Below are 144,179 nucleotides of genomic sequence, written 5' to 3' on the forward strand. Positions count from 1 at the left end.
CCCTGATATGAGGAAGTGGAGATGCAACGTGGGAGGGTTTGGGGGGTAGGAAAAGAATAAATGAAACAAGATGGGATCGGGAGGGAGACAAACCATAAGAGACTTTTAATGTCACAAAACAAACTGAGGGTGGCCGGGGGGGAGGGTGGTAGGGAGAGGGTGGTGGGGTTATGGACACTGGGGAGAGTATGTGCTATGGGTGAGTGCTGTGAAGTGTGTAAACCTGGCGATTCATGAACCTGTACCCCTCGGGCTAATGATACATTATATGTTTATAAAAACATTAAAAATATATATCTGCTAGACCAGCAAAAGGAGAATCCATAAACTAAAGTTTGTGAATTTGTTCTTCACAAGAAATTCTTAGGGTACAAGTTTAAGAATGGACAATTAAGGCAAATTATTCAGAAAGACATATGCTATTTGCATTTTTCCCTTTGGGATATGTTTGTCATCATCATTTACATGGAGGGTATTTGCTTACAGATCTGCTCTTTGCCTCAGAATTAGGATAATGTTTCCATTTAAACTGAGTCATCTTTGTCCTAAATATTGCATAGTGGCACGGACTACCCATCTCCTGTTTCCTTGGGCCAAACACAATGACAAGGCAAGCTGAGCTGTGATCCCCAAATCTCTTGTTGTACGCCATTTTGTGAGATGGTCAGAGGTGTTTGTATAGTGCAAAGAATTAAGATATTAAAGGAGTTGCCTAGAATACCACCCAACAAATTTTAAAATAAAAAGCTTATAAGCAGAGTATCTGCTCTTGCTGTGAAAAATGTGTTCTGAAAGCACAGAAGGAACATTTGCAACTTGAAACTTTTCATCAGAAATTGAGAGAACTCAAGGTCAGTGTAATATTAATTCTCACCCAGCTCTTTCGTCTAACAGATATCAAGTTGCATTTGAATCTGGTAAAGAGACATGAATTTAGGTCAGGTTAGCCTTCACAGGACAAGTTTCTTGAGAAATATTCTGTACCCATGTATTTAGTCTTGAGTACCATTAGGTTATTTTAAGGTGAAGATGACCAAGACTTGTTGTTTTTTTTTTTTTTTCATAGAAAGGGAAATTCATTTCTGGTAAGTTGAAATTGCTTTTGAATAATTTATAGGGAACAGAGAATTCCTCAGATCTCATATCATCAGCAGCCACTAGATTGCCTTGTTCTGTAATGGGTACTATGGGAACTGGAAAGCTGGAGTTTGTTAGTATAATTTCTAACCAGAATCTCATACAGGTTAAAGGCAGGCAACATTTAAGAAATGGCATGTCAAAATTATGTAAAAAGGAATCTTAAAAAAAAAAGTAGCCTCCATATAAAAGATATTCTCTAGACTTCTTACCTTGATGCTAATATTCATTCCACCATAGTTCTCAGCTAATATGCTCCATTCTCTCCTCCTATTCACTAGGTGGGGAGGTAATAATAATAGGAACAATAAGATAAAGTATTACAGACAAATAAAATGAAAACAACTTAATCCAAATAAGGTGAGAAAAGACCTCTGATTCATTGCTGACCAACTCCCTATTTTTTCTCCCAAATATCAGAATTCTTTCTCCCAATCTATTTTTTTTTAAAGTAAACTCTATCCCCAGTGTGGGATTTGAACTCATGACCCTGAGATCAAGAGTCATACCCTTTACCAACTGAGCTAGCCAGGTGCCCCTCTCCTAGTTTTTCAGGATGCTGAATCACACTAATGCTGAATCACACTACCTTGAATCCCACTCACATTTAGTCATTTATAACCTTGTGTCTTTGCCAATCTCCCATGTATAGCCATCTTGTTCATTAATTTCAAATGCTCTTACTGACCATCTTTTGTGTGCAAGGGACATGGATAATCATTAGTGTAAAAATGAAGTTGAATAGGACAAAGCTCCTACACTCACAATGGATGGAGACTGAACTTAAACTTGTAGCTTGGGTAGGATTTCTGTGCACATAATGTGGGAAAAAATTCCGGAGGGAAGCCTGACGAAAGACTGGACAAGAATGTGCTTGGACCCAACCAAAGAGCCGCCAGTGGACCAATCTGATTGCACCGTGAGCTACTTGGGGAAAACCAAAGGAGATTTAGGTTGTAAAGATAGACCAAAGCCAAATAGTAACAAATCTTAAATTCAGAATAAAGAGCTGTACCTTGTTTGTGTGGCCATGAAGAATCACTGCGTTGTTTTGAACCCCAGAAGCATACTGAAAGATAAATGGAGCTATTCTTTAAGACTCTGGGGCAGTATTGGGAAGTTGAGTTAGACAGTGAGTTGGAAAGCTTTGCATTAATTCAGGCGAGAGATGAGACATTGAATTTGGGGGATGGCACTAAGAATCAAAGAGAGAAAACCCAACTCAGATATAGTTATTCATCTGCCATTCCAGACGTTTTCTTGCTATCCCATACTGCTCTCACCGGTCTTACGTCCTCTATCCCACCATAGACACTATCCTTCACAGGTTTATCTTCCTCAATTATAAAATAGGAAACATACCATTATAAAATAAGGTGTTCTGTCAACTTTTTGATAACAGAAATTATAGATAGCTTATGTCATATTACAGTTATTGTTCATATATTAAAATACAGTTTATATTCATCACTATTTTAAAAGTAAGGCATCAGTTAGAACCATCACCAGATTCTATTGTTTAATGTGTTACTAAAGAGGCAAGTGCTACCATATCACAAATTTTTCTTTAATATTTTTTTAAACTTGGGTCTTTTTTTTTTTAAAGGTTTTATTTATTTGAGAGAGAGAGAGCATAAAAGGGGAGAGGGTCAGAAGAAGCAGCAGGCTCCCTGCTGAGCTGGGAGCCTGATGCAGGACTCGATCCTGGGACTCCAGGATCATGACCTGAGCCAAAGGCAGTTGCCTAACCAACTGAGCCACCCAGGTGCCCCTTTCTTGAATATTTTGATGGTGGTATTTCTATAAATAATTGATTTCCTTTGTAATCCTATGTATTTTGATTAACACATTTTAAAATGTTATTCTTAAAAGAAGATACACAAGCTTCTCCAGACCGTTAAACATCAAGAAGCCTTATTGAGATCTGGATCATGTGAGATCATGACCTGACACAATTTCCTCACCATCTTCAAGGTCTCTCTATCTTTGAAAGAAAGTATTCCGTCTGTCACTCCTCACCTGTAGACCAGGGAAGGAAAGATACCCCCTCATTTGCTACTTTGTTGCTACTTTGGCTTCTTCTGTCCCACCACTACTTTTTTTTTTTTTTACTTTTTCTATTTTATGAACTTACTTTCATGCACCTTCAGAATGCCAGTGCTTCTATAACCAAGCATAATCTCAATCTTTTTTCTTCCCTGGAGAATTCTTTCTATGCTAAATACCCTGCTATTCCTGGATCCAGTCAGTTTGTTGTTGCCGCATACCAGAAGCCAACAGTGTCTATGTGAAGGCCAGTCTCTGTTAACTCACTTCCTTGTAAGTGGGAGCAGGAGGTGAGAGAGGAATTTCCTGCTGGGAAATTAATGCTGCGGGAGGCATGTTGATAGGACTGTTGATGATCCAGAGGTGTGGGAAGAGAAGGCAGGAAGGAAATTGTTGACTGAACAATGGGAAGAAGGTATTTTTAGGGGACAAGATGTGTACCAAACATGAATTTCATCTAGGAGTGACCCTGACTGTCCCTACTGAATGTGTTGAGAATCCTGGAACGGATGCATAAATTGATAACCTCTGTTATATAACTTTTCAAAGGGCGCAGGCTTAGGCCCCATATAGAACATGAAACCATTAGTGTTTTCTTGGTTGATATTGTGATGAAACGAAAATAATGTTAACAGATTTTGTTTCCAATTTACTTCATTTTCTATAAGAGATGGCACTGGTGATGGAAAGAAAATAACAGGCATACTGTAGAACTTTGTGGAGATTTCAATGTGGTTTTGCTTTGTTAGGTCTTTGTTTCTTTTAACATACACATGAAATGGCTAATGAAAAAAATAATTAGCCAGAAACTATACACAGAATTTTCATCAACATTCTCTCCCATTATTGCAAGTAAATAATGAAGCTTCAGGGGTTGTTTCCGAAAATCTGTAACTTGACATTTTCAATAATAATCAAGAAAATAGGAATGTGAAGTTTGATCCTAAAGACTAGAGTCATAGATGCAAGGATTTCTAGTATCACAAAAGGTAGGCTTGAAATTCTAATGGCTTTTATAATTGGAAGTAATTGGTGAATGGTAACAAATGTATATTGAGGTAAGAGGAGCCAAATGTGTATTTGTGTGAGACCAAAAATGTGAAAGGGTTAGAGTGGGCCATGCATCCAGAAAGCAAACTAAAATGGAAATTGCAAAAATGTTTGCTCTCTGGCTACTGGTGAAGCCACTGATTCACTAAGTATAGCACCAGGGGTGCTTTACCTGATCCCTGAGTCTAGGAAGACATGAAGGAGGAGGCTAACTGTCACAGGAGAGGTCAAAATCCATGTAACATTAAGAAATGAATTACCAGGGGCTCCTGGGTGGCTCAGTGGATTAAAGTCTCTGTTTTCGGCTCAGGTCATATCTCAGGGTCCTGGGATTGAGCCCCGCATTGGGCTCTCCACTCAGTAGGGAGCCTGCTTCCTCCTCTGCCTACCTGTCTGTCAAATAAATAAATAAAATTAAATTTAAAAAAGAAATTAATTACCAAAAAAAAAAAAAAATCCTGAGAAAGTTTAAGGATAAAAGAAGACTGTGAAAATTAGGAGGTACATGCCAGTACCATTCCATGGTGGTACTGAAAGAGGCCACAGAAAAAATTTGTTTAAAGGACAATGTTTTAAGTTGCTCATAAGTAAATTACTTTCAGTGTAAGTATCTATTCTTCCTTTTGTAAACACGTCCTTCCTAATTTTCTGGTGTTAAATTGCCTTTTCTTTTTGAAATACAAAAGGATAGCTGTTTCTGAAAACCTTCTCTTTGGGAAAGAATTTTTTAAAAGAAATTTGCCACCTCTGGAGAACAGTATGGAGGTTCCCCAAAAAGTTAAAAATAGAACTACCCATCATTGGGGTAAAATGGGGTAAAAAAAGTTAAAAATAGAACTACCCCAGCCATTGCACTATTAGGTAGTTATCAAAGGATACAAAAATACAGATTCAAAGGGGTACATGCTCCCTGATGTTTATAGCAGCATTAATAACAATAGTCAAATTATGGCAAGAGCCCAAAGGTCCATCAACTGATGAATGGATAAAGACAACGTGGGAGGTACATATAATGGAATAATACTCAACCCTCAAAAAGAATAAAATCTTGCCATTTACGACAACGTGGCCAGAGCTAGAATATATTATGCTACGCAAAATAAATCAGGCAGAGAAAGACAAATACCTTATGATTTCACCCATATGTGGAATTTAAGAAACAAAACAGATGAACATATGGGAGGGGGAAGAAGAGAGAGAAAGAGAGGGAAACAAACCATAAGTGACTCTTAAAGACAGAGAACAGGGTACCTGGGTGGCTTAGTCTGTTGAGCATATATGACTCTTGATTCAGCTCAGGTCATGATCTCAGGGTCATGGGATCAAGCCCTATGTCTGGCTCCCCACTCAGCAGAGGAGTCAGCTTGAGATTCTTTCTCTTCCTCTCTCTCTGCTCTCTCTCAAACAAACAAACAAACAAATAAATAAATAAGTCTTTAAAAAAAGATAAACTGGGTTGATGAAGGGAAGTGGGTGGGGGGTGGACTGGGGAGTGATGGATATTAAGGAGGATTCTTGTACATGTATGTATGTAAGTGAAGAAATCAAATTATTGATTTCTATTTCTGAAACCAATACTGCATGGTACGTTAACTGACTAGACTTTAAATAAAAATTTGAAGTAAAAGGAAAAGAAAATTGAAATGTATATCCAAGGTCCCAAACTCATTTTCATTTTCTACTCTTAGACTGGGTAGTCCAGACTAGTGAACTCCTAATTCTTTCAGATAAATTTATGCACACATCCCCAGTATATGAGACTTTATTTATACATTACATTGTTATGCTGCTCTGATATTATTACACAAAAAATATAAATTTAAAAGGATGAAAAATCAACACTAAAACTTTCTATTTATTAAAGATTCTAAAGAACCATTGTGTTCTCTCTCATCTTAAAAATATTGTTGAGAACAACTCATTTAGTATATCTTATTTTTTAAAAAAATCTTGGTTTAGTCTTTGTGAGACAGGAATTCAAAGGCCTTGCCCAGAATTCAGTTTGTTTTCCTACATAGTTTTAGTGGCTGTCATAACTTAAATATACACTTTACAAAGCTAGAGATCCAAACAGAAGAAGCACCTTATTGGCTGCACATCCTAAATCATGGTACTCATTTTCAATCCCATTCACCGATTATGCAAAACTTTTTCATTTAAATTTGGCTAGTAAATTTCTGTCTTCCCTGATGTCAGTCACTCATCCATGCAAACTATCTGGGCAGTATTGCATTTTACTATTTTTAACAAATGGGTTCAGAACATCTTATTTGGAAGATTTTTAAATTCCAAGTCCTTTAAATGTGGAGATATGAGTTTTTATAGGTGAAACCCACTCTTTGTGGCAACTAAATCATTAATGAGAGAAATATTCCCAAAATACTTTTCTTAAAACATGAGTTTCTTTCAAGAGCAGTTCCTTTCTCATCCATTATTAAAATGTGACCTTTACCTTGCAGGGCCAAATCAAGTCTGCTTATTTTTTCAAATATCTGCTAGGCAACACACTACTGATAGCTACTTGTCATCACAAAAGGTCAGAAAGCTGCAAGTGAGGGGTTTCTGGTTTGTTTGTTTAGTAAAAAACAAAAACAAAAACAAAAAAAACCAATACACAGTGAATCTTAAATTTGACATGTTATCTTCCTACAACATAACCAGCAAGCCTCTGTGTTGTGCCGAATTTTCAAAATCACTGTTCCATATCGTTGGAAAGTATTATAAAGATTTTTTTTTAACATAGGTTATCTAATTTCTTAATTCCCTTACCCATATACTAATTTGATATTGCAATATGCTCAAAGTGAACACACAGCCATGGGCATGTTGTTAGTGCCTCTGAGTATGGAATTCAGACACTGTCCTTGGGAGGTGGTACAGGTTGTTAACTCTAACTGCCTGAAATACAGGCTACATGACAATGTATAGCAGGGACAGTGTATTGTCCCTGCTGTATTATTAATATTACTATTAATATTATTAATATTAAAATTAAATATATTATATTAATATTAAAATTAATAATATTAATTATAAGTATTAATAATCTTAAATATTAATAAAGCTTAATTTATAATTACATTTATGGATAAAGTCCTAAAAATAGAAATTCTATTATTTTCTTCTTGTATCTCAGCCCCTGAGGTGTCCATATAGTGGATATCAAGGTCTTAAATCAATTTGGATAATGTCCTTTTCAAATTTTTTGTACCTGACTGCTAAAGGCCAGTAGTTTAGACAGCAAAGATTATTAGTTAACATTTTCAGTTGTCTTTATGGACTATTAGAGAATAGTGTCTACAAATTCTGTAATTTTTTCAAGAATAAATTAAAAGTAGAAGAACATAAGGCCTAGAAAATAACTATGTATAAATTAAAATAAAGAATTTCTTTTAAGGAACCCTGTTGAAACAAAAACAAATTGCAAAAAAATATTCTTTCTCTACAGATCTTTTCTAAAATATTAAACTCCCTGAGATGAAAGAAAATCTATATTACAACATGGTATTGGAGCTAGACTTTCCTGCTGATCTATGAGCACATAGCCCATGGGCTTCTGTGTCTGAGTTTTCACAAGAAGAACCTAGACACAGCCTTTCCTGCTGGTTCATGAAGAATGACATTCTCACTATTAAAAGATGTATTTGGTTTCTATTAATACCACCATTATCAGGATTCTGTGGCCATTTCTCAAAGAGCTCAACCAATTGAAGCTAAATACAAACAAAAACTAAACTAAGACATAAATAGCCTAAAACAAATATCCAAGGAATAAAATAATGAAAACACTAGCCTTTTATATATTGTTTTAATTGACTTTTCATGAAATTGATAGTATAAAATTTGGAGACTGTAACAAAGAGCTAAAAAAGCAAAAGCAAATGAAATAAGTATAATTGTCCCGCATTAAATGACCAAGAGATAACAAGTTGCCAGAAATTTTAAACAATGTTTTTATAATGGCATATTTATTGATTAAACAACTAGTTGTTTAACCACTTATTATATTCATGGTTTAAAGGACAAATTTCAAAAACACAGCTGATTCTCATTATTCTCAGGAGTCCTATTTTATGACATGACTGCAAGCAGTGAATTAGTGACTACTAAACCATTCCTCCAAGGGGAAACAGGGTTAGTCAGGTTCCCACACACCTCTGGTCACAACACTTTCATCAGCCCATCAGGATATATGTATGTTTTTGTTCAATACACTTTATTTAATATATACTGTTAATTCTTTAACATCAGATTGGCAGCGTACAGCACTGTAACTTAAGCCTGAATGAAGCTTATTTAACAGAGATGACGAGCTCTAACAAGCTTTCCACAGAGGCACGTCGTAGCCTTCTCGCACTTAGGAACTCTGGCCAACAATTCCACAAAAGCAAAATCACCAAAACACAAAGAAACAAAAACAAAATACAAAATTTATGGCCTAACTAGACCAGGAAAGGGGCTTGTTCACAAAATAAGAGCTGAAACAAGAAGACAGAACATTGCTTTGTTCAGCCTTAGCTGGGAACACCACACAATTTTTCACAACTTTGCACATATTCATGAATGACCATGAAAGTGCTGTGAGTATTAATCTGGAGGTTATAAATAAAGTTTAGCAAGTATGACATTCACAATATGAATTCACAACATTCACAAATACGGAATTCATGAATAATGAGAACCAACTGTTCTGTTCCATATAAAACTTAAAAAACGATATAAACAAAATAGGGAAGTGAAATATGGAAGATAATAATTTTTTTCAATGTCAATTTTATTAAAAACAGGAGGAAAATACTACAGTAAAAATGGCAAATATTTACCAGGAGTTTCTTAGGAACAAATAGAACTCTGTTAAGCTCATAACAAACTTAAAATTTCAATGACCCATGTATCTAGTTAACATTATTACTCGCATTTACAGATAAGAAAACTGAGGCTTAGAAAGGAGCGCATATTCCCCAAGCTCACTCAGCTGCTAGTTGGCTTGGCTCAGCTAGAACTCAATGTAGCCCCAAAGGTGAGAGGGTTCCTGCATTTCCCTGAAATAGGACTTTCCTAAATTTAATTGTAAGCTCTTATTTTGAAGTTGATTGATAAATTTAGTCCAATGGCCTTTTTTGGCTAGAGTCCAGTTACACTTTTTTAAACGGTTTTTCTTCTGTTCCAAGTTCTTATAAATTTTCCATCTAAATATTACCAATCTTAACCAGGCACAAATATTCTGTTGACATTCTTGTAAACTCAGTGGAACATAAAAGAGCAAAATGTGGACAACACAATCCTTTTTTGTTGTATTTGTTCAGGAACACACTCTTTTGAGCTTATAATCCTTGCTCAGAAAGAAATTAGGATATGTGTTCTTTGAGAAACACCTATGGTAAATGACTTATGCGTCTGAAATAAGCAACAAACTCTTCTCCATATTTTATTATAAGTAATGGGAGATCGTGGCACTTCTCTCTTCCAAGTCTCAGTAATTTCTTACTATCCATAGAACAAAGTCAAATGCATCAGCCCGGCTGATTAGAGTCTCCATAATGTGAGTATAACTTCCAAACTTACCTCCCATAGCATTCTTCAGTGCTTACCCAGCTCCATCCAGTGCCCTTCCACTTGCTGCTGCCCCAGAATACTCCTTTGCTCCAATTCCTATGCCAGTCTCCACATCATTCCTTCTGCTTGGCTCTCTTCCCTCTGACATAGATCTATAGATGTTAAAATATGGCCTCCTTCATGAGAACCTGTAAGTATCTCCAGATTATAATTAATTTATTCCAGCTCCATACTTCTATGTGTCTGTGTCTTTAAGAAAGTGCCTACACCTCATAGGTGTTCAACAAAAGTAAGGGGAATTGAAAGGAAAGATGCATGGATATCTAGGACTTGGCACATCTCTTAGGACATCCTCTATACAAGAAAGTGGAGATATCATTGTGGACTCTTGTTGAAAAATGACCCAATGACTGAACTTTCCATGAGGACAGACTAGCTATTTGGTAATCAATAAATTGACACTTTAAATACAAGTTTTGAAACTCTGCTTTTGTTGGCACTCTGTATACCATCTTAGCTGCCTGTAAGGGTATATAATACCCATAGGTTTGGTCAGCCCAAATCTTGGGATAGTGAGATCTTAGACCATGTTAGAAACGCTTCTCTCATCTGTAGAGGATGTAGGGATAAATTTCATTCATGGTGCTTTTGCGAACATAAACATGTCTACATCCTTGTAGTTAATTCCCAGCATAAGAAGGAAGAGCAACTAACAGCACCTTCTTTATTAAGCAGGTGGTGTGTTGAGGCAGTAGTGATGGAATGGGGAATAGTGCCAAGAAATAGAACTCTGAGAAGTAGATCAGAATGAGATGGTAGAGAGCCTTATCAGACAAGGAGTGGTGTTTGGGCTTTATTCTTAAAATTATGGGGACTTGTTGGAGATTTGATGCAAGGATATGACATATCTGTATTAACATTTTTCACATACTTGTCTTTTAAACATGGCAGCATTAAGAATTACATGGAAAGGAAATTGTTAACAAGGGAGTTTAAGATAAGTGCTTTATTTACCCTCCTGGGAGGATAGGAAAAATACAGCTTTCTGGAAATATTTCACTAGGGAGATAATCTTATGTGGAAACAAGAGCTACTGGGTCTCAGGACATTTTCTCTCACCCACTTGGAATATTTCTTGTGCTTCCACTGTCCCAAAAGAACATCATTTCACCACTGATAAATTTTGAACTTTCCCTGCAGATTGTTAGTGAGTTACAAAATATCCATTCCTGATGGGGGATCTTGTTTCAGTGAGTTTCAGCTTGAGAATATTTGTGATAGGAAGAAGTAATGATAAAAATACAGGAAACTATTAACCAGGGGCATTTCAACTTTTCTCACTCAAGCTTCTTTTATTTTTAAAAATTTAATTCCAGTATAATTAACATACAGTGGTATATTAGTCTTAGGTATACAATATAGTGATTCAACAGTTCTATGCATTCTTTACTCAGGGCTCATCATGGTAAGTGAACTCTTAATCCTCTACACCTATTTCATCCATCTCCCCCACTGAAGGCCCCCTCTGGTAACCATCAGTTTATTCTCTATATTAAAAGTCTATTTATGTGTTTTTTTTCTTTTTTAATTCCACATATGAGTGAAATCATATCTCTCTGACTGACTTATTTCACTTAGCACTGTACCTTCTAGGTCTATCCATGTTGTTGCAAATGGCATGATCTCATCCTTCTTTATGGCTGCATAATATTCCATTGTATAAATCTATACTGCCTCTTCTTTATCCATTCATCTATGGATGGACACTAGGGTTGCTTCCATAATTCGGCTATTTAAATAGTGCTCCAATAAACATAAGTGTGCATATATCTTTTTGAATTAATATTTTCATATTCTTTGTGTAAATACCTAGTAGAAGAATTACTGCATCATATGGTAATTCTATTTTTAATCTTTTGAGGAACCTCCATACTGTTTTCACAGTGGCTATACCAGTTTTTACTCCCACCAACAATATAGGAGGGTTTCTGTTTTTCCTCATCTCTGTCAACACTTATTTTTTCTTATATTGTGGATTTTAGCCATTCTGACAGGTATGAGGTGATATCTCATTGTAGTTTTGATTTGCACTTCTCTGACAATGAGTGATGTTGAACATCTTTCACATGTCTGTTGGATGTCTTTCTGTGGAAAAGTGTTCATGTCTTCTGCTTATTTTTAAATTGGAGTATTTGTTTTTTTCACTGAAGTTTCTTTTAAGTTAGAGGGAAGCAAAAATGCCTCTCTTCTTGAGTAGCAGGTTTCTATTAATACCATTTTAGACCTACTAATTTGTTAAGCATTCACTTTACTACCAGGCATTGTGCTACACGCTTGGTATATCTTACTTCACTTACTTTTCCTGACAAAGATATGAGATGTGGAAATTGAATTTCAGCAAGATTAAGGCACTCACTCAAGGTCACACAATTACTAAGTGGTATTGTCAGGATTCAAGTGTCCGTCCACAGTCCGAGCTTTCTCCTATTGGTTAAGCTATCCCTGCTATACAGGTATGTACAATAGTAATGGTCCTCGGTTTGCTGTCAGACAGGCTGTATTCTGATTCTACTCTACTATTCACTAGCCTTGGAAACTTAGGCAAGTTACTTAAGCCTCAGTCTCTTCTTCTGAGTCAAGTGGGACCCACAATGCTTGACAAATGGGGTATTTGAGGATTAAGCAATAAAAGGTCCTCGCCACATAATTAATGGTATATTCCTTCCTTCTAATAAACAATGAATTCCATAATTGGAAACTCTTCTGTTATATACTTGCCATCTCTCAGAGAACCTGACATTTGGCTGAAGACCCAAAGTAAGAGTAAACAGCTGTGTGAGGAGCTGGGACAAGAACAGTCTGGCCAGAGAGTAACAACCACTAAGACCCTCAAAAGGAAAGGGTCTGGGGTTTTCAGAGGAGTCACAAGCCAGGGTGACAGGGGCACAGAGTCAGGGAAAGGCTGGTGGACAAGTGGCTGGAGGTGTAGGCAGGGTCTTGGAAGCCAGGTGTTGGAGTGTGGATTTATTTTACACGCAAAGGGAAGTTATACATCTTAACGAGATGAGTAACATGATGTCTGGGTAGGCAGAATAATGTGTCCAGTCCCCTACACTGTGCCACCTACCCAAAGATGTCCACATCTGCATTCCTGGAACCTGTAAATATATTACCTTATATGTAAAAAAGGACACTGTGTCATGATTAAGTCAAGGGTCTTGACAGGGCACTGGGGTGGCTCAGTCAGTTAAGCGTCTGCCTTCGGCTCAGGTCATGATCTCAGGGTCCTGGGTTTGAGCCCCACGTTGGTCTCCCTTCTCAGTGGAGAGCCTACTTTTCCCTCTCCCTCTGCCCCTCCCCCTGCTCCTTTCTCTCTCTTGCTCACTCTGTCTTGCAAATAAATAAAGTCCTTAAAACAAATAGGAGTCTAGAGATGGGGAGGATATCCTAGATTATCCAGGTGGGCCCAATGTCCTCACAAGGATCCCCATAAAGGGGAGGTGGGAAAATCAGACTCAGAAAAGGACATGTGACAAAGGAAGCAGAGGTTACTATGAAGCTGGGCCACAAGCCTAGGAACGCAAGCAGCTTCTAACGCTGGAAAAGGCAAGAAAGAGATTCTCCTCTAGAACCTCTAGAATGAATGCAGCTCTGCCAACACCCCAACTTTAGTGCAGTGAAAATAACTGTGGACTTCTGACTTACAGAACTCTAAGAAAATTAATGATCATGTGTTAAGCTGCTACAAGTGTGGCAGGTCCCGACAGCAGCGATAGGAAATGAATACAATGCCTCTGGCTTCTGAGTGGAGAATGGGTTAAGGAGGATATCAAGGGTGGAACTGGGAAGCCAGCTGAGATGCTATTACAGCCATCCAGATGACATGGCTCTGTCCAAGAGTAATAGTGGCCACACAGACCTGTGATAAGGAGACACACCAGACATGGACTTTGGAGGTAGAGCTACTAGGACTTCCCAGAGTCCCTTAGATCCTAAGCTGGTCTTTGTTTTGGCGGGACCTGGAACCCGTGGTACCATCTGGCACATTAGAGTCATCAGTCCTAGGAAGCAAGTGCTGCTTTAGTAGGTAACTGACTTGACAGATAAATAATTTACTCACCAACCGGAAACATCTAGCCAAAATGAAGGAACTCAGAGCCCAGACTGTACAAGTCTAAAGGCAAGCTCTTTGGTTTTGTACTGTCATCAAGAACGGAAAAGCAAGGCTCAAGACAGCAGCAGCCACAGAAGTGAATGACCTTGAGGGTAAGACGGTACCTCTGGCCAGGCTCTGCCGAATTTCTCTCTTACGAGGCGTAGGAAGAATGATTTTCTTGGTGGCAGGAAAGAGAAGGAAAGAAATCGCCTCTCTACCCCAGTAGCGTTTGTCAGACCTCTCTGAGCACCACCCTCCACTCCTTTGTCCCACCTGCAGGCCAGGGCCCCACCCGCTATCGCAACGAGACATTGACACAGGCAAGGATTCAGACTGTGGCCTCTGCCCATCGTCTTTGCACTGCAGCCCAGAGCTGTGTGGAATGCCACCTGGAGGACTGAGAACCGGGGGACTGGGACATTCCATGGGAGACAAGCCAGGCTGCCTTATCACACAATAGGCCTTTCCTTCCCTTGGGGGGCGGGGGAGAAGACTTAAATAAGTCTTCACTCCACCCAGGCTTCTAAGACCTTGCTGGAAGGATTTCCCTAAAATCCCCTCCCCAGCTTTAACTCCACCAGCCCAGGTCATCACACCTTTCTCCATCAGCACCCACGGCCAATCTCAGCCTCCTGAGGAGGAACCTGAGCCTTGCAGATTGGTCTCAGGAGCCGCGGCACGATTCCCCTGTGTCTCAGAGTTTGCATAGCTGTGTTTTCCTATGTGCCACACACTATCCCTCCCCTCCAAGAAACGCTCTTTGAATCCCAAACTTTCCCCAGGAATGAAACCGTTCGTCTTTTTCTTGTAGAGGCTTCCCATTACAAGGTTCTGCACAGCTAAGGGAGCCCTCCTCACTCCTCAGGGAAGCCAAGGGCTCAGCATCTAAGGGCCAGAAGCTTCTGTTCTGCCGGAATAGGGAAGAGGGAGCTGTGCAAATGAGTTTCCGGATGTTGCATGTCCTCTCTCTGGCCTCCAGATGTCTCAGCTTGTACGTGTTCACCCTGTTCTCCATTGCCTGAGGGTAATCTGATGCTCCCCACTTTCATCACAGAACATAAGAGGCCTCACCTTAGCCCAGGTGAGCCGGTCAGTGGGCCTCTGCCCAAGAGAGTCAGAACAGATCACTCTTCTGGCTGTTTTGTTTTGTTTTGTTTTGTTTTGTTTTGCATGTACCCCATTTTGACTTAATGGTCCCATTTCTGTCCCAAACCTGTCACTCTTGACTAACGCCACACCTTACCTCCTGCACGCTCCCTAGATCCCCAAAATGATTTGTGGGTTCGTATCTCCATTTTTATCAACAATGAAAAACAAACTACTTCGCCAAGAGAATAACCCAGATGCCCGACGCTCACAAAGAAGGTGCCCTCTAGCTCTGATCCCTCCCATCAGAACTAGACTTCATCCCTGGTCTCTATTTTAGGAAGCTTTTCATCCCACAGGCCACAAAGGCAACCAATTGCCTGAAGAGAATAGTTTTGTGATGAACACAGAGGTCACTCTGGATACTATGTGCTGTTAGTTGATTACACACTTTTCTAAGGCTGTCCTTGGTACAGAGGCAAGGAATGCTAAATGGCATGGCATGTGCTTCTCGTTCCAGCAATTAGTTTTGATGTATCTGGCTTAATGCTGTGTCCAGTTGTTCTGAAAGAGAAAAGAAATGCTCTGCCTCTGCACCATTTATTTTTATACATGCATTCAGTGAAGACGTATCAGAACCTAGGCCTCTCCTAGGCATTGTGAGGGATAAGAACGAATCATTCCCCACCCTCAAGAAGCCAATAGCATAGAAGAGGAGGGAAAACATGGAAGGAAAATATGACATACACAATGCTGCACCATTTGGAGGAGGGAAAGAGCCCTTCCTTTGTTCAACAAGTATATGCCAGGCGTGCTTAAACCGTTTGAGGCCTATGGAAGTGAAGAAGGCAAAAGAGGTCCCTACTCTTAGGGGAAAAATAAATGATCATTGCACTAGTAAAAATAAATAAATAAATAAATATACAAAGTTAATCTAAATAGTGATAAATACAATTAATAGAGTAGGAATGGGATGAGATGGAGGTTAGTTTAGAGTAGGTCTTTAGGTAAGCCTCTGTGGCAAGGTGACCTTTTCTCTAAATGACAAGGTGGCTCTAGCTATACAAGACCTAGGAGAGGAATGACATGGGCAGAGGAAACAAGCACAAAGGCACTGTGGTAGGCACAGGCTGGGAACTTTAGGAGAGAAGTGACAGTTTGGCCTCAAAGAATGGGTAAAATGACATTTCAGGAAATAAAATTATTTAAGCAAAGGCACAGAAATGGGAAAGCATGAACTGCACTCAGTTGGAAGCAAGCACAGACTTCAATCAAGGTCTGGTCAAACCTGAAATTCCGAAAATAAGATGAGGGCAGATTATTTCTGGAGAGCCCGGGGCCAGGCTGTGGCTATGGACTGTATTCTGTGAGCAGGGAGCACTGCGGGTTTTAGAGCCTCTGACTTGATAAAAAGGTGCTTTAGCAAGATTTCTCTGGCATTAGTGGGAACTATTTTTGCCTTTGACAAACAAACATTCCTTTGTGCTTCTGTGGAAGCTTCGTATTTCCTGATAAATATTCATTTTCATGCCTCAGTTTCTTGTAAGAGGCTGGGCTAACTAAAAAATAGTTTTAAGTAGAGATGGCAATATAATTTGTGGGGTCCTGTCAAAAGGAAAATGTAGGGCCCTTTGTACAAAATGCAGTTTATAAGCTTTTTCCTTTCTTCAGCCATCTCTGTCTTGACTTCTCATGGTGTTTTGTATTATTCAATATGAAATAACTCCCTCAAACATGAGGATACTTGCCGGGGAAGCACAGACCCTCACAGGCAGCAGATGCTTCCCCTCAACCCAATACTCTGGCTCCCACACTCAGCACCCCACAGTAGGGGAAATCAGCAGTGGTCCCTGGTGGGGAGCAGGAGAGTAGGAGACCAACACCACATCTCTCAGAGGAAGCTGGAACCCCGTGTAAGCAGAGGCTCCAAGCCCCCCAGTGCATGCTCCATTGTTCCATCCTCACTTACAAAACATAAGTCCAAAGATAAAATGCTTAAGAATTCCAAGATGCCAATTGCCTCCTTCTGCCCATGCCCATGACTCATCCCGGACTGAAGCCTGAGGAGACAGTAACTGCCTCTCAGTGTATAGATGTGTTTCCCTTAGAACTTAAACTCAGTGAGCTACTGTCCTTCAGAAACACATGTGCTACCAGAGTTTTATAAGATGATTGTGTATGTGTGTGTCAGGGGGACTGAGTAAGGGTACATATTTCTTCAACTTGCTATGAATCTACACTTACTTGAGAATAAAAGGTTATGTACAAAAAGCCTTCACACATGTGCTAGTTTTCTGAAGGAAAGAGGAGGAAGGAAGGAGTCTAAGAGCAACTAAGAGAGGATCAACTTGAAGCCACTTAGAGGTACTTGGCTAGACAGGAAGAGTTCCCACCTGCATCCTCAGCTGGAAATGTAAACCCTGTCCATGAGCTCGGAAGGGTTGAAAAGAGAGTGGTCAGGCTCTCGTCCCAAAGGTGAAGGACTAATCAGCTTGTTTCTGACCACATTTACCCTATTCAAATCCACTACATGACCATTTACTAATTGCTCACCATCTACAAGGAACGCACTGCTCTTGGCTGTCTGGCATTACAATTCAAGACAATTGTATTTTATGCAAGGAATGTTTTCCCAAGAGTGGATGGAATCCAAGACTAAGCTTGGCGGAGAATGGCAGGTATTTCTAATTACCAGCTAAAGAAGCACTACCTTGTGGCAACAGAGTAAAGAGTGCTCTTGGCCCAAAAGTTTTAAAATTCTTGTTGATTTTTTAAATTTGGGAGTATTTACCTTATTTGTAATTTTGTACTTGATGCTTACATCGTACTCTTCAAAATTTGCATAATTCAAATTGGCGTGAAAGGATCTACACAGATGCAAAAGGGATATTGTTGGAATTTAAAATACATATAATTTTTATAAAAAATATATATAATATATAAAAAAGCATCTAGCACAATCTTTGGAACAAATGGGAAAAAAATTAAGGAGACCCATTCTTATTGCTGTTATAGTCAATAATATTTCCAATAAATCACAGTCTCCAATTCCAAGAATAGTATCTCTAAACTATAAAACTGGGGCAGGTTTCATTTTTTTTTATCTGCAGAAGTAGAATAAGAGTAGAGCTCATGGAGTTAAAACATTTTATAAGAAAATACCATTTAGCCCTGAGATTCTAAATGTTTTTCCACTGAAGAGAAAATTAATACCTAGTCAATTCTGCTTCTGTGCAAAAGTGGAACAGAGTAACAAATTAAATCAACATATTATCCCAAAGCTTTGGTCTAGTCAGCGGTTAGAATACCTCTTTCATGATGTTATTTTTCTTTGCCCACATCATAGGAGAAGGACAATAATCAATGAGATCTCTGAATTAAAGTCAAGCAGTGGCCAAAACACTCTGTAGGATCATTCCCTAAATTGGGAGAAAGAGCCCATATGTCCTTCACTCCAGGATGACAGCTGGTGGGTGAGCTACCCCTGAAGCAGCAGAGCCAGGACCAGGACACCAGAGTTCAAAGTGTGCAACATCATCTTCATGGCCACCCCTTGGCTCTAGCCATCGTCTGTCCTGAGTAGCACATCCTCCAGGGCCAATCTTCTATCTTGGGGCCTCAGACTGGAAAAGGGCAAAGCCACCAGACACGTGCATTTCACATCATTCTAGGGAGGAGAAAAGAGAACTAGGAAAATTTGTCTCTGGAGAGGTTATGTTATAGCTGTGAAGAAACAGAGCGAAACACACCTATCCCAAGAGAGACTGGTGCTGAATACCAGGACTATGGGCTCCTTGACAGTCATCTGCTTTGATCATTGTGTGTTTAACTGAGTACTTCCTCTGGATTCAACCCTGTCTTAGCTACTACCAGGGGAAAAACACATAATCCCTGTTCAGATGAAGCTTGTATCTACCTGGGTCCCTAAGACCCACATGAAATAGTCTTTTGAACAGAGATTAATAAGATACTAGCCCTGGTTCTCACAAACTGGGATCCAGCCTCAGTCCTGCTAACTTGCTACCTAGGTGGACCCAGGGAATTCAGTGAGCTTTTCCAAACCTTTCTCCTGAACTGTAAGATGAAGATAATAATAGCCCTAACCTCCCAAGGTGAATTTGAGCATGGGACACATTGAATCTGACCTGTATGGAATAAATCCCTTTTCACTGAGACAGTCTCATGCTGTGATTTAGTAAGTCTTGGTTCACTTCCTGGATTTGCCACCTATTACCTGCATTTCCTCAGTCAAATTACTTTACCCCCTTGTCCCCACTTCCCGGTTTGTAGAGTGTGGATAATGCAGCTCTCACAATGATATTGTTTCATAACCCTGCCAAAATCAACAAGCAGTATTAAGAAGAATCAGGGCCCGTTTGCTTCCATTTTATTCTTCACACAAGACAAGGTCAAATGACATTCAGAAATTATCTACATTATTTTTAACAATATGTTGGTGAAATTTCTCTTCCCTCTTCCAAAGCTCTGAGCCATTTAGATTTCTTTGGTTAGACAGGAAGGAGTTTGCTAGAAACTCCCAATCACCTCTGCAGACATGACCAAGCAACTAATGCAAAGAGGGGGAGGTGTTCTGATCCATTCTACTCTCTCCAAGGGGTTTCACAACGGATCTCAGGATAGGCTGTCTCAATCGAGGCAGGTTCAATGGGAAGATTCTATTATTTACTAGATATACTCAACCAACAGACAACTATAATATGCAGATGCACAGAGAGGTTTTTCACAGGACGTATTATATGTCCTCTCTCCCAATATGTGTCTGTTGTTTTTCTTCCAAGAAGGGGGTACCCCAGTCTTCCGGCATCTTACTTAAGAACAAGAGACCAGGGGTGCCTGGGTGGCTCAGTGCTTTAAAGCCTCTGCCTTAGGCTCAGGTCATGATCCCGGGTCCTGGGATCGAGCCCCGCATCCGGCTGTCTGCTCAGCGGGGAGCCTGCTTCCCTCTCTCTCTCTCTGCCTGCCTCTCTGCCTACTTGTGATCTTTCTCTCTGTCAAGTAAATAAAAATTTAAAAAAAAAATCTTAAAGAGACCATAGTTCTGATTTGCTAATCTCATTTGTTTCCTTAAAGAAAGAAGAAAATTTTTAATTATATAGCGAGTGTGAGAGGAATGAATAGCCCTCTACAAAGAGTCGTGATGAAAAAAACCTCCTAAATGAGTTGATCAAATGATTAAAAGTATATAGCATAGGACCTGCTTCACCATAAAAACTTGATCTCAGTAAATATTAGGGCATACACACATAGACACACACAAACCAAATGAGGTACTATATAGTTTAGCCCCCAGTGATATGGCATGGGCATAGTCTGCAGGGAGAGAGAGTATGGCGATGGCTGCAAGAGATAAAAAGACTTCATGAAGGTAGCGGAATTTGAGGTTGGCTAGAATATGAACAGGAAGAGGAAAGACAGGAAGGCATGAAAGGTGAGGGAAACTGAGTACAGACAGAGAAGGAATGAGGGGGGTGTATTCCTGGGATGGACACTAAGGACGATTAATTAAATTGATAGAAATGGTGGGTCAGATTATAGAGGGGATTGGAGTCAGCAGGAAAGACTTGATTGGATTTTAAAGATTTTATTTATTTATTTGAGAAAAAGCATGAATGGGGGGAGAGGCAGAGGGAGAGGGAGAAGCAGACTCCCTGTTGAGCAGGGAGCCCAACGTGGGGCTCAATCCCAGGACCCTGAGATCATGACCTGAACCAGAGGCAGATGCTTAATGGACTGAGCCACCCAGGTGCCCCTTGACAAGGTATTTTTGACTTGTTCAGGAGTCTATCAATCTCAGTCCAGTCAGGAGACAGAAATAACACAGTGTATTAGTCAGGGAAACAGAACCAACAAGAAGTGTGTGTGTGTGTGTGTGTGTGTGTGTGTGTGTGTCTGTGTGTCTGTGTGTGTGTATATACTCAGAGGGAGATTTTAAGAAACTGGGCTATTGTAAGGGCTGGCAAATCTGAATTGTATAGGGCAGCCCAGTAGGCTGGAGACCCAGAGAAGAGTGGGTTTTGCAGTAGGAGTCTGAAGGCAGTCTGGAAGCAGAACTCCTTCCTCTGGAAGACCTCAGTCTTTTTACCTTGAGGTCTTCAACTGATTGGATGAGGCCCACTCACATCATGGAGGGTAATCTGCTTTACTCCAAGTCTACTCCTTTAAATGTTAATCACATCTAAAAAAATACATCACAGCAACATCTAGAATGGTGTTTGACCTTATGTCTAGGTACCATCATGAGCCAATGTGACATATAAAATTAACCATTGCACACAATAATTTAAACTAGCGACCAATGACAAGAAACTAATTATAAAGATAAAAAAGGGAACTCTTAAGTGTCTTCAGGTAGAGAGAGAGAGTACTCAAGGAAGCATAAACTTGGAAACAGGGGCTCAGGCCTCACTGGAGAAGGCTGGTTGCAGTCACTGGTTGATGGAAGATTTTGCTGGGTTGGCAGGGCAGAGCTAATGCACAGTCTCTGGGCTAGCAGAAACAACCCTTAGGGCTCAGGTGAGCCAAGGCTACTGGACAGGTGTGCAGGGAGTCGGGCATATTGAGAGTACTGGGCACTGCTGTAGGTGTGAGGCCCAGAGAGCTTGGTGTCTGCCTTGCAACCGTTACAAAACAAATGTCCAGGGCACATGTGAGCTGAGGCTGATGCTTGGCCATGTAGAGTGAGTTGGGTACATAGAAGATGCTGGAGTGCCACTGTGGGTGCTGCTGAAACTGGGAGTTGGAAAGGCCTCCCTCTATAATAACTTAGTATACTTTGAGTATCTCTTAGGCATGGGGGTCTGTTTGTTACCAGTCCAGCTGCACAGGACTGAGGAGAGGATTTACAGAGGCACCCAGACTTCAGTATCTGGAGCTCCCCACTATGCCATCAACACCTAAACTGAGAGCTGGGGAACCCTGAAGAAGCTGTATCCTACAAGCACTTAGCACCGGAAGAAACCTCGAGGGCTGAGGAATAGAGAAAAAATGCAACACCGCCCACAGGAACTGGGAGGAAGAAGCCTTCTTCCTGCAACGCCCCTCCAGAACTCTGTACTGGCAAAGTTTAACTTCATGCCAGCTGGCAAAGGAAAAATGTTATAATTTTTATTTATGTTTAATATTAATATTAAACTATTAAGGTCCCAGGTCCCATTTTCACAAACAGGCAATGAAGGATAAATCTGGAGCTGAGAGGCAGTAAAGTGGCAATGAGTACCATGGGAAATGCACTGGAAGCAGACCTTGGGTGTATGATATCAGGCAGTTCAAATTACATTGTCAAGACTGCACTGGCATTGGGAAACCCAGCCAGGAGGCTGCTGTAGCAACACGGGCATGAGATGTCAAGACCCTGGACCAAAGTGCTATCGCTAGGAATGAAATGCAAGGTTGGGATGAAATATTTCAAAGGAAAACCAGAATTCTTGCTTTAGGTTATCACTCTGACTTAGTCTGTTCAGGCTACTATAACAAAAATACTGTAGATTGGGTGCCTTAAACCACAAATACCGATTTCTCAGTTTTTGAGACTAGGAGGCATAAGATCAAGGCTCTGGCAGATTCGGTGTCCAGTGTAGACCCGCTTCCTGATTCATAGATGGCTGTCTCTTGTGTGTGTCCTCTTATGTCAGAAGAGGCAATGCAACTCTGTGGCCTGTCTAAAAAAACTCCAGAGTATGGATCTCATTCATGGGGGTCTAGCCCCATGTTCCAATCACTTCCCAAAGGCCCCACCTCCTAACACCATCACACTGGAGGTTAGGATTTCTTTTTTTTTTTTAACCTTTTTTTTTTTTTTAAAGATTTTATTTATTTGACAGACAGAGATCACAAGTAGGCAGAGAGGCAGACAGAGAGAGAGGGGGAAGCAGGCTCCCTGCTGAGCAGAGAGCCCGATGTGGGGCTCGATCCCAGGACCCTGGGATCATGACCTGAGCTGAAGGCAGAGGCTTAACCCACTGAGCCATCCAGGCACCCCTGGGTCACCCCTTTCATAATGAGGGTCAGAAGAGGGCAGAGTAAGGCAGGCAAAAAACCATGAGTAATAATGAGCACGTTGGGTTTGGGAATCCCAGGACCTAAGGACATGGCTGGAAAGGGGGCCTAGGAATTATTGTCAAGAATGAGACCGCCTGAAGACCAGCAGATCAGTCTAAGGCTGGTAATGTCAGTGGTGGGTCTTTGTGCCTAGCACGAAGTCTGGCAAAAGGTACAGACACATTCAGTAGGTGCTGGAGGAAGGAAGGACAGGAGAGAGGGTAGTAAGGAGAAAGAAATTCATTCAAGCCAGAATGTTCATCCAGGCACAACCGGGCCAAAAGGCAGCGGCCTCAAGACACGGTCACAGAGGAAGGCAGAGCCGTTAGTAAGTGCCTGCTCTTGCCACAGACAGCATCTGCCTGTAGAAGATTCTAGGTCTACATATAACTAGAGACAAATACTGACTCCTCTGAATCTGTGAGTAAGGGGCAGATTAGCAGGAATCCAGACATAGAAGCCAACCACTGAGAACATCACAACTCCTTTCTAAGATAAGACAGCGATATCACCCAGACTCCCTCTCTTCTCTGCCGTCTTCCTCTGCTCCAGCCCCAGACCCACCCATGCCCCAGCCCGGCCCAGCCCTCCTCTCAGTAACCACTACTGCTGGGTCTGGTGCAGAACTTTCCTCTCACGGTGTCTTGAGTCCTAGGGATATGGCAGCGATGTTTCATTTGCACTTCAACTGAAAGCAGAGCCCAGATTTGGGAAGGAAAAAAACCTCATTTTTAGGTGGACTTTACATAGATGATCTCATCTCATCTCCTCCTTATAAAGGAAGATGCTGGGGGGAGCCTGGGGGGCTCAGTTGCTTAAGCATCTGCTTTCAGCTCAGGTTATAACCTCAGGGTCCTGGGATTGAACCCCACATGTTGCTCCCTGCTCAGTGGGGAGCCTGCTTCCCCCTCTCCTTCTGCCCCTCCACCTCCCACCCCGCTGCTCATACTCTCTCTCCTGCTCTCTCTCAAATAAATAAATAAATAAAACCTTTAAAAAACATAAAAAAAAATCTCGGTTAATTTCTAGTTCTGACTCCCCACTTTCATCAAATTTCTATGCAATATGAAATACATTATATAGACATAATAATGAAAGCTAACAAAAAAATAAAAATGATGAAAGTTAACATGTATCCATCACTTATGAAATGCACAGCAGTGTTCTGAACAGTTTACCTATGTATTGACTAAATCTTCTCGCATAAGGAAACTAAAGCACGGAGTTTAAAGAGGTTGCCCAAGGCCACAGACGTGAGGTTTCCAACCCAGCTTTCCTGGCTCTAGAATCCATCTCCAAACCAAAAATATGCCGAGTTCAGAGAGAAAGCTTGTAGGGCAAACATTCAGTGGCAGAGCCCGAGATGTAGACTATCCTGGTTTTACAGTTCACCTGGTAACTTCTTGACAATTTTGGAAAGGTCACAAGCATGACTCAGATTAACGTCTTCCCAGTCTCGCTGCTCTGACCAGGTGGTAGTTGCTGTGCTCTCAGGGACAGTTTAGAAACCAAGGAAAAGGGTGACAAATGAGGCATGTGCGTGAGGCCAGAAGCGTCTCTGCAAAGCCTTAAAGCCTGGGCGGCTGGGACTCCAACATCGCCGCCTCCCCTCCCCCTCGCTAACTTCCCCGCAGGAAGCCTGTCGTCTGGGTGCACTGTGACGTGTAGGTCTGTGTGCACATGGACTCCTCCAGGCCCCAAAGCCGCCTGTGCCTCCCGGAGCCTGGAATCTCCCTGTGCCAGGAAACAACGTGATGCTGCCAACATGTATTTGTCATTCCTAAAGCATGGTTCCCCACTCCAGGCAAACTGAAAGGAAAGCACAAAATTCCGAATTTGCAGCCAGTTACCTCTGCTGCTGCTGCTGCTGGCAGCCAGGCACTATAAAAGCAGGAAAAGAGCAGGAACTATACTTCTATTCAGACAAGAGCTGCTGCAACCATGGGGGAGAAAATTGTCATCATCTCAATCTTTGGATAAAAACCAAATGAGAAATGTTAAATTCACAAAGTTTGGACAGGGACCCCAGTACCACCCACAAACAAGCTTGACTTGCCCTCTGTTCTTCATCCATGCTTTCTTGCCTACTTGGAGAGCATAAAGGGAAGTAAAAACAAACACATACATACATAAATGTATGTAATGATGTTGAGTGGTGTCGTGAGGGGAGTGCATCCCTAGGGTCAAGGCTTCCATTTAATCAAGAACCAAGACAGCAAACGTCACTACAGTGAAAGCACTCTTGTATCTGTCCTTCTCACCTCGGTGGGCTTTGCCACCTTCCTGATCTAGTCAACTATGACATGGCCAGAGGCCGCTCTCTCTCAGCTATCAAAGAGGGATGGTTTTCAGACACCAGTGGGGAGGGGATGCCCTCAAACTGTTGCCTACAGATCAAAGGCTCTGATCGTCATTAATAAGGCTCTAAGAGACACTCACTCCTCAATGTTGCTTCCATCTGCTAGCTTTAAATATGGCTCTCTAGATGTGTATTTTATACACCTTTCATGTGCTGTTTTGCTGTAGGGCATGCTTTCTTTCCCTCTAAATATATTTTGGCTCTGTTTTCACCACTGAGAATTAGCTCTTTTTCATGGCTAAAGATGTCTTTTTCCTCCTTCTTAGTTCCTAGATTTTCATGGTCGTGCCTTCAGATAAAGTGAAACACACTGGCATAGTGTCCCCACATTTTCCCTCTCTTTAGAAAAAGAGGCACAACCACAGAATATTTCTACCAAGCTTAAACCAAAATTTGGACCAAAGAAAATAGCTAAAAACCTCTGTAGGTAATTTTAGTTTACTAGAGAGTCCACGTTGCAGACAGATACAAATGTCCTTGACCGTATTTTTCTTTAGAGAAATAATTTAACTTAGAAGTAGATTCACTATGGTTGGGTTTTATCATTATTATTATTGGCTATTTCCCTTTTCTGAGCAGTCTGACCTTTGGGATTATTTCCGTAGAAATCTTATTTCCACGATAGGCAATGGCAACATTATCCAAGGCCACCAGGCATCAACAGCCCAAGTTCCTTTATTCCGAAGTTGATAGCTTCTGGACCTCCCTAAACAAGTCCGTGATATTGTTCTGTTCAGCCTCTTTTCTATTTTACTCTATCTTGCACACATGAAGCAGCTAGATTTCTATTTTGGCTCAAGAAGAGAAAAATGAAGCTAGAGCCTTTCCATGCCTTGGAAAGGAGAATACGAAGTTGTGGGGAAACTGGTCTTAAAGAAATCTTTATTGTTTTCAGTACTGACATAAGTGAGAATTTTGGCAGAGCCACAGGGAAAGAATCAAACAGAACCCACTTAAGAATCAAACCGAGGGACTGAGTTTTGCTTACAGGAAAAGTTGACAATCCCAAGGGCACGGCAACGAGACAAAATGGAGTTCTAGTCGTTCCTTATCCTTAGAAAACATCTGATCTGCGAATACCGAATGACAACACGGTTAGGATCCGACTAAAAGGAGAACATTTTCCAAATCCTGTATCTCCATAAGAGTGGAGTTAAAGGTTCTTGGACGGGCGAAACTGAGAGAAAAGAGTCAGACAAGTAAGAACAGCTGCAGGAGTATCCACACCCACTACACAGGCTCTGTGTCTAGGGTCTTCCTGAAGCTGCTCCCAGGGCCACAGGAGGCTCCTAATCACGGACAATGAGGCAGCCGCTGAAATTAGTCAAGACGGAATCTGGGCCAGGCTAGAGGCCCTGTAAGAGACAGTAGCATTCATTTTTTAATCTAGTCCATTCATCAATCATTCATTCTTCTCACAAAGCTGCTCCTTGAGCAGAGGAGAGAGTGATTTTAGGTACTGTTCTTGGTCACTTGTCACACGCCATATGGGTGTAGCCCTCTGCACTCTCCTACAGCAAAGGACGTGGAGAACACGGTAGCTCTGTAGTAACATAATGGTACCAACACTGAGAGACCGACATATCGTCTTACCTATACCCACAGGAAAGCAGACCCAGTGAACGTTTGCTCGTAGTAAATGACTCATCTCTCACTTCTCAAGAGAATGAAATTCCCAGGCTTTATTCATTTCCCCATTTCTTTTTGTAGTTTGGAATGCTCTGAGAAAATAATATCGATAAATCACAATTCTGCATCTCTCTCTCTATTCCAGAAAAGTTGATGGCTTCAGGAAATGCTCCGTCTCCTTAAATGTTGAATACTACAGCTTTCAAGTGCTAATGCTAAGATCCAGCAGTCTCCCAAATTTCCATGGCCTAAGAAGCCAAACACGTGGGAGAAATAGTGTAGAAAACAGAGCCAAAAAGACCAGTGTTTAAGTTCTTTTTCTGTCTATTTAACCTTTAGCTACATTACTGAAACTTGGTTTCTTCCTCTAGAGAATGGGGATAACATTGGTTTCCTATTTTATAGAATAGTCATAAAAAATAAAAAAGACAGAGCCTGTGGAAATGTTTTATAAAGTGCCACACAACTCTGAGATATTACTTTTAGTTGAAGAATATTCTTATATCCGTCTATTTATAAGTTGCAAAAAATTTTTGCATACGCATTTACATGCACACATACACACATAGGTATTACATGCCCCCACATGTCTGGGGCATGTAATATGTGCGCATCCATGTACTCATATGTATTTACACATGTGTGTCTGGGTACACACCCATGTGTGTGTGCACACATGCATGTTTTGGGGGCAGGATGAGTGGGCCCATAGTTTTTATCTGTATCTCAAAGTTATTACCTAAAATTTGTTGAGAAGCTGTTGTCTGGATGATGTCCCACATGATTAGGCATCAAAAATATGCAATTTAAAATCACCAGGAGATTCTACTAAATGCTTAGTAGGATGGCAACTTTATCAACAAGGCCAGCACTATAGCGCATTGGTGAGGGTGTAGAGAATCTAGAACATTCATACACTACTGGTGGGAATGTAAAATGGCAGAGCTACTTTGGAAAACAGTTCAGCAGTTTCCTGTAAAGTTAAGGATAAACTTACCATATGGCCCATAGTAATCTACCAAAGAGAAAGAAAACACGTGCCCAGACAAAGACCTGTGCACAAATGTTTACAGTACCATTATGCAGAATAGACCAAAATTGAAGAAAAATCTCCCATATCTTGTGAATGGATGAACTAGATGATTTATATCCATATAACAGGATATAGCTCAAAAGTCAAAAGGAATGAAGAATTACTAGTGCTACAACATGGATGAAACTCGAAAACTTTACATTAAGTAAAAGAAGCTAATCACAAAGACCATAGTGTATGATGCTACTTACATGAAATGTACCGAAATGGAAAATTAATAGGAACAGAAAACAGATGTGTGATTGCCTGTGAGTGGGGGAGCAAGGGCGGCAAATGACTACAGATGGCCTCAAAGAAAATTTGGAGGTTGATGGAAAAGTTCTAAAACTAGATGGTGGCAATGGTTTCGCAACTCTGTACACTGACTAAAACAATCACTGACTTGTACCCATACAGTTAGTGACTTGACGTATATGAGTTACACCGCAATATAGCTTTTTTTAGAAAAGACATGAATAATGGACAGGATGTTTTGCAATGTCATTGTAAAATAAATGTAACAAAATATTTACCTGTAAAATTATTTTAGTCTTGCACATATAGATGGTATTTTAAAATACTGTCATTTTAAAAAAAGTGTTCTTTATTCTCTCTGTGCTGCAGGTTCCCGATCTATAAAATAGAGATGATAAAAGAAACTTCCTCATGAGCATTGGTCAAGAAAAACCAATTAATAGATATTAACAATGTAGAAGAGGGCCTGCCCCAATAAGCATCTCATTGTAGACACTAACTAGCAATCTCGTGTCATTACCAACCACATACATTTTGAAAATAAATTTCTTTTAATGTTTTTTTTTTCTCATGGGAAAAATGAGCGTTAATGGTTAATCATACTTCCCCAAGGTGGCATAAATAAAATTCATATTATTAGAGGCTACTCAAAAGAGATGTGGAAAAATATCATAGCTGGAAATTTGGAGTTCCATGGAATATATCATGGAGAACATAATCAACAAAACCTCATTTGGGTTATATTTTCATTTCAGAATATACAGTCAATTAAAAAAATAAGCTTAGTCTTCCTTCCCTCAGTCATCTTCTCCTTATCTGCCTAGTTGCAGTGCCTGACCATGCCGAACCTCTTCCTTATCAATTACAGGATGAAGGAAAATGCTCGCCTCTGGAAATAATAAAATTAGAAGGTGCAGAAGTTGGCATGGATAGCAGTTTGGGAAAACCATTTGTGTTCAACTGTATGCCTCAGTCTGGAAATAGGACTTTTTGCTTCTGTGCAACCTCAAACCAAGAAATGAAAAGGTAATTTGTTACTCTTTGATCTTAGGAGTTTCACGTTGGGTGGAGGAAATGCTTCTTCAATAGCACTTTTATAGATTTGTGGGATTGGAAGTAGAGGAGGGAAGGGCAAATTCACAGCGTAAGTCAATCAACTTTTTCTGAAGAATGAGAAGTTTGGTTCTTTATTATTCCTCCATTTTTTTTAACTCTTTCTAAAGAACAGAAACATCTTCTCCTAACTCATTTACTCTAGACCTCCACATTTTCTAAAAAAGTTTAGTACTGTCATGGTTCACATATAGCTTCCCAAAGTTATCAGATTTATATATTGTAGGCTAATTGGATGGGTAGTCTCGGGTACAAAAATAATGCAGTAGGCTTGACATTTCAAAGTATACAACCCAACCGGAGGGTCAGGCTTTCTAAGACAGTAGCCTACAAACTCTAAGTATTTAGTGACTTATGATCATTATTCAGTGTATCAGCCTAAGGAAATGGAGACCACTGGTCAATCCAGCAAGCCAAATGGAAATTTGAGTGTAAGTGCTGCTAATTTAGGGTGAAGGTAGGATGCAGTGAGAAAGAATGAAAAAAATGTAAGAGGTCAACAGTCTATCAATGGCATGTCTCTTTAAGAGGTTTTGGACTCAGCTCGAATTTTAAAGAGAGACCTAGCCCTGAAACCTCTTAGGCAAACAATATACTGTTCCTATTTGTGGAACGTTATTTATTTAAATACATGCTGCTTTAAAGGACAAATAGGGAAATATGATAATAGTAACTTGATTGTATTTCATCATGGGTATTTGTTGGGTAGCTAGCTAATGTGTCCAAGACACTGTTTTAAGTTCTCCACAGACTATTACTATGTTTAAATATCAATTCTTGCCTTCAGACAAACTCTGAACCAAGAAGAGAGGGCATTTAGTTGGGTATTTGTAATGCAAAATAGAAATTGAGAAGTGCTATGGGAGAAGGCAAAATGGTCTGGGAATTAAGGGTGGGGAGGGAGGATCTCTCATGGTGGGGATGAGGGAGGAATTGATGAGGGATGTGGCAGAGGATCAGACAGGCCTGCAAAAGAAGAAATGGAACCAGGGAGGACAGAAGGAATCAGTCAAACTTTTGGGGAAGAGAGCAAGCTGGAGGGCTTGATTGAGAGTTACAGTTTAAAAGAAAGTTGAAAAAAACTGGCAAACGATGTGGGGCAGATACGCTGGAACCTGGCTAAGGAGACAAGACTAAGAAAATGCAGTCTGCACTAAAAGTGGACTGTCCAAGGAACCCTTGGGCAGGGAGCTCAGGACAGCAATTGTTTGCGTCTTCCCAGGCTGTACTAGCCAGCCAGTGCATTCCAGTCAGGAACCCCAATTGTTACTAGCCCTGCTGGCGGTCATAAATCCACATATGTTGGTAAAAATAAAAGAATGAATGAATTTTCTCTTACACACTAATGAAACTATAGGAAAGGAGAAGGATAATAATGATTTATTTTAAATATGCCTGGTGGGGGGTGGGATTTTACCCTCTAGTAATACCAATTTTGTAAGAATGTGTGGTCTTTCCACTATGATCTTCAAGCAGAAAAATATCTCTGAGCCTCGGGACTGTTCTGTCTGGAAGATGGGTTTCCAGGGAGAACGACAAGCCCCTCCCAATGATACTTAACCAGCCCCCAAAGGAGAGTGCCTCTCATTGGACTGTCTTTCAGGTGGCTCCAGGCAATGGACAAAGCAACCCATCCTGTCCGCCAGGTAAGGTATCTGTGATATTCATCTCTGCCTTCATTCTGCTTTTTTCTCAGAGGGGGAGAGGATCAAGTCGGATGTCATGCAGTTCACCCTGGGACTTCTCAGATCTCTAAAAGCTGGGAAAGAGGATTTTAAGTTAACAGGGTTTGCTATTCAGATTCTATGAGGAAACTTGCGTTCCTGCTGTTCTTTTTATTTTCACGGGCTTGTGTGACCTTTCTCTCAGTGAACTTGCTGGGTAGTCACATATTGGGGTGGGATTTCTGTTTCACACAGCGCAGTCCAGGAGGTTAAACCACTGCTTCTGTTTTCTTTTCATTCCTTAAGTACAAGATCTCGGGGATGTCTTGGGATCGTGCTGTTGGTTGAGCAGCTTATTAGAAAATGAATGTCTTATATTCAGAAATGCAGTGATTTATGTTCATATCCTTGTTTTGGATACATACTAGCCCGCCTTTCACTGTCCCTACCTGTTCACAACTCCCCGTTTGAAGCAATATACTGTTTAATTTAGGCTTGATCTATAAAGTGATAACTTCATAACATCAACAGGTGAGTCATCACTTTAGGCCCTAAGATATTTGATAACCCCTTTTCTGAGCTACTGCTATCACCTGGCTGGGCAGGGGAGATGGCTTTAATGACCAATTATTTCACTTTTATGCTTTGTACAAGATTTCTAATAAGGTTATAAATTTCCTTTAAATATGCTCACCTTCTCACAAAATGCCACACAGGCAAAAGATATTTACAATCCATTATCTTCCCTACAGATTCTGGCTCTTGAACATTCAGGAAACTTTGGATTGTTTGAGCTTACATATACTGCCCTGTGTCCTATAACTGTCCTTTCCGAACAATCACTGGCATCCTCGTATGCTAAACGAGACTAGTGTTTCATTTTACCTGGAACACAATGCTCAACGCACTCATCCGTCTCTCCAATGCGTCATTCTAATGAGCATGATGTTTTTAAGAGGGTTCTATTCTGCTAATGCACTCAGAGTGTCTACAGCAGAATGAAAAAGGCACACCCAAACTCCCAGCAGGCTTCCACCTCACCGCAAAAAATACAGTCAGCTCTGCATCCTGAAATCTTCTGCACTGCCTTGTTAAAACTGAAATGCAAAAAAATGAAGCCAAATAAAGGAGGCCTGGCCAGCACCTGGCTGGGCAATTATGATAAAGAGATGAAGCACTGTGTCCCCTGCCTCAGGTCAAGTTACAGGGGAAAGCCTGCTGATCAGGCCTGTGGACCGAGGGCTGCCCTCCCAGAAGATCTTGATTTATCATGGCTTTCCACTTCACTGACCGTGAGACCCTAAGGCCAAATCTGGCCTGGGGCATTTAACTTGGTCCTTTGCACAAATGGGAGTTATTTTTTTTCTCCTTTTTTTTTTTTAATTAATATATAATGTATTATTTGCCCCAGGGGTACAGGTCTGTGAATCATCACAAATGGGAGTTCTAAAGTGAAGTATGAACCACGGGCTGCTGTGAGACACAGTAGACAGGCCAGGAATGGGGCTAAGAGGACAATCCCCATGGTCAGTGAAATAGCACATTGGGACCAGCATGTAAGGACAAGGCCATCGGACAGTCTTTGGTGAGGTGCCCATTTCCACTTCCTTTCTAAATTCCACTGATATTCTTTGGGCTTCCTTCCTCACACTAGAATAGAAACCAAAGACAAAGGATGTCAATGGACATGGAAAGGAAGAAGTTCTCTACAGCTACTGGATAAATTCAGGTTTTCTGGCTAGTTGCTCAAGTATGAGATTGACTTAGCAATATAATCACTTAAGGCAGTGTCTTCTCTGAAATCAGTCTTTGTGCTGCTATCATTGGCTCTGGGAGTCAAGATGACCACTCAGATGATCCCTTTGTGCTACACCTGCAGACCCATGTGTGGGAAGATGTTACTCTGCACAACAGTAGCCTCCCACCTCTGGCTATCAAGAACCCAGAGTGCCTGGGCCTTTTGCACCAATCGGACGGAAGCACAGATAGGTGGGTCCAGCACTATTGCATTCTGAAGGACGGCTGCTTGTACTTCTATGCTAGCATTCGCTCCACCCAGGCTTCAGGTACGGACTCAACTTTTATTCGAAATAATAGTCGTTACAGTAATAGTAGTAGAGACGTCCTGGCTTTATGGACCTTTAACCAAACCTTATACTGTGTGCTTTGCCTAAATTAGTTCATTAACACTCCAATGAAGGGATACTATTATTATTCCCCTTTTACATATAAGAAAACTAGCTGGAAAGGCTACTTCACTCAACAAGATCACAAGTAGTATGCAATGAAGCTGAGAGCTAAACACAGCCAAGCTAACTCCAGATCCCCTGCTTTTATTGCCTAGAAAAGCAAAAAATAAACTCCTTCATTCTTTTTTTTTTTAAGAGTTTTTTTTTTTTTTTAATCTTTATTTATTCGACAGAGAGAAAGAGAACACAAGCAAGGGGAGCAGCAGGCAGAGGGAGAGGGAGAAACAGACTCTCTGCTGAGCAGGGGGTCGATCCCAGGACCCTGAGATCATGACCTGAGCTGAAGGCAGATGCTTCGGCTCTGCCTGACTGAGCCACAGAGACGCCCCAAACTCCTTCATTCTATGGTCGCTGATAACACTCGGAATCAATGCCAGTATCTTTCTGGGGGGTAGTAACTTCCTTTTCTCAGAGTATTCCTAATGTTGGGCAATTGAGTAACAAAAAGAACATTAACTGTTAATTTTTCTCAGGCAAGTTACTTAACTTCCTAGAACTTAACTTTCTTCATTTGTAAAATGGAAACAGCTATCTATTTTATAGGACTGTTGGGAAGATTACATGAGGTAACTGCTATTAGGGTAACTTAAGCTCTACATAGAAAGCTCTCTCTATACAGCATGTATACACCTTGTATATTTATTAAATTATGTATTTTATTTTATTTTTACAGATTTTATTTATTTATTTGACAGAGACCACAAGTAGGCAGACAGGCAGGCAGAGAGAGGAAGAAGCAGGCTCCCTGCTGAGCAGAGAGCCCAATGCGGGGCTTGATCCCAGGACCCTGGGATCATGACCTGAGCGGAAGGCAGAGGCTTTAACCCACTGAGCCACCCAGGCACCCCAGTTTATTAAATTATGTATTTTAAAAGCTCTATGTACAAAATGGGTATATAAACAATATAATTCAATAATGAAATAATTGTGCCTGATTTTGAAAAGAAGTATTATTTATCCTTCTTGTAATTTTTTTTAAGATTTTATTTTTACGTATCTCTGCACCCAGTGTGGGACTTGAACTCACAATCCCGAGATCAAGAATCCTGTGCTCTACTAACTGAACCAGCCAGGCATCCCTAGCCTTCTTGTAATTTTTGACAAAAGAGATTATTGGCATTTTATTTGTGGCTGGATTTTTTTCACCAAATGAATAATCCTTAAATAGTTAATAGTAGTAAATATCCTTGAATCGCAGTCATTTATTATTATTTTTTAGCATTAATGCTTATGTTTAATTAAGCTAGACAGCCATGCCAAATGGAAAGGAAGTTAGTGAACATTTCAGCCTCATTGGAAAATGCAGAAGAAGTACAAGGTGAACGGCACACTATATTCTATTTCTTATCACTCAGGATGAAGGATACAATGATTCTCTTTCACTTATTCACCTTTCTATTGAGAGCTTTACAACATAAACCAAAACATCATTCAACTATTAGGAGAGAGCCAGCATCTCTAAGTGCTTACAGAACACATTGTTCCTATTCAACTCCAAATCCATAGTTTTAAGTACCTGATACCAGGATGGAAATGAAGGTAAACACAACAACCCTCCAAAACAGTCATGGACTGGCACTTTTATTATATAATATCATTGCAAGGGTGCCTGGGTGGCACAGTCAGTTGAGGGTCCAACTCTTGGTTTGGTTTCAGCAGGGGTTGTGGTCTCAGGGTCATGAGATTGAGCCTTGAGTCAGGCTCTGTGTTCAGGACAGAGTCTACTTAAGATTCTCTCCCTCCTTCAGGGCACCTGGGTGGCTCAGTGGGTTAAAGCCTCTGCCTTTGGCTCAGGTCCTGATTCCAGAGTCCTGGGGTTGAGCCCCGCATCGGGCTCTCTGCTCAGCAGGAAGCCTGCTTCCCCCTTTCTCTGCCTGCTTCTCTGCCTACTTGTGGTCTCTGTCAAATAAATAAATAACATCTTGAAAAAAAAAAAAAAAAAGATTCTCTCCCTCCCTCTCCCTCTGCTTCTCCCCCATGCACATCTCTCTCTCTTTCTCTCTAAAATAAATAAATAAATGAATAAATAAAATAAACATCACTGCAAAAGTCTGAATCATTTTAATTACCAAATCAATGAAACTCATTTTTTGGAGATTGATTCCAGAGATAGAAAAGAAAGGTTTAGGATTGAATGCTCAGATTACTCCAAACTGAAATATTAACTAAATGCTTCCAAATCTGTGGGGCCCAGATATTGCTGCTGACTCCGAGTTTAAAACAGTAACTACAGCCAGTAGGTGGCTTCCCTTATTCTGAAAGATCACAAGTGACCCTCTGGGAAATAGCTACTAATAAATGGCCTAAAAATATTAACAACAAAAGTAGAGTTACCATTTAGTAAGTGCAGCTTTTGTACTGGTCACTCTGTTAAATGTTTTTGCTTATCATTTCATTAAGTTTCAATAACACTCCTATGAGACAGGTTACTTTCCCACCTACTACTTGGTAAACTGACACCTAGCAGGGTTATATCATTTGCTCATGTTCCCCCTGGCTAGTAAATGGTGAAGACAGAATTTGAACCCAGGTAGCCTAAGTTACACAAAGGAAAAGAAAAAATAGACAAGGAGGAAAAAAGGAAGTCCTCTTTATATTCAGCTCCTATCATCTCACATATCTTTCTAGAATCTTCCATTGTTCTTTGTTGCCTCCAGAGCACTCTAGAATTTTATACTTTGTCCCCAAACCCTTTCTGTGGTTTTGTTTTCCATTCCTTGTGTTAAAGTGACTTGCACTCTAACCAAACACAGTCATGTTCTACTTCATTAACACACATCACATTGAGCATTTTTCTGACACCATGTCTTTGCTTATTCTAGCTCCTTCCCCTGGAAGTCTATACCTACTGATTTCTCAACTCTAGTTGTCCAGATTCTACCAGTCCTTCAAATGCTTATTCAGTCACCAGCCATGTCTGCTATAAAGCAATCCTAGATGGTCCTAGACAAAGTATCTCCCCACTCTGGTCTTCCACACTTACCTATCTTGTGACACTTATCACCCTCTACCTTGTATGTTACCTCTAGATCGCCATCTTATCTCTTCTAAGGGACTATATGCTCCAAAGAGGACTCTATATTATGTATTTTGAATGAATGAATGAATGAATGAATCATCAAGTCACCCCAAATGGCCATCATTCCCATGAAGTGTGAATAGTTTGTTTTCCCCTCACATAATAGTAGAGAAAGGTTAGAAGATTAGAAAGCCAATTCAAAGGCAAAACCAAAACTCAGGTCACCAGATGCCTACCCCTTCTGCCATATCACATTCTTTCTAGCCGTAAGAAGTTACCTAATTTCTATCTATTTTTAAATTCTTCTCTTGAAAATGTATCATTCTGTGACTAATAAAAATGTTTAATCCAAACCCATCCATTCTTACCCAGCTGTACATCTTAACTATGCCTATGTCCACAGGCCCTCAATTTCTAGCTTAAATTATCTCAAATGTGGATTAAAAGAACATTTTCTTACTGAAATTCCTAAAGAAATTGTTATATGTAGGTCATGTTCTAAAATAGAGGCCTGTGATTTGGGGTTTTACATGACTCTACTCTTTCTTGAATAAAAAAATACCACTTGCCTGAGCATGCACCTTCTTCCAGAAAATGCGCTTTCCTGCCACTTCCTCCCCACTCTCACACTGACAGATGCTGGGTCTGGATGGAAGCTCTCCAAGGGTTAACCAGCAACTCACTCTTCTCTAGCATGAAGGTAGCTGTGCAGGAGATCTTCTGGAGTGCTTTCCCCTGCCCCAGACTGGAACTGTGAACTGGGGTCTGCATCCTCTTTCTAGGAGTCCTTCCCAATCTTCTTGTACATCTTAACTTGCATCAGGACCTGAGGCCCGGAGCCAACGATCTGGAACAATGAAACCCAAGCTACAATGGAGACATATCCCAGTCTCCTGTGGGGAAATTCTCCAAACAAAAATACCTCTCTCTACTGTCCACTAAGTATCACTGCCCAGGGGAGCCACAGTTTTTTTGAGAGGACTGGGTCATACTGCTTGGGTGTATTGGAGGGGGAAAGTTAGCATGTACCACTGAATGCTTCTTATGTGTCCAAGACTTATAAGCACTTTATATTCATCATCTAAAACTAGCATTGGCAAAACATCCACTGTTATTGTCCCATTATAAATGCGAAATGAAGGCTTAGAGAAGTTAACTAACACACTGCTGTGGTCCCCCTACTGGTACTTTACAAAATATGAACAAATGCTATCCAAACCCTATGCCCAACGTCTTAGCCATAATGCTAGAGAGAGCACTCCCTGCCAGAAATCAATCTTGTTAAAGTAGCAATCGGAGCTGGGTATCTAGTCTCCAGAAATTAGCACAATGACTGTTGTAGCCATGGTCCATGTAGTCCAACAACTCCTTACCAGGAGTTGTGATGACAGGCAGCAGAGAAATTTACTGAGAATGGCTGAACCCATGCTGTGCCATGAACACTATAGGTACTAAAAGAAATACATTAATCAAAAATAAAATACTCAGTTTAATGTAATGATTTTTATACACATGGGATATGAATCTTTATATTCATAAAGATTATAGAGAGTTCTAGTACTTATTTTCAGTTCTTCTAGGTGATGTTAAGTGAGTGACATTTGCACTGGTCTGATCTCTACTTCCTCCCTTATGTGTATTGTCCAAGCTTTGCTTGGCTCTTGCATATCCCACTCTCCTTTGGTTCCTTGTTCTCCAGCCCTGTGAAGCAGGCCTTGGTTGCTATTTATAGCATTATTCACCAAACTACAGGTTTTTACCCCATGACTGAGTCATGCAGTCGACGTAGTAGTTGTGACAAGTATTTAAAAATACAACAGAATTGAGTTTAATTGCATAGAAAATATCATGATACATCCCAGTGCTTCATAAAACTTTTGGGCTAACTGTATGAAAATTTAAAAATGTAGAGCTCTGCATTTATTTACATCTTTGGATCACAGCCGAAAAGGTTGGAAAAATACTCAAGTACAAAAACACTTGTCTCTGCATTCATGCTTGCTAAATGGGCAGTTTCATGTTCACAGTCTTAGGGTATTTAAAAATGCTTCTTCTCCTTTCCATTATCTTTGCCCTATGTCTACCATGTTAGTTGCTTTGTTATTAAGCTCAGGCTTCTGTGGTCACCACTTCACAGAGACAAGACTCCCCTGACCATAGCATCTCAGTTGCTTATTTTCAATTCATTTTACATTTATTTTATTCCATTGGTTTATCTTCTTGATGAGAGATCCACGAGACCTCATGTGATATTTCTCACTTCTACAGGTATCTGTAGTGTTTGGGACATGATTGACTGATTGTAACAGTCACTTGAGGTAGCGAGGCAATCCTGGGGACAACAGACAGAAGGCCAGGAAAGATAACAGTGAAATGAGGGGAAAGTACATGACGTGAGAAGCAATATGGCCCTAATTTCCTGTGAAAACCACATTAGATGTGAATCTCACATTTTACTTTCAGCTAGATAAATATGCCTCTAATGTGTACTGTCAGAGTTGTAGAAATAGCACCAGTCAGTTCCCTGAAGTCTGTGCTTACTGTCAAGGAACGTGCTCGTACTTGAACAGCATGCATTACTGGCTTGCCTGTGCCGGCTAATGTTAAAAAGCCACTGTGTCAGTATTCCAAAAGCCCTTTAGTCAAATGCCTCTTTATAGGCCTGAAGCCCCTTATCATTCACCATATACTTGGTGATTTTTTTTCCCTTTTATTTTTCTCCAGCAAAAGGTAAAAGTAACAAATTGTGACTATTAACTATTGTTCTTGAATAAATCACATCAAGGTCTGCGTGTACTTCTCAGATACATTTTATGTTATTGCAACAAATGGAACACTTAATGCTTGCATAGTTCTTGTGAGAAATCTCTGCCCAAATGTTGTGCCAGCTTGCTATTTACTGCTGCTACTTAATAACAAAGAGACTGGCCCAATGAGGTCACCTCAAATGAGGTAATGGGGTTGTAATCCGATGTCTTTACTGCCAATCATTTCTACTCTAAACTGGTTAGAAAAGGGGCCAAAAACTCTCCTGTTTGTAGCAGACACCTTTTTGGACAAAACTTTCCGTTTGTTCTCAAAAAGGGTAGGGATGGGAGAGGGTATTCATATCTGCTCAGACATATGAGAAAGGGAAATGTCACCAGTAGGAAAAGATCAGAAACCAGTGCAATAATACAAACATTTTGTACTACTGTTGGAAGCAGAGAATTAAGACAGCAAACTAACCCCTGGTATGTCTTTAGGTAGCCCACAGTCCTGAAACAACCAACATATTGCTTATTCCACTTCTAGTATATGCCCCAAAATATATATCTAAGCAAAAATCTGTACACATTCATAACATTATTTGTAAGAGCTCAAAAAATGAAGAAAACTCAAATGTCCATGAACTAACTAATTAAGTGTGGTATTCCCATACAATGGAATATCACTTGCCAAGAAAAAGGAATGAAGAACTGATACACAGTGCAACAGGGATGAACCTGGAAAATGGCATATCAGATAGAAGCCAGTCACAAAAGACCACATAGCATATGATTCCATTTATCCTGAGCACCCCAGGAAAAGCAAATCCGTGGACACAGAGAGGAGGTTGGTTTACCTGGTGGTAGGATGGTGCAGCAAATGGGGAGTGACTGATAATGGGTATGGAGTTTCTTTCTGAGGTGAAGGAAATGTACTAAAATTAGATTCTGGTGATGCTCACACAACTCCATAAATAAACTAAGAATCACTGATTGCACACTTCAAATGTGTGAATTTTATGGTGTGTGCATTAGCACAAAGACAGCTAATGTCAATCTCAGATTTTGGCAAACACCATTTTACTGGGGCCTACTAAAGGGGAAAAAAAAATCTAACCATTTCTAAAATGAGTGCTTTCTTAGAAGTTAGCTTTAAAACTGACTCTTCAAATGAAAACATTTTTTGAGTTTAGTACTGCATCTAAACCCCTCTCTATAAAATAGACAGATTTTAAAGTCCAAAAACCACTCCTTGTGTTTAAAAAGAAAAAAAATGTATGTGTTCCAGATGTTGGTACCAAATATAAAAAAAGGAAAACAAAGTCAGTCACATTCAAAGGAACCAAATCTTCCCTTCACAGTCCGTTATTGGCATAGGATGATTGTCAGAGCACTAACGTGCATCCTGTGGGGAGATGGGAGATTAGAACAAGAGTTAGCAAGAGCAAGAAAGAGGTTTAAACACCGAATTATCAATATTAGTGATGCCTAGAGTATCAACAAGACATTCAGGTTACCTCAGAGCATCAAGACACTATAAAACACAAAGGATTTTAATTTTCCAGCATCTTCCCCCAAACTGATATGCTCTCCCTATCCCAAGTAATGGAAACAAAATTCAGACCAAGCAATATATACCCACTAACATGGATTCAAAGGACCATGGGGAAGAAATTATCTCCTAAAACCAGTCATTCATTCTCATTTTAATTCAAGTTGGCTCTCTCATATCACTCTGCGGGTTCATATTTTAAATGTGTTTTGCATATGCACAAAGAAGGTGAGAATCTGTGTTGGTTTTAGAAACTGCTAGCAATCTCATTATTCAGGAAGGATGTCTTACTGGTTCTGCCCGATCAAATATTATTTAATTTTCCTCTAATGTGACAGCACAGGTGTCACTCTTTGATACCAAAAAATTTATTTCAAAATGTGTCCTCCAGGTAAAGTAGACCCACGGGAACCCAACACTAAATGCAGTGAGAAGACCACAAAAATAAAAACCGGGAAAGCCACGTCTATTACCAGTCTTGACATTAATCATTAGTGGATTAAATTACATCCTGTCCTGAGTCTGTTTCTTCATCTGTAAAATGAGACACCTAGATTAGAGGTTCCTGCGGATAAAAATTTTTCTTGGTGCTTTTTCAGATTCCTTTTCTCCATCTTACTCTTTCTCTATTCTTCTCCTCATTTTTTTCCCTCTGTAGGTGGCCTGTATCTACAAGGATATAAGGTGAATGAGCAGACCCTAAGCTTCAAGCAGTCAGTAATTGAACTCGAACCTCCATCTGAAGAGTTCAAGACTTTCTATTTCTGTGCAGAGAATAAGACAGAGAACCAACGGTAAGTCAAGGTCTACATATTTCCTCTTCATCATCTGCCCTGACAAGAGTCATCTTAGCAAAACCCTTATCCTTACTTTCCAATTTCAACTCCCACCTTCCATTAAGTCTCTCCCTTTCTTTGCATAGTCTCTAGAGTTAATATACCCCAGCATTTTTTTCTTTCAATGCATAGAAGATGACTCTTCTGGAAGTACTTTTTTTCAATGAAAAGGGAATCCGCCATTCTTCCCAAAGCAGTGACTGACTCAGATTTCAACCTAAAAGATCCACTAGGGGAACCTGGGTGGCTCAGTGGGTTAAGCCTCTGCCTTCAGCTCAGGTCATGATCTCAGGGTCCTGGGATCGAGCCCCGCATTGGGCTCTCTGTTCAGTGGGGAGCCTGCTTCCTCCTCTCTCTGCCTGCCTGTCTGCCTACTTGTGATCTCTCTCTCTCTCTCTGTCAAATGAATGGACAAAATCTTTAAAAAAAAAAAAAAAGATCCACTAACACAGTTATCTGTAAGTATTATAAGTTATTAATTGAGATTCGCTGTCTTGCCTCCTTTCATATAACTCTTATCGCTGTGTCCATCTAACTGTGGTCAGTTGTTTCATTTTGCTATAAGCCACTGAACGATACAGAACTTACCTCTCTAATTCAATATGCTCACTACCCAGTTTGGCAGGCAGACAAGGGTGCTTGGGTTTATGATGATTTGAGGGAAAAAAGAGCAGTAGAGTCAACAGAGACAAAACCATGAGGCAAAAGGAGTATTCTCTTGGACGTAGAGGACCCTTCCCCATCTAATTTCAATCCCTAAGACATCCGGTGCCCTCCGTCTCCCATTCCTACCCTCACCGGCTTGATGACCATCCCTTACCTTATCCAGATGCTTTCTCCCAATTGTCTGGGTCAAAAAGATCTAATAAAGAAATTCACCGTCATTTATTAAAACAGAACGTGGTAAAATTTTCAGGGGTATTTACAAGAACCAAATACATTGTTTTAGCCCAAAGACATAAAACTCAAAAAGTAGAATTTCAGGGTTTCCAGCAAGTAACTATTTAGGGAACAAAGGAGTCTCCCTAGGCCTTCTCCCATTATGTAAACCCTGTCTGCTCCTCCCATTCCTAAGGATAGGCTAGAGTGGGAGGTTAAGGAATATAGAATTGTTAGCTATTTTGCCAAGATCTCTTTCCTTGGGCTTGTGCTCTACAATCTGGGTGGCGGACTAAGACAGTTCCCTTGAAGGTGAGGCTCCAGCTGGCATATAAGAAAAGGGGTCAATGAAATAAAGTTAACTCCTATCTGATTTAAGAGTGGATTCTGAATAGTTGTGTTTCACTGCCAAATCCGTGAGTGGATATTATCAATAGGTAACAATATTGAATCACTAGAGAAATATTTCAAAGCCTAAGAGCAGAGTTTCACAAAGTATAGTTCATATAATTCTGGCTTCATAAGATGCCCTACTCCCCAAAAACAGGCAAATTTAAGAAATGATACAAATTATATTCCCCCTCAGAGAATCACAAAGGACATTAACTTATTAATGTTCCTGACACATTGCACTGGAACGAATGCTTAGTTACTTCTCTATACTTCCCCCTACCTGAACTTACCTGACCCAAACCATTCTTTTAAAAAAAAATAACAATTAACTACCTTTAGAATAAATTATATACGGGCACATTTTATGGAACGTCACCCAGTAAAATGAAAAGAAGGGAGTAGGAAAGAGAGAGGAGTTAATCTGCAGAGTTCGCTGTGATTTGCAGAATGTAAAAAAGAATATTTTGCCCTAATGGCAATATTTGATTACTATACATTTGACCATTCAAACTTGAAATTTAATTAGAAACAATAAAATACTAGTAATGATTGTAAAAGTCTTACAGCTTCATTAATCACTGTTGACAAACATTGTGCCTTCTTCTGATCCTATCAGTTACATCAACGTAGTTTTATTTCTTTGCTACCATTGTATATCCACATTTGATATCTTACCTTTTCACTCAATCCAAACCTAAGGATCAGGGCTTCCTGTATTAATTTCAAACTAAATAACTAGAAGAAACAATTAGGAAATACATTTAAGAGATTATTTTTTTAACGTTTCGCCTTCCTACAGCCCAGTAATTGTTTTAAATGACCTGTTTGTTTAAAAATCGCTTAATTGGCCTGCGCTGTTATTTCGGCAGCTGGATTACGGCTCTGAAAGCATCCATCAAAAAGTGGCTTCCTTTGCATCAGGCTATTCAAGACTTCATGAACCGACCTCTAGAGGAGACCAGAATGTGAAAGAAACCCTCATCTTAAGAGAAGGGACCCACAGATCATCACCAATCTGCTGTGTGAAGAAACAAAAACATTTTTCGTTATATAGCACTTAACTGAATGCTCCTCAGATACACTAAAGCTTTGTGGTAAGATCATAACTTTATTTCTGAACCAAAGCACCAAAATCTAATGTGACATACAGGAAATACAACTTACGTCATTAATCCCCCCTGCCCCGCCCCATGTTTTTGCCCCTCAGGCTGCACAGGTTAGCATCAAAATGTAGTATATCCCATACCCCTGTCTTTTGAAAGCATAAATACAATAAACTTTTATTTATTTTCTCTTTCATATTCTTTGTTAAATGTTCCGCTCTGTCCTTTGACTGTAGGCTTCCTAGAATGCCTACAGGCCAGGATGTGGGAAGGTGATATTTGGAAAAATTAAGATCATAGAAATGAAGTGACTTAAATGGTGAGGAAACAATTCAACTCAACAAGGTCGTCTCTGTCAGGCCATCTTACAATTGACTGGCCCAAGTGCCTCCCAGGACTTCCCTGAGGAAAGAAAATAATAACAAGTATTGTTATAAAAATAAAGAAAAGTAGGCTACACTTAGGGGAGAAAACTCAAAGGCATGCATCACAATATTACCTGAATTATTACCTAAATATCTGAGACACTGCAAGGGGAAAACCAAAATAAATCAAGAATGTCCTGCTCTTAACCCTGGAAGTGACATTCAGAGAAATTCAAAAATGAATTCTAAGCATCGACTTTGTTTCTTAGTGGAACAATCCTAGTGTGTGCCTACAATGCTGTGAGGTACTCGGAGGTCCCATGCCATTACTAATGGAACAGGGAAAACAAGTTGCAGGGAGTTCAACTGTCAGATTCAAGTGCTCTGGAAGAGCTTCTGACAACAACAAAAAAAATTGAGGTCTTGTCTTTTCACAAAATAATAGTATTTCAGAGTTCCCAAGACCCTTACAGCTCAACCCCTCTTCTTTACGGCTGCTGCTCAGGAAGGGAGTCAACTGTTGAAAATCACACAGGTTGTTCCTGGCTGAACTGGAATGGATCCCAGGTCTTCATCCCTCCATCCACTGTTATTCTCACTCATCCTATGACCCTTCATTGTGACCAAGGGTAGTGTGGTTTCACAGAGATGATGTAATGACCCACTTCCTAAAGTTGTCCAACAGTTCTAGTCTTTGCCTGAGGACTAAAACACATCGATCCCAGCAATACGTCATGTTATATCTCTACAGTCTCACAGAGGGCTTCGTGGTTCATGCAAATGATATTTTACAGAGAATCTTAAATGTGAAAAAGAGATCAAAAGTCAAGCCACGCTCCTATACTCTTCACCTCCCGTGCCTCCCCCTACCCCCCAAGAAGCCTGTGAACTCTTCAAAAAGATGGCGACAGCTTGCAGCGGTCATTCACTACAGCTCGGACAGAGGAGGTCTGTGAGTGTGGGAGCAGGTACTACTTCGTTTTCCTATCAAGAGCAGCTGCACAAATGAACCCATGCCCAAAAAAAGACATGCTGCGATACTCTAACCAACTTAATACCATAATCAAAAATATTCAATTAACAATAACAGATAGCCCTCTGTTCTGACAATGGTCCCTTTGTTCACCCGGTCCTCGCCATGATAATAATGAGGTCTTTCAGCAGGGGCAGCATCAGTAATGTTCGTGTCAGAAACCTGGAGCTCATACATCCGCTCCCCAGCGGAGCGCTCGGCCCTTCTGGAGCCCCGCCATGGAACGTACAAACTGTGCCGTTACCAGGCAGCCAGCTAGTGACCACAGCCAACTGTAACGCTGGCACAGAGCCCTCCCCTGAAGGAGAAAAACAAAGGCAACCACCTCAATAAAATGGGAATATAACTTTCCCTGAATTAAGCAGTAATATAACTCACTTGAAAGTGAAAGGTATCAATGTTCAAAGTTTAAAGATACTCCTCAGAAAGTACTGTTGTTATTCCTAGAAGGTTCTAGAGATCTAAACAATTCCATACATTATGCAAAACCACAGCAACATTGTGTGTGAGCATTTCTATGTGGAGAGAATTTTAAGCTTTGATACAATTTTCAAGGGATATGTGACTCAAAAAGAACTTTTCAGTTCTAAGACTAAGAACATTTCACAAGGTCCACAAGGTTTCCATCTTTAATCGATATAAGAGGGAGGGGAAAGTGCAGGGCCAGGCTTCTACAGATGCACTATCTCACTGCATATTTTAGGATGAGCCCGCGTTTTGGCAAATCAAGGAGAACTTGCCGTGAGTCCAATGGTCAGTTAGTCGATCAATGTTCATTCAGCACCTAATGTGGGCCAAGAACTGGCTGCCACCAGCCTGCTAACATTAAGGAGAGGCAGAAAAATTATTACAGCATGTCCTCTGTAGCCAGAAGGCCCAAGTTCAAATTCTAGCTCTGTCACTTTCTGGCTGTGACCGTGGGCAGGTTCCTTTCACTCTCCCTGCTTTTGTTTCCTCATCTACAAATGGGGATAATTATAGTATCTGTCCCATGTGTTTATGGGAAATGAACAGTGAACAGTGACTGGTCCCAGTGAACTCCTGACACAAGTGTCGTTAGCGAGGTTTGTCAGCTGGCTACACAGAGACCGCACATCTCTGTAGACTCTTCCTGGAGGAATACCTCCTATGTCCTTCACCTCACTGCCTGCAGGTGGAGGGGATGAAGGCGCATTCGGTCAGGGGTTCCACCTTAAGTAGACTTAACAGAGAGGGCCAAGGTACAGTTTCAGGCTTTCTGGGGCATATGCCATATCGTATCGCCTATTCAGAGCCCTACCGTTGTCAAGACTGGCCTGCTGTTGGCAACACTCTGCTAGCCCAAATCCTTGATGAACTTGGAAGATTTTCCATCAGTACCCCTGCAAGCCCTAAAGTAAGTCCAAATTGTCTCAGGAGGTCCCTGATGGGCCAGAGTTGTGCTGGTCTCACTCCAATTCTTGTTCTCCCTCATCTGTTCACTTAACGTGCATGCTATAAAGGAAAATCCCTGGACTGCTCTGTACTTGGGAATTACATTGAGTGAAGATAAATTAAGAAATATCAAAGAACACAAAAGACTTAAGAAAAGGAATGCCACACACAATCAGTCTATCTCCTTATTTGCCTCGCCCACGTAGCCTGAGAACATGATCTCAATGATCCCTTGCTTCCAAATCACTTCTCAAGCACCTTCCTAGGCTTGGATTTATCTGTCCCCCACCCACCCCGATTTCTGAGAGAAAAATGCTTTCTCCAGAGGTTTGGCTCATATAGAACAATTCTGTTTTCTAGGGACGTGTCGCTGGCTCAGGTGGTTAAGCGTCTGCCTTTGGCTCAGGTCATGACCCCAAGGTCCTGGGACTGAGCCCCACATTGGACTCCCTGCTCAGTAGGGAGCCTGCTTTCCCCTCTCCCTCTGTTCCCTCACCTGCTAATTCTAGCTCTCTTTCTCAGATAAATAAAATCTTAAAAAAAAAAAAAATGTTTTCTCTTCAAATCCATGGAATAGCCATGTAAAACCATTTCAAAGACATGTCCAGAGTGGGAGGTAAAAGCCTATTTTTAAAACAGTAACCACTCTTAACAATACCTCACCGCTCACATCTACAATATTTATGCATGTATATTTTTGATTGAAAAATATCCCTCATATGTTTCCAAACTTTTTTTTTTTTTTGACAAAGCAGGAAAGAATATCCAATGGAAAAGAGATAGTCTCTTCAACAAACGGTGTTGGGAAAATTGGACAGCCACATGCAGAAGAATGAAACTAGACCATTTTCTTACACCACACACACAAATAGAATGGAACCCATTCTTGAGTGGAGTCTTTCACTTCAGTGACTTTTCACAGGCTATGAACACTCAGGAGGCACAAACAACGTTTGAATTATGCTAGTGGATTACCTAATCTTCTGAAGATGAGTGGGGAGGATCTCACATCTGTAATTACTGGTTTGATGACTGGAGGCAGGTTAGGAATATGTCTGACTTACTGTATCCCCTGAAGCTAGCACAATGTCCAGCATACATTAAGCACTCAACATTCATGTGGTAAACGCATCAACACATGAGTTCCAGCTACTGACCTGATCACCAATGAAAACTAAATCTGCTAACTTCTTTAAAGATTTTTTAAATTTAGTTATTGGACAGAGAGAGAAAGATCACAAGTAGGCAGAGAGGCAGGCAGAGAGAGAGGGGGATCCCTGCTGAGCAGAGAGCCTGATGCGGGGCTCGATCCCAGGACCCTGAGATCATGACCTGAGCCGAAGGCAGAGGCTTAACCCACTGAGCCACCCAGGCACCCCTGCTAACTTTGAGTTTAGATTCTGATTTGTATTTGGACTTTAAGGTTTGCTAGTGACAGAAAAGTTTTTGAGAGAACTTAAGCCTGAAGGTATTATCATTATGAACAAATGGTAGCCTCTCTGGAAACTAAGGCAAGAATGAAACTCAGAGGTAGCCTCCAGGCATAGAAACAAAGGAGAAAACCCAAGTCCTCATCTCTCTGTGTTTTCCTGCTTGTTGTGTACCCACCTCATTCTTCTTTCTCCCTGCAGCTTGACTTTGGTGGACAGAGAGAATGAGTGCACGAACTTTGTTCAAAATCCCAATGACAGTCACAGCCTCTTAGCGGCATCCACACATGAAGATTGCTTGCCTGCTTACTCATAAAGTCAGCAGCCAGAGCATAAGGTAGAATTAAGAATTAAGAAAGTAACCATCATATGAAGGATCAACACATCAGGCCGAGCTAATCCACATATCACCAATAACACAGGGCCTACCCAGCAACACTAACAAAAAACTGAACTCAAAAAGGAGTTCCCCTCTTTTCATAGAAAAGATATAGGAGACTTCCCAGTTCAGAGGCACTTGCTCCCACAAAGCAGTAAATGCTGTCCCTCCACTCTTTCCAAGTGCTTGAACGTTATGTCTCTCACTTTGGATGGCAGAACCCATAATGATATCTAAGCAGCTGCTGTCCAAGTCCAGCTTCTAACATTTGCCATCAGAATCTTGGGTGATCAGGGTGACCATATATAATTCAGCTTCCAAATCAGGACATTTTGAGAAAATACACTATTCATAATCATACTGAGACAATGGATCTAAGCAGGGGATGTCTCGGGCAAAGTAAGATATATGTCATCTTATGAATAATGTACACAATGGTATTCTCTGCTTTTTCATCCACCTGGAGGAAAAGGACGGTAGCTCACAACTTCCAGTATGTATGTTCTCAGGTCCGGTTAGTTTCCCCATGAGAGAATAATTTCTCTCTTTCCATACTGATTCTAAAAAATTCATGGGGCGCCTGGGTGGCTCAGTGGGTTAAAGCCTCTGCCTTCGGCTCAGGTCATGATCCCAGGGTCCTGGGATCAAGCCCCGCATTGGGCTCTCTGCTCAGCAGGGAGCCTGCTTCCCTTCCTCTCTCTGCCTGCCTATCTGCCTACTTGCGATCTCTGTCTGTCAAATAAATAAATAAAATCTTAAAAGAAAAGAAAAGAAATTCGAACAGACCAATTACTCATGACCGAGAAGGGTCATGGCTTTACATTGTAAGAAAATAAATTCGGGGAGCTCTGATGCCCTAACTCTTGTGTTTGTTTGGAGGGAGATAGGAGGAGGAAGGAAAAGGGAACTTCCAGGAAGTGGAATCTTTGGGAAGTTTGTCAGGAAAATGGGATCTTTGGGAAGTCACTGGTTGAGACTGTACCCTACTTAAATAGGTTTAATGGTGTAGAGGAGCCCTAGGGGCCAAAGAATTCCTATTGGAATGACTATGCAATTTAGTGAGAAAGTCTTCCATAGTTCCGTGGATGCTGGCAGGAGACAGCAGAGTCCTGTGTCAGAGACAGGACTTTGTTTTTCATAGCAAAAGCAGCCACTGATCACCACTGTTAACTGGTAGACTATGATATTATCCCAGCTCTGTCACCAACCAGCTATATTGTCCACTAAGTCATTTGGCTTTTCAAATATTTAGTTTCCTCACCTTTTTTAAATTTTTTTTTATTTTTGCACAATGCACACTCAGCCCTAAACTGAATTTCAAAACCAGTTATACTTAAATGGCAGTGCTTGAGAAATGATTGTTCTTTTCTAAGTTCATAATCGTATAATTAATTACCCCATACTTTAAACTGGTCACTATGTTATATAAGAAATTACAATATAGTTTAAGATCATGAGAAACATATAGTAATCTGTAATTAAAATTCTAAATATAAAACAAGAGACCCCTTTGGGTAGACATTGTTCAAATAATACAGGATTCAAGCTTGACCTTTCACAGAGCTCCACTACCGTGTTGATTAGCAGCAAAGCAACCAAGTGCTACGTTGTGAACGTGAGTTTGAAACAGGAACTCTCTTGGGTGAATGCCACTGAACCACACCAAATCCTTTATTTTGCTAAAATCCCCCTCTCAGACAACTTTCCCACCGATTATACATATTTGTCCTTTATGCTTCACCAGTTTCTCAACTGGTGAAGATATAAATAAAATGTTTTGCTCAGTGAATCTGTTCAATGGTAGTCACTGTAATTATGACTTTATTTTTAAATGACCCTTGCTGTATTTTTCTATGCTGCAAAATAAATAAGAATTTTGTTTTGGGGAATCTGTTATCCGTTCTTTGCACCAACATAAGGTAATGTGATCCATAGTTTCGCTCTCCTCTCATCTGGACTTTTCATTCCAGCTTTTCTCACCTTCCTCTGCAGTGTTAATTACATGTGAAATCTGATACTAATTGGACTGATGGAGTTATATATAGCCCTAGTTCTTTCAGCATTATTATATTTACTGTGAATTAGTTAATTACAGACTTCCACAAAAATATACTGATGATGATATGCTGTTTTCCATTTCCCCCCTTATTTCATGAGAACATCCTCCTGATCTTTTGTAAGGAATCTCTGTGTGTGCACATATGCGTATATTTATCATCTTTTTTAAAAATCTTACCTAGGAATTCCTAAGCCTTGAAGTAAGACAGACATTTTAAATTCCATGACAGGGGGATGCCTGGGTGGCTCTAGTCATTAAGCGTCTGCCTTTGGCTCAGGTCATGATCCCAGGGTCTTGGGATCAAGTCCCACATCGGGCTCCCTGCTCAGCGGGAGGCCTGCTTCTCCCTCTCCCACTCCCCCTGCTTGTGTTCCCTCTCTCGCTGTGTCTTTCTCTATCAAATAAATAAAATCTTAAAAAATAATAATAATTCCATGACAGGGTTTTAATTGAACAAAATGTCCCTTGAAACACAGTAAGAATAATGGAGGTAAACTCTCCACAGCAATCCTGAAAGGAAAAATATTTTTAAAGTAGCCTCTTACCACCTATGGCATCCATTTTTCAGTTCATAACTATGGTGTTTTAACTCCAGGATCTCTTTATACCTGGTTTGAAACGCAGCTTAGAATTGTGTATTCATCAATTCAGCTAAACAAGTTACAGGTGCTAGTCAGTGCACTCCTAGAAACGTCAGGGGGTGGGGGTGGGTGGGAAGAAATAGCTTAAAAATTGCCAACTTTTTTACGGAGAAAAGGCCAATACGCCATATCAAATAAGATCATCACGACCTGCTACAAAGTTTAATGCTTCAAAAACCAAGTAAAGTAAATGTGGCCCCCTGATGAACCTATATGGGATTTTTAAATTTTTTCTTCTGAATATTGGTAAAAGCAGCAGTAGGCCATCACCCAAGTGATAAATACTCTATTTATCAGGAAAAAGTGATGACCATATATCCACATATTTAGTGAAAAGATAAAATTAGTTTTTATAATTTACTCAGGAGTGCCTGGGGTGACTCAGTCAGTTAAGCGACCAACTCTTCATTTCGACTCAGGTCCTGATCTCAAGGTCGTGATATCCAGGTCCACCACTGAGCTCCACAATCAGTGGGAAGTCGGCTTGAGATTCTCTCCCTCAGCCCTTCCCCACTTTCTCTCTCTCTCTCAAATAATAAACAAATAAATCTTTAAAAAATAATCAAAAACTTAGCTCTGTAATCATCCATTCACTCACTCATTCTCAATGTATGTCAGGCTCTGGAGAAGAGTTGCCTGCTATATAAGATCTCTGTCCCCATCGAGGAGCTGACCTTCTAGTAGAGGAGTCAAGCCGTAAACAAGCAATGAAATAAATCAATGAATTTAATGAGCACAAAAGATAATGAGTACAAGGAGAAAAATAACCAGCTTGTACAGATAGAGAATAAAAATTATGCTGGTCAGATAAGATGGGCAAGAGAGGTGTCTCTATTAAATTGAGACCCAGAGGATGAGAAGTAGCCCCTTTGGGAAGAGCTGGATTTCCGCTTGAACAAGAAAAACAAGTGAATAATCAGAGAAGAGTTTATAGATACAAGTTTGCTGACCATGAGCAGGAGATTTGGGGGCACAAGAGAGCGAGGAGATGGAGTCAGATTGGCAAATATACTGAACCCAGAATGGAGATGAGGTAATAGTGGATACCTGGGGGGCTTGACCTTCAGACCATAACTCAGATGAACTGGGAAGGGGGCATGATTAAATGAATTATAATAAATTCTTAATTAAAAGTAACCATTGTTCTGACATTGAAGTCTCAAATATTTTTGCTAGGTGGTGTGGCATCCTAAACAAGCCAACTAGCTATTAAAGCACCATTACTCAAGCTGTGAAGACATAAATTTCACATTGTTATTTTCAATGAATTACCAGAGTTTAAAAATGAAGCGTGCTACCTTTTTCATGACATGTTCTTGCCACTACCTAGTCCCGATGCCTCTTGTTAGGCTGAACATTCGATGAGATAACTGGGTGCTGATTCTCTACCATTCCTGGCACTTTTATCACGGATCGATACACTGTTATAGAATCATTTCAGGATAACAAAACGTTGTTACTAAGGAATTTTTTCCTTACGCTGCAACTATTTGACTCAGTTGGTTACTGCCAATGTTAATGAGTATCTTTTTTTTTTTTAAGATTTTATTTATTTATTTATTTATTTATTTGACAGAGAGGTTACAAGCAGGCAGAGAGGCAGGCAGAGAGAGAGAGAGAGAGAGGGAAGCAGGCTCCCCACTGAGCAGAGAGCCTGATGTGGGTCTCGATCCCAGGACCCTGAGACCAGGACCTGAGCTGATGGCAGAGGCTTTAACCCACTGAGCCACACAGACACCCCTTAATGGGTCTTTTAATAGGTCAAACACCTTCGTGCGTTAGCTTTATTCTTTTCTAAGGCCTCAAGCTGCACCCCTAAAACTGTCAGTTTTCTCAAGAGACCATTTTTTGTTTTTCCTAAATAAAAAATAGCTTAAAGCACAAGTCCTAAAATTGTAGATCAATTGTGTCATAGGCAACAGATATTCAGTATACTCTTTTGCCACAGAGTAAAATATGTGCTTTGTACTGATGCAGAGTCACAACAAAGGTAAGTGAGATCATAAAGAAAAGCTATACGGAAAAAGAGGAGTAAATACCTACCCTGACAGTACAGGATAAGGAGACTCCAAATTATCTTCAACATAAACCCTACTATATGGAAGAACTCCCTGGCCATTTATAGGTGAATGTGTTCAAGCAGGGGGAGAGAGGCTCCAGCAACTAATTAATCTGAGGTTTTCACTCCCTTTAAAAAAAAGTGGAAAGAATTTTTTTTTTTTAATTCTCATTTTCAAGATAAACTGAAATCTATTAGAAGCTGTAGAATCTAGTTGTCTGGAGGTTACCTGAGCATAATGGAACTGGAGACACTAACTCTCTGTATAACATAGAAGTAGTGGTCTGAGAGGCAGAGAGTAAACCTGATGGCATAGCAAGAAACTCTGGTAAATAATGTAGAAAAAGTAGAGAGAAGAGAAAAGACAGTGACCTTCAGAGAAATGCATTAGGTTCCTTTTTATTCCCTCCTAAAGAACTGAAGTCAGTTCACGGGCACGGAACCATAGTTCGAACCCTGGTGAACTGGAAACTCCATCATAAGATGGTGAGTTCCTGATATTCCTCTTAAAGGAGATCTGTCCCCAAAGCATAACGACTTGGTCACCAGAAGCAGGAATGCTGCTATGGGAATGGCTGTATTACTTCATATGAAAAGATACCCAAATATTAATTTCCCCCCATATCCAAAACTTGCACTGAGAGCTTTCTACAATGACAAGAAGCAAGAGCAAGAAAGCATTCTGAATTTGGGGTAGAATAGATTCTACTAGCCTCATGACAAGCATGTTGTACTTGCATAGGACATGAGTGACAGGAGCTATTACAATTTCAGGCAGCATGGCTGGGAAATGTGATAAGTAGTAAATGCCTAGTTCTAGAGGTACTGACCTTCTGTTCCATGAGGGAGCAAAATACTGTGAATTACTATCCTGGGTAGGAAGAAAGAGCAAATCCAGCCCCATGGCATCTAAAGGATCTACAAGTTTACCATTTCACTAATACGAGAGTAATGGGAAAGAAAGAACCTCTCCACATCATAGTTGACGTGTCAAAAACCCAGTCCAATTAAGGTTATCTTTCCAAGAAAGAAGCGTCCCAGGGCTGTTGGTACTAAGAAGTCTAGGCTAAACCAAATCATGAAGTCATCCTAAAAAAAGCATCTTCTTCCATCAGTTCTTAAGACATGACAACTCTCTCAAGCAGGTAAACATAAGAGAGCTAGACTAAAGGAACCTGGCACATAGCATTATATTCCAGGAAGCTGATTACTGGGACTGCTCAGGAAAATGTATGCAGCTGGAGAGGCCATAAATAGAAATACCTCATTCAAAATAATAACACAGAAAGCAAAATAAACAAATTTTTGGTTGCTTAGTTCTTTAACTAATGGAGAATGTTCAATAAAGCCTGAACTAACTGATTTTTTCAAGACTTCATTAGTGGCTTCATTTCTAGAGATGATTATTAATTAATCTTTTTTTAAAGATTTTTATTTATTTGACAGAGAGAGATCACAAGTAGGCAAAGAGGCAGGCGGGGGCGGGGGGAAGCAGGCTCCCCGCTGATATTAATTAATCTTTTAAATGGCTATGGAGCCTCCCACATGCCAGACACTAAACTGGGTAGTGGGGATAAAATATCAGAAAACAAATCAGTGGCCTATAGTTGCAATGGTGAGGGTTGGTAAGGAGCTGAAAAGAGAAAGGAATGGAGTTTCAGTGGAAAACGATCAAATCTTGGGAGACAGTTCTCAGGATGAGGGGAGTCAGTGGCATGACGTTCCCCATAAATTTTTATTCCTTCACTTTAGCACTTTCCATCAGTTTTCTTCCACATCCCCTTTTGCCCAAGAGGATCAACAACCAGCCTAGAAGTAATGCTATGAGCTGTTTGGCAAAAGCTGAGGGAGTCACTTGAATTTTTTTAAACAATCTCAAATTTACAAAAAAGTTTCAAGTATTATACAAAGACACTTATTTCTGAATCATTTGAGAATAAGTCAGTGACGTGATGCACCATCACACTCCAAGAAATTGATGTGCGTTTCACAAGGATATTCTATTATACAACCACAGTATAACTACCAAAATAAAAAAGTTAGCACTGATATATTACTACCAATTAACCTGCGGACCCCCTTGAATGTCACTGGTTGTCCCAGTGTGGATAGCCAACTATCCAATTAGCCAATGTGGATAACATTTGGGGGGCTATATTTAAGTCTACCACAGACACATAAAAGAATATACTTGTTAATGCATTTGTGTGTGTACACACACACACACAAACACACACACGTGTACATACACAATACCTCTGCCCCCTGAGAGCCTAGGAACAACAATACCCCAATATCAATGAATACAATTAGTGACTAAACTTAGCTTCAGTCACAGTTTGGGTTTTCCAGGAGGTATACTCTAACACAGACTCTCATACCTGTCTCAGAGGGGCTGTCCAGGGTAGTCGGCTTGAGCAAGGTAGCTTCTAAGCTAAGGTACTCTCTGAAGTGGCTGGGAGCTGACTTTCCACCACAAGAAAGCCAAGCCTTCTTGGAGAAATGGCTCATTCCAGGCCGACTAGGGAAGATCCAATATGAATCTAGAATACTTTTTTGTGCCAGAAAGTGAAAAAACACTCAAGGAATGAATGGTATCAACTAGACGCAGAGTTGAAGTAACATGTTCCAGTTTGGGCAAAAGCATTATCTTTCCCCATGAAGAAAGATATCACGCTTACACAGAGAAGGTCATAAGACCCAAATTAAGGCTGGGTTGATAAATTGCCATGGAAGATGTTTGACCTGGAAAACCTCTTATACTCACATAAATTCCAAGTATGTCAAGAGAGGAAAATTTGCTTTATTAAGCAATTGAGATTTTTAGCATTGCTGGAATTCTGGTCTCTCCTGACTGATACAAAAGGGCTCACGGGAAATACATTTCTGAGGCATTTCAGTCTGAAAAGATTTTTATTTCCCCCTCACCTTTAATTAATAACCTGGCTTGATATAGAATTCTAGATTACAGACAAGTTTGATTCTATTTTAATTCCTGTTCCTTTGTATTTTCCAGGTCAAATATCTTCCATGGCATGATATCTTTCTTCATGGGGAAAGACAATGCTTTCGCCCAAACTGGAACATGTTATTTCGACTCACAACCCACTGACCTGACCAGAACTACTTAATGACCGACATAGCTACCAAGAGGCAGTGAAGTGTCACCCTCTCATCTGCCCAGGAAGGAAGGAAAGCAGATTATGGAGAGGTACTAGACATGTCTACATTTTTAGTAGGAAACCACTGTGAGATGTGTTCAAGCAAAACAAAGGAGTATCCAAGAAAAGGGAAAACATGAGATCCAGAAAACAAGGATTCCATACCATCAGGCCTGAAAAGCAATCAGTCCGGATTAAAGCAAGAAGATTCAGGGCTCTGGGAAAGAGGTCATAAAGGGAGGAAAAAAAATAAAAACGGAATTGACAGCCTATGAGGGAAGATTTGGACAAAGAGGTCACTGTCAGCAATGAAAAACAATCAAACAAGTCCTTAGAAAACAATGTAAATAAAAACCTGTGATAATTGGGAGAAATACAAGTTGTGTAAGAAAGAAAATTTAATTACAGTCACTACTTGGCTGAGCAGTAACATAATTTACCTGGTCATGACAATGTAAACCCTGACTATTGCTTGATACAAAAAAATATTATATAACTACATTGGAGTAGAAATTAAAAGAGATTTAAGAGAGTTAAATGCTCATCAGCTCATATCAAGAAGTCAATATTTAATGTCCGAAGTCAGTAAATCAAGGAATAAATACAGTATGTGTATTATACAGCCACTGGCATTGACCCTCATTTCCTTTTCTAAGCTAAGTCCCCCACTTCCACCTCTTACCACTCTGCCAAGAGCCCCAGCTGGCCAAGAGTTAAGGTAACACCCAGCACCTGGATGACCCACAGACCCCACATGTTGAGTGCCTACCCCCGCCAAGTCACCCTCCTCTCCTGAGCTTCAGTGGAATGCAATACCACTGGATAGGGAATAAGGCTTGTGGAGGGACCACCAGAACGCCAGACAGCTCAGCAATAAAGGACAGAAGAGGCAACTCCCCAAGGAGTGAACTGTGACCGAAGAGAAAAAGAAGACAAGAGGAAACCATGCAGGTAAATTTCTCTTCCTTTTCCCATCCGCACAGTATTCAGGGTGGGGTGACTCCCCGCAGCCCGTGTGCAGAAGTCGCACGTGGACCTGACATGCACACCGAGTATTCACCATGTAACACATCACATGGCAATGCTTTGTAGCTCTCCTTTCCTCCCTTCTACCTTGCCTTACCTTCACCTCTTTGGGCTTATACCCCCCAAATGAAGTATCCAAGTATTAATTCCTGAGTTCATCTGTTTTTAGAAAATCTAGGCTAAGACAGCATATTATTTTTAAATATAGAGATAAATACTTGAAGAAATGGCTTGCCTCTCTCTGGGAAGTAGGACTTCAGGGTAGGCAGGGGGAGACAGAAGATTACTTCTAAGCCTTCTGATATTACTGATTTTTAAAACCATCTCTGTTCTACTTTCATAAATAAAAATTAATGTTAAAAGAAAATCGGTAATGACTACCATTATATGGATTTAAAATTCCTCACTTACCTTTCCTAAGTTTTCCTCATAAATCAGAGAAACAATCTAATAATCATTTTAGTAGTATTGTAATAATGTTGTGACTTAAACCTTTGCATTCTTACACATTTTATAGATTTGTCGAAAAAAATCCTTTTATGAAAAGTGAAGAAAGATGTCACCTTAAAATCAATACCTCCTTGTATCCTGCCTAAAGTGCTATATTCTTGAAATGACAGCAAGTCATTTATGCTTTATGGCAGAATAGCAATAAGTCAATCTATAGACTCATCTTAATAAATTATAGAGGAAAGAGAAGCAGCTAAAAAAAGAAACCATTTTATTTTTACATTGACTGTCTTTTGACAAATGGAACTGGGGGTGGAATTAATGATTTAATTAAACCACTTAATGTTTTATTAAAGTCAGTATGGCCTAGTGTTCCTGTGCAACCATCAGGTTATCAATAAAACCTCATATTTGTTTTTGCCATAGAATTCTTAATTTTTATTAGATGTGCTGTGTTACAGAACCTCTAATTGTTTTCAGGAAATCATATACGCCCTTATATTCTAAAACCTTTCCATTAGGGGATCACAAAATTCTGCTGAAAAAAAAAATCAGGTCAGGTTCTGAAGGCATGATTTATTCAACTTGGTACTACTCACCATGAGGAGCTCTATTTCTGCTCTATTCAGCAGAATATCTGTTCAGTTTTTACAGCAAAGGAGGGACTCAAGGTCACCAGTGCAAAACCCAGTTGAGACTGATGTGTTCAGCAGGAAGCTCTGAAAGACCAAAGATAATTTTCTTGCCAGACCCTGTTAGTTTCTCCCCTTTCTTTGGAGTAGGTCTTTTCTCATCCCCAACTCCCCCATTCTGTAACCAGCACAAATTATTGGAAGTAAATGGCCAGTTAGAGGAAGAAGAAAGCAGATAAGGAGAGGCCTCCAAGACAATTTACAAAGAGGAACCTGTCTATTTTCATTTGAAGTATTGCGGTTAGATGGCAACAGTCCTGGCAGAGAGAGGAAGGGCATGGAGATACGATCCAAAGACCCAAACGTGATCCAACACTATGCATTCCCCACCATCCTGGATGTGGTTCCCCTTACACGACCTCCACTTAGAACGCCTGGCACAAGGGGAAGCTGTAGACCAGCAGTTATCAGTTGCAGAGGCCATGTCTTCATGACCACACTGTCCTATTATTATTTTTCCTAGGGTCTCTGTCTTGCTAGAGGGAAGCTTTCCAGACAAAAACTGCCTTCAGTCAGAAAGGAGTGTCTGTCCTTGCAATGCTGAAGTCTGTGCTCACAGGTCAAATCTTCTGTGGACGGGTCATTTTCCCACACTCTTAGAACGGGTGTCTTCTCTAGCACCTCATTTCACAGAAAACACAGAGACACAGAAGAACGTTTTAATCAAATTATGACACATCTGCTTCAGGTTGATCTGAATGTGACATGTGACAGACTCATTTTCTCCACATTTTAGCCTAATGGATCTTATGACACTTAGTTCAAATTTGAAAATTCACAAGTTTCACAGGATATGCCTTGACCAACTGCCTTGACTGGCTTTTTAAAAAAAAATTTTTTTAAATTTTATTTATTTATTTGACAGAGAGAGTTCACAAGTAGGCAGAGAGGCAGGCAGAAAGAGAGGGGGATGCAGACTCCACACAGAGCAGAGAGCTGGATGCGGGGCTTGATCCCAGGACCCTGAGATCATGACCTGAGCCGAAGGCAGAGGCTTTAACCCACTGAGCCATCCAGGCGCCCCCAACTTGACTGACTTTTAATGTAATTGGCTTGCTTCATAATATGTGTAAGTTTTCAACTGTCCCCGGTTTACTCTCTTTGCTTATATTCTCTCCCCTTTTTCTTCTATACTGTTTGTCCCTTATGTGATTTATTTTCTCACTTTTAAACCTCTGTCCAAGTGTTTTCACCTCCTTATTTTTACCTTGATCATGGAATATGGAATATGAACTCGATTCTTTTTTTCTCATTCTTTTCTTCGCCTCTTTGTTCCTAAGGGATACCTGGTAGGGAAACAGGAGATTGGTGTTAACACTGGCATTTTAAAAACACTTAACAATGATATAATACATAGATATGGATCTTCAGTAAATGATCCTTTGTCCCTAAAACACAGAAAAAATAACACATATATTCCTACTATCAACTCCCAGAATTAATAAGTTTTAATACTGAATTAACTATTCTAATATTTTCCCTGTGAGGATAATTTAAAATAAAACAGTGCAGGCAATTTGTGCTTGCATTCTTTTAAGGAAAGAAGGAAGGGAAGGAGGGAAGGATTAAGGGAGGGAGGGGGGACGGAGGGAAAGGAAGGACTAAAGTTCTCTTTGACAACTACCAACCTCATTTTTCATTTCTCTTTATTCTCTGCCCTACAGGCAACTCCCCCACACCATGCAACCAGTAGCACAATATACATAATTTTTTCAAATTTTTCATACTTACCCAGAAATAACACACCATACATATCCTTCTGCCACTTGCTTTTAAACTCAACATTAAATTTTTGAGCTAGATCCCTGATGGTTTATATAGATCTAGGGCACTGTCATTCATATCTTTGTCAAAAGTCCCCTCACTACTTGCTAAGATTGAACCATTTGCTAAGTATATAGGGACAAGCTTACCTCCTTTGTCCAAGTGAAAACCCCTCTTATATATATTCACATCACTGAAAAATGGAGGTTACTTTGGCATCTTCATACTAGGACAACTTTACAATAATGTCCAGATTTAAAACCAAAATGAAAATCTTTCCTTTGGAAAGTTTAAGTAATTTTATACTTGAAAAAAAAAAAAAAGCATTTCACCAGCTGGCTAAATTAAGGCACTACAAAAGTTCAGTCCAAGAATATTCCTTGGCTTTAAATCAGTTGCCTTTTCTTATAGTTGGAAATCGAAAACATTTTTTTCCCAAAAGCTCTTGCCAATGTGTACTTTCTTCTAAAAGAGTTAAATAAATGTCAATAGGCAAGCCAGCTCCCTTAATAATATTTCCTTCACTCAGATGATCTATTTTGGTTGAAGTTTGGCATACAGAGATGCTCTCATTCTTTCTGACACATTTCCAGAAAATATGTAAATAAGGCTCATATCCTTCTAAAGCCTTTTGCTCCAACGATATTCAATATAAAACATTCCTTCTCCCCACTGTCCTGAGGACCCACTGTCTATTTTGATGTTCTCAGAAAAGGGAAGATGTTTTTTAAAAGTTCTTCTCTTTCATCCCATGCCCTTATCCAACTAGTGATTGCTTTAGGAACTGTTTCAGATAATATTTATCTAGTTTTACATTTATTTTGCTTCTTTAATCTCCCTTCTATGCCCCACTGGTCCTTAACCTTTAGAATTTAATGAAAGTTCCAGGAAAGGCACACATTGGCACAATGACTACAACATTATGCATAGGTGTATCAGAAAGATGGTAGATCTCTCAATATTTGCCTGGACCCCAGGTTCAGGTCCCTGAATCATGCCCAACCTTTGTCAATCAAGACTACCTCCCTCTGCTGCTGTTTCCTTGATACCTCATCTGGAACACTGGCACTGACCCGTCTCTCTTTCCTCCCACTTTCTCAAAACCTTGCATCTTGATCACAAAACAAACTATTTCTGCCCAAAATTTCAGGCAAAGTCGCTTGGTGGTATCATTTCAGGAACCATAAAACCTGTCCTGTACAGCCTAATGGGGATAATGCTGCCTTTCTATTGATAGGATAAAAACTGACATTTGCTGATGAGAAAAAGAAGCACAGTGAATGAGACAGAGCAAATCCACCAAATATTGAAAAGTATGCCATTTCTATACAGTTAAACACCTTGGTTGATCCATTCTCTCTCCTCCAAATGTTTTCTGCCCTTGTGCTATCCATTCTTTAATTCAAAATACTTCTCTCTAGCTTTTCTTCATTATGAACTTGAGTGACTTAAGGTTAAGGCCTGCAGGTGTTAAAAGAATTGCTGGTCATGCAAGCTGCCAAAACCCAACTCACTCCAGCTACTCTGGAGACTTCAGTGCTGAAAACAAAGAAACGTGACCTTTCTGTTTTGGGATACCACTTATTCGATGTATTTTTTTCCAGTTCTACCAGGAATTCATTGGTGAAAAGCAAATGACAACTAAGGTAATACCTGTATAGATTCCCCTTAAGACTTTGAATAACTCATCTTTCTTTCTACCATCTGTACAAGAAGAATAAAAATAGAGTGATTCCTTAATTATCTCTATGTATGTTATTTTCCTGAAAAATTAGTATTTAGGCTGATTTCCCTTCAACATACTTCCAAAGGAAATTCCTCAGTCACCAATTGATTCATTGAGAGAACACAAACTTATTTTAATACCAGCCTAAGAAAAACACACTGTAGAAGATATGTACGTTGTCTCAAATTACAAAATGTGTTTTCAGGTCAAAGGTATGTCACTTAGGACTTAGAAATTTATTCTGGATGATTTGCATACATTACTCCTTATCTGGATAGATAATTGGGGTCTTACTGCCCATTTGCAGTGTTTCTAGAATAAATGCTTTTGAAGTCAAAATGAAAAGAGATGTATGTATATACGGCCTGCTCCATATAATCTTGCCACTGTGTCATAGAGTAAGTTGTGCTAAGTCTTTGATGGTCTGGATGATGCAGCCCCGTAGCAGTATGGTAATACTGAGCCCAGCCTCCTCAACCAAACTCATCTCCTTTCAAACACATTATCTCATGCAACCCACTACCCTCTTCCACTCCCTATATCCACCAGCAAATCTGGTCAGGTATTCCTAAACACTTTAATTGAAGTCCATATCTTTCTTATTTTTACTGTCATTGCCCTCGTCCATAGGTCTCATGCTTTCATATTCTATTAGAGTAATACCCTCTCACTGTCTCCCTAGGACTAGCTATTCTCTACCTGACTGCTAAGAAATATTCCAAAAATGGCACCTTCATTACATCAGGAATTTCTGAAATCTCTTCTCCCCAGCAGCAGTAGGCAGCATAATGTCTCCCAAGGTTGTCCACACTAGATAACTGTGACATTTCATATTATGTGATGAAAACACCTTGCATACGTAATTAAGTCTAAGATCTGAAAACAGGGAGATTATCCTTGATTGTCCTGGTAGACTCAATCCAATCATATGAGCTCTTAAAAACTGAGGACTTTCTCAGGCTGGAAACAGAAGAAATGTAGAAGAGAAAGTCAGAGATATTCAAAACATGAGAAGGACTCAACTCACCATTCCTGGCTCAGAAAGAAGAGCAAAATGACAAGGAATGTAGGTGTTCCTGAAGGAGCTCCGAGAAGCCATCAGCTGACAGCCAGCAAGGGAAAAGACCTCAGACCTATGCCCACAAGAAAATGGCTTCCTGAATAAATTTGGGAACAGATTCTCCCCCAAAGCTTCCACCAAGCTAACAACTTGATTTCAGTCTTGTGAGACCAAGGGCAGAGGAACCAGACTTCTAACCTAGAGAACCATAAGATATTAAGTTTGTGCTGTTTTAAGCCATCAAGTGTGTGATCATTTATGACAGCAACAAAAGGTTATTGCACTAGCTAATAAATGCAAACTCTCTTCCTACTCTTCAAGACACATCAACGTCTAGGCCTAATTCACTAATCACAACTAATTTTCCTCAGATCGCAAACACCAGCTTTTCATTTGTGCCAGGCCAAGCTCAGCTTTGTACACAGAGCTTACATTCTTTAGTGAAGAAAACAAAAATCAATAGAGAAATGACTAAATAGTATAAATTCGGGAAATGTGTGGTAGAAACAGAGCTGTGCTGTCCCAATCATCCTCAAAAAAGGACTGTCCAGCCACGGGGAAGGGAGTCAGTGGGCAGCCCCAGCTGTCATCTCTTTCAGGACCCATGTGAGACGCAGAGAGGCACCTTTCACAAAACCACACCCTTTCCAAGAAAGTCTGCATCTGGTAACTAAGCGGGGAAAGGGAGCAGAGGAGCTCAGACATTTTGGCTCAATATGGGCCACTCTCACAAGCAATATTCACCCCAGAGCTTCTAAAATGGCTGGCCAAGGGTTTATCAGGCCCACATTGCAGGTCAAATTCTTCCTATTCATTGTTTAATTTTTAATAAACAATGTTGACCCCAAACTCTACCTCAGCATCTGCTTCTGGAGAATTCACTCTGTGACAGAATAGTAAGCACTAATAAGAAAATTAAGGCAGGGCTGCCTGGGTGGCTCAGTCGGTTAAGCCTCTGCCTTCGGCTCAGGTCATGATCTCAGTGTCCTGGGATCGAGTCCCACATCAGGCTCTCTGCCAGGCAGGGAGCCTGCTTCCTCCTCTCTCTCTCTCTACTTGTGATCTCTCTCTCTGTCAAATAAATAAAATCTTAAAAAAAAAAAAAGATAATTGAGGCAGGTTAAAGAATGTCTAGGATAGCAACCCAAAGAAATAAAATAGCATTAAAAAAGTCATGCTAAAAAGACTCAGAAGAGTCATAATAAAATATATATAAATATATATATATATATATATATATATATATATATATATATATAACTATTTTTGAAATTGTGGTTAATTTTTTATGAAAGTAATGCATATCCCAAAATGCAAGAAATGAAGTTGAAACTGAAAAACCAAGATGGGGGCATCTGGGTGGCTCAGTTGGTTAAAACCTTTGCCTTCAGCTCAGGTCACGAGCCCAAGGTCCTGGGATTGAGCCCCACATTGGGTTCTCTGCTCAGACGGGAGCCTGCTTCCCCCTGTCTCTCTCTGCCTGCCTTTCTGCCTACTTGTGATCTCTTGTCAAATAAATATCTTAAAAAAAAAAAAAGATAGTAAGAATGTAATCTGACATGGGATGAAACATGGGAAGTAGTCAGATTAGGAATGAGGACTTGATGGCTAGGGGCTTTGATTTTAATGCACACACAGGGGCCAGAGAAAAGAACTTAGGCCCATATGAAGCAGAATTTGGAGTTGAGACCTTGCATAAACCTGGGAACCTAAAAAAGCTGAATCCTCAGTAGAAGAGAAACTGGAGAGATTAAACTCATCTACCAATGAAAACTACAAAAAAAGCCTGTTCTGATATAAGTAGGAGAAAGAAATAATACCCTAAGAAGCCAAATGTCCAACATTGTACCACATATGCCTTTGGAGTTCCACTTGGGTAGTATAGGAATTGTCAAAATGATAATTCAGGTAAGTATGTCATGAGCCAAAATATCTCTGAAGAATCATGCAGTAGCAAATCAGTCTGCCCTAGATTCCCTCAGGAAAGATCAATGCCAAGAGAAGATGAGCTCACAAGTTATGACACATATTAGGGAACTATCCAGGATGAATGTGAGGCAGACAGAATAGATTATAAAATAAGTATAATTAAAATAAAGCAAGAGATTTTTTTTAAAGGTATAAAAGCTATAAGAAAATAGTAAGATACTCAGAAAAAAGGAAACTTGACAGATTTGAAAAAAACAAACACACACCAATAGAACACCTAAAAATGAACATGTTACTCGTTGACAGTATAAATTCAATACATAGGTTAACCAGCAGGTCAAACTGAACAGAAGAGAGAATTAGCAAAGTAGGAAATGGATCTGGCAACATTTGTTCAATGTTCCCATGAAGGTGTGCCGCTCAGAATGCCCTTCAAGATACTCTGTTGAAAAGAGCATGGTTGATCAATAGCCCCAGGTACTGAACCTCTGGTTGTACCACTTGGTTCATTCTGAGGCCTAGTCTCCAGGGTACAAGAGCCAGGACATTCTTGCTCAACAAGTAATTCTTCCAGTGGGCAACTTTTTGTCAGGAATTCTCCATCAAAACCTCCCTAGAGGTCTAAAATTCTGAAGTCTAAAGTTCTAAAGTCTAAAGTTCTTCCTACTTCCTACTTCCTTTCCTTTCCTTCTCTCCTTTCTTGGTTCTCAGCTGTGCATTATGGTCTGAAGACTTGCCCATTCTATTCTGGTTCTCTTCTTTCTTTATCTTTCACTTTATCTTTATCTTTCATTTCTTTCACTTAATTTCTTGCATCTAATCCTGCCTTGATTTTTATCTCATAGAAAAGCCAAACTCACACAAAAATAGAACTAAAATAACAAAGCAACATGAGCATTGAATATAGGAGGGAGTGATTAACATTAGGACATTTAATAGCCCTTTTATTGTATAAAGGCAAAGAGTTTGCCAGAGAGTTTGGTTAGACCTATATTTTGTTAAGAATGCATGTTTAAAAGGTGGGGACAAACTCTTAAAGATTATAAATAGAGTGCATTTTTGCAAATGCAGAAGACAGGAGTAAAGAGAACTTCATTAATCTGATAGAAGTATAAAAGAAGAAAATGCAATGCAAGAAGAAGGTGAGATAACTAAAAAGCATAATTTATGATGGTAGAACAATTTAAGCAAAGTAATCATGATAAAACTGTCAATGAAAGAGAAACTATTATATAAGCTTATTTAAAATCAAGTTATATATGATAATAAGAGAAACACCCAACCTTAAGTTCCCCCAAAATAGAAACTAAAGTTATGTAGAAAGATTTTCTAAGAATAAACTTCAAAAAGTGAGGTTGCATTTTTAATATCAGAAAAAGAATTTTAAGTTTTTTTTCAAAAAGTGTTATAGGGAAAAGGAAAAGCATTTCATAATGATAGATGACATTTGCTGGAAATATAAAAATCCTGAACCTCTAAGAGCCTAGCAACATGGCTTGAAAATTCATAAACAAAAATATGAGGAAAACATTTGCAAATGAAAAAATACAAAACTACAATGAGAGAATTTCATATGCCTCCCTCAGGAACATAGAAATCAAGTGAATAAAAATTACTGAGAATATAGAAGATTTGAATGTCACAATTAACAAGAGTAATCTAAAATGTATGTATAAAATCCAGCACTGTTAGAGAATATATGTTCTTTATAAACATGCATGGAACATTTATAAAAACTGACCAAATTCAATACAACTTAGCAAAACTCAGCAAACACCAAAACGTTGACATAATACAGACCTCATTCTCTGATGGTGCAATAAAACTAATTATCAGCAACAAAATAACTCCCAAATCCTGCACATTTGAAAATCTTAAAACACATGTTAATCTGTGGCTCAAAAATCTAAATCATAATAGAATTTTGAAAATTATTTAGAATTGAACAGCAATTTCTAAAAAAAAAAAAAAAAAACACGGTATTTCAGAAATAGTAGAATACAGCTGATATCATTTGAGAGGAATCCACAGGCAACCTTAAATTCAAGTATTAAAGGAAAATTGAAAAATAATGAATTAAGTATCCAATTCAAAAAGGCAGTGTAAAATTTAAAAGGAAAATCACCAAAAAATAAAAGTAAAAAAAATAAAGAAAAGAGAGTGGATGGGTAAGATGAAAGTGTTTTTTTTTTTTTTTATTTTACACAGGATGATAACAATAGCCAAAGGAGAGGTCATTTGAAAAGAAATACACATAAAGGAAAAATTTCAGATGTTAATAAAATATTTTTTTGTATAAACATATGCACATTTCTCATCCTGCCCTACCATGGAAGGAGACAGAAAATTGGCTTACCCATCTGCAGTTCATAGCAGGTATATATATAGAATGGAAAAATCACGCATGTCTTGGCTCATGAATCCTCCCTCAGGGATAAAGCCATAGATGCAGCAGGTGCTATGAGACTAGATCCCTTGAGGAGAGGATGATGACAGACTGTGCAAAGGGAGTTCATCATTTCTGTCACCCAGCTGCACAGTGAGAGCCAGCATCTACACCTTGTGTCCCAGTCAACACAACACTGTACCTCTTATGGGAAGAGGTTCACCCTGGCCTCCTACCAGCAAGTGGAACTGCCTCTCTTGCTTGCAATACCACAGGAATTCGGTACCACTCAGAGGATTGTGCTTCCAATCCTGGGAACTGTTTCTTGTCCCCTTTGCTCTTCACACCCTGTTGAAAACCCTATCCAGAGTAAGCTACTCATGTTCCCCCATCATGGTCACATCATTGTCACCATGCAGGTAATCCATTATCACCCAGACTTTCACGCACCACAGTTCCGTACTCCACTAATTGGATCCAATTTTCTACACCTGCCAACCTTCAGAAACCCCCACCAAGGAACTCTCTATTACATCACCCTACTTCTCTCCCCAGCACCTATCTGGTCATTTTCTTGCTTATCTTTTTTAATTGTTTCTTTCACGTCTTCCCCCAGAAGAATATAATCTCCATGGAAGCATGGATCTTCTCCGTCTTGTTCACTACCTTACCAGCTGGCAGTAGTGGCTAGCACACTATGGGAACTCAGTATTTTTAAAAAGGTGAGTGAATTTCTCCATCTATAGCCAGGGAATCTTCTCTCCATATGAAGACAAGAGGGATGGTCACAGGTCTAACGTCCATTCTTTGGTATAATCCTGCCATTTCAGAGTTTGTAAGTGAGATAATGTTGTGCAGCGCCCTCATGTCGGTCTTTCTCTGCCACATGAGAATTATGCTCCTGCTATCCTGGCCCCATGCCCAGACTCAAAGGACTGTACTGCATTGATTTTAGCTGGGGCAAGATGCCAGCCAAGGACCATTTGGGAAGAATTTCCCACAGTAGGCAGAAAGTGACACCTCGGATGCAAGTTTAAATGGCTCTCAGCAGCAAGTGATGCTAAACAGCCTCCATTTGAGACTGCGCTGTGGGAGAGCACACCTGAGCATTCTGGAACATGACATCAGCAGCCCAAATTACTTCTTGTTTAAACCCCAGCCCAGGAAAACCTAGGAAATCCACTCACACAGCAAGAAACCTATTGAACCTTGTTAATCGCAAACAGCTTGCGGCCCCTAATTAATCCTTGCCTTCTTGAAGGGTTTTCTTTTTGGCGTTTACTTACCTCACTGTTGCCTGAAAGTTCAACAATCGGCAATACTCAAGGCAGCTTATTCACATCATTGTTGGTTTTTCAGCAAGTGTGTGTGTGTAGAGCCACAAAATAATATGGCACTTGAGAGAAGACGGCCACAGGATGGAAATGCGATCTTAATCAACCAGTAATTTTTCTACCATTTAAATATTCCTATTGTGACAGAAAACTAATTCTAGCATGTACCAAGTAGGTTGGTAGGACTGGCTGAAGATTACATTTTAACAGGTTACACTGTTAGAATTCTGACCAATTCAACTTAATTTTATTGAGCACCATAAAGCCCGTCAGAATTAAATCTAACTGACTACCCTCCAGCCTTTCCAAATCACCTTCAGTTTTGCTTCTCATAGAAGAATCTACCAAGACTAAGTGTCCCTGATTGTCAATAACATGTAAGTTCCCTAAAGATAAGGATCATGCCTTGCTTTCCTATTACATCCCTAGAGCTTAGCTCATAGGCTGGGATAGAATGAGCGCTAAATGCGTTTAGTCCAAGAGATGGATGGACATCTCTTTGGAAGTGGATAGATGGGTAAAAAGAGTGATGAATGAGCCCAGAGGAAGCATCACTGCTTACTCCTTAAATGCCCTGCAACACCATCCCCTGTGATTTTAGGATGGCTGCAGTGGACAGTAATAGAAGCTCAGACAAAACGCTCTACCTGCATTCCACATCCGCCATCATCTGCACGTCTTTCTGCTGTCCCTCAGGGCCTTCTCTGTCACTGCAGGTGCCCACTGGGCACAAGCACAGGTGCAGGCACAGTCCAGTCCAGAAGTATAGGAGAGTAAACACCCCAGCTAAGTCCTCCACCAATGAGGTGTGAAAGCCAGTGGGTGGATGCCTTCTCCTCCTACCCTCAGACAGACAAGTCTCAGAAGCATTCTGCAAAGGTCTCATCAAGTCTCAGCAGAAGCAAGCCCCTACATGTTGCCTAAGGCAATGTTCTCAATCTTTATGCCGGCTCTCATTCCTCTCACTCCTTCACTGTTTCCTGAGATCATCTCCCAGATAAATTGCCTGCACCCAAGCCCTGGTCTCAGGCTTTATTCTTCATGGAAACCCAAAGAATGTGTCATAATAAATCCAATGTCTGACTCTCAAACTGACAAAGACGTCCAAGGACATAAATGATCTAAAACGAGACAGCCTCAAAACACAGGGGTGAGAAAATACATCCCATACGGTCCACCATTCACAAAATAATGAAAGAGAAAGCATTAAATAAACACAATCCCAAGATCCTGGAAAAGGCCGGATAGATTGTTCTTCCCCTCTTTCCTAGTTACTTCCCATCCTTTCTGCATTGCTTGGTCTGTGAGCTGTGGGGGAACCCTGTCAAAGACATCAGGCTCCCAACTACTCCCAACACCTTCTGTGTGAAGGTCTCAGAAGGTTTCTTACTCTAAACATGAAGACCTTTGGTGAATAACTACATTTGCACAGAGACCAAGGGAAGTAGTGATCAACAAAATAATTTTAACAGCTGATATTCAGAAAAAATACAAGTTATACTCAAGGGTTCATATTTAGATCTTCCACTTTTACAGAGTAGTGCCTGATTAATAGTATTGAATGTCTAAATAAATAAAATCAAGAACCATCTTACATGTACCAGAGGAGAGTCTGTGCTGTCAGCCATTCCGGTCTATACAAAGCTTGGCTGCGTGATCCGTACAGTTAAAAGTAGATGTAGTAGTATTCCATTGTGTATATATACCACATCTTCTTTATCTACTCATCTGTTGATGGACATCTAGGTTCTTTCCATAGTTTGGCTATTGTAGACATTGCTGCTATAAAGATTCGGGTGCACGTGCCCCTTCGGATCACTATGTTTGTATCTTTAGGGTAAATACCCAGTAGTGCAATTGCTGGGTCATAGGGTAGTTCTATTTTCAACATTTTGAGGAACATCCATGCTGTTTTCCAGAGTGGTTGCACCAGCTTGCATTCCCACCAACAGTGTAGGAGGGTTTCCCTTTCTCCGCATCCTCGCCAGCATCTGTCATTTCCTGACTTGTTCATTTTAGCCATTCTGACTGGTGTGAGGTGATATCTCATTGTGGTTTTGATTTGTATTTCCCTGATGCCGAGTGATATGCAGCCATCAAAAGAAATGAAACCTTGCCATTTGCGACGACGTGGATGGAAACTAGAGGGTATCATCCTTAGCGAAATAAGTCAATCAGAGAAAGACAACTATCATATGATTTCCCTGATATGAGGAAGTGGAGATGCAACATGGGGGGTTAAGGGGGTAGGAGAAGAATAAATGAAACAAGATGGGATTGGGAGGGAGACAAACCATAAGTGACTCTTAATCTCACAAAACAAACTGAGGGTTGCTGGGGGGAGGGGGGTTGGGAGAAGGGGGGTGGGGTTATGGACATTGGGGAGGGTATGTGCTATGGTGAGTCCTGTGAAGTGTGTAAACCTGGCGATTCACAGACCTGTACCCCTGGAGATAAAAATATATGTTTATAAAAATAAATAAATAAATAAATAAATAAATAAATAAATAAATAAAAATAAATAAATGAAAAAAAAAGTAGATGTAGTAGTGGGACGCCTGGGTGGCTCAGTTGGTTGAGCAGCTGCCTTCAGTTCGGGTCATGATCCCAAGGTCCTGGAATCGAGTCCCACATCGGGCTCCTTGCTCGGCAGGGAGCCTGCTTCTCTCGCTGCCTCTGCCTGCCTCTCTGCCTGCTTGTGTGTACTCTCTCTCTCTATCTCTGGTAAATAAATAAAATCTTAAAAAAAAAAAAAAAAAGTAGATGTAGTTCCCAAGATAAGCACATATATACAAGACTTACATATCTGAATCTGCAAAATTAATGTGACATTGCATCTTCTCCTGGATTGCATTTTCATTTTACTGATTTTACCCAATGATATGAGATATCTTAGGTTTTCAGGCACTGTGGGTAACCAGATCAAGACGTTTTGGGGACAGAGAGACCTCAAACCAAATCCCATAGGTATTCCATCTAAAGGTAAGACCTAACTTTATTCCCCAGTGAACATTACTGCCCCTCTGGAATGCTGATACTACCTTTCATAAAGTATGGAAAATACTATAATTTGACTGTCTCTTCAGCACAGAGTTTAAAAACCCTTATTTAAACATCCAAGCTTAAAGAGAGCAAACATCACAGATCCTGCAAACATATCGTGTCCTAGGAAAGAAATCACAGCACGTGCACAGCTCTGATACCACATTTGCAATTCTCAACTACTTCTTCAAACACCTTGTTTCTGCAAAGAAAAAAATCATTCCAAGTCTAGGAATTAGTGGTGAGTGAAATTGGCAACATTGGAATTCTTCACATATCTAATCTTAACACTGTGTTTTAAACAAATTAAACTTAAAACAGAAGCCCTAAATATATCTTGGACGGAATTTATCCTCACTGGTAGCAAAAATGAATTGCAGTCCTACCACTGTCTCTGTCAATACATTCAAAGTTCCCAATAGGCTGGCTTACCAGTAAGTAAGGACTCTGGGTTGGTTATGCAAACATAACTTTATGGGAAGCCCCATAACTTCATCAGCATCAAAGTTGCCTCTGATAAGCATGGGTAAAATCACCAGGCCTCCTACAGAAACGGAACTTCAAAACCAACTTTGGCCCTTTCCTCCACCCAGACTGTCATTCTAAGTCTGCTTTTATAGACACTCTGGGCCCATGTTTGTTTCCCATTTTATTTTCTAAATATCGTAAGTGAGCTGAAAAGTATAATAATCATACTTGGCCAATGATAAATTTTGTAATATTGTTTTCAGTACTTTATTTTCTATTATGATTACATGAAATTCTTCAAGAAGTTCTTTGAACCTTTTCAGAACATTTTTTAATCAAAATACACAAAGAATTCTTTCGTCAAAACTAATAATTTAATACCATCAGATTGGATGCAGGATTCAAACCAATATTGTTGAGTGAACTTTCCCATCAGTTAAAAATGGGCTCTGAGGGACGCCTGGATGGCTCAGTGGGTTGAGCCGCTGCCTTTGGCTCAGGTCATGATCCCGGGGTCCTGGGATCGAGTCCCGCATCGGGCTCCTTCTCCAGCAGGGAGCCTGCTTCTCTCTCTGCCTCTGCCTGCCACTCTGCCTGCTTGTGCTCTCTCTCTGCCAAATAAATAAATAAAATCTTAAAAAAAAAAATGGCCTCGGGCACCTGGGTGGCTCAGTGGTTAAAGCCTCTGCCTTCGGCTCAGGTCATGATCTCAGGGTCCTGGGATCGAGTCCCGCATCGGGCTCTCTGCTCAGCTGGGAGCCTGCCTCCTCCTCCTCCTGTCTCTCTCTGCCTGCCTCTCTGCCTACTTGTGATCTGTCTGTCAAATAAAAAAAAATAAAATAAATAAAAATCTTTAAAAAAAAAAAATGGCCTCTGATCAATTCCAGGATGCATGTTTTTGAAACTTCAGCACTGGTTTTCCTGCTTCAGCAAGGACATCAAAGAGAAAATAAACTGAAGATTTTCAGCTGTGTTGGTTCCTCTGCCAACCTCACATTCAGAGAGAATTAAACTTTGCTTCTGTCTCCCCATTTACAAATGAGTATCCCAGGATTCAGAGTTGTTTCATAACTGGCTCAAGATCACAGTGACAAAAGCAAGAGAGTTTGAGAATCACTTGCTAGTACTTGCTGATGATGATACAGAAGAGAATTAATTGGGTCTCTCTCTCCCTTTCTCCCTCTCTTTCCTCTCATTGGAATTCTAGGAGGAGGATGTCAGAAAGCTGTGACTAGTATGTACTACATCTTGTCAGAAGATGCTCAGGGAGTTTACTAGAAAGCCTCCCTGGAAACCAGGAGCTAGAGGTTATTCAAACAAATAAGAAATAAGATCACTGCTCAAGTGGAGAATAGCAAAATCTAGGAGTGACACAAAGAACTTGTAGAACTTCTGGCAGAAAATGAGCATTCATTTGGCTAGGGGTAGGAACAGAGGGTCTGTATGTGGACAACAGTAAAGTGGGAGTTAGAAGCCATGTCTTGCCAGATGCTTGTTTAGTTCAAGCCTGTCCGTGAGTTTCAAACAATCAGGGAAGAAGAGAAGCGAAACCGTCTTTTCTCTAAATTCTCAAGGAACAGCTGCTCCAAGAATCCAACCTTCATTAACAATCAAGGGCAACAATTGCACCCGGGGTCACCTATGGTGGAGGTCATGAGGAACGTGGCAGGATTTGTGAGCAAGAGTCAGAAGTCCTCTCAGGCGACATACCTTCATGGCTTCGTGGCAAGGTCAGTGCCAACCAAGGACAGAGGAATGGTACCAGGAAAGGGATGTTTCTGTCCTTTTTCTGCTTGCTTTTAGGAGTCTCCCCACTTGAGAGAAAATAATCATTAAATGGTTAGAGGACAAGAGTAAATGAAACAAAAGTTTCTTCCTGGGGTCGGGGTGGGAGGGAGGGTGGGGACGGGGAGCGCATAAACTGCAAAATCTTCATTCCTCAAGGCTGAAGTCCTAACAAAAAGGAAGAAAAAAACCACGGCATACATCTGTGGAAAAGAGCATTGCGAGCTGAGGTTTGCTGCAAACAAGCTGCATCCTACAGGTCGATATCCCTCAGCCTCTCCAGCCTGCCAGTCTTTTCACCCAGGCGTTTAATTTTAGCTCTGTATTAATTATACATTACAATTACACATAGACATGGGCACGCACACACTCTGTAATGATTATGCTGCTCTCGTGGACTCACTCGGGAACTTATTCAGGTCGCCTCAGCCCCTGTGGGAAACGGGGTTGTTTACCATCTAGTACCTCACACTCGGTTTTCTCTGGAGATGGCTGCCCGGAAACAAGCCTCTTCCTCCAAAATGAAAACTCTTTGCCAATGCTTTCTAGCGGGGAAGAGGTTACAGATCTCTACGTCAGATGCCATGCAGGGACCACCCCCCCCCCAAAAAAAGGTATATGTGATGATAAAATCAAAACATTCTGACACTCCCTCCTCGGCAAATGTGGCTTGATGTGCTTGGAGAGCCATGCATGTGGTCATGCCTCACAAAGGCAATCCAATTCAGAAATGTGGTTTTTAGGTTGCGCAGGAAATGGATATTGAAGGCTTTTCCTGTCGTCGCTGCAGTTTTGGTGATTGCAGTTTGGGCTGGGGAACAAAGGCTCAGCAGAAATATCTCTGCACTTCCCCGAAGCCCAGCTGCTTGCCCTTGACATCTTGAAACTGGCACTTCAGTGAGCTCTTAGCCTCTGAGAGCAATGCATGAAATGTAAGACCAGAAGCATCTATTTATTAAGCCTGGTCACTAAATTAATCTTTCCCTGTGGCCAGCTATGAAGTGGAGTTAATGAGGATGAAGCAGAAGCTGAGCTGGGACATATTTAGCTACAGGCTGCACCTCAAGGCCTCACTCTCTGGCAGAAGAATGAGGACAGCTCCCTCCTGACATCAAAGGGGCACAAAGCAGACCTTCGGCAGAGAACTCAGGCACCTTTTACTCCCCGAACCCTCCCTTTATCTCTTACTGAAAGCCTGGCCATGTGGGGGCTCCCACACAATGCACGCCTCCCAGGACTACAGCCTTCCCAAAAGGGTTGGACTTCTTCATTTGTCAACCGGTCAAATATTTATTGCGCCCCTCCCACGCCTGAGCACTGGGCCATGTGCTGAAGACGCAGCAGTGAACAAAGCCAAGTCCCTTCTCTGCGAGACCTCACAGGGCAGTGGGAGGGACCGTCGAGGACCCAAACAAATTCACACATGATTTCAGGTCGTGATAATACCTTCATGGCAGCTGTGGCACGGAGGCTTAGCAACCCCAGGAAGGGTGGGGAGGAAGAGCTTCTCTTAGGAAGTGTCCTTTTAGCTGTGCCCCGCCAAGCCCCGGGGCCCTCCAAAGAACACAAAAGAGGAGAACTGACCAGAGTTACATAATCCCTGCCTTGATAAATGCTCTTTTTAAAAAATTTTTATTTATTTATTTGACAGAGAGAGAGATCACAAGTAGGCAGAGAGAGAGGGGGAAGCAGGCTCCCTGCTGAGCAGAGAGCCCGATGTGGGACTCAATCCCAGGACCCTGAGATCATGACCTGAGCCAAAGGCAGAGGCTTAACCCACTGAGCCACCCAGGCACCCCCTTGATAAATGCTTTTGCCTTTTATCTCCCTCATAACGTAAGGGGGGTATTTATTATTGGGGACCATGGCTGTGGAACGGATACAACTTTCTTGGCCACTCAAACCCCAGGGAGGCCACAGCTTATACAAAGGGACAGACACAGGTCCAAATTTCCCAGCCCCCCAGGGGCTGTGTAACACAAAGCATGTTAATGAACTTCTAGGAGCCTCAGTTTTCTCATTGGGAAGAATGGGTCTATACAGGGAGGGATTGCACTACAGGCCGTGCAAAACTTATCTGGCCTCATTCCTAGCTCACAGTAGGTATTCATCAGGGTTGACAATGTATGTGTACCAGGCATGAAGTTAAGCCCTTTGCAAATTTTTAAAAATGTATTCTCACTATAAAGTGGACATTCTTGTTATCACCATTTAAAAGATGAGGCAACAGAAGCCAAGAGGACTTAAACTGCTCTATTTGCAAAGCTGGTAAGTGGCAGAGTTGGCTCTCACCCCTGCTCAGTCTCCAGAACCAACAATGAACTCACTTCCCTAGCACAACACAGGCATGAGGAAAGTTCTAACCACAAGCCGAGTCCTCCCTCCTCCAGGTGGAATCAGAAGCCATCCACCTTAATATTCCACGGTTGTCCCTGCTTCCTTTGACGGGCTCCCTGAGGAAAGGGGGTTCTAGTCCATGCTGACCTTTTCTTTCTGGTTTCTTTACAACTAACACGGCACAAAGCTGAAAGATCTTTTGGTTAACTGTATTTATTAAGGAAAATGGGCTGGAGTGAGCACAGCTGGGGTCACTGTGCAGTGAGTGGTTTATCGTGCGCACACACACATACACACACACTGTGACAGCTTGGGTCCGGGGCAGAAACAGCCCGTGAGCAGCATACAATTGTGCCACTTATCTCCAGAAGAAAGCTGTCTCCATAAGGATGATGAAAACTTGGCCTGACAAACCAACAAAGTGCAAAGTAGCAAAAGTTCGATGAGACTGTCCAAGGAAAAAAACCCTTTCATCATTCTATAGCCCATTGAAAATTTACACTGAATTAGACAGTTGACTACATACAAACAAAAGGGGGAAATAACCAAGAATTGGTTATTTTATTAACAACAACTCTGAGATCTGTATTCTGGGAGAGTTGTAGGAATACCCAGAAATGTATACGAAGAAGTACTTAAAAAATGACGTTTTTCATTTGATCCACAAAAATGTAGTAGGTACATTTTTAAATTCACAGAACCAGGGGCACCTGGGTGGCTCAGTGGGTTAAGCCTCTGCCTTCAGCTCAGGTCATGATCTCAGAGTCCTGGGATCGAGGTCTGCGTCGGGCTCTCTGTTCTGCAGGGAGCCTGCTTCCTCCTCTCTCTCTCTGCCTGCCTCTCTGCCTACTTGTGATCTCTCTGTCAAAAAAATAAATAAAATCTTTAAAAATAAATAAATAAATTCACAGAACCATTATAAACACTGGTAAACAAAATAAAAATGCATACCATCAAAACGATAATAGTAATAACCATAATTACTTACTATAGTGGAACTTACCCTATTTATGCAATTATTAAATATTATGGAAATATTAGTAACTTCTGTTTCCTTGGCTTTGAAGTTAACTCCTATTTAAATGTAAATATCTGACAGTATGTGCCTTGTATTGGTTACCCGTCAAGTAAACCTTTCCCATTGACCAATTTCCTGAGAGTTCATTTTTTTAAGAGAAGGGGAAAATAAGAAAGACCATGTAGTCTGAAGGCAGTAGGAGTCTGTGCCAGGTGAGTTTGTGGAGTAGGGAATGAGGAGAATGGTGCCTCTCACATTTTGCCTACCAAAAACATTGGCAACACAAAAGTAATTTCACTATTATTCTCAGTAAACCACCTGCTACTGCTTTCAGAAAAGAGAAAAAAAAAATCACATAACACATTTCAAAGTCAGAAACACTGTACGGTCTGAATTACTATTCCTTCCATTAGCATGGATAATCAAGAGTTTACTGTGTGCGTTCAATCAAAGCTAGCCCCAAGCGAGTCCTAAAATATAGCAATTATATGGTTTCCTCCCACTCCTGCCCCGCATAATGGATCCTGAAGGAGAAAGGGTGTTCAAACAGGCTGCGGCATAATTCTTAGCGTGTGAGTAAATCTGAAAAAGGGCAGCATTTTAAAATAGGTAGGAGAAAGGAGCACGGGTGTGTCCTTCCCTGAAACACCGAGAGTCTATTCCTTTTTTCAAGGAAGGAAGATGAGGCCAGGGTACAAGGTCGGATCTGATTGGTGGGCTACTCTGTACTTCCAAAAGAAGATTCCAGGGATTGAGACCATAGGCCAAACCAAAACAGCAATTAGTCGAAAGAAGAGAAGAGAAGAGGGGGGAGAGGGGGAGAAGCAGACAGTCTCCTGGGATTGTCAGATCTCTGTGATAAGGAATGGCACCATTATGCTTGCATTTTCAGAAGTGGCCCTCCTCTTATCCTGGTTTCAAAAGAAGCCCCCTCTATTCACCTTCTCATTAAAATAGCCTCTCCAGAAAAAATGCTGAGACCACACAAAGCAGGACATTCATCACTAGGGCAACCCGTGTACTCAATGAAAGCTGGCGAGCACAAAGGGCTCACTTAAGGCTTTGCAGGGAATCTGGTTCTCTTTGCCTCAGACCATATTTCAGATTTAACACTGGACTCGTGAAGCAAATTCTATTTTTTTTTTGTTTTTTGTTTTTTTGTTCTTTGTACCAAGAGTACTTATGAAGAGTGAAATCATTCTTTAAATTTCATTTGATTTTTTAAAGCAGGCAACCTCTTGGGTAGTGTTCAGCACCCAATTTTTATTTACCAAGGCTCCACCACCAGTTACATTCCAACCCATTTATACCATATAATGACAATGTGGTTAATTGTCTCCCAGGATGCCCTGCATACTACATCTGCAAGGACCATTCAGATATACTTCCCAGCTTTGCCCCTACCTGCTCCCCCCCACAACAACTGCCTTTCACCCATCTTTCCTGTCAAAGACCACACACACACACACACACACACACACACACATACTTCCTCAGCGCCAGCAAAAACCTACGCAGCTATAACTCCAGTATAATGTGTAAAATAATACCAGAATCTGGCTACACAGAATCACACATGTAGTGGCATTTACTGCAAGCCATTTTTATCTTAATATTTTTAAAGATTTTGAGATGTTAAAGTTATAAACAACAACAACCCTCCATTCAGTGGAAGCGAGAGGCAGCCTATCTTACAGCAAAACCACCATAAACTAACTTTCAGTTATTGTACGTAACTCATCAACCTTGCTTTATTCCTGGACTTCCTTCTGTATCTCTTTCTTTGCTTGGAGATGGAATAAAACCACTCCATGTGGCCAGAATAATAATATTGTATCTCAGCTTTATTTTAATTTGCTGTTGACAAAGTTTTTTCTCAGTCACTTCTCAAAAAAATAACATCTCCTGAGAAATCATCTTTAGCATATTAGAATCTCAAGCAGAAGTTCCATTGTGGACACCTGGGGCAATTTTCTCAGATATAGGACAGAATTCAGCTGGAGTGTGAAATTGGATCTGGGTTGTTTCTTTCTTTTTTTTTTTTTTCTTTTTCATGTATTCCAAGGAGTGGGGTTGAATTGGTTTTGCACTCCTGTTTCATAAACTATTCTTTCACTTTGTTTTAAATCTGCACAAAGCACCTAAGAAACTTAAAAAGAAACTCAGCAAAAATACTCACCAACTCTTTCATATTTACTAACAAAGAATTCGAGAGATCAGGAAAATAAGCAAATAGAGTTAATAATAACTGAAAAGTAACAAGTTCTGAGTCAGGTATCAGGATTCCAAGATTAGCAAGACGCAAAATTCTACTCTGTGTTCATTCTAGGTAAAAATAAAGAGGACAGAGTATTTATCCATCTGGAAAGAGAAGTTAAGCATCTCAGAATAGGTAATACCTTGTGGCTACCCACCTAAACGAGAGCTATTTGAGGTCCTTGTGAATTTTCAAGAGTCTAAAAGAAGTCCTAAGATCAAAATGTTTGAAAACTGCTATTCTAGCAAATTGAGTAGGAAGTGAGGAAATAGAGACAGAGAGTAAAAACAATGTTTTCAGGAAGTTTGGCTATGAAAAAGAAAGAGATAGTATGAAATTTAGTTTAGAAGGGAACTTTGGGGTCTAAATGTGTGTGTGTGTGTGTGCGCGCGCGTATGCGCGCGCGCGCACGCCCATGTAGGCGCACATCATTTAAGATAAATAGGATTTAAACTTGAGCATGTTTAAATACTAAGATTAAGAGCTCTTTAAAGAGAGAGATGTATAGACAGGCAATGGAGTAGAAAGAATAAAATCTCTTAGAAGAAACAGAGGAATTGGTTTTTGACTGGAGAAGCGACAGCTCAGTCCTTTGAACAGGAGAAAATCAGGAAAGGATTGATTTTGATGATGAGAAAACTTTTGGTTTTGTGGCAGTAAATTGAAGAAGCTCTGATTTTTTTGCTGTTCCATACTCTATGAATTAGGAGGTAATGTTCGGTGCTGAGGAGAAGATAGGTTGGGAGCAGAGAAGAGTAGGGGAATTGGAGAACATCTGAATGCATTCCTATGGAGAATGTTAGGGACATGACTATGGAAACCAGACAGGATTGCCAAGAAGCACTGAAAATCCTGCTGACTAAAGCTGAAGACCTAACTTACAGAGGACTCAATCACTGGATTAAAAACTTTTTGACTTGGGGCGCCTGGGTGGCTCAGTGGGTTAAAGCCTCAGCCTTCAGCTCACGTCACGATCCCAGGGTCCTAAGATCGAGCCCCACATCGGGCTCTCTGCTCAGCAGGGAGCCTGCTTCCTCCTCTCTCTCTGCATACTTGTGATCTCTGTCTGTCAAATAAATAAATAAAATCTTAAAAAAAAAACAACTTTTTGACTCTATTGTGAATTAAAATATACATACAGAAAAGTTCATAAAATATATATTTGTACTTAAATAAATATTTCTAAATTTTATTAATGCCTTTACCCTCCCACCAGATAGTGAAGACCATAGAAGGCTTTCACTGAATTTACTCACTCATATGATATTATTAACATGTATTTTAATAGTGTGCTGTAACTTCATAAGACATTATTGTTATTTTACATAGTAACTGTTCATTTATATTTACCCATGTATTTACCACTTTCTTTTCTTTTTTTTTTTTTTTCTTTTCTTTACTCTCCCTTCTTTCATTTTAGGCCTTTCATTTGAGCTCATCCTCCCTTAAAATTTCCTTTAGTGATAATACCTGGTGCAAACACTCCCTATCTTTGCTTGTCTAAAAATGATCTTATTTCACTTTCACTTTTTAAAGTTTTTTCTAAGGATATATTACTCTAATGTGGCAGGTCTTTTCTTCCAGCAATTAGAAGGTATCATTTCACTGACTTCTGGCTTTCATAGATAGCACTGAGAAGTCAGCAATCAACCTAACTGTGATTCTTTTAAAAGTATTCTGACATTTTTTTTTCTGGCTTAGATTATTTTTTTCCTTGAATTTTTTTTTTCTCTCTCATTGGTGTTCTGTAGTTTTATTGTAAAGTATCTAGGTACACAGGTCATATTTATTCTGCTTAAAATTTGATTTTATTAATTGAGATAAAATTTGTAAATAACAGTACGTAAGTCCAGGTGCACAAAATTATAATTCAACATTTGTTGAACATACACAAAATGCGACCTCCACCAAAAGTCTAGTTCCTTCATCCATTGTATCCACCATGCTTGGTTTTTGAATCTTTGGATTGATGTATTTCATCAGTTCTGTAAAATTCTCTGTTATCAGTGATTCATTTTTTTTTAAAGATTCTATTTATTTATTTGACAGAGAGAAAGAGAGAGAGAGAGCGCACAAGCAGGCAGAGTGGTAGGAAGAAGGAGAAGCAGGCTCCTCACTGAGCAGAGAGCATGACGTGGTTTTGATCCCAGACCCTGAGACCATGACCTGAGCTGAAGGCAGATGATTAACTGACTGAGCCACCTGGGCACCCCAGTCATCATTTCTTTAAATATTGCCCCTGCCTTACTCTCTCTCTTCTCAATTAAACATACATTATAGCTTCCTTCATTACTTCTCTTTATGATTTACCCTGTATATTTTCTTCTCATTCATATTTCCATTAATCTTTGCATTAATTCTGTGGATACTTTGTTCTTAAATCCAGACACTTGAGTTTAATCTGAGTTATCTTTAGTTTTTCATTTTTAGAAGTTTTACTTGGCTCTTTTTTCAATAGTTTTACATTAAGTTTTAGAGTTTCCTGTGTTTGCCAGGAGAATAAGCATAATTTTTTACAATTTTTGTCCACTGATTCCAATTTGTAGAGTTTTTGTCAACCTGTTTTTATGTTATTCCTAATGTTTCCACCTCATAATATTCTTGTTACATTCTGCCTTATATATTTGATTTTGTCTAAGACTCCATGCTTTTCACTTTCTCTGAAAAATATTTACAGGGATTCCTTGAAGCTTTGAACCAAGTTGTCTACCTCCAAAGAGGATCTGAATTTATTTCTGTCAGAAACCAAGGGCATTACCACTCTAGAACCACCTTACAACAAATTTTTGTCTTACAGTTTCCCTAAACCCCTCAGAATATGTGAAGTTAATCTGCAAATCTACACAAAGTTTGGCTTATGGCCACAACTTTTCAAAAAATGTTTTCCTTTCCTTTTTTCTTCTTCTACGTGTAGTTTCAAGGAAACCTTTCCAGCAGTTTCTTTCTGATTCACCCTTCCCAGCCCTTTGTGATTATGACTTAATGTGAAGAGAGCCTCTTCTTAGATTATCCACTTGCATTGGCCCTGGGCCTTAAATAATAATCTCTTACCTATGAGCCACCAAAAACAAAGTGCAATTTTCCCAACGTTAGAATGCCTTCTGGACCAAGTGAGTTGAGTATTTAGCTTACCTCTTGAGTTTCCAGTTTTCCTTAAGTTTTAGTTTGGTAATTTCTTAATATCTTTTAAAATTCTGCAATGTTTAAGAGATGTTTTTAATAATATGCCCAGCATTTTTAGTTATTTTCAAAATTTGTCCAAATCATCTAGTCAACCATTACCAAAGTAGAAATCATTATATTTCTTCAGGAACATTCATCATCTGTGGTATGGGTGTAGAGAAAAGGACCCAGGACTGGGGTCTTGCCAAGTAAGAATAGAAAGAAGATGTGGTAAATCATCTTAGGTAACTAGTAAAGAATGTCTAACATCTTGAATTATATGAACTGGATGAGGAAAGAAAAATAGAGGAAATGTTTGAAACACTGAATGTAGATGATAAGCAGAATAGAGATCTCAATGAGGTCAAATAATTGATATATTGGGAACAACTTAGCGAATGACCTAAAAAGACAGGAGATTATAAAAAAAGAATATCTAGGTATATGATTTCCAGGACGGAGAAGTTTATTCTGACTATGGCAGTAGGCTATGAAGTACAGAGGTTGAGAAGGTTATTTTGAAGATGAAGAAGTAAAAAAATCTGAGATTTTGCCATCAGCCAAGATGGGGTCAGAACTAGAAATGGAACAAAAGACCATGAGACAGACCCACAGTCTTCAGTGAGTGAATGGATATGATCATTACAAGGGGAGAGTTCGGGAACAAGGTGAAATAGAAGATGGGTACCAGATGTTATTTGCTTCATGAGATCAGGGGAAATTTCATGAAGGGGAAGGAGTAATCACCTGAAATAACTTAAAAAGTAAAGTGATGCAGGTTTACTTTCAATTCTGAGGAATGTCACAAGTAAGAGAATTTTGACAAGGCAAATTTTAAAAACATCTGAACAGAACTTCTAGACAGGAAATGGTTCTCAGCTTTTATCATACTAGTGTGGATCTCAGTAAGATTATAAGATTCGCTTTCCTCACGGGGCAAATGCAACAAAATGCATCATGTGATGTGTGTCTGATTCTGGGTTCTTGTCTCCCCCAGTTGCTGTCCCCCTCTAGTTATTGCATTTGTCTGGGCTTTGTAGGACTTCACAAATAGCTCATTAGGTGACTGCTAGGTGACCCGGTTTGTGTAAATATAATGTGTTGGTCTTCTTCATGTTCTTTTTGTGTTTTATTATTTATAAACTTCTTTTTGCATTGAGAAAAATAGCCAAAGATCTTTGACAAAAAGTCTTGTACCAGGAAAAGAATCTGGTACAGAGTTTAGCAACTCCTCTTGAAGCATGGGGGTCTTGAACCATCCTTTTTTCCATTCTCCTTCCCCATTTCCTATTTTGGGCTAGATCTTCTATCCTAAAATTCTGACTCCTACCCTAACCCTACTTCAATCCTCCCTTTCAAGAAAAGCCCCCACCATGTAACACATTTACATCTTGAAGAACCTAAAAACACTCCATCCCTTGTTCCCAACCTCCTGTGTCAAGGCTATTTCTTCAAGAAATGTGTATTAATACACTTATATTTGGATGGATCAAACCCACTTTAATCTCTAATCTTAGGGTAGAGAGAAGCAGAAGCAATGAAGGGGCCATTCCAGTTAAGAAGTAGGGTCAGAAGAAAGAAAGGGAAGATGAATGTATATCCAAGTCGCTCAGAAACTTTTATGCAAATGCAAGAAACTTAGGTCAAAGTGGCCACACGACTGTTTAAGAGGAGAGAGAGGAACATAATTCCATGGTTACTGCTAAAAACCAAAGCTTTGTGTGAAATCTTGAATTTATGGGGGGAGAGGAGGAAAGGTTGTACCTATCCGTTCTTTCCCTGATCCCTTCCCCTCGTTTATGACCCGAGGGAGACTGAAGCCCCTTGAGCTTTACTGACTTCATCTCTGGGGAGTGATTATTCGATGGCCGATTTTGCTGTGCCATGTGCACTTCTTTCCCACTTGCTATTGTTTGGTAACACACATGCTGACCCCTTTCCCTTCTCTCATGTTTCTGGGAAATACATGAATAAATAAAAACTTATTAATACAGAGGGGAAAAAAAGATTCACTTTCCTCTCCTCAAGAATCAAGTCAAAATCACGAAAAGATTCTAGGACATGATAGGCAATTTTACACAAAAGAATTAGCTTTATTAATGGTCCAGGCAGGTGCTCCATAACCTCCAACACGCGGAGATCTGCAGCATAGCTGGTGTGGTTAGAACATGGTTTAAAACAATGCTCCCTGGCTGTCTGGTATGCTATATACCCTGAACAACAATCGAAAGTGCTCAGTTTCCATAACAAAAACTTTAACCATGGAGCTCAAAGGAAGTTACCTCAAATCTGCTTTCTCTCTTCCCCAGCCCTCACATGACCCTCCACCCCAGGTCAAAGAAGGCGAGGCCCATGGCCATAGAAGGATGGATCAATCCTTTTCGCCGCGGTTACCAACACTACTTACAAGAAGCTAAAAAAGAGACCCGTTTATGGAAGAGAAATTATGCCCACAAATTCAGTGACGATCTCAAAACAGTAATGCTGGAAAGGTGACTCTCTCTCTAGACATGTAGTCGTGGATATCTTATAAGATGACAGAGTAGTAAAAAGAGCACTTCTAAAGAATGTCTTTTCCAGTCAGTGCTCAAAAAGGGGGTGGCGGGGGGGCTGGCGGGCAAGAAAGAGTAACGAGAACCTCAACCCCAACTGCATCACTCTGGAGAGCGAGAACAAGGAACAACGTTCCAAACGCCAACACACTATGATGAGCGCGCTCAGGCAGAGTTCCCAGAAGTTTAGGTTAGCATTAATCATTGCTCCTAATTGCTGTCAGTTAACTCTCCCCAGTCCCTCCAGGCCAAGCCATCATCCCATGAAACATGTTGTCTTCCCTTATAATGCATTTTCTGTCTTGCCAGTAACAGAATCTGTGGCTTTGGTGTTCTTTACAGAAACACTGATCAAATTACCCTGAGACCTTTTTGTGTGTTCTGGGTTACTGGGCAGAATTCCAGAAACAAATGCTTACATTATCCTCAAATAGAATACCTAACTTTCCAAGACTGCACAGAAGTAAATGCTTCTCAGTCGTTTCAGGCTGGGCATTGATTAAGGCCCAGCACACTTGACATCCTGCTCTCTGGCCACCATGTTACACAGCCCACATGTCATCTCCTAACGTCTAAGACCGTGCTAGTAAAGGCCCCTTCCTGCCAGAGCATCCCGTGCTCTCCATTACAAATGCAAATAGGCCAAATTTCTTTGTCCCTCCATCCCTCAGACTCCTCTCCCAACCTTGCCTGTCTCCTTGTGACTTGCATTCTCTTCAGCCTATTCAGTTAAGAAACTGCTGCCCACTCTCTTATTTAAGTGCCCAAGGAAAACACACACACACCCTTTTTCCCCTTAGTATGTCTCAATATTTTTGCAACATTTAGGAAATTAAGTTCAATGGCATCACCCAAACCGATCACTCGGGGAAACTGAGATCTACACTTTGCATGACTTGTCCAAGATCAACAGTGTCCGAGGCAACGGTGATATTCCTTCTAGTGGTTTTCCTACCATCTCCCTCATATCTTCAAATTGAAGCTTTTTTAAGGTGCCCTATGATTCAGAGAATCCCAACTTTTCCTACAAACACTGTTGATTACATGCTTTGCCTGCATCTTTACAGAAAAAAAAAAACAAAAAAACAAAAATTAAATCTTCTTTTAAAAATGTATGGGACTGACAGAAGCTTCGTAAATATTCACATCAATTTGACTTCCATTTGACCTTGAAGTGTCACTGTTACTTAATGTGAAGTTATCAAGATGATAGCCCAGCAGATGCTACCAAATGAAAATTTTGCTGCAACGAGCTTTTTATGAAAAATTGAGGCTAAGCAGAGAACCAGTTCCTCTGACAAAAATACTCTCAGTCACTCCCCTCACTAAATCACAGCGTGGAGGCTGCAGGCACTCCAGGCTTTCCATTGCCAGCAATGACATCCTGAATGTGCTTAGCTGTTTAGTCAAGATCAAGAGGTGACCTTTTTATTGCAGATTGTGAGATCATCTTCATTCCCACAGGTTTACATTAAAAATGAAGGTTTGGTTTTTCTGGGTTTTTTTGTTTGTTTGTTTTAATCACATGGTGTTCAAGGAGATAAAAAAAAAATATCTCCCACCAAGCAGGAAAGGCGATGGTGGACTTTCCTCCTGCAGCCCTGTGAGTGGCTGTCACATCCTGGAAGCACACTGCACTCTCTCCCCTCTATGACAAGTCCCTCTTGGCCCCAAAGCCTCCCCTCGGGTCAAAAACCTATCACACGCACTTGTCTAGAAATATGGTTTGCTTTTCAGCTGACACCTTTGACCTACCGGTGAGGTGACCCTCCGTTTGGGGGAAGGAAAGGAAGTGATAACTAGCGATATTGCAAATGAGACACCCGGGATGTTCTATGAGGAAGGAACGGGACACTAAAGGCCGTCTGAGGTGCTTTTGTTGCTTGCTGTGTCACCTTGCTGGCACACTCTTGATCAGATGACCTTCACTGAGCACCCAGGAGGGGCCAAGAGCACATTCACTATTCTGCAGAGGAACTCAAGGGTAAGCAGTCTTCTGCAGGGACAGGTTTAGGAGAGAAGGGAAATGTGTCATTCCTCTGAGGATACTGAAAGTCAAAGGCTTCTCCGTTCAGGGCCATGGAGCAGAGGCCGGGTGGAATGAGGCATACGGTACACTACCCTTTGAAAACACTCCCTGACGACACCATGGTAACCTTCAGTTTCGCTGACCGCAATGGCCCTTCTATTCTATTCCTGGCATGATGCTCGGTGCTGGCCGGGATTCATTTCTCCCTATTCAACTCAAGTTGTAGTCGCATACTAAAATGCACAGTGACAAGATTTCCTAAGGCGTTCAGGTGCATTCAGCCTGGCGGGCTGCAGGATGCTACAGTACTAGGTCCAATGGCTAAATGAAGGCACCTCTTGCTTCCAGTCTGCAGTCAGAATCCAAACAGATGCTGTCTAGAATTAGTTATTTGGGAGGCAGTTAAGGATCCTTAAGGATCCTTATGCAACAAAGTATTTTTAGAGTGTCAACTATGTCCCAGGCATTATGCTCCACCCCGGCTGACACAAATATAAATAAGACACAGCCAGGAGAAGCTCACAGAGGAGAGAGAGAGAGAGAGAGAGAGAGAATACACACATAATACAACATGGTGAATGTCATTGGGGATTAGTGGGAAGCGCATGGTCCTCAGAAGCACAGAACATCTAATGTAGTCTGAAATGGATGAGAAGATTTTCTTAAGAAAGTCTGACCAAAAAAAGGGGGGGGTGTTAAAAAGTGGGTATTAAGCAAAAAGAAAAATAAAAGCAAAGGAAAAGGGGCACGAAGTAGGTGACTGTGCTCACGTACTTTACCATTGCCGGCACGTTAAATGTGTGTGCATCAAAGGGATGGCGAGTGGCCAGTAGCTGGGAAGCCAGGTAGAGGCCAGGTCAAGAAGCAAATTATGTCCTCTGTAAGGACCATTATTCTACAGGCACTGAGCAGTGAGCGAAACCTCTGAGTAAGGGAAGAACACAGGCAATTTGCACTCCTGAAAGATCATTCTGGCAACAGTATGTGAGAGGGGGCTCAGGAATAAGACTAAAGGGAAGGAGAACACTTTGGAGCTTTTTCCAAAAGCTGAAATAAGTATTGAGGAGGGCCTGTCTCTTAACCCCTCAGATATCTGACCACCAAGTCTGGAAACCAGAGGCATTCCCAATGGTGTACGGTGCGCAATCAACTTTGAGCCTGGGACAAATTTTCTGTGTGAAGCATGTCAGACTTAACCTGGGACATGGAAGCCAGGGGGGAAAAGGTTGAGAGGTCCATCCACACCCCTACTCTCTTCCCATCTCTTCCTCAGTTGCTTAAGTGTGCTTGTGACCCCGTGTCATGAATGCCCAGACAGACTCACCCCGGGCTGGCTTTTCTGGCCCGGGACAGTTCTGCCCTATCCAGGTCTGTCGTTCATTTTCCCTCTCTCTGCAAATGTGTGAGGACTAGCTTCCCATCTGTTTTGTAGTCATTGTCATTTCTTCCCCTTTCTAAATAAACCTGCAGGGCCGATTACTCTTCACCAGCTCCCATACTGTGGCTGCCTAAATTCAATATCATATAAAGCCTGATGGGGTAAAGAATAAATCCTAGGTCCATTAGAGAGGAAAGTGTACTGTTTGCTTCCTTCTAGGAACAACATCAGGCATTTCAGCCGTACAAGCAGAGTGTCTTCCTGTTGTGAGGCCAATACCATCTCCTTTTCATCTTTCTGAGGCAAGGAATCATTGTCTCTTCACAACCCAAAGAGCAGTGGCGCTCACACCTCTCAAACAGTAAACCCTACTCAGTCTTCAATCACCCCCATCCTGCTGAAGGGAGCCTGTGTCAAGGCTCTTAGCTCCTCACTTGGACATTGCCAAGAACATTTTTCTGGACTGCAGACTGTTCCTTGCTAGGTGACTATCACAATGCCAGCACCTCAGCATTTTCTGGTGAAGACAGAAACTTTTCTTCCCCTCTTCTGCCTTTATTAAAAAATCAGAGGGGGTGCTTGGGCGGCTCAGTCATTAAGTGTCTGCCTTTGGCTCAGGTCATGATCCCAGGGTCCTGGGATCAAGCCCTGTGTCAGGCTCCCCGCTCAGCGGGAAGCCTGCTTCTCCCTCTCCCACTCCCCCTGCTTGGGTTCCCTCTCTTGCTGTCTGTCCGTCTCTCTCTCTGTCATAAATAAATAAATAAATAAATAAATAAATAAATAAATAAAATCTATTTTTAAAAAATCAGAGAGAAAGAGCATACCTGGACACATTCTTGTACATTCTCGGTTCTCATCTCACTTTTCAACTTTAAAAAGAAACTCCTTCCCATTCCCTACAAAAGACCCGGATGCGAGTATCCGGGAACAGGGGCTGAAACACATAGTTGTGATTCCCCTCCTCTGTCGCAATGTCCTGTGACAGATATTTTTGTCCTGTGACACTTGATTTTTGTTTCCTCTCCTAGACTATAAACTCCCTGAAGAAACTGGGGCTGTTTCCTCATTGTCCTCAGTGCAAGCAGAGTGTCTGCAGGTCTGTAGCTGTCCACTCGATGTTGGCTGAATAAAAGCATAGTGGCTACCTCCAACTTCACGAGCAAAGGACTATTCACTTAGGCCTATGACATCAGCCAAGGCATTTTGAGGGCTGTACCTCTGAGATACTCATGACTTAGAGACTGCACTTGCATGAAGAATGCTCTGGCTTTGAGGTCGATATTTTTCTTTCTAAGAGAGCTGCAATCCGGGAGGGGTAGCCCTGAATACGGGTTTTAAAGAACTCATCAAAAGAAAAGTCTGCATAGCTATTGGAGAGTAAGAAGAAAACATGAGCACCCTCCAATAGGAAGTCAACACACACCCTGGAGGGGAGGCATTCATGGGGACTTTAACTGACAAGGTTGGGCTGATGGACAAAATTGCAAAAGGCATCTGGCTCTCACACCCGTTCTCTTTCCTACTGGCACCATTTCCCTTTACAATTCCTGCCATGATGCTCGTGACACTGGAAAACATTCACAGCAATATGGAACTTGTGGGGAGGTCAGAACTATCAGGTCACGTCAGACCTGGCGTGGGGCCAAGCATCTGGCCCTGGAAATAGGGGGACTATCCCAGCCGTACCCAGACAGACTCCACGGTGTCCAGAGTGTAATTAACTTCAGACATAATTTAGGAAACAACTGGCATCAATTCCAATCTAACATAGGGAGACTGACCTCTGGCAGAGCGGAGCAAGAAGCTCTGCTGAGCCACACACCAGTGAAACGGGTGAACTTTTTTTTAATAATTTAAAGCTTCTGGAATTGGTCCTAAGAGCAAATAGAAAGTACAAGATCTACTCAAGAAAATCTGAAAATTTGGTAAGAAATGTGAGAATCTCTGGAATTGGACCAAGATCCTTCCCTCCATCCCACTCTCCGCTCAGTGAGGCAAAGATTCCCTTCCATGTGACCACAGCCTCTGACCCAGGGCTCCCTCTTTTCCCAGCTCCCAGCCAGAGGGCCCTTCTTCCCTGGAAAACAGGACTTCGGCATTTCTCATCTAGCCCATGGACCTGAGGCTAAGTGTCAGGTGGGGGCCCTCAGGAGGTGGAGGCTCCCTTCTTCCACCTGACCACTGGGAGGGCTGTCAGGAGTAGAGGCTCTACCTCGGGTGCCGCAGGTCAAGGACAAGGCAGCCCTTGGTTATCCTGCCCTGGCTCAGGAGACAGTGGCTCCCTACCAGAAGAGGCACCAAGAAGACCTCAAATTGCCACCTCTACACTCCACTGAGCACTGAGCTTCTGGAATGGGGTTATCACACCGAGAGAAGCTCATTATTTACCCCACACCCAGTTCTAGAGCCCTGCTTCATAGATTTTTGTCTGGAAGGAAAAGCACTGTCAAACAGAGAGCTCATCTCATTCCAAAGGAACTGACTTCATTTGCAATGGAGCAGGGAGAAATTCAACTCTAAGGCTCCCTCACAAACAATGGAGGTTGTGTTGAAAGGCAGTTGAGGGGAGATCTGTAGATTTCATGAAGAGACAGCCTAGACGACCGTGGGCCAGCTGGTTTGTAGGATAGGAGCGGGGAATAAGGCAGCAGAGAGGAGCCCTCCTGGGTTCAGAATAAGGCTCAAGCAAGGACCTCAGGAACTATCCCATCAGTGGAGCCACGATTTGATTGGATTGGCGTGTGGGGCAATTTAGACCCCCAGGTTATTGTTGAAAACAATAGAACAATCATCAGGCAATTAGTGGAGGTCCACAGCAAGGTGAGGTCAGGGACAGAGTCTCCACGTCCTGAAACTCCTACCAATACCAGTGTCTTCTCAGGATCACTGTGGGTATACCCAAAGCTGCATCTCGCAGACAAGCAACATCAGAGGCTTACCACTGCTGAGAGGAAAAACACTTTACTAAAATAATAGTAGCCAGTCACTAAAAAATAAGCAAGTAAGAATCGCAAGTCCTGGGGTGGAAGCTGTACCCAGAGTTGCTACAACATATGATCCAAGATCTCTGTCATCTTCCCACTTATGAGACAGGCAAGCCGAAGTTCTCCCACGGGAGCATGAATCAGAATCCCCTGGATGGCTTGTTTAACGGCAGATTGCTGGCCCTGGCCCCCGAGTTTCTGACTCAGTAGGTCTGCAGCGGGGCCAAGAATCTGCAGCTCTAGCGAGTTCCCAGGTGATACCAATGTGATGGTCCAAGCGCTACCGTTTGTGAACCACCGGCTGCCCTAATGTGTGAAGCCCATGATACATAAATAAAACTAAAGCAGGTGGAGAATGTAGGTCATAGCCTAAAATATCAGAACCTACTTCCAGATAAATGGGGGTGGTAAGTACAGCAGGAAAATAAGCAGCAGGTGTAGTGAACATCTAGTGGTTTTGCCACCCAAATCCTTTTGCTCTCCTTCTGGTAAGTATACACCAGTTTCCCTCGGGGAAACTTTAGCCCATAGGCTTCGGAAGGACTTCATGACTTACCTTTTCCTCAGGAGAAGGGATGTGACAGGGCTTCCCATGTTCCCCCAGCTCCAGTAATTAGTTCAGAGATGGGCAATCAGAGCTAGTAAGATTTAGGAGACTTTTTCTTTGAGGAGACAGAAGGAGAGAGAGAGAGAGGGAGGGAGGGAGAAGGGAGAGAGGGGGAAAGAGCGAGAGATTTACTCCTGCAACTGCCACTTTGCCACCATGTGGAGCCTACAACTGAAGCCATTTCGAGGTAAGCCAAGTTGGAGAACAAGCAGATCCTGGTGTGGTCATTTGAGGCCTGGATCAAACACACCTGAAACTGGCATTGCCCTGTAAACCAATTAAATTCCCTTTTCATTTGAGCATTTTGGATTGGGCTTTACAATCTGCAATATAAAAATCAGAAATTTTTTTAAGGGGCGCCTGGGTGGCTCAGAGGGTTAAAGACTCTGCCTTCAGCTCAGGTCATGATCTCAGGGTCCTGGGCTCGAGCCCCACTTCGGGCTCTCTGCTCAGCAGGGAGCCTGCTTCTCCCTCTGCCTCTGTGATCTCTCTTCCTCTCAGTCTCTCTCAAATAAATAAAAATGTTTAAAAAAAATTAGAAATTTTTTTTAAAAGGAGGGAAAGCGATTTAGTATGACAAATTTAGTAATGACACATTTAGGATGACCATTTAGTAACCAACTGAATAGACGAAGCAGAATGAGCCACATATCATAAGGGAGGGTGGGCATTTCAGAACCTGAGTCTATGCAGAGTCACCAAGGGAGACATTCCAAATGCTAACAGGGCTCAGGCTCCTAAAAGGTACCAGACCAAGACTGTCTGGACCTGGATGACTAGTGTGACCACGTTAGGTACAAAGACAGAAGTGCAGGTGTGAAGTTCCAGCCAAATCCAGCGTTCAGAGGAGTGTGGGAGACAAAGAGGTGGCCAGGGACTTGGAACAACCAAGGGACCCCGGGGTAACCTAGGAGGAACCTGAGGCCAAGGTGTGCGTATTATCAAAAGGAATCACAGATTAACTCACATATCCACCCTCTAGTCCTCCCCCATTGCCAACTCTCTGACCTCACATCCTACCATTCTCTCTCACCAACCCCATTCCAGATATGGTAGCCTCCTCATTGGTCTCCATCTACGCCCAACGCGCTCCCACCTTGGAACCCCGGCCTCTGTTTCCTGTGCCCGGTAGGCTCTTGTATCAAATACTTGCATGGTGGGTTCCCTCATTTCCTTCAAACATTTCCTCTCAAATGTCAATGTATCAGACCAGTCTTTCTGAATCTGCGTGTATGAAATAGCAAGACCCCACCTCCAACCTGGCTCACTGGAACTCCTTTTCTTGTTCTCTTTTTCTCCACAGTGGTTGTTACTATCTGTCTTATGATATAAATACTTGTTTGTTAATGGGTTCTCCTTAATAGAATGTAAACTCCATGATGGCACAGGCTTGGGGGCTTTGCTGCTATATTCCTGGTACTTAGAATAGTCTACATCATAGTATGTGTATGTGCTCAATAAAATATCATTGAATAAATGAAAGGATTATTATTTTTTAACTTTTAAGATGTTTTATTTATTTGACAGAGAGAGATCACAAGTAGGCAGAGTGGCAGGCAGAGAGCAGAATGGCAGTCCCTACTGAGCAGAAAGCCCGATTTGGGACTCGATCCGAAGACCCTGAGATCATATCCTGAGCTGAAGGCAGCAGCTTAACCCACTGAGCCACCCAGGCGCCCGAAAGGACTAATTAATTAACAAACCAGGATTTAGCAGCCACAACCGGGCCACTGAATCCTAATTCTGTGTGCCTCTTATTACCACCTAGTAATTCTTTGTGTTTATTATATCCCTTATAATAAATCAATACATGTAATTAAGAGTTTCTCTGAGTTATATGAACTGTTATAGCACATGACTGAACTTGGGGTGGAGGGGGTGGGAGGACCAATAGCCAGTTGGTCAGAAATACAGGTGACAAATCCTATGAGAGCAAGTGGGACTTGTGCCTAGAGTCTGAAGTGGGGCAGCCATGTGGGACTGAGCCTTAAACATGTGTGGTCTGTGCTAACTCTGGGTAGGTAGTGTCAGGATGAATTAAATTGTCGATGATAGGACATCTAGTTGGTGTCCACAGAGAACTGGAGAATTGCTTGGTGTGGAAGATCCACACAAACGACGTCAGAAGTGTTGTGAGTAGTGGAAAGAGACTTTTCCTTTATTCCTATTGGCTTTACACAAAAACTTCGGAGAGATTCTATAATCTATATCTATGAGTCCACATAGAACTTTATAAAAAAATGTGTCATAGGATCATCCACATAACAAAGAGTAGAAACAGTTTGGAGTGGTGTATTTTCTCCCCTGCTGAATATGATGAAATTAACTTAAGTGATAGAGTAATACATTTGCATATTCTAATAATCTTTCCCATTTAGGTTTTTAAAGACTTTTCTGTGACAAATCATAGTAACTATAAAATTGGTAGATAGTATATGATTTTTCATACAATTCACATTTTTATATTCCTGCTGCTGAAGTACGTGCTATCCTACATAAAGGCATAATAAGCACAAGGCAGGTCAATGTGCAAATCAAGAAGTGGATACTTGATCATCTCTGGCTCTACTTTATGTCCCGACAATGGTAATTATCATGAAACACAAAATTAAATAGAGCTTGGCTATTAAATGCAAAAGAACACAATGTTATAACTTTGACAAGACTTTTTCAAACACCTCTTTTGCTTAAAACTCAAAATATGTCATTACATGTGTTTCCATTTATGTAACTATTATGTAAAAGCTATTTTATTTTTGTATCACAAGAAAGTATTTGCATTTAATTCATTTTAATATATTAAACATTAAAATAATATTAAATATAAAATAATATTAAAGATATTAATATTAAATATTAATATATTAAAATATATTTTACTTTTTAATATATTAAAATAAAATGAAACATTTAAATTTTATATTCCAATATTTTAAAATAAAACCAAGAATCTTCTGGGCTAGCTTACTGTATATGCTTCTTTTTAACAACCAAATGTGTGTTTGATGCCTCCTTTCTGATGGACCCACACCAGCTGAGCAACCTATAGATGAAATTATTCCACATTTTTTTGGAAACTCTCTAAGAAACAAGACTATATAGCAATTAATCCTTCCTTATTACCTATACTGCTTGTCTGGCCTCAGGGACTCACTGGACAGACAATCCGTCCATTCAAACAACTGCTTCATAATAACTACCAACAGACTGGCTGATTCAGTCCTACAGGTTAGCTGGCTTGAGTGTGCATAACTGACATAAATTCTCTCAAAGGAAGTTTTCTGGTTAAATTTTCCAAAAATTAGAAGGCATTTCCTGGAAAGCATCATGTGCCTAGAATTTATTTCCTCTACCATTTTGACAAAGCCTGTGTCTGCTAGACTTCTGGGCACCAAGAACACCATGTCTTTCCAGGCTTTTTGTGCCTCTCCAATGTATCACAGAGATGAACTTGGCTCTGGAATATCTCTTCATCTGTGTCTCTATGATGACAACCAGCTGAAAAGGGAGAAATTAAGTCAATCAGCTGATTGCTTTCTTTGCACAACTCCAACAGTTTTGGCAGATTTTTTTCCTCCTTGCCTTGCCTGATTGTTTGGAGACTGTGTCAATGAAGACATTGCTAAATGTGAACTGAGGATTATAGAAGTGAGTAGCTTTAATAGGCATGTGAGAGTCTGACTAAAATTGAACTAAACATTATAAAGTGTACATAAATAAAAAAATAACACAAACATGATTACTACAGACATGGTAATGAGGAAGAGAAAGGCCAAAAGATTGAAGAGACGATTTTGTTTTCAGTCTTCCACAAAACATCTTTTTAAAGGAAGTGTCTGCTCATCGTTCAGGTGGCCGTTGGACTATTGAGATGGTGGTCTGGTAAGAGAGCTACCACCTTGGTCTGCTCTCTCCAGGCGCCAAAAGCTTGTCTTCACTCATAGGTGTCATAGTATTTGAGTATTTATGGTTAATCTGAGAGGAATTTTTAAGATTTTATTTATTTATTTGAGAGAGAGAGAGAATGAAAGAGCACAAGCAGGGGGAGCAGCCAAGGGAGAGGGAGAAGCAGGCTCCCCGCAGAGCAGGGAGCCCGACGCGGGACCCGATCCCAGGACTGCGGGACCATGACCTGAGCCAAAGGCAGACGCCCAACCATCTGAGCCACCCAGGGACCCTGAGAGGAATTTTTAATGTGAGTCTTTAAAAAGAAAAAATGTGGGTGAGAAAAAATGAACTTCACCAAGGAACAAGAAAACTTACTATAGACTATATCTAATAACAGTAATAATAATAATAACAGTAATGGGTGTGATGGTTAATGTTATGTGTCAACTTGACTGGGCCATAGGGTGCCCAGCTATTTGGTCAAACCTTATTCTGGTCTTTTCTGTGAGGGTGTTTTTGGATGAGATTGACATTTAGACCAATAGTCTAAGAAAGCAGATTGTCCTCCCCAGTGCAGGTTGACCTCACCTTTTGTTGAAGGCCTAAATAGAGTAAAAGGCTTACCTACCTCTTAATAAGAGAATACTCCTGCTCCATGGCCTTCCAGTTAGAACATCATCTCTTCCTGATTCTATAGCAGCTTTGGGTCTTTGAATTTAAATTGCAGATTTGGACTTGCTGGACTCCATCATTATATGAACCAATTCCTTACACTAAATCAATCAATCTCTATACACACACACACACACACACACACACCCATATATGTATATATATGTACATTCTATGTTGATATTTAATCCATATTGATCCTGCTTTTCTGGAGAACCCGACTACTATAATGACAATAATATATTGAGCACTTGCTGTGTACCTCCCACTGTGCTATGGTTGTTACATCTATTGTCTTGCTTAACCCTTTCAACAACCCTATGAGCTGGGTCTCACTCCCTGTACCCATTTTATGCATGATGAAACTTATTTAAAGCAGATAGATTACATTATCAGGATCATTAGACTAATATGTAGTAGAGTCAGGGCTAGAATAAAACCTATTGCTCCCCATGTTTTATTTTTGTGTATTATCCTACCTTTAGTGTGGGAGAAATTCTTAGTGCTTACCAAAGATTCATATGCTCCTCTACATTTTCTAGTCCCCCTATCAGTTAACTGGGACTGTGGGAATAGTGCCGTCCAATGAAGTACTTGTGGATAGAACAGGTGATCTTATGGACCAAGACATTAAGAGCTGATGTGCCTCCTTCATTTCTCTTCAATTGCCTGCTGACCCTGGAGGACACCTGTTTGAGCTGGCATTGTTACAAAATGAAAGCAACCCAGGTCGCTGAGTCATCTTTTGGAGGAAAGCCACAGAGGAAAGTCATCTAAGCCACATCAAACTCTAAGTGAATAGAAAATAAAGTTCTATTGGGTCAAGCACTGATATTTTAGTGTTGTTTGTTATCCTACCATATAGTGCACCTATTAAACTCTAATTTATACCAATAAGATCTGATATCAAAAGTGATAAGTATTTGAAACATAATGATATGTTTATGAATATAACGTGGCACAGTGAAGCTTTGGAACCAGGCTACCTAATTCAAATCCCAGTTCCACTAGGACTAGAGCTTAGACAAGTAACTGACCTTGGGTGTTACTTAACCACTCTGTGATGCTCATGTGTAAAAAAGGGTTTATTCTAATAGGGTGATTATGATGACCAAATGAGTAAATAGACCTATAGCTTTATGCTGGCTTCTATTAACACTATAAAAATGAGCTTTGTATATAAACAATAATTTATATTTGACAATGTAAAAATGTTTTTACTCTCATTCACTCAAGTTTATTACACAAACAACAAGCATGCTTAAGTGAAACCATATGATCAACCCTAAACTAAATTCCATGGATACAAAGATGAATAACACATGGCTCTATTCACAGAGTTCACAACTTATTAGAGGAGACAGCCATATTAATGTTATTGATGCTAAAATTCAGTTAATATGGTAAAGAACCATTTTCTGGGTTTCACAACTGTGTCTTGTTCCAAATTTTTTTCATTTTCAGTGCCTTCTAGAATGCAACTGAGGAACTTTGGGATAAGTAACCCAGCTTCCACTCCTGATGAGGAAAAGACAGCATGGTCTCCCAATTTGCTTCCTGCTTGTCCTCTCCAAACCATTCTCTAAGGCTGTTTCCTAGAACACAGATTTCATGAAGTCATTTTACTTCTTAAAAATTTCTGACACATCTCTACTGATTATAGGATAAGGTGGTGTACAGTAGCAAGATTCACCTGCAGCCCCAAACTATCTGCAGCTAACATCCTCTCTGGTAGAAGGAGAATGAGTGAGATGTAGTATATAGAACAAGGAACCAGGAATGCAGAGACCTAAAGTCTACCTCTTAACGTCTTTGAGCCTTGGGTGAGAAACTTCACTTCTCTAGATCAAGTTTCCCCATCTATAAAAATGAGATGTTAACTGTACTTTATATCTAACAAAGTTGTTCTGAGAGGCAGATGACATTCTAAGAGGCAGATGACATTCTAAGTGTCAAAGTGATTTAGGATTTTTAAGTATAAAGCACTATATATAAGATAGAAACAGATACAGGTATGGTAAGGCAATGCTTCTGAAACTTCTGTACAGGGGAAAAAAAATTCTTCTGAGGATGTTAAATATGTGTTCACCCATGTCCTTTCCCCAAAGATCTTGATTCAGTAAGTCCAGGATAGAGACAGGTAATTGATTTTTTGCCAAATACTCCAAGTGATTCAGATGCAGGTGGTCTCTGGACCACACTGTGAAAAATGCTAAGTGTTGCAAATTCCACAAGAAAGAATCCTCACAAAGGTAAAGTCTTTTTGACCCAACAAAAATAGATCTTGGTCAATATCTACTTTTCTATTTTCACCATCATTGTAACAATTATTGTCAGACTACTAGCAAACTAAAATTAGGTATATTCATTGAGAGACCCAGAAAGTTTCACAGATTTTCATCTCCTTTTAGTCCTTGGAAAAAATAAAAATATATAGCTTTACTCCTAATTCAATGATAAGGAAACCGAAGGTCAGATTCCTGGAAACAAATTTCAAATCTCTGGTGCCACATGGAAGGGAATTTGAGAACTTTTAGAGTCAGAATATAAACCCATAGATTTTCATTTCTCATGGCTGCCTTCTTAGTAGAGCTAGGATTGGCCAGAAGCCAGACTTTGTGGAAGCTCTTGAGGTGTAAAGGTGGCTATTATCTGTCCTGATGAGCTTCAACTCACAAATCAATATTTTCCCATTACCAGCTCTGCCTCCAGACAACTTTGTATCTGAAACATTGAAAACATTACCTCTATTACAGTCATTCTCCATCTTTATATTGACCACGTGACCCAAGGCAGCCTATGGGTGGTGGAATGCCCACTGCAGCTGTCACTAAGAGAGCTTGCCCTGATGAAGAAGAGACCCATGGTGTTAATACTCAAAGTCACCTCCTTTGGTAGAAATTCCAAATAAAACTCCATTCTCTCACCATAATGACAAATGTAAATAAGAAACTGAATTTTTATATATAAATATATGCAACTGTTTCAAAAGCATTGACTAAAAGCCCTCTGGCAAAGACAAAATTAAGTAATCAAAAGGTCTTAATACTTTTACCACCCAATTAGCATGTACTGGAATTTGTTTTGGCTTTTAAACTCCTGATAAAATAAATAAGGAAAGGATCATATAATTTTCTGACCAAAGCAAATGGAAGTCTCAGGGAAAAGAAAGAATTTATTTCTCAAACATAATATATCTTAATATTGCAATTAATAGCTATAATAAAGCAATCTAAAATTCAGGGGTACATGATATAGAAAAAATAGCTTTATATATAAAAATAATAAAGCTAAGATTTTTTAAGTCCAAATAAACCTTATTTTACTTGAGGGAAGCATTCATATTTTTATTCACTCCTTGGTGTCTGCTTGAAGCTAAGTGGTTATAATGCATTAACAGAAGAACTTCCAGGAAATGAGGCAAAGTCATAAAAAAGGAAATACAGAAAAATATTTTAAATATAGGAAAAACTCCTGCATACCACCCTATAGCCCACTAGCCACAGTTTTATAAAAAACAACAACTATAACAGATGTGCAGCAGAAATTGAGAGAAATTTTTACTGGCACTAATCTGAGCTAACAGCTGTCATTAGGGCTGACTCATCACTTCTAAAAACTAGCTTTTCAAATGTGGAAAGGGGAATTTGCAAATATGAGAGGGAAAATTTGAGGATATAAATTTGGTTGTTATCAGTCTTGAAGTTCATCACCTATTAAACTCACAATCAATATTTTTCTATTATCAGCTCTGCCTCCAGACATTTTTATATGGAAGCACTGAAACTATCTCTCCTATTGTGGTCATTCCTCTTCACTATATTGACTACATGTTTTAAGAAACCCGTAGAGAATTTTGAGATTTGGGGTTTGCAGGTAAACTTTGAATGAGTATTTTTCAACATGTAAATGTCCTGGAAACTCAACCAAAGGGCACTATAATGTAGTGATAAATAAATAGCATAGGATTCACCATCAGATGGTCCAGACTTAAATACCAACCTTACCACTTTGTGACCCCGGACAAAATATTTAAACTCTCTGAGCCTCTATTTCTTTCTCTGAAAAATGGAGATAATAATAGCATCTACCTAGTCAATGATGTTTTGAAGATTAACTATTACACATATGTTTAAGTATGTATATATATGTACGTAGGTCTATGTGAGGTGTGTGTGTGTGTGTGTGTGTGTGCAGCTTAGAACCATGCCTAGCATATCATACACATTCTTTTAAGTTCTAGATGCGGTGTTGCTATTGTTTATTATTAGAGCTACCAAACAACTTAGCCTATAGATCAGACTGTGGCACTGAATAAAATCTGTGTCTCTGTAAAATTTAACTCATGAGCAAAGTCCAACTAAACATATTTCTCTTTTTTTCCCTGCTGAGAATTGTTTTGAGAAATTACATTTACTGAATAGACTGCCTATTTGGTGTTGTATATATACATTGAAAATATGATGATGACTCATAGCAAAGCTATTTTATCAAATTCAGTTTTTGGTCATGAATCAGAGGACATCAAAGATTTCTACAATGTCACATTCAATTTGTGGCAACCAGGGGGATTTGGTTGTGTTAATTCCTTTAGTGACACTTTTCAACTTGTGCTTATCCAGTATTTAAGCATAAGACAGGATTCTTTGCTACGTTCTTTGGTGAGGGTTCTACTGGGGTTGGGACCAAGTTTAAGCCTCTGAGTTGGCTTGATGGTTAGCAAGGGGGAGTGAGGTATGTTTTCCAAGAAAGATAAGGAGATTGTGTTTTTAACCAGTTTTTCTAGAAAAGGAAGAGCCATATTCTTTTACTGTTGGTAATGTAATTTCATGTTTTCTTTGTTAACAAAAATATATACTATGTATAGGTAGTAAATATAACTATGGGATTATTCCTCCTTTCGCTATTAAAAAAAAACTCAACTCTTCCTTTTCTGATTCTCTCAAAATGGCTCTTCTAACTCTGCCCTTTTTCATCTGTCAGACAACGATTTTTTTTTTCAGCATTTAATGGAACAAAAACTAAGAGGACCATATTGTGTTTAAAAAAAAAATACCTCACCTTTCAACTCCTTATGACAATATGTTTTCAGACACCAACATATCTAAGTATCAGCTCTAGCTTAGGAAGAAATATTGTGTTTCATTATGTCCTTCTAAGTCCACAGGGCAAGGGCTAAGTGTAAGCCTTTCCAGAAACTACCAAATAAGTGAAATCCTTATGGTTTCTTACGTTTCTCAGAAACTCAGTGGTAAATTTTTCCAACTAAGTATTTTGACATGGGAAGGCAGTATCTTTAAATTCAGCGTGGTCTCGAGGCTAAAATCCTAACCATCATTCTTTATTTCCATCCTCACTTTAGGTATCGCAACAGTGCATTAGTTTTAGTTGATTAACAAAAAGCCACTGAAATGCACAATGAAATAGAATAAAAAGGCACTGATAGCATTCTCCCTGCCAGATAAACATGCCTCACAGAAGGCTTAACTGTCACATACCTACAGTTTTAGCTGTTTGAGAGAGTTTTGATAATAGCCTGAAATGTCAGAATTCAGCTGCCAGCACAAAGTTGTCAGCTTTCCAAATGCTCTATGGAATGCCTGTCCTTAGGGCATGAATTCCAAGGAGCAACTGAACTGCCCTACAACTTGACAGTTTATCCTAGTTTTGGGAGAGCCTTATATCTGTGCCAATCTAGGAGATGTAACTGCAGATCTAAGACGAAGAACTGTGATTGGAGCACAGTCTCTCAGAAAATAGCACAGAGTCCATTTGGGTGCTAGATATTCAAAGGGCTTTTGAGGTCTCTGGAAATTAAGCTAACTTTGGCTACACTAGCTGGCTCACAGCTGGGCAGAAAGCACTTAGGCACTGCTTTGGCCAAGATTCTCAAGGTGGAAAATGATATCCTGGGACTGCTCCTTCCTCTACTGGTGACCCTGCTAAGTAGAAGCAATTTCCACGATTACAACTGCAATTTCTCATCAGGCATTACATAACCCATATCATTTCACCTTCCTAAAATAAATTATTCATGTCGTTTGAGAATTCATCTGGGAGCTGCAGGTCAAATGCCCCATTTGCTGCTAAACTACTGTTAACATTTTTTCCCTTTTTTCCCTGATTTATTAGCTGTTTACACAGAATATTGCTTGAATATAATACATTTTTCTCAGTGAAGTATTTCTGCAAAGAAGCAAATCTTTATTTCCTTTTGAGCCCCCAATGTCATGTGAAGGATCATCAGTGGCTCTGAAAGAAAGTCTACTACCATCCCCTCCAAATTCACATCACATACAAAAAATTTCTCAACTGATACTATCCCATCAAAGTCTTGAACACATTTCACTTCATGTCTATTTGATGAAGACAGTGTGGTGATGGGAAGTAGTCTGTAGAATATATTTCTACAAATATTACTTTCTAAGTGGGGTTGTCCAAGGTTATTTAGCAGCATTCAGTTAGCAGGTGAGAGATCCCAAACCCTTACATATCTGATGCCTAACAATGACAGCTGTAAGAGGATAGTTGACCAGATCACCCATATATCACCTCTCCAGTATGGCAGTGTCAGGGTAGTGGACTTTTTACTGGACAGCTCAGGGCTCCTCTAGGCTCCTCTAGAGCCTAGACATCAAACATGAGCCATGACATGAAACATGAGCCATGACATGAGACATGAACAGAAGCTGCCAGTATCATAAGGCTGAAGCCCAGAACTGAATCCCTTCTGTGATAGTCAAAACAGAGGACACTTCCAGATTCAAAAGAAGGGGACATTGACATGAGACCTTCCCCACCCCCATCTCTCAATGAGAAGGGTATCAAAGAATGTGTGGCTGTCTTCAACCTCTCAAGCAATCATTCCATGATTTACAATAACAAATATATAGCATCCACTAGTGATTCAGTGAAATGTGCTTCTTCCAACATATATAGTCACATACTTTGTTAACAATAACAAAATAATAGGCCTGTGACAAAATATACACATTCTGAAACTTAAAATTTTAAAACCATGATTATGTAAAAAAAAAAAAACTTCCTTTTCTGTCAATAAATACAATTAAAATTCTTAAGCAGATTGAGTTTTGTGATTGTCATGGGCTGAATCATGCCTCCAAAAAATTTATATGTTGAAGTCCTAACTCTCAGTGCCTCAAAATGTGACTGTATTTGGAGTTAAGGTCTTTCTCTTGGTAATTAAGTTAAAGTGAGGTCATTAGGGGTGACCCCAATTCAATATGACTGATGTAGAGGAAGAGGAGGTTAAGACACAGACATGTAGAGAAGAAAGACCACATGAAGAGACAAGGAGAAAATGGCCAACTACAAGTCATGGAAAGAGGCTCAGAAGAGATCAACCCTGCTGACATCTGACCTCAGCCTTCGAGCCTCCAGAGTTGTGAGAAAATAAATTTCTATTGTTTAAACCACCCAGTGTGTGGTACTGTGTTATGGCAGCTGTAGCAAACTACTATAGCCATGTTTGGCTTAGTCATTGCACTGCTCTTTCCTTCAGCTACTGAAGCAGATATGCTGGATAGCACTGAAACTAAAATTTGTTGTCCCACAGGGTACTTTAAATAGTTTTCACTCATTTTCATTTTGGATACAACAATAGGAATTGCCAAAAACAAGATTAATAAGCAATTTACTTCAAAAATATTTGAACTCATATCCTAATATTTACCCCCCAAAAAAGCTATCTGAATAAATTTGCAGATGGTTTACTTGTTTGCTTCATTTTTAAATCATTAAATAAAACTGTACTTGTTTTGCTGATTTTTTTCCGAGGTCACTTTTGAATTCCTTCTGTCTTTGCTAAGCTTTTATTCACAATGAATTTTTCGTCTATTTTAATTAGTTGGGTTGGAATAAAAATCTAAGTAAGTCTACCTCTTGAAATCTTAGGTCTAGCCAGACCAGATCTAGCTCAGGTCTAGTTGGAAATTTCTCTCCTTTTCTCTCAATTATTTCTTCCATTTGCTCCCTCATTTCACCCTTTCTTTGTTTTCTTCTTACTTTCCTAGTTGCTTGTTTTCACAAGTGTTATACATACTCCTCTTCAAATGATCCTCCTTTAAAAGTCACTGTGCCTCGTAAATCTATAATTGGTACCCTCCTCTTTTCCCTTTACAAACAATCCCTGGATGATTTCATTCATCCTCCAGGTTTTAGCTAACTCTATGTGCTAAAGACTCCAAAATATTTGTTTCCAGCCCAGATATTTCCATGTTGTCCAGATCCATATACCCAAATGTTAACTGGAATCTTTATTTGAGCATTCCACTGGCTCCCCAAAGTCAGCAAATCCAAAGATTTATTCATCCTCAGATGAAGACGTTTCATCTTGTTCATTAACATTATGAAGGATCCAGTCATATAACCAATGACCCAAGCAGAAAACTGAAATCATCTTTGACTCCTACCCTTTTTCACCCCACCCATACAGTCTTCAATGCATAAATCCTCTTCCTTCTTGGTATCTTTTGAGTTTATCTATCTTTCTATCTATCTATCTATCTATCCATTCTATCCATCTATCATCTATCCATCCCTACTTCTAGTGCCTGAGTTATGGCTCTTATAATATATTATCTATTTTAACTGCCTGCTAATAGATATCCCTTCCCCTGCCTTTGCTCTGCTCTTAATTCAGCCTCCACACTGTCACCAAAGTTCTCATTTCAAAAGGAAAGCAGATCAAGCTCTTTTCTTGCTTAGAATCCTTTAATGGTGACACATAAAACCACACCCAGTTCTGAGTAGTCTATATTTTCTAACATGGCTTTCAAAGAACATCCTTGTTTCTTCTAATAATTCCGACCCCTTACTTGGAAACATACCTTGGATATCACTTCACCCAGAATGCTTCCTGATTCCCTTTCTAGATGGACTTCCCAAATCCCAATTTCTGTCCTTTGTTTTCCCATGCCTAATTCTGCCATAGTATTTTCATATCCTTTTACAATCACGCATATATTCATCTCCTACCCGAGAGAGGATACTGGATCTTATTTGTTATCCTGAACAATAGTGCCAATAGCCATATATTTTCCAAATAAATAAACTAATACAGTTTCCATATTGATAAAGTTTGCCATTGGAGCGCTCCACTAAGGTTTAAGACTGAACAGTGTACCTCAGTATACCTCAACAGTGTACCTTGAGATAAAATCCCGGAATCACCGAAAGCACTCCCCAGTGCAAACTCTGCCCATACAAAGTAGATCCACTCATTTGGAGAGCAGTCCTTGAAGGTCCTGCTTGTTTGCTGACTCTTGAAGAAAACCTGTCCGGAAGATGACGGAGCGGTGGTAATTTAAAGAGCCATTACCTGTGCACAGCACTGGAAACATTTCTGGCTGGTGGGAAGGAGAAACATAAGGATGCTCTTAAAACAAAGACACTGAGCTGGCGGCAAATGACTGAGCACACGTGAGGGCAATTAACTCCCACGATCAGGACTCTAATATTCAGTGCAACAATCAAGTGCAGAATCACAGGATGTATTTTATAAACTTAACAGTGTTAGAGGGCAACAACAACAACAAACCACAATAGCATGAAAATACAAGCTAACTGTACTTAGTGGAATTTTTCTTTTTACCTCCCTAAAATATGTTCTCTAACAATATAATGGCCATGAATATCAGGCCACAATTCTAGATGTGTTTAAAAAAATGTAATTTTTTTCTATAATAATTACTGACTCCAAGCACCATTTCAATGAAATTGTGGAAAAGTTATTATCACCATTCTTTGGGTTCTCTTCTCCTTTTAATGGGGTTCTGTCAAAGTTTTAAGATCTTCGACCAAGCCAAGGCATTGGGAAGAAGGTGGAGACTAGAATACCCTGTTCTCACATATTGTTCACACAGCTTGCCTATGAGGTACGTGATGTCCTTTTCAGCTGCTCTGTAGGTCTGTGCTGCTGCTATGGAGGGGCTGTCTATGGTTCTCTCTGAACAGACTAATGCAGACAGCTTTTTGTTTCAGGGAACAATAAAGTAAAACATGGGTCCTCTTTCACTCCCAGTAACAAGTGACTCTCTTCTCTTCCTCTTGTCAGCCTGGGAGCATCTCTTTATCAGCTGCGAAGCAGTCCCTAAAGGCATTGTATCTAAACCTATGAACCCTTTGCCTTGAACTGGTGCCTTTTTAGTAGTGGAAAGGATTTAAAATGCACATTTCATGCGTAGATCACTTCTTCTAATCATTTTCCACCTACGGAAAATCAAGGCATTTATTGCTGTTTAAATAGTCAATTAAGTCCAGATTACCAGGGTACTTGCCCCTTCAAAATGACTCTAAAAAGGCTGGCCCATGCTACAACAACAAGACTAATAAGGTCAACAGTATACTCTGTGGGCCAAGGATTATGGGGTCTAAGGTGGGTGCCATCCGTCACTCTAGAACTGTGGCTAGATCATCTAACTTTCAAGACATGTTGAAAACAGGCATTTTCATGCAAAAGGTCTCAGATTTTTTAGATGAAGCTCAATTGTTGCAACACACTACATTTATACATAGTGTAGGCTAACAAAAATATACTAGAAGGTAGATAAATTTGGCCCATGAATTACAAATTTCATAATCTAGATACAAGTGTATCACTCTGTCAAAGAACCGGGACTACTGTACCTAATACCATGCAGGAAGGATTTCTTTTAATCAGTGAGTGATCTTGTGAAAATCCATTAGCTCTCTTCTTCCATTTTTTACCCAACTCAAATTTCTGCTGCTACAAATTATAAAGGCAGGATGTGAGATTTCCCTTCTCTCATTAGAAAATGTGTTATTTCTGGCTTTTAGACATCACAGTGCCAAGCAAAGCTATTTTCTTGGGTTCCTCCTCCCTTTTCCCATCATTGCCAGTTTCTGAACCTCTTTGGAACACTACCAGAACAACTCAGTCCTGACTCAGCCAACAGAGCCCCATTCCTTTAGGTCTTTTTAGTGAATGCTAGTAACCACTATGATCCACAGAATCAATTAGAATCAGACCAGAGTACAAAATTGCACCATCTACACAAGCAAATTCTGAGTCACTAAACTGATGATATTTTTTTCCCAGAAGCCAAGAATGCATACATATAAATTATTCTTTGTAGTTACACAGACTATTTAAGTACTATTTACCCTTTTATTTAACTGAGGTATAATTTTCATAAGCTTACTTTCTGGTACAGAACAGTGACTCTGCATTTGTGATTTCATCATTGGTTAAAAACAGAAAAAGAATTCTCCAAAACTCTCCAGTCAACCTTATTAATATTTGCAAACATATTGACACACCATTTAATTTAGTCACCTATTTAGTTAGGGCATAAAAAATTCTTCCAAAGACCTAGGATTTTGGCCATGTTAGATTAGTTACCTGTTACTGTGTAACAAACCATCTAAAACTTAATGTCTTAAAACAACAAGGATTTTGTGGCTTGGCTGGGTAGTCTGATCTGGTTATGCCTGGATTCACTCATGTGATTTCATTGAGTAGAAAGGAGTGGCCAGGCTAGGAGGATGCACAATGGCCTTAGTCACATGTCTGGTAGTGGGTGCTGGCCATCAGCTAGGATGCCTTGATTCTCCTCCACATGGCCTCTCATCTTCTGACAGGCTAGACTGGCTCCCTCCTCTGATGGCTTTAGTGGAGAGGGTAAAGGCAGAAGCTGCAATACCTCTTGGTAATTAGGTCCCAGAATTTGCCAAATTTCACTTCCACTTCATTCTTTTGGTCAATGGGAGTCACAAAGCTAGCTCCAGTGGTATAACTTCTCCAGATCTAAGACCTATAGACCAAAAGGAAAAAGCTATCTTCCAGTCCAGACTCAAAAGAGTAGAGAAATAGAATCCAACTTTGAATGGAGGGAATATACATACCAGGATGAAAAGAATTTGCAGCCACATTTTGCAATCTACCCCCACATGATGACTGACTCAAAATTTTTACAAATGTTATTCTCTATGTATAGAGAAACATAGACTCTAAACTCCTCTGGGGGGAAAAAAAAAAAAAAAAAAAAAAAACCTTTCTGAAGAAGCACCCAACCAAGATTATCGGTTACCTCCTGTATGACACTTTAAGTCCTCTCACTTTTACTTTTCTGTTCCAGCTCTAGCTACTGCAATTAACCAGCTTGCTTCACAGAGGCAGGGCTCCCCCTAGGGTGTATAGAGTCCTGGGCAAATGTTTTTAAGAGGGCCTGTAACTACATAAACAATGTGAGCCACTCAATGTCAGCACCATTATGCAGGGTCAATTTCACACTACCCACAAAGGAAATACTATCCTGACCATCTGCCCCCACACTTTCCTGTTCTCTGAGGAATCTGATAATCCATGGCACATTTTTGGGCCCACCTCTGTGATAGGCAGTTGTATACAAGCTCAGGCTCATGCTGGCTACTCAAATTCCTGCTTTTCAAACAAACAGGTTCTCCAAAATCCCAAAAGTCCTCTCAGGTTACATGTAAGCACTGTCCAGAATGGGAAAAGAGGTATTAGCCCTCAGGACAACTCTTATTAAATGGGGGATGGGAAACAGTAGGTAAATGTCCCAGCCTCCCATCCTATGGATAGACAATTCTGAGAAATGTACAGACTCCATCTCAGCATTCCTGGTGAGGACCTTAATAAAACATCTTTATATTGTCTTATTCTCCTTCTCTCTTTCTCCCAACTCCCTCACTCTTACTTCCTGGGATCACCTTCCAAATAAGTTACCTAGCCTCTATTCAAACCCCAAGACTTTATTCAAACTCTTTTTTCAAGGGTACTCAAATTAAGACACCCTATTTCTTTACCAACATGTGGACAAGCTAAAAGTGCAGGGTAAAAGAGTTAAACCATGGAGTAAAACTGTAATGAATGGGAGACTGAGTCAGCAGATAAATTTTTACTATCACTCCACCCACGAGATTCTTCTGGAATGTAATCCTTTTATGGCCTTTCTAAGACCTCTTGAAGTTGAATAGTCAATCAAGCTTGATACCAGGCAGTGGTCAGTTTCATAACACATCTTCATATGGGCTGTCATTTTTTTCTTTATTTCACACCCCCCTATCCCTTGCTCCCTGGAATTGAACTCCCTAATAAAATAACAACACATAAGACCTTAACTCAGGCTCAGCTTCCTAGATAGCCCAGGCTAAGATACCACACACCCAGAATTCCAGTCAACCAATAGTTAGTGGGAAAAAATGGGGCATAATGATTATCAAGAGTTCAGGCAGAATTCTGGTTTCTGGTCCAGGATGTAAGAAGCCTAGAGGTCACTACTTCATCCTAACCAGAAAAAAGCTGAGCAAATTGAAAAATCTATAATTCTTCCTAGATCCATTAGCACTTTGAGATCAAAGGACAAACTGTTGCCCCCCAAATTGGAGGCACAACCAGGTGGATAGAGTGAATCACAACTTACCAAAGCATAAACCTCTGAGATAACCAGTACAAGGGTAGGAAAACCTGAAATTTACTTGACAGATTGGTGGTGACTCAGTGTAGACAACTGAGAGTTTAAAAACTCCAGTGTGACCCAGTCATAGGTAAAACCATTTTGGGTTTTACCTCTAGGAGCTTTGCTAGATCCTAGATCCTTTACTAGATCCTCACAGAAAATATTAGAGAATTCCATCATGGGGAGAAGAAAGGAACCATCTTGAAATAAGAGAATTCCTTTCTTATTTAAAAGACTTGCCTTCAGGAGAAATTGTTTCACCACAGCCTAGCCTGCTGGGATTTTATCAGAAACTAAACTACAGGGGTAAAAGAAACACCCAACTCCAGTCTTCTTTAGCCATCCTGTCACACCTAAGCAATGGGGGACTCAAAGACACTGGTAGAGTTCAAAGCTCAGGGGCAGAGACTCACCAAAAGACTGAGACCCAATCATGAGACTGTAATACACATCTCCTCCCCACAAATCTGACCACTACATTTCTAAAGTTTTATTTACTATAGTACATTTCACCCACTACATCATGTCCACCTTTCAACAAAAAATTACAAGGCAAATTAAAAGGCAAAAAAGTTTGAAGAGACTGAACAAACATCAGAACAAAAGTCAGATAGATAATGCAGGAATCATCAGACAAGGGATTTTTTTTAAAACTATGACTAATATGCAAAGGGATTTAATGGAAGAAGTAGACAACATGCAAGAACAGATGGCTAATTTAAGCAGAGAGATGGATATTCTAAGAAAGAATCAAAAAGAAATGCTAAGGATCAAAAACACTGTACAAATGAAAAAATGCTTATGATGGGCTCATTAGTAGTCTAAACACAGCTGAGAAAAGAATATCTAAGCTTAGTGATATGACAACAAAACTTCCAATACAGAATGATGAAGAAGAAAAAAAAAGAGAGAGACTGGAAAAAACCCAGAACAGAATATTTTAAAACTGTGGGGCAACAACATAAGATGCAATATACATAATGGGAATATCAGAAGGAGAAGGAAGCGTGAAAGGAACAGAAGCAATGTTTGAAGCAATAATGATTAAGAACTTTCCCCCAAATTAATGCCAGACACCAAACTATAGATCCAAGAAGTTTAAAAAACATTAAGCAGAACAAGTAGCAAATAAACCCCCAAACAAACAAAAAACATCTAGGCATATCATATCCAAATTTCAGAAAATCAAAGCTATTTTAAATTCTTGAAAGAAGCCAGAAGAAAAAGAACTTATCTAATAAGGAGCAAAAATAAAAATTATATCCATCTTCTTCTCAGAAACCATATAAGGAAGAAGAGAGTGGAGTGAAATATTTAAAGTGTTGAGAAGAAAAAAAAAGTCACCAACCTACCGGAATTCTGCACCTTTTGAAATTAACCTTCAAAAGTAAAAGAGAAACAAAAACTTTCAGACATGAAAAAATTGAGAGAATTTGTTTTCAGTAAATCCATTAAAAGAAATGTTAAAAGAAGTTATTTAGGAAGAAGAAAAATAATATAGGTCAGAAACTGGAATCTACATAAACAAAGGAAGAGTACTGGGGAATAAGTGGAGATAAAATAAAATCTTTTACTCTTCTTCCTCTTAATTGATCAAATAACAATTTGTTCAAAATAATGATAGTAACCATATATACACACACACACACACACACACACACACACACACACACAATGAAAGGATTAGGAAGATTTCTGTGATTATAATGTATTCATGCTACCCATGAAGTATTATACTATTATTTGAGGGTGGACTTGGTTTAGTTGCAAATGTATATTATAAATTCTGGGACAATTACTAAAGAAATTAAGAAGAAATATAATTGATATGCTAATAAAGAAGAGAAAATTGAATCACAAAACATATTTAATTAAAACCATGAAAGATAGAAAAATTGTGGAGGACAAAAATAAGAACAAAGAACAAAAGTAAAAAAATAGAGAACAATAACAAATATGGTAGATTCTAACCCATCTACATTAATAATCACTTTAAATGTCAATGGTCTAAATATACCACCTAAAAGAGATTATTAGGTGGTTAAGGAATAAAGACCCAAGTATATGCTGTACAAAAGAAACCCAATTTAAATATAAAGACCCATGTAGATTAAAAGTAAAGGGAAGGAGAAAGATATACCATCATAACACTAATCAAAAGAAAGCAGGAGTAGCAATCATAATTTCAGGAGAGAAACTTCACAGAGTGCAAAGTTATCAGGAATAAAGAGGAGCATTACATAATTGAAAGGGGTCAATACTCCAAGGAAACATAACAATCCTTAACATGTGTGTGCCTAACAAAAGAGCATCAAAATACATGAGGCAAATACTGATAAAACCACAAGGAGAAAAAGTTGAATTCACTATGATAGTTGGAGGCTTTAATATACTCCTATCAGAAATTGACAGATCTAGCAGCTAGATAATCAGTAAGAAAATAATTTCAACAATGCCATCAATCAACTGGATATAATTAATATCTATAGCTGACTTCATCCAACAACAGCAGAATACATACATATACTTTTCAAGGTCACATAAAATATTCACCAAGATAGATCACATTCTGGGCCATAAAATACACCTTCTTAAATTAAAAAAAAAAAAAAAAATAGGATATATCATGCAATGTCTGCTCTCAGACAACAATGGAGTTATCTAGAAATCAGTAACAGAAATATAGCTGTAAAAATCCCCCAAATGCTTGGAAATTAAACTACACACTTCTAAACAATACATGGGTGAAAGGAAAAATTAAAAAATGTTTTGAGTTAAATGAAAATGAAAGTATCATCAAAATTCGTGGGATGTAATGAAAAACAGTGGTTAGAGGGAAGTTTACAACATTTAATGCATATGTTAGAAAGGAAGAAATATCTAAAACCAATCGTCTAAGTTTCAACTTGAAAAGCTAGAAAAAAAAAAAGAGCAAATCAAATCCGAAGTAGCAGAAGAAATAACAAAAGTTAAAGCAGAAATCAATTACACTGAAAATAGGAAATTAATAAAGAAAATTAACAAAGCCCAAAGCTGATTCTTTGAAAAGATCAATATAAGCCTCCAGCCAGGCTAACTAAGAAAAAAAGGGAGAAGACACACAAATTACCAATAAAAGAAATGAAGTGGGGACATCACCATTCCATGGATGTTAAAAGGATAATAAAGGAATACTGTGAATAACTCTATGCCCACAACTTCAATAATCTAGATGAAATGAGCCAATTCCTTAAAAAGACACAATCTACCAAAACTCAAACAAAAGGAAATAGACAACCTGAATAGTCCCTTATCCACTTAAAAAATGTAAAAAATTGATAAGCTTCCACACAGAAAGCATCAAGCACAGATGGTTTCACTGGCGAAATTTACCAGATATTTAAGAAAGAAATAACAATTCTCTACAATCTCTTCCGGAAGATAGAAGAAGGAATACTTCCTAACTCATTTCATAAGCATATCCTAACACCAAAATCAGAGAAAGATACTACAAGAAAAGTACAGACCAATATTTCTCATGAACATGGATGCAAAAATCAACAAAATATTAGCAAATTGAATCCAATAATGTACAAAAAGACTTTTATACCACAACCAAGTGGAATTTATCCCAAGTAATACAAGGCGTTTCAAAATTCAAAAATCAGTTGATATAATCCAGCACATCCACAGGCTAAGGAAGAAAAATCATATGATCATATTAATAGCTACAAAGAGGGATTTAGCAAAATCCAACATCAATTCATGATTAAAAAAAAAAAACCCTCTCAGAAAACTTATAGTGAAATTGCCTCAGCTTAATTAAGAATATCTAAAAGAAATCTACAGCCAGTATCATATTTAATAATGAGAGAATTGAAGCTTTCCAGCTAAGATTAGGAACAAGTCAAGAAACTCCCTTCTCACCACTGCTTTTCAGAATCATACCAGAAGTTGTAACTAATGTAATAAAACAATAAAAGTAAATAAAAGGTATACAAATAGGGAAGAAAGAAATAAAACTATCTTTGTTCACAAATGACATGATAATCTATGTAGAAAATCTGATTAAATCAATAATAACAACAACAAAAAACTTCTCACACTAAGTGAGTATAGCAAGGCTGAAGAATACAATAAAAATCAATCACTTTCTTATACGTGAAAAATTAATAAATGGAATCTGACATTAAAAACACATTATCAGGGTCCCTGGGTGGCTCAGTTGGTTAAGCCTCTGCCTTCAGCTCAGGTCATGATCCCGGAGTCCTGGGATCAAGTCCCACATCGGGCTCCCAGCTCAATGGGAAGTCTGCTTCTCCCTCTGACCTCCCCTCTCATGCTCTCTCACTCTGTCTGTCTCTCTCTCAAATAAATAAATAAAATCTTAAAAAAAATAAAAATAAAACACATTATCATCTATATTAACACCACAAGACAGGAAATATTTAGGTATTGATCTAATAAAATATGTGCAAGATCCATATGAGAAAAACTATAAAACTCTGATGAAAGATATCAAAGAAGAATGAACTAACTAGAAAGAAACTTCAATTCCATAGATAGGAAGACTCCATATGGTCAAGAATTTCAGTCATTGCAACTTGGCCTATAGATTCAACATAATTCCAATAAAATTCCAGCAAATTACTTTGTTGATATCAAAAAATTGTTTCTAAAGAGTACATGGAGAGCCAAAAGACTCAGGATAGTCAACTCAATATTGAAGAACAAAATTGTAAGAGTGACACTACCCAACTTTTAGACTTACTATAAAGCCACAGTAATCAAGACAGTATGGTATTGGTAAGTCAAGAGACAAATAGATCAATGAAAAAAAAAAATAGAGAGTCTATAAATAAACCCACATAAATAGAGTAAATTGATCTTTGACAAAGGAGCAAAGGTAATACAATGGACCAAAGAAAGTCTTTTCAATAGATACCACTGGAATAACTGAATATCCACATGCAAAAAAAAAAAAAAAAAAAAAAAAAAAAGAATCTAGACATAGACCTTACACTCTTTATAAAAGTTAACCCAAAATGAATCACAGATTTAAATGTAAAACACAAAACTATAAACCTCCTAGAAGTAACACAGGGAAGAACTTAGATGACCTTGGGTAAGGTGATGACTTTTTAGAAACCACACCAAAGGAACAATTCTTAGAAAAAATAATTGGAAAGCTGGGCTTCATTAAAAGTAAAAAGTTATGGGGGCGCCTGGGTGGCTCAGTGGGTTAAAGCCTCTGCCTTCGGCTCAGGTCATGATCCCAGGGTCTTGGGATCGAGCCCCGCATCGGGCTCTCTGCTCAGCAGGGAGCCTGCTTCCCCTCCTCTCTCTCTGCCTGCCTCTGTCTACTTGTGAGCTCTCTCTCTGTCAAATAAATAAATAAAATCTTTAAAAAAAAAAAAAAAAAAAAAGTAAAAAGTTATGCTCTGAAAAAGGCAATGTCAAGAGAATTAAAAAGCAAACCACAGACAAGAAGAAAATATTTGCAAAATGATAAATCTGATAAATGACTGTTATCTGAAATATACCAAAAAAATCCTTAAAACTCAATAGTATGAAAGCAAAAAACCAGATTTAAAACAACAACAACAACAACAACAACAAAAAACAAAACAAAACAAAACAAAAAAACACAAACTGGTCAAAGACCTGAACAGACTCCTCACCAAAGGAAATATACAAATGGCAAATAAGCATATGAAAAAGTGGTCAACATCATGTCAGAGAATTTCAAATTAAAACGTCGATGGGGCACCTGGGTGGCTCAGTCAGTTAAGTGTCTGCTTTCAGCTCAGGTCATGATCCCAGGATCATGGGATCAAGCCCTGCATCTGGCTCCCTACTCAATGGGGAGTCTGCTTCTCTTTCTATCTATTGCTCCCCCAGCTTGTGCTCTCTCTCTCTGTCAAATAAATTAAAAAAAAAAAATTTTTTACTACTACCTGTGTACTAGAATGGTCCAAATCCAGAATACTGATAACACCAAATGCTGACAATGTGGAGCAACAGGAACTATCATCCATCCCTTATGTGAATGCAAAATGGTACAGTCACTGTGAATGGTGGTTTGGTGGTTTCTTACAGAAGTAAACATACTCTTACTATACGATCCAGCAATTGTGCTCCTTGGTAGTTAATGAAAGAATTTGAAAACTTATAGCCCGCCACAAAAACCCCGCACACAAACATTTATACCACCTTTATTTCCATACTTGCCAAAACTTGGAAGCAACCGAGATGACTGTCAGCAGATGAATGGGTAAATAAACAAAATACCCATTCTTCTTGAATGCACATAGAACTTTTTCCAAAATAGACCACATACTGGGTCACAAATCAGGTGTCAGCCAATACCAAAACACTGAGATTCCCTGCATGATATCAGACCACAATGTCTTGAAACTGGAACTCAATCACAAGAAAAAATTTGGAAAGAATTCAAACACTTGTAAATTAAAAAGCATCCTGCTAAAGAATTAATGGGTCAACCAGGAAATTAAAGAACAACTTAAACAATTTATGGAAACCAGTGAGAATGAAAACACACATCAGTCCAAAACCTATGGGATACTGCAAAGGCAGTCTTAAGGTGGGGGGGATACAAAGCCATCTAAGCCTTTCTCAAAAAAGTAGAAAAATGCCAAATACACAAGCTATGCCTACATCTAAAGGAGCTGGAGAAAGAACAGCAAATAAAACCTAAATCAAGCAGGAGAAGAGAAATAATAAAGACCAGAGCAGAAACCAATGAAATAGAACCCAGGAAAAACAGTAGAACTGATCAACAAAACTAGAAGCTGGTTCTTTGAAAGAATTAATAGGATTGAAAAAAAAAAAAAAAAGAATTAATAAGATTGATACACCACTGACCAAAGTTATCCAAAAGAAAAGAGAAAGGACCCAAACTGATAAAATCATGAATGAAAGGGGAGATATAACAACTAACACCAAGGAAATAGAAGCTATATTAGAAACTATTACCGGCAACTGTATGCCAACAAATTAAGCAACCTGGAAGAAATGGATACCTTCCTGGAAACTTAAAAACTACCAAGACTAAAATAGGAAGAAATAGAAATCTGAATGGACAAATAACCAGTAATGAAATTGAAGCAGTAATCCAAAACCTCCCAAAAAGACAGAAGTTCAGGGCCAGATATAGCTTCCCAGGGGAATTCTAGGAAACATTTAAGGAAGAAATAATACCTATTCTACTGAAGCTGTTCCAAAAATAAATAAATAAATAAAAACAGAAGGAAAACCTCCAAACTCCTTCTATGAGGCCAGATTACACTGATCCCCAAACCAGGCAAAGACCCCATCAAAAAGAGAATTACAGACCAATATCCCTCAAGAACATGGATGTCAAAATACTCAACAAGATCCTAGCTAATGGGACCCAACAGTACTTCAAAAGGATTATTCACCACAAACAAGTGGAATTTATCCCTGGGAAGCAAGGGTGGCCCAACATTCTCAAATCAGTGTGGTAGAACACATCAGTAAAGGAAAATATAAGAACATATGATCCTCTCAACTGATGCAGGAAAAAAAGCATTTGACAAAATACAATATCCGATTCCTCATTAAAACTCTTCAGAGTACAAGGATAGAGGGAACATTCCTCAATATCATAAAAACCATCTACAAAAGGCCCACAGTGAATATCATTATCAGCGGGGAAAAGCTGAGAGCTTTTCCTTTAAGATCACAAACACAACAGGGATGCCCTCTCTCACCACTATTGTTCAACATAGTACTAGAAGTCCTAGCCTCAGCAATCAAACAACAAAAAGAAATAAAATGTATCCAAACTGGCAAAGAAGAAATCAAACTCTCCCTCTTCCCACATGAAATGATACTTTTATGTGGAAAACCCAAAAGACTCTACCCCCAAATTACTAGAACTCATACAGCAATTCAATGATGTGGCACAATACAAAATCAATGCTCAGAAATGAGTTGCTTTTCTAGTCACTAACAATATAATTGTAGAAAGAGAAATTAAGGGATCAATTCCATTCACAATAGCAAGAAAAACCATGAGATACCTAGGAATAAACCTAACTAAAGAAGTGAAGAATCTATACACTAGAAACTAAAGAACACTTATGAAAGAAATCAAGGAAGACACAAAAAGATGGAAAAATATTTCATGCTCATGGATTGGAAGAATAAACATTGTTAAAATGTCTATCCTGCCCAGAGCAATTTACCCTTCCAATGCCATCCCTATGAAAATACCACTCACATTTTTCAAAGAGTTGGAATAAACAATCCTAAAATTTGTATCAAACCAGAAAAGACCCTGAATTGCCAAGTGAAGGATAAAAAAGAGAAACAAGCCTGGGGACATCATGTTGCCTGACTTCAAGCTATATGACAAAACTGTGATCACCAAGACAGCATGGCACAAAAACAGACACATAAACCAGTGGAATAGACTAGAGACTCCAGAAATGGACCCTCAACTCTATGGTCAGCTAACCTTTGACAAATCAGGAAAAAATATCCAGTGGAAAAAAGACAGTCTCTTCAATAAGTGGTGCTGGGAAAATTGGACAGCTACATATAGAAGAATGAAGCTGGACCGTTCCCTTACATTATATACAATGATAAACTCAAATTGGATGAAAGACCTCAATGTGAGATGGGAATCCATCAAAATCCTAGAGAAGAACATAGGCAGTTACCTCTTTGACATCACCCACAGTAACTTCTTTCAAGACATGTCTCCAAAGGCAAAGGAAACAAAAGCAAAAATGAACTTTTGGGATTTCATCAAGATAAAATCTTCTGCACAGCAAAGGAAATAGTCAACAAAACTAAAAGGCAGTCCATGGAATGGGAGAAGATATTTTCAAATGACATTACAGATAAAGGGCTGATATCCAATATCTATACAGAACTTCTCAAACTCAGCACTCAAAAAACTAATAACCCAGTCACAAAATGGGCAAAAGACAGGAACAGACACTTCTCTAAAAAAGACATACAAGTGGCTAAAAGTCATGAAAAAGTCCTCAACAAAGCTAGCCATTGGGGAAATACAAATCAAAACCACAGTGAGATACCACCTTACACCAGTTAGAATGGCAAAAATTAACAAAACAGGAAACAAAAAATGTTGGTGAGCATGTGGAGGAAGGGAGACCCTCTTACATTGTTGGTGGGAATGCAAGTTGGTACAGCCACTCTGGAAAACAGTATGGAGGTTCCTCAGGATGTTAAGAATAGAGCTACCCTATGACCCAGCAGTTGCACTATTGGGTATTTACCTCAAAGGTACAGATGGAGTGAAAAGAAGGGGTACATGCACCCCAATGTTCATAGAAGCAATGTCCACAATAGCCAAACTATGGAAGGAGAAAAGATGTCCTTCTACAGATGAATGGATAAATATATGGTACATGTACAAAATGGAATATTACTCAGCCATCAGAAATGAGGAATACCCACTATTTGCATCATCATGGATGGAACTGGAGGGGATTAAGTTAAGTGAGTTAAGATTAAGTTAGTCAAACAGAGAAAGACATTTATCATATGGTTTCACTCATATGCGGAACATAAGCATGGAGGACCATAGGGGAAGGGAGGAAAATCCAAAGGGGGAGAAATCAGAGAGGGAGATGAACCAACAAAAGACTATAGGCCCTGAGAAATAACTTGGGGGTTTCAGAGGGAAGAAGGATGGGGGAAGGGGGTAACAGGGTGATGGGTATTGAGGAGGGCACAAGCTGTGATAAGCACTGGGTGCTATACTTAACTAATGAATCACTGAGCACTGCATCAAGGACTAATTATGTACTATGCAGTGGCTAACTGAACATAAATAAATATATACATACATACATGCATACTTTAAAAAATAAAGCATAATGAATGCTTTCCAGGAGTTCATAATCTAGAACAATCTACTGAAATATAGTAATATTTGTTCATAATAAATTCTGTCTTAATGAAAAATGTGATTTAATCAGGAATTGAGGGCTTTAAAAGGAAATTCTACTTCAACCTATTGTAAAAATAGAAACCTTCAGGCACCATGACAAGTTTGAAGACTGTCTCAGATATTTTGTGACCATACAGTCCTCTGCAGAGCTCAAATCCTGGTATTAGTCAGCTTTATAGCTCTGATGGACATCACAAACAGGAAGCCACTAAATGCTTCATCAGTGCTATATTTGGTGCTGGTTTAGCCCTTACTTAGAGAACCCTATTCCGTATTGATCCTCTTACCTCAGAAATGATATAACTATCCTTGGGGAAGTAAAAATATACAGAGCTGTGTGAGCTAAGCTTAGTTCCAGGATTTATGTCTGCAAGATATGAAATGCTAAATAGGCAAGGAAGCTCAAGAACATATTTTCATCAAAAAGGCATAGAAGCTTGTAGTCCCTGCTATACAAATAACTCCCTAGCAACCATACTGGAAATACGACCACAAAAAAAGGCGATGTATTAGAGTTGTTGATATAATTAAAAATACAGATGCACTTGACCCAAAGCCCACTGAAATCTCCTACAAGCTTCACTGGACCTAAGAGAATTTAGTACAGGGAGATTATTAAGGTTAAGACCTTCCCTTCATCCCAAACCAACTATCGTAATTACACTTTAACAATAACAGTTTTTTTGGTGTGACTCTGAGGATGATTTATAGTGAGGTTCTAATTTAGTTACTTGGAATGATTTTAAGCTTCACATGGCAGAAGCAAATTAAAGGTAGAATTTTACTGAATTTAATGAGTAAAGCAGTTGTCAAAGAGTCACTATCAAGGTTTCTAAAGTAATACAATTTAATGCAGTGTCTAATCATACCTTTTGAACCAAACCAGAAATTCTGATTTTATAAATATTAACAGTTAAAAAATTATTTAAATGATATTCATAACACCCTTTCACACATTTTAGGTATGCTAAGCCATTTTTTAAAAGCAAAGCAGAGAATAATGGCATATTTACTTACATCATAATTCAAGTAAATGTAATTTTTAAATTCCGGATTGCCTAAGGGGCAAACTTTTGATTTCTGTTTTTGCAGAAAATCCATTTGTACAGAATATCTGGGGTTCAAAAACATTCTTTAAAAATAAAATATTAAACATTGTTTTATCGGTTTTCAACATTCAGAGTCAAGGTCTGTACAAGCTGTAACACATTTGTGGTTGCAGAATGGGATGTAAATGTTAACCTTGACAATGTAAAAACAGAAGTGTAGCTGATAGGAGAAGGGTGTTGAAATAGGAAATAAAAAGTGAGAAAAGAGTAGGAGTTCTACTACTTCAATGTACTCATTTTACAAAGCAAAGAACCCAACAATCCTACCCAAAAACTGAGTTTTATGATATTATTTTAAAATTGCAAAGGTTTAGAAAAAACAAAAATCTTAATAACAAAATTTAGCATGGGAGATAGAAATGGGGGCAATGGGAGTTGTTACCTCAACTTTCTTAATAAGAAGTCTATGGATGTGCTTTATTGATTTATGGAAGAGCACAGGAATAAACATATGCTTTCAAGTTATCAAAGTAGTCTTTGAAAGAGATTTAAAAGGTAAAAGCTAAAAGATTTTGCCTTTGGGGAAAATAATTAGAAATAGAGAATTGTGGATGAGAAACTTATTTTTCATCATTAACTCATCTATATTATTTAATGATTTACCATATGCATTTTTTTAAAAAACTAATTTTTATTTTATTAAAACATTTGTTAAACAATTTATTTAAAATACTGCTATCTATGCCTATTGGCATTACTTATTAATATTTAGAGAAAAATACTTAAATACAATATTAGGTAACTTTACAAGCAAATGTTCATAAAGTATTTTCATCATAAATTGCCACAATACAATAAAAATTGCTTTATTCTGAAAAGCATGGTATTTTCTAATTTATTAACATTTTCCCAATAAAAGAGGTCTGTGATAGAAAACATTAATCCTACTTAACAGCTGGCACCCCACTCAGCGGTGTAACCAGGAAGAGGAACAAAGAATGTCTACACATCTAGGCGTTGTTAGGAATAGGAGTGTGACAATGGAAAAGGTGTATCACTTAATATGTTGGGGCCTTAATTTCCTTTTTCATTGAATGAGAAAGTTAGGTAAAAAAGGCCTTGAAGATTGCTTCTGACTCAATGTTGTATACCATTTCCAACAACGCAGTTCATTTTATGTAATTTGAATCAAAGATCTCAAACAATAAAAAATATCTTTGAAGTCAGCCAGTGTTACTCCCCTTGTGCTGTAGAGAGAAAAGTGAGGTCTCATGAAACTTCTAGAAACATAGAATCTAAGAATGGTAGAATCAGAATGAGAACCCAGATCCAAACTCCTATGATGCCAAGTATATTTTCTCTACTGGCCTCCTTGGGTTGTCATAATAATATGCCATAGACTGGGTAGCTGATACAATAGAAATGTATTTTCTCACAGTTCTGGAATCTCAAAGTATGAAATCAGGGTGTCAGCATGGTCAGGTTCTAGTGAGGTCTCACTTCCCAGCTTGCAGGGGGCAGCCTTCTCACGGCATGCTCAGATGGGCCTTTCCTACGTGCAGATGCAAGGAGAGAATCTCTCCCTCTTCTTCTACAACCACGAATCCTATCCAATGAGGATACCACCCTCGCGACCTCATTTTACCTTAATTACCTCCTAAAAGCCCTTTCTCCTAAACCAGTCATGTTAGGGATCAGTGCTTCAGCATGCTCATTTTAGGAGAACACAATTCAGTTCAGAGTGTCTTCTTTCATAAAACAGGTGACACGATTTTCACATCGTTCCTTCTGTCAAGGTAACACAACAACTTTTGTCTCTGTATATCAACCTTTCAATATGAGGGGAAAAATACTTGGATATAAAAAAGGCTTGACATTGTTTCTCATTTCTCAGTGATGACTTATTTGAAAGACTACACAAAGATTTGCATGTGATACATCTCACACTTTCTCCACATCAAAGTGTAAATTCAAAGACACAAATGTAAAGGTGCTAAGCTATCCTGTGATAACTTTCCACAGTACTTATCATTAGTTACTCTAACCTAGTCTGCTTATGTAGCTCTCACTCTGTAAAATTCCCAAGGGTAAAAACTATAGACTCATACCCATTAAAGCTAATGGATTTCTAGAAAGAAAATGTCTTGTTCTCAATTGGACATTTTTTTCTTTGCAGTCCAGTATCACTGGACTTACATTCTACATTCAAATTGACAGAAACAAACAATGCATTCACAGTCTGAGTCAGGTAAGGGTTATATTTTCAGCTCAAAAGTAAGGAAAAGAGCTTGTTTGTCAAAGACTAAAAACATACACAATAATTGAAATGGAGAAATAAGGAGCCAAGGATGGGAAACTTGGTTCTGGAGGAAACTGCTACTTAAAGTATGTGTCTAGAAATGGGAAGAGACACACAAAATCCATGAAGAGACAGAGAGTGCAATGTGTTCAGTCAAAACATAAAAACATATATAATAGAAAAGTGTGCACACTATAAATCCAGTAGGAAATACTTTAGGAGGGGTTTAGAGACAAAGGGCCAAAGGTCAAGGAGATTTATGTGACTTCATCTTTACAGATCATGTGAGAGGACAATATGGTTATAGTAATAAAACCTCCTTTCCTCAGCCTCCCTACCCTATAGCCACTTCCATCATCTTAGCGAATCAGCCCCTCCTTCCATCCCACAGCACCCAGGGCAGATACCTTTACTATAACCCTTATACATCGTCTTGTGCTGCTTTTTCAAATGTGGTTCTCCCACCATCTGCATCAGACTCACCTCCACCGTTGCCCACCCCACCCACCCCTACATGCTTGTTAAAAACACAGATTCTTTGGCAGCCCTCTAGAATAGATCTAAGGATGTGCTCCTCAATCTGCATTTTTTTTCTTGCCTTCCAGTTGATTATTCTGTACCCTATCTTTTAAAAAAGTACCACTATCTTTTGAGCTGTTAGCTTGTCTCTCACCAAACTGTAAGTACCTTTGATGACCAGTGCTGTGATTTATCTGTCTCTTTATTGCCTTGCCATGTTGCCTGGGACCCTGAGGAGCACCTTTCAGTAAGCAGAAGGTAGGGAAGTGGAACTCATCAAATAGCTCACCAAATCTAAAGAATGGGATTAAATCTTCAAAACAAAGATGAAATAAGCAAGAAATTATTTACTGAATCATTTACTAATCTTGCTCCATGGGAAACCAAGTGAAACCAAGTTGATACTCCAACAAGTTTTGTCTCCTGAGTGTGGTGACTCGGGAAAGACTCAGTGGTGGGCTTTTCTGGATGTCAATGAGGAGTGGTCGGGGTAATGATCACTGGAGAAACCAAGAGGTTCTTCTCTTCAAGGAAGTTCAGAGAAGGACTTGCAGCTGAACTGAGGTGAAGAAGAAAACCACACGAGAAGCAAGGTGTCAAAATGAAGCATCTAGGACTCCCACAGGAAGCCACACATTAGAGACTGACCCTGCCTTTAAGTTGATTCCTACCTTGCAACCGTATCTGAGAAAGCAGACATGAAGACTGGAGGTGACTTGTCCAGAAAGAACACTGGGATGGCAGGTGGCCAGTGGGAAAACACAACATGAATAATAAGATTATAATTTAAAGCTGTGAAATCTTGACTCCCACCCTAAAACATGTAGGAGCTGAAGAGGAGGGTTAGACTGGGCGACTTGTCTTCCCGTAAAAGAACATTCAGGCTTGTAGAACCAGAATACACTACCTGCCCAAGGAGACAAGCTGTCAAATACAACAGAGACACTAGATCATGTCCAGCTTAAGTGGTCATGTCTGCCTGTGGGTCAATCTAATTATGGTACCAACATCAAAAGGGAGTATATTTCAAATTAGATTTCTGGAGAAAATATCTTTAAACTCATTTTCTCATTGTTGTGAGCTGTACAGGTGGAAAATATTTATCCCTTTACACAAGGAGAAGTATCAACCTCTGGTACATTCTGAGGCTTAAACTCAAAGCAGAAGGCAGCTGAGAGCTGATGAGCAGCTCAGAGTGGAACTGGAGAGAGAGGTCTCTTATATCTAAGTAGCTGAGCGCTCCCAGAGAAAACTACCCAACCTTGCTTCTGATGACCTCGTATTCCTTTCTATGACTCTATTCTGATCCTGCTCACAATTCCATGATAGTTATTTTAGATCAACTTCATAAGACCTGACCCCAACCACTCTCCCTATCACATGAATCTGGCCACCTCATATGGTACGTCACAGAAAAAATAACATGCCAGGAAGCAGAGCTTCTTCACCTTCCTGTTTGCCCTCTTCCCCACCCAGGAAAGGATATTATCCATAGACACACTCACCCCCTCTTCCCCATTTCAGTGGGAGGTCAGGGAGTTCTCCCTAGGCTCATCCAGGCTTGCATTCTTCATCTGACTTCTGGGTTCCTTACCCTCACAGCCATTCAGGCACTTGGCCTCAATTATTACCAACTTCTATTCTATTTGTTTCATCTGTTTCCAAGTTTCCAAGTCCTCAGATGTACTTGAGTTCTGATCTTATAAAAAAAAAATGTGTTTATTTCAATCTATCATAGTCAGACTTCTTTAAAGAATAATCTATACTTGCTGTGTCTAAATCTAACCTCTTTGCTCCTCAACTCCTTATTGCCTGTATCCCATCCTCTGAATCTACCTTTTCACTGGAATTACTCTTACCAAGGTGTCTGATCACTTAGAACCACCAAACCCAGTAGTTACTCCTTAGCCTTGACTTCGGGGGAGCACTTGGCACTGCTAGGCACTCCTTCCTTCTGATTCACTGTTCTCTCTCAGGTCTGTGATGTCTCTTTCTGCCTCTTCCTCATGTGCATGCATTTTCGTCCTGCCTATGAGGATGTGCCCTCCCAGTCCCCTTAGAAGACTTGACTGCTGTATCTCTATGAACGTTCCGCAGAGCCCTAATCTTGGTCATGTTTTCTTGCGCTCTACCTCCTTCCTGGTGTCTTGTCCATGTAACCATCAGACTATATTCCAATGACTCCCCACCTCCATCATAGAACCTTCCTCTGAGTTTCAAAACAATATACCTATGACACCTCACACTCACTATATCCAAGCCTAAATTAACCCTCTCTGCTCATGCCCCTTGACCCACAAATCTATTCTATTGTCCGGATTCCCTTTCTTGCTTAAGCATACAATCATTGCCCTTGTCATATAACAAATTGGGAAGTTCTTTGTTTTTCAAAAATATTTAAAATTGCCATCTCATACACAGTACCCAAAGTCAATTATACTAGTTTCTAAGTAGAATAACATAATCTTCAGTAAGCTATATTTTATATATGTTACCTACTGGTATCTAGACCAATGGCATGTTTTTTTCTGGTCACTTGCCTATGAACTATTTGGTGGAAAATATATATGGCTTGAAAAAGCAAAAAGATTAAGGTAAAATATCCATTAGTTTATTAATATGGTCACAGAGTTGAAATGCTCTATTTTATGAGTAGTACATGTGATGGGGTTTTCAAGTTTTTGGGTATGGTCTTGATAACTCGAATTATTCTGTAATTGTTTTACATAATAAACCATATTATAATTTCTCCACACTGCATAAATTTAGGATCAATATCCCTCCCATATTTTATTCTGAAAGTTATCCATCTTACAGAAAAATTAAAATAATTGAATTGTGAATACCTATATGCCAAGATTCTACTCTATCACTTGTGTTATATTTGCTTTATCACATATCAATCCATCTAGCCTTGTATTAATCCATCTTTTTTCAAAGTAGGTTGTAGATATTTGTACACCTCACCCCTAAATATTTGAGCATGACTATTATTCACTACATTTATCTTAAGGAAGGTGATTTTCCATGTATCACAAGCACAAATCTTCAGTGGTACTCTAAGCACTACTCATTCTCCACTCTTCCTTCTTCCTCCCCACCCACTCCTACCCAGTCATCCTCCACATTTCTCAACTCCCTTCCCTCTCCTCCAGGCCCACAGCTTTAGTTCATACTTTTGTCATTTCTCATCTGGATTACTGAAAAGTCAGCCAGTATCTTCCATTTTAATTCATTCTTGTAGCAGTGAAGGTGATTTTTTCAAACCAAAAATCTGATGTTCTTTTCTGTTTAAATTCCATTGATGATTCTACCTCCAAATATTTAGAGGAAACTTTAGGATAAACTCTAATCTCCTGATCACAGTAAACCAGGGTCTGACCTTGTCTATTTCTCTGGCCTCATTTCTTGCCACTTCCCCACCTTTCTTAACCTGTTCCCAGCAGCTCCTTCTCACATAAACACAAGTCACCAAAGATATAAAATTCTCTGCAGTATTTCATGAACCCTCAGGCTTTGTACTTTTTTCCACGGTTTTCCTTCTGTCTCCAATGCCTTGCTCTCCTTTCTTCATCCAGCTACTCCCTATTCACTCTTCCCGACTCCATCCGGCATTACCTCTTCCCCTGAGCTCTGCAAGTCCACCCTGTACCCCCCGCACACACTTGGCTGATGCTCTTCTCAGGCTTTCCTGGACATCATGTGGACACACATATTTGTCTTAGAATTTTTGTTCCACTGTTTGCTTGTCAATCATCCCAACCAGTCTGTAGCTTCTTAGGGGCAGGGAGCACATCCTGCTTCTGGAATCCTTTGTTCCAGATATAAATGCTCAATGAACGTTGATGGGAGCAAAGCAGAGAGGAGGAAGGCTGGGGTATTTACGAGATGTTTGAGAATATTTAGCATTCAAGGTGAATGGAGGGAGAGTGTTAATCCAACACAACATTTAATATAAATTTTAAACCAAAGGGCCGCCTTTAGCCTACATCAGCACTTCCCTGTGACCTCAGGCAAAATATAGGTAAGAAGAAGATCATGAGCCAGTTGTTATCTTTTTAAATTTTTTGTTGTAATAAAATGCATGTAGCATTAAATTTATCCTCCTAATCACTTTTCAGTGTGCAGTTCAGTAGCATTAAGTGCGTTCACTTTGTTGTGCACATGCCACTTCTAATTATATAAATGCAAGATTCTATCTTTCTTCGTAAAAAGGACAAATAAAGGCATTAAGAAAGCTCTGACTCAAGGCGGCTAGATTCTTGCCTCAAGTACTTGTAGCAGCTATGCAGGAGCTGCCCTAAAGCTGTACCGCTAATTATCAGGCAGCAGTTTCTAGAGCTGAAGGCAAAACTATCAAATCTCAGTAATTGGAGGATGTTTTCTTCCAAAGGACAAGCGCATCAGACTACATTTCTGGTGTTAAGAATCCCATGGGTTTCACACCTGCCCATCGCAGCCAGTCTACCTTAGGCCTGACCCTGATTATCCAACTGACTATACACGAGGTGATTTTAGAGACACAATAGAGACCCAAAGTATGCTATCAGTTGAATAGCATACTATCCCGCATTTTTTATCCAAGAAAACGAATCTTCATCTAGCCCTGAATTTCTCTGGACTGGACTATTTGGCAGTCGTCCACAGCAGAAGAGTAAGAAAAGAGATAAGAAATGTGAAATACATTGACAGTATCTGAATTCAGGCAGTTGATAGAGTCATTGATTCTAACATAGTCCCTTCACAGCATGGATCAAGTCAGTATCCACTAGAAGCCAGACCAAGTGTATTACCCAACAATACAAAGCTTTGGGCTACATGAGGGACTTAGAAAAGAAGGCAAAATGAATCAGTCCCCAGTTATTTACTGAGGCTCTAATATGGACCAAAAGTGTGTTAAATACTATAGCATTAAAATTAGCATACTTGGCTCCCATATTTCAGAAATAAAACCTTTAGACCATAGAAAATCTGATAATAGGTAATATAAACCAGCAAGCAAAAATTACCATAGTCATTTCTTCAAAATTCAGAGTATAAACTGAGGGCACATTGACTACAAAGGTAATCTCCAAGGAAGGAAGACACTGAAAGATTTGGGATGGTTACTCAGAATTGGATGAGGATTTTCACAATTAATTGATTACATTTCTTGGTCTGGGATGTATTTTGATTGTAAGAAACAGGATCTTTCAACCACTCTTAAGCAAGTAGTTGTATTTACTAAAAAGATACATGGATATTTCACTGAACTCAGATGGCAGAAAATATCCCTACGCCACAGCAGGCAAGGAAAGAAGCAAGAAAATGGGAGTTAGGAACTGTGATGACAGTCACCGTGGCCCTAGAAGATAAGATGCTCCCATTTCCACATTTCTTGCTCTGTCTCCTCTATTCTCCTCCTTCTCTGCAGATAGGCCTTCTCTACCTTGGGATGCACACGGCCCAAATATGACACGCACACCCAAAACCCTGTTGTTCTATTCCCTCATCTCCAGTAGGGATGAACTAAAGTCTCTGAACCTAATTCCAAATTCTTAAGTGGAGAAACTGATGAGAATACCTTAGGTAAAGTCTTCACTCCCTGATGTTCGTTACTTATGACTTTTTCAGAAGACTCTGCTTCCTAGGACTCCAGATGTGAGGCTATATCATGATGTCTACCCGTGGGATTGCAAAAACTCCTCAGCACTTAACAATAGCATTCTGATTCGTCCAGTAACCCAGTGAAGTTATAGAAACGTGAAGTGAGAATATTTGGTTCCAAATTCTTAAGTTATCAGATCAATAGTACTGGTTTTCATCCAACCCAACAAAAAGCACATGCACTTTTTTTTAGGTGAAGAGTTCCAAGCACATCCTTAGGATATTTAATTTCTACTCTCCTTGCCTTCCCCCCCCAAAAAAGTTAAATTCGTCTTTACTTACTGGAAAAAGTAGTCTGTGTAGTTGTTCTCATCATCCGTGTGGGAGCCTCTATCTGGAAGGCTAAGCATTTACTGACTTCAGAGACGGTGGCAACATGCAGACAGAACATCTAAAGCACCATTTCTCACCACAGATGCTTTGTGTTAGAGGATAGGAGCTGTGCTTAGAACAAATGCCAGAAGGCACTGAAGTACCAATTACTAACTATTTAAGGACAATGCCATCTCCAGAATGGAATACGGTTCACAATTATGAAAAAAGTTGATTCTGTTGCAATAGTTAAGTATTTCCACACTGTCCCTAGCAAGCCTTTATAATCTGCATTAATCACAAGTTTCTTTGGGGATTCTTGTCTAGGGATAAGCTTAAACCGTTAATTAAGTCACTGTGTGTATGATGCTGGAGTTGTTCCCTCCTTGTTTATAATACATACTTGTCTACTGGTCTGAATGAGGAGAATGGGACGCAGATGCCCAAGCTGCCTGCCTCTGAGAAACCCAGACTGTGGGGTGCTGCCTTGTTATGGGCTGAATTGTGTCTCCCCAATTCCAGCTTCACATATATTAAAGTGCTAACAGCCAGGACCCGAGAGTGTAACTATATTTGAAGATAGAATCCTTAAAGAGGTAATTAAGTTAAAATGGGACTGGCAGGACAGGACCCAACCCAATCTGACTGATGTCTTTGTAAGAAGAGGACATTTGGACACACAAAGAAAAGTCTGAGCTCCAGGGATGCCAGAGCATGGAGAAGTGACCAGGTGAGGACACCATGAGGTGGCCTTCTATAAGACAAGGAGAGAGGTCTCAGAAACTAAATGTGCTGATAATTTGATATTAGACTCCAAATCTGTGAAAAAATAAATTTCTAGTGGTGAAGCCACCCAGACTGTAGTATTCTGTTATGGCAGCCCTAGAAGACTAATATACTCCTCTCTGAGAGATTTTAGTATCAGAGGATTCTCTAACCTCCTTCTTCAGGATGACTCATTACAGGTTTAACTGTATATGACCCCGACTTAGACTTATACTAGATATGGAGAAACCTTAAGATATTCCCACAACACAGGGCTCTCGTTCCCTCAGGGCATCCACAGCCTGGGACAAAGAGTAGCAACCTCCTTTACATGAGAGAGACATTTCTCAATCTCACATGATCCCCAATATTACCTACTGTCATATACCCAATTGTTGCACACATTTATAATATCTGTCTGACCTCTGTAAGCATTTGAGCCCCTGGAATGTTTTGCTCAGAAACAGGCTGCAAAGTGCTTCTAACAATGTGCAGAGACATTGATCAGGCATCCCAGGGTGACCAGGCAACAACAGGCCCATTAAAAACATTTCCTCTAAAGCCAGATGACACTGATTTTTTGGATACACTTCTGAAGACTTAACAGAGTCACAGAATCAAAAAACAGTAATTCTCTGGCCATTGCTGTCACTGAGGTAGAGTCACCTTGTATACATATCAGCTAACAAAAATGAGGCTATCCTTCCCTTTTCCACTTGCTTTTTCAAAATATTATCACCTAAGAGGCACCTGGGTGGCTCAATCAGTTGAGTGTCTGACTCTTGATTTCAGCTTGGGTAGTGATCTTGGGGTGGTAAGATCGGGCCCTGGGTCAGGTTCCATGCTGGGTGTGGAGCCTACTTGGGATTTTCTCTCTCCTTCTCCCTCTGCCCCTTCCCACACCCTCATCCATATTCATTCATTCTCTCTCTCTCTCTCTCTCTCTCTCTCTCTCTCTGTTATTATATGTACAAAGGAAGATACTTTGGTTTGGTATGAACCAAGGATTTGAGTTGTTGCAGGACTTTTTAGTCAAGAATTGAAAAGATGAATTTTGTCCCAGATAAGGTTGGTCAAAAGGTTGTTCTTTGCCAGTTTGTGAAGCCATCCAGCAACACTTTAGTTAGTCCTCAACTCATTTATAGATGGTGGGAATAAGTACTAGTGCCTCCAGAGATACTCTGTGAGCCCAGCCTACTATCAAGGTCAGGAAAAAGCCCAGGTTGTCCTAGAGATGGCAGAGCTGCACAGAACAGCAGCAGGAATCTCTGTGTCTGTCTCTCCTTAGCCCTCTCCCTCCCTTTCTCTTCCTCTTATTCCTTTCTCATTCATTCCTTCTCTCCTCCTAAAGCAGATCGAAAAGATATTCAGAGGGAGGGGTTCCCCAACAACCAGAGTTCAAGGGCAGGTGCTTTGGGAGGATGCTCAGGACTTCCTCAGAACTTGCAATGGAATTTCACTGGCACAAGCACTGGTTAGCAATAAAGACTTCAAAGAAAATAGCCACCATCTCAGCACTGAACAGTTTATCCACAGATAAACTGAGGATGCTAAAGTTTCATTTGTTCAAATGGCCAAATACTAATTCAGTGGCCTGCCTGGACAGAAATTAAACCCATACTTCCCACGAACCCACACAACAATAGCCTCTCCCACATATATCCACTCACCACCCTTCTCACACACAACTACCACCACCACACACACCACCAACCACCACACACTTACACACAGTCACCACTCACAACACACATGCCAGCAGATACCCTAATCTGTTAATACTAGTGTTACACATACAGCACTAATCAAAACACACACACACACACACACACAATCGCAAGAGGCACATTACAAAAACCCATTGCAAAAATGCATCTCTCATAAATGAGTCAAAAGCAATGTGAAAAACAAGAAGCATCAACAAAATCATCTCAATCTCTGTTCTGTTTTGTTTCAGAATCTCCACCTCTGATTTACACTAACCCAGACTTTAACATTGACTAGTGAAGGGAAATGTCTAGTACATTTGATAATAACCATTTCTTCCATCTTTCCCCTATATTTTTGCCTGATTGTTCCTGAGTCTAAGTCCATTTAGGCAGGGGGGTCTGTTGTAGTATTCTTTGCTCAGTGTGTACTCAAGTAACAAAGGCACAGCAGTACACTGTCACTGAGTGGCAGACCACATCCTCACAATGCCTGCCTTCTTGCCCAAAAGCAATGAAAGCTTCTTTCCTAATAGAATAATTCAGTGGAAGGTAATCAAGCCACTTTGGAAGGGCCTGTGTTATGTGCAGTATGGGGAGTGATGGGGGCAGTGCTTATAGTGTTTTCAGAAATAAAAATTAGACACATGCCCTCATCTAATTTGGAAAGAGACTGTCCAAAAGCAATCTATTTATGATTATACCAAGACTAATGTGCCAGTAGATGATTGTGAGTCCCCTTTTCCCCTTCTGCTGCCTACTTATTCTCTGTTTTACTGCTCATTACCTTCTTCATCAATGTGTAAGAGAGAAAGGTCATGGTGATATGTCTGTCAATCCCTTTTGTTTTATCTTCATAGCTCTGCAACAACAACAACAACAAAAAAATCAAGATGAATAAGCTGAAACACACATAAGACCTGAGGATCACCTGAGGATTTTTATTAACCCTATGCCTTTTGCCCACCCCCACTTTGTACAGTGAACGTAGCTGTCTGCATAAACCTTGCATGAGATAAATGTGCCTTATTTCTCCACCCTTGGCTCAGTATAAGAAATGCTCCAATAGCAACTTGGCAAATGAAAGTAATCAATAAAAGCCACTACAAAGGTCTTGTTAACCCAAACTATGATCTGTCCCATATTCTTCTGTCAAGTTCTAAGTCACCCACACCAAAGTTCTCAAAGCACAATGTCTCTGGTAGGATTTGACATAAAAGAGAACCGCATGTCTGACTCTGTGATGCCATCGTTGCACAGAAAACTGTTGTCAGTTGTGGCCACTGATAAACTTTATGTGACATAAAGAAAGCCACAGGGATTTTAAGAACTTCAGTAAATGCAACTATAATAGATTCATTGACCAACTTCATGATGGCATGAATGAGAGTTATACATATGGGATTTTCAAACTGTTCAAGAAGAATTTTAACATTCCAGTGTTTGAGAGTGATTAATGATCAATCAATGACTAATAAAATCAGTACAATTAATTAATGATTCATACAATCAGTACTATATTACACATTGTATAAAGTACAAATAGGCTGAAAGGTTATGTTAATTGAGGATTTTTGCACTTTCATATGTAGACTTTTCCTTGTTAGGTGCATAATCAGGGCTGTATTATATAAAATGTATTGATTGCCAATTATTATCAATGATATTTACTTCATTGTTCAAATATAAAGCATTCAAACTAATCCCTGCAGCATTTTCCAAAGCTCTTTCTTTGTTTTGATCAATATTTGCCTTCTCTATACTGTAATACTTTGGAAACCATCTCAAGTTTGATCAAGAATACTGACTCTAGAGGAGAAGGAAGATGGCAGAGGAGTGGGAGACCTAAATTTCACAGAGTCCCAGGAGTTCAGCTAGTTATCAAACCACTCTGAACACCAACAAACTCAACAGGAGATTGAAGAAAAGAACAGCAATTCTAGGAACAGAAAAGCAACCACTTTCTGGAAGGTAGGAGGTGAGGAGAAGTGAATCCGAGATAACATACGGGAAGATAGACCATGGGGGAAGGGGCCAGCTCCTGGCAAGCAGTAAAGCAGTGGAGCACAAAATTGAAACTTTTAGAACTCTGCTCCACTGAGGGACGTCACTCCAGAGTCTAAAAATGAAGGGTGGAGAACTCGTGGGGACAGTGTGGTCTCAGGACCCATGGGGTCACAAAATGATCAGGGGTGTCTGAGTGTAGCAGAGTTCCCAGGTATCAGAGCAGGGACAACAGCTGCAGAGACAGAGTCAAAGAGTGTGCTGTCAGATTGGGGTTACCTTAAACCATGATCCAAGGCACAGTCAGACCACTGCTCTTCAAGCAGGGATCCCTGGCAGATCCAGGGAGACCCCCTCCTTCCTCCTCTGGGAGGAGTGGCACAGGATTGTGCTTCAGGAATCTGCTGGGTTGGAGCCTCCAAACAGGGCCATGCACCAGAGCTAGAAACACTCGATAAGGGGCCAGGTGAGCATGGAGTGTGGCCAGAGACCGTGGAGAGGGGAGGGATTAATTGCTTTTCTCTGAGGGCGCACTGAGGGGTGGGGCCCTGAGCTCTGGCTCCTCTGCGTGGGAGATTAGGAGGCCAACATTTTCATTCCCAGTCCTCCAAAGCTATACGGAAAGCCTTCAGGGAACAAAAGATACCAAGAGCGAAGAAGCAGATTACTTTGCCTGGCCCCTGGCAAGGGCAGTGCAATTCTTCCTCAGGCAAAGACATTTGAGAATCACAGCAACAGATCCCTATCCTAGAAGATCAACAAGAACATCCAGCCAAGACCAAGTTTACCGATCGATGAGAACTGTAAAACTTCAGAGCTATGGGAATACAGCACATAGAATTCATGGCTTTTTCTCCATGATGCTTTAGTCTTTCAAAGTTAATTTATTTTATTTTTTTCTTATTCTATTTTTAAATTTTTCCTCTTTCCTATTTTAATGTTTTTTAACTATTTCATCTTATCAATACCTTTTTAAAATATCTTTTTAAAATTTTCATTGTTATACTCATATTCTATCCTTTTATTTTATTTCACCTTATTTTTTGTACACATATATGTTTTTCTTTCTTTAAAATTTTGGGATAGAGTTTCTTCTAATAGATCAAAATATACTTTAAATCTAGCACATGGCTTTGTTCTAGTCTCTAGCCTGATAACATTCTTTCCTCATTTTGTTTTCTTTTCTCAACCAACTTCTTATCAATTTCTTTTTCAGAATCTTTTTTAATTTTCACCTTTGCAGTCATATTCCATCCCTTCATCATGTTTACCCTTATTTTGGTGTATATATATAGGTTTTTCTTTCTTTAATATTTTGGGAGTCAGTTTCTTCTAACAGACCAAAGTACACCCAAAACCAAGTGTGTAGCTTTGTTCTATTCACCAGTCTAAAAAAATTAAATATATATAGATAGATAGATAGATAGATCCTCCCCTTTTTTTCTCTCCCCCCCCCCCCCCCGGTTTTTGGTCTCTTCTGATTCGCTTAGTGTATATTTTTCTGAAGTCGTTGCTACCCTTTTAGTATTTTATTCTCTCAGTCATCTATTCTTATCTGTATAAAATCATAAGGCAGAAAAACTCACCACAGAAATAAGAACAAGAGGCAGTACCGATGGCTAGGGACCTAATCAATACAGACATTAGTAATATGTCAGAACTAGAGTTCAGAATGATGATTCTCAAGGTGCTAGCTAGGCTGGAAAAAAGCATGGAAGATACTAATGAATCCCTTTCTGGAGAAACAAAATCTCTTCCTGGAGAAATAAAGCTATTAATGAGGGCAAACAAAATGGAGGCTCTTACTGCTAGGATAAATGAGGCAGAAGAGAGAATTAGTGATATAGAAGACCAAATGATGAAGAATAAAGAAGGTGAGAAAAAAAGAAACAACTACTCGGGCACAAAGGGAGAATTCAAGAGATAAGTGATACCATAAGATGAAACAATTTTAGAATAATTGGGATCCCAGAAGATGAAGAAAGAGAGAGGGGGGCAGAAGGTTATTGGAGCAAATTATAGCAGAGAATTTCCCTAATTTGGCAAAGGGAACAAGAATTAAAATCGAGGAGACACAGAGAACACCACTCAAAATCCATAAAAATAGGTCCACACCCCATTATCTAATAATAAAACTTACAAGTCTCAGTGACAAAGAGAAAATCCTGAAAGTAGCTTGGGATGAGAAGTCTGTAACATACAATGGTAGAAATATTAGATTGGCAGCAGACTTATCCACAGAGACCTAGCAGGTCAGAAAGGACTGGCATGATATATTCAGGTCACTAAATGAGAAAAATATGCAGCCAAGAATACTATATATAGCTAGGCTATCTTTGAAAATAGAAGGAGAGATTAAAAAGCTTCCAGGATAAACAAAACTAAAAGAATTTGCAACCACCAATCCAGCCCTACAGGAAATATTGAAGGGGCTCCTCTAGGCAAAGAGAGAGCCTAAAAGTAACAGACCAGAAAGGAACAGAGACAATACATAGTAAGAATCATCCTACAGGCAATACAATTCATATCTTTCAGTAGTTACCCTGAATGTAAATGGACTAAATGTCCCAATCAAAAGACACAGGGTATCAGAATGGATAAAAAAGACAAGACCCATCAATATGCTGTTTGCAAGAAACTCATCTTAGACCCAAAGACACCTCCATATTTAAAGTAAGGGAGTGGAAAACAATTTACCATGCTAATGAACATGAAAAGAAAGCTAAGGTGGCAATCCTTATATCAGATAAATTAGATTTTAAGCCAAAGACTATAATAAGAGATGAGGAAGGACACTATATCATACTTAAAGGGTCTGTCCAACAAGAAGATCTAACAATTTTAAATATCTATGCCCCTAACATGGGAGCAGCCAATTATATAAACCAATAACAAAATCAAAAAAACACATTGGCAATAATACAATAGTAGGGGACTTTAATAGCCCCTCTCACTGAAATGGACAGATCATCTAAGCAAAATATCAACAAGGTAATAAAGGCTTTAAATGACACACTGGGCCAGAGGGACATCACAGATATATTCAGAACATTCCATCCCAAAGCAACAGAATACACATTCTTCTGTAGTGCACAGGGAACATTCTCCAGAATAGATCACATCTTGGGTCATAAATCAGGTCTCAACTGGTACCAAAAGATTGGGATCATTCCCTGCATATTTTCAGACCACAATTCTTTGAAACTAGAACTCAACCACAATAGGAAAGTTGGAAAGAACTCAAATACATGGAAGCTAAAGAACATCCTACTAAAGAATGAATGAGTCAACCAGGAAATTAAAGAAGAATTTAAAAGATTCATGGAAACAAATGAAAATGAAAACACAACTGTTCAAAATTTTAGGGATATCGCAAAGATGGTCATGTGAGGAAAGTATATAACAATATAAACCTTTCACAGGAAATAAGAAAGATCTCAAATATACAACCTACTGACACTACACCTAAAGAAGCTAGAAAGGGAACTGAAAATAAAGCCTAAACCCAGCAAGGAGAAGAGAAATAATAAAGATCAGAGCAGAGATCAATGAAATAGAAACCAAAAGAACAGTAGAACAAATCAACGAAACTAGGAGTTGGTTCTTTGAAAGAATTAATAAGGTTGATAAACCCCCAGCCAGACTTATCAAAAAGAAAAGAGAAAGGACCCAAATTAATACAATCATGAATGAAAGGGCAGAGATCACAACCAACATCAAAGAAATACAAACAATTATAAGAACATATTATGAACAACAACATATTATGAACACCAGCAAATCTCACAATCTGGAAGAAATGGATGCATTCCAAAAGACTTATAAACTACCAAAACTGAACAAGAAGAAACAGAAAACCTGAACAGACCCATAACCAGTAAGGAGATTGAAGCAGTCATCAAAAATCTCCCAACAAAGACAGCTTCCCTGGGGAATTCTACCAAATATTTAAAACAGAATTAATACTTATTCTCATGAAACTGTTCCAAAAAATAGAAATGGAAGGAAAACTTACAAACTCATTCTATGAGGCCAGCATTACTTTGATCCCCAAACCAGACAAAGTCCCCATCAAAAAGGAGAATTAGAGACCAATATCCTTGATGAACACAGATGTGAAAATTCTCACCAATACTAGCCAAGAGGATCCAACATTACATTAAAAGGATTATTCACCACAACTAAGTGGGATTTACTCCTGGGCTCCAAGGTTGGTTCAACATCCACAAATCAATCAATGTGATACAATACATTAATAAAAGAAAGAACAAGAACCATATGATACTCTCAATAGATGCTGAAAAAGCACTTAAAAAGTACGGCATCATTTCTTGATCAAAACTCTTCAAAGTGTAGGGATAGACGGTACATACCTCAATATCACAAAAGCCATCTATGAAAAACCCACAGCGAATATCATTCTCAATGGGGAAAAATGGAGAGCTTTTCCGCTAAGGTCAGCAGCACAGCAGGGATGTCCACTAACACCACTGCTATTCAACATAGTACTAGAAGTCCTAGCCTCAGCAATCAGACAACAAAAAGAAATAAAAGGCATCCAAACTGGCAAAGAAGTCAAACTCTCACTCTTTGCAGATGATATGATACTTTACATGAAAAACCCAAAAGACTCCACATCAAAACTGCTAGAACGCATACAGGAATTCAGTAAATTGTCAGGATATAAAATCAATGCACAGAAATCAGTTCCATTTCTATACACAAACAATAAGACAAAGGAGGAGAAATTAAGGAGCTGATCCCATTTATAATTGCACCCAAAAGCACAAGATACCTAGGAATAAATCTAACCAAAGAGGCAAAGGATCTATACTCAGAAAACTATAAAGTACTCATGAAAGAAATTGAGGAAGACACAAAGAAATAGAAAAATGTTCATCCTCATGGACTGGAAGAAAAAATATTGTGAAAATGTCTATGCCACATAAAGCAATCTACACATTTAATGCAATCCCTATCAAAATACTATCAATGTTTTTGAGAGAAATGAAACAAATAATCCTAAAATTTCTATGGAAACAGAAAAGACCCCTAATAGCTAGAAGAATGTTGAAAAAGAAAACCAAATTTGGTGGCATCATAATTCCAGATTTCAAGCTCCATTACAAAGCAGTAATCATTAAGACATCAAGACTGGCACAAAAACAGACAGATCATTGGAACAGAATAGAGAGCCTAGAAATGGACCCTCAACTCTACGGTCAACTAATCTTCGACAAAGCAGGTAAGAATGCTCAACGGAAAAAAGACAGTCTCCTCAACAAATGGTGTTGGGAAAATTGGACAGCTACAAGCAGAAGAATGAAACTGGACCATTTCCTTACACCACACACAAAAATAGACTCAAAATGGATGAAAAACCTCCATGTGAGACAGGAATCCATCAAAAATCCTTGAGAACACAGGCAGCAACCTCTTCAGCCTCAGCTTCAGCAACTTCTTCCTAGAAACAACACCAAAAGCAAGGGAAGCAAGGGCAAAAATGAACTATTGGGACTTCAAGATCAAAAGCTTTTGCACAACAAAGGAAACAGTCAACAAAACCAAGAAGACAGAATGGGAGAAGATATTTGCAAATCACATATCAAATAAAGGGCTAATATCAAAAATCTATAAAGAACTTACCAAACTCAACACCAAAAGAAGAAATAATCCAATCAAGAAATGGGCAGAAGATATGAACAGACATTTCTCCAAAGAAGACATCCAAATGGACAACAGACACATGATAAAGTGCTCAACATCACTCAGCCATCAGGGAAATAGAAATCAAAAGCACAGTGAGATATCACCTCACACCAGTAAGAACTGCTAAAATTAACAAGTCAGGAAATGACAGATGTTGGGGAGGATACAGAGAAAGGGGAACCCTCCTACATTGTTGGTGGGAATGCAAGCTGGTGTAGCCACTCTGGAAAACAGCATGGAGGTTCTTCAAAAAGTTGAAAATAGAGCTACCCTATGACCCAGCAATTGCACTACTGTGTATTTACCCTAAAGATACAAAAGTAGTGATCCGAAGGGGCACGTGCATCCGAATATTTATAGCAGCAATGTCCACAATAGCCGATCTATGGAAAGAACCTAGCTGTCCATCAACAGATGAATGGATAAAGAAGACGTGGTATACACACACACACACACACACACACACACACACACAGTGGAATACAATGCAGCTATCAAAAAAACCCAAATTCTTGTCATTTGCAATGACGTGGATGGAACTAGAGGGTATTATGCTAAGCGAGATAAGTCAGTCAGAGAAAGACAATTATCATATGACCTCTCTGATATGAGGAATTTGAGAGGCAGGGCAGGGGATCGTGGTGGGTAGGGAGGGAAAAAAAATGATACAAGATGGGATCGGGAGGGAGACAAACCATAAGAGACTCTTAATCTCAGGAAACAAACTGGGGGTTGCTGGGGGGTTGAGGGGAGGGATACAGTGGCTGAGTGATGGACATTGAGGATTGGGGAGGGTATGGGCTATGGTGAGTGCTGTGAAGTGTGTAAGACTGATGATTCACAGACACGTAACCCTGAAATAAATAACACATTGTATGCTAATACCAAAAAAAAAAAAAATATGGACTGTAATTCACCTACAACCTAAAAACACCCAAAATGTTATCATTTCCTTCATTTTTAAGGCCACTATGTTATCACTCATTTATGAGTATTATTGCTTGTGGTATAATGACTTCACTCAAAACGGCAAGGGAAAAACAGCTAATATTTTTTCTCTCTTCAGAGATCATCAGAAGTCAAAATGCACAATGGCTGGGGAGCTGAGGGTTTAGGGATATGCGGAAGGGAGCTTGCTATCCCAGGCTTTTTCTAAGAAAGTATTCTGATTCTAATGATTTTAGCTAAGCTTGGATGAGGAAAGTTAGAAAACACTAATGAATAGATTTACTTCATGCACTAGGTCAATGTCTGAAATCAGATTTTCATCCACTCACAATAACAACTTAATGTGTATTAATAGCCACTGGCTAGATTTATCAAGAATTAATGCTAATGAACCAGCAAGCAGTTTTATACAAACAAAAAAGCCAACACCTATATCTTGCAGTATAGAATACCACTGGTAATACTTTACTAATGAGAAAAATAATAAAAAGAATTAACATTAGCTGAACTCAGATTTCTAAGTCCCAGACAGTATTCTAAGTGGATTATCTCACTGATAATCTCAAACAACTCAAATCTCAAACAACTCCGTGTTGTAAAATTGAGACATACAGCGGTTCAGTAGCATGTTCAAGGTCGCAGTTGTTAAGGCACAGATAGATACTGGATCCAAACTAAAATATTCTCACTCCATATCCCCTATGTTAAACTAGCATGTTATATAGCCTGTAAACTGAATTATAAATCACAGCTCTACATAGCTATGCCTGAAACTGTTTCCTATCAGCTCCATAAGGACAAATTCTCATGCTGCTGTTCTTTTCTCCCTCTCTTATACATTCGCAAAGTATGGATGATGTGCAATCACCTTCTGACTTTCTTAAGTCTTTTCCCACCTAGAGCACAATTCTTCATTTTACAATGTGAATTAGAAACAGCAGCATATATAAGGCTGCAGAGAGTCAGGGTGTGAAACAAAGAATCACGTCACAGAAGCCAAATCAACTCGGGGATTAAGGTTAACTAATTCTCACTGGGTCAGAAAAATGAAAAGGTAAATGGAGTCAGGATGTTTATAGTCTTTCTTTCCCCTTGATGACTCATGTCACCTCAATCTTACCTCAGATATAACCTGTGCATAACCACAGTCTATTCATCATCCTGTGCCCAGCACTAAAGCTTTTTCAATGAAAGGACCTCTAACACACTTCTCACTCAAAACCACCAAACCTTTTTTTTTTATTTTTTTTTTATTTATTTATATGACAGAGAGAGAGAGAGATCACACATAGGCAGAGAGGCAGGCAGAGAGAGAGGAGGAAGCAGGCTCCCTGCTGAGCAGACAGCCTGATGCGGGGCTTGATCCCAGGATCCTGAGATCATGACCTGAGCCGAAGGCAGAGGCTTTAACCCACTGAGCCACCCAGGCGCCCCACCAAACCCTTTTTTTTGCCATCAATTTCAAATCTCTCAAAGTGTCTTTCTCCCCATAAATCCATTCAAAATTGGTCATTGAAAAACTATGACCCAGCTATTCCTCACCCTGGAGGTAGGAGTTCAATGGCTACTCGTCCCAAATTCTAACCAATTTGAGTTTTTAAATTATTATACCTACCTACATAGATACCCCTCAAATGCACACAGCCTCAAATTTATGTTTGTTACAAATACTATCTTTCTTTTTCTGGTTATTTTTTAAAATTTATTTTTACTTTTTTTTTTGTATTTAGTATAATTTTATTTATTTATTTTTCTATTGTGTTATGTTAATCACCATACAATACATTAGTTTTTGATGCAGTGTTCTATGACTTATTGTTTGCGTATAACATCCTGTGCTCCATACAATCCGTGACCTCCTTAATACTCATCACCAGGCTCACCCATCCCCCCACTCTCCTCCCTTGTAAAACCTTCAGTTTGTTTCCCAGAATCCATAGTCTCTCATGGCTCATCTCCCACTCCGATTTCTCCCCCTTCGTTTTTCCCTTCCTTCTCCTAATCTTCTCCATGCTACTGTCTTCATTAGATTTGCCTATGACCCAATATGCCTGAAAAGCATCTTCTCATTCAATAGCTACTAAACTATAGTATTAGAATACGTGGGTGGGGACCTTCAAAATTTGTTAGTATGAAGGGTTCCTCATAATAAAAATATTTGACACCTTGGATGAGAAGCACATAGACTAACTTATGAGGTAAATTTGTTGATTATTTTAAAATACAGTAGTCCCTACACCCCTGAACCATGAGGGATCCATTTCAAAACACCCAGTGGATGCCTGAAGCTGAAGATAGTACTTTATACAAAGTACATTGTTTTCTTATACTTACATATGATAAAGTTTAATTTATAAATTAGGTATAGTAAGAGATTAATAATAATAACTATAATAAAATAGAAGTACTATAATAAAGTTACATGGATGTGGTCTCTCTCTCCCTCTCAAAATATCTTATTATGACTTATAGAACAGAACAAAGTGATGGCTACCAGAGAGAAGACAGGGGAGCTGGAGAATGGGCAAAATGGTAAAAGGGCAGTGAGAGGTCCAGGCTTCCAGTTGTGGAATGATCAAGTCATGGGAATAAAAGGCACAGCATAGGGCATATAATCAGTAAGACCATAATAGTGTTGTATGGTGACAAATGGCAGCTACACTTATGGTGAGCACAGCGTAATGTATGAAGTTGAATCACTATGTTGTACACCTGAAACCAATGTTATATTGTGTATCAGCTATACCCCCCAAATTTTAAAAATA

The sequence above is a fragment of the Lontra canadensis genome, unplaced genomic scaffold, assembly GCF_010015895.1.
Source record: "Lontra canadensis isolate GAN:19392208 unplaced genomic scaffold, GSC_riverotter_1.0 scaffold4, whole genome shotgun sequence".
NCBI classification, from domain to species: Eukaryota; Metazoa; Chordata; class Mammalia; order Carnivora; family Mustelidae; genus Lontra; species Lontra canadensis.